The sequence below is a fragment of the Thermobia domestica genome, chromosome 14 (assembly GCF_964235325.1).
Source record: "Thermobia domestica chromosome 14, izTheDome1.hap1.1, whole genome shotgun sequence".
Lineage (NCBI taxonomy): Eukaryota > Metazoa > Arthropoda > Insecta > Zygentoma > Lepismatidae > Thermobia > Thermobia domestica.
Window position 1 is genome coordinate 76,540,513 of NC_137467.1, and position 116,150 is coordinate 76,656,662.

A 116,150-nucleotide genomic window follows, 5' to 3' on the forward strand; every position below is an offset into this window, starting at 1 on the left:
AGGAGCTATTATGTCTAATTTCTTACTTAATAGCCCTTGCCCAAACAGTACTATGGATACACTGTTTCAACAATATATACCGTGGTGGTACAGAACATATTATGGATACAATGTTTAAACAATTTATACCTTGGGTGGTATGGATATAGTGTTTAAGCAATTTATAGCGTTTGCAGCACAGAGCGTATTATTGATCTGATGTTTTATTACATTGCATATACCTGTTGATACTTCTATTATATAGCCATGTTACAAACTAAAAACTACCAATTTTGTGCAACATGATATAGGGAAAGTATACTTATTTAGACAAGAGATGCATTTAGACAGTACAGGAATTTACTTTATATAGGAAATCGGGAACTGCCATGGTTGGTGGATAGGAATATAGAGTTATGACTCATTTCAGTAATAAAGATTTGTTATATTTAATGTTGAATATACTATTTGGTAGTACAGATGCATATATTGCTAAAGCACACAGAACTTTTTTATTGAATATATATACATAGTTTGAACATATTTTAATCATTAAACTTTATATTTACAACAGAGAATGCATTACAGAATGTGTGATAGATATATGAACACAACTTTAATTTATTATGATTAACAATAGTTTAAATTTATTTATTTTGGTTGCATGAAATTAACATTAACAAATTTCTTATCGACAAACGTATATAGATGTAACTTTGAAAAACTAATTTCGTTTATTTATATAGGGAAATTTTATATATTTATGACTATTTGAAAAGTTTGTTACTATATGGAGCAGAATAAATGATTATTGTAGGACAGTTATTGTTTGATAGCTGAATGGTATACCAACACAAAAGGAATAAAGCACTTTTACAAAAATAATTACTTGCAGACAGCTTCGTTGAGAATTAAAGATTGAATTTAATATATCAGTACTAGAGATGATCAATTAATAAAATTATTGAGTTTAGTGTTACAGGAACATGATTAGGCGATATGGAGGTGAATGATGATGGAATAACTATTGAAATGAAAAAATTAAATAATCATAATATTGTCAGCTTTCAAATTAACTTCGGAACTAACATTGAATTAGGGACCACATATGCAGCCGAAACGAGTGCTTAATAGCCAATTATAAGTAAGAATAGAGAGTTCCAACTGCTGAAAAGAATTCAGTGAGAAACTAGTGATAATAGTATTTATCATTTTTTTTTATTTGGATGGATAGAAACTACATTGACGGTAATTTTAGATGTTTGCCTCAAGATTCTGTCATTGTAATCAAAATGTTTTGACCATGTTGCATTTTTTTGACGATACAGATTGCTTAAATATTATGAAAATAACAAACTTTATGAAATACTACTAAACACAAAATGCAGTAGTATTAGTACAACTAGTGTTACTATTTACGGAATGTCATATTGCGAATATGTATACATGGAACCACACATTGGAGAGAACACAGTAAGATTGTACCATAACATGTACTTTGAACATTCTATGACAAACAAGCATCTTTTTTTTATATACATTGTTTTTTCCTAGAAAAATCCAAGAACATAGATCCCTGGCAATGGTAAAGTTTTCATTTAGACACTGTTAAGTCATTTTATAAACTCTGTTGACGGCATAATTTCCTTGTTTACTACCCGCTAACTCTAACTTGTGAAAGAAGTAATTGAACTGACATTGAATGAAGTATAATTTCAATAACAGGGCATTTTATTAACCCAGCGTTTGTATTATGATATTTGAACACTCTGTAGTTACCAGCATGCCTGCTCCCTGAAAACCTTTATTATACGTTTGAAGACTAGGTATGTGACGCATACAGTCCGAACTACTTTTGCAGGAAACAAGATATTGGAAATTCCTTTAGAACGGTGTCTTATGAAAGGTCATTCTTTAACAGGAACTTTTCATGGAAGATACACATGTCTATAAATATCGCATATTTATATTATTTTATGACATCACAACTGTTTTAAAATTTATCATTTTATCCATACTGTATATGATGGAAACCTTATGTATTTTCAGCTAATAATGTGATATTGAACATAATCAGCCATTTATAATTACTGTTACTAAATTTATTAGGCAGTGTAATTGTATAGCGGAAACTTATCCACTTTATATGATAGACTGAGCTGTGGAACTAATTATAATAATTGGACTTAAAACTTAGAATGATTACGGTAGTATGATTATTAATTTAGACATATATAATAGCCATTGAATTTATAGAAAGGTTTGTGGTTATAGCTTATTGAGGATGACAACATTGCCACAATTACGAATTAATATATCAAGGATATTTAAACATCTCCATAAGTACGACAAGATTTATTAGTTTTACGATTATTAGCTGTGCACATTACTTGAATGTTTATTCTTATTGTACTTACCAGTACTGTATTACATATGCTTGAGTACTTTCATAATCATTTAAAACGTTTTACTAGAATAACAACAGGTAAAATTGTATTTTGTTTGAAACAATTATGATATTTGCTGCCATTGTTGGAAATGGTATGCCATATGTTTGCTTGCATTAACACAAACCATAAGGGTTATTACTAAAGATATTATAATTATGTTAGATAACTCATGCATTTAGTTGAAATGAAGACAAAGATTGACATAGTAGGAAACATTATATATACATTTATCAGATTGAAGTAGTTTATTTATATATTTAAAGATTGGGTAATATAACATTTATAAACATATTATTTAGATTTGTGTGGGGGAGGCATTACACCTAATTATTGTTAGATACTAAGTTTGCGCTTGGTACTTTGATACATTTTGACAGTTAAACTTAGGACTTGACATCAAGAAAGATATGGTAGAGAATTTTATTATTGATAGATGCAGCACAATATAATTAACAATAAACATTGATATTTTATGAAATATGGAGAGTTAATTGACATGCTAATGTGTTTGGTTTATAATAAGAATTATATGATTTATAATACTACAGAACAATATATGATTGATATATTACTGTTATTCATTTTTGCACTAGATATAGTATATCATATCGAGTATCAATAACTATATTATTTGAAATATGACAAGTACACATTATAATTGCTAATTTAACTTCTATAATAAGATATGGCTTATGAATTCTTACAGATTAATATTTGATTACTACAGTACAATTATGTATCAACATTAAATATGAAGCATCACAACAAATGACAAATATTATCATATTCGAATTTTTAATTGTATGATTGGCAGATTGAAATGTTTAGCTTCATAAAAGTTATTTGTATTACATATTAAATCAGAAGTAAAAAAAATATTATACAAACTTAACACACAAAAAATGTAAAAACTGAAAATGAAAAAGTGCAAACTAAAATTAAAAGTGCAACTTGAAAACAAAAAAATTGTAGAACTGAAAATAAAAATGCAGAAACAAAATTTAAAGTACAAGTAAAAAAACAAAAAAAAAATGTAAAGTGAAAATGAAAAAGTGCAGAAGTAAAATTTAAAAAGTACAACTTGAAACCAAAAAATGTAAAACTGAAAAATGAAAAAGTGCAGAAGTAGAATTTAAAAAAGTGCAACTTGAAACAAAGAAAAATGTAAAATTGAAAATGAAAATGTACGTCTTGCAATATTGAATATTGTTTCAATTTTATTTTCGATTTTACATTTTTGATTTTCTAAGTTGCACTTGTAATTTTAGTTTGCGTTTTTTTCATTTTCAGTTTTACATATTTTTTTTGTTTCACGTTGCACTTTTTAATATTCGTTTACAGTTTTTCATTTTCAATTTGACGTTTTTTTGTTTTCAAGTTGTACTTTTAATTTTAGTTTGTTTTTCATTTTCAGTTTACATTTTTTGTATTTCAAGTTGCACTTTTAATTTTAGTTTGTGTTTTTCATTTTCAATTTTACATTTTTCTTTGTTTCAAGTTGCACTTTTTAAAATTCCACTTCTGCACTTTTTCATTTTCAGTTTTACATTTTTTGGTTTCAAGTTGTACTTTTTAAATTTTACTTCTGCACTTTTTCATTTTCACTTTACATTTTTTTTTGTTTTTTTACTTGTACTTTAAATTTTGTTTCTGCATTTTTATTTTCAGTTCTACAATTTTTTTTGTTTTCAAGTTGCACTTTTAATTTTAGTTTGCACTTTTTCATTTTCAGTTTTTACATTTTTTGTGTGTTAAGTTTGTATAATATTTTTTTTACTTCTGATTTAATATGTAATACAAATAACTTTTATGAAGCTAAACATTTCAATCTGCCAATCATACAATTAAAAATTCGAATATGATAATATTTGTCATTTGTTGTGATGCTTCATATTTAATGTTGATACATAATTGTACTGTAGTAATCAAATATTAATCTGTAAGAATTCATAAGCCATATCTTATTATAGAAGTTAAATTAGCAATTATAATGTGTACTTGTCATATTTCAAATAATATAGTTATTGATACTCGATATGATATACTATATCTAGTGCAAAAATGAATAACAGTAATATATCAATCATATATTGTTCTGTAGTATTATAAATCATATAATTCTTATTATAAACCAAACACATTAGCATGTCAATTAACTCTCCATATTTCATAAAATATCAATGTTTATTGTTAATTATATTGTGCTGCATCTATCAATAATAAAATTCTCTACCATATCTTTCTTGATGTCAAGTCCTAAGTTTAACTGTCAAAATGTATCAAAGTACCAAGCGCAAACTTAGTATCTAACAATAATTAGGTGTAATGCCTCCCCCACACAAATCTAAATAATATGTTTATAAATGTTATATTACCCAATCTTTAAATATATAAATAAACTACTTCAATCTGATAAATGTATATATAATGTTTCCTACTATGTCAATCTTTGTCTTCATTTCAACTAAATGCATGAGTTATCTAACATAATTATAATATCTTTAGTAATAACCCTTATGGTTTGTGTTAATGCAAGCAAACATATGGCATACCATTTCCAACAATGGCAGCAAATATCATAATTGTTTCAAACAAAATACAATTTTACCTGTTGTTATTCTAGTAAAACGTTTTAAATGATTATGAAAGTACTCAAGCATATGTAATACAGTACTGGTAAGTACAATAAGAATAAACATTCAAGTAATGTGCACAGCTAATAATCGTAAAACTAATAAATCTTGTCGTACTTATGGAGATGTTTAAATATCCTTGATATATTAATTCGTAATTGTGGCAATGTTGTCATCCTCAATAAGCTATAACCACAAACCTTTCTATAAATTCAATGGCTATTATATATGTCTAAATTAATAATCATACTACCGTAATCATTCTAAGTTTTAAGTCCAATTATTATAATTAGTTCCACAGCTCAGTCTATCATATAAAGTGGATAAGTTTCCGCTATACAATTACACTGCCTAATAAATTTAGTAACAGTAATTATAAATGGCTGATTATGTTCAATATCACATTATTAGCTGAAAATACATAAGGTTTCCATCATATACAGTATGGATAAAATGATAAATTTTAAAACAGTTGTGATGTCATAAAATAATATAAATATGCGATATTTATAGACATGTGTATCTTCCATGAAAAGTTCCTGTTAAAGAATGACCTTTCATAAGACACCGTTCTAAAGGAATTTCCAATATCTTGTTTCCTGCAAAAGTAGTTCGGACTGTATGCGTCACATACCTAGTCTTCAAACGTATAATAAAGGTTTTCAGGGAGCAGGCATGCTGGTAACTACAGAGTGTTCAAATATCATAATACAAACGCTGGGTTAATAAAATGCCCTGTTATTGAAATTATACTTCATTCAATGTCAGTTCAATTACTTCTTTCACAAGTTAGAGTTAGCGGGTAGTAAACAAGGAAATTATGCCGTCAACAGAGTTTATAAAATGACTTAACAGTGTCTAAATGAAAACTTTACCATTGCCAGGGATCTATGTTCTTGGATTTTTCTAGGAAAAAACAATGTATATAAAAAAAAGATGCTTGTTTGTCATAGAATGTTCAAAGTACATGTTATGGTACAATCTTACTGTGTTCTCTCCAATGTGTGGTTCCATGTATACATATTCGCAATATGACATTCCGTAAATAGTAACACTAGTTGTACTAATACTACTGCATTTTGTGTTTAGTAGTATTTCATAAAGTTTGTTATTTTCATAATATTTAAGCAATCTGTATCGTCAAAAAAATGCAACATGGTCAAAACATTTTGATTACAATGACAGAATCTTGAGGCAAACATCTAAAATTACCGTCAATGTAGTTTCTATCCATCCAAATAAAAAAAAATGATAAATACTATTATCACTAGTTTCTCACTGAATTCTTTTCAGCAGTTGGAACTCTCTATTCTTACTTATAATTGGCTATTAAGCACTCGTTTCGGCTGCATATGTGGTCCCTAATTCAATGTTAGTTCCGAAGTTAATTTGAAAGCTGACAATATTATGATTATTTAATTTTTTCATTTCAATAGTTATTCCATCATCATTCACCTCCATATCGCCTAATCATGTTCCTGTAACACTAAACTCAATAATTTTATTAATTGATCATCTCTAGTACTGATATATTAAATTCAATCTTTAATTCTCAACGAAGCTGTCTGCAAGTAATTATTTTTGTAAAAGTGCTTTATTCCTTTTGTGTTGGTATACCATTCAGCTATCAAACAATAACTGTCCTACAATAATCATTTATTCTGCTCCATATAGTAACAAACTTTTCAAATAGTCATAAATATATAAAATTTCCCTATATAAATAAACGAAATTAGTTTTTCAAAGTTACATCTATATACGTTTGTCGATAAGAAATTTGTTAATGTTAATTTCATGCAACCAAAATAAATAAATTTAAACTATTGTTAATCATAATAAATTAAAGTTGTGTTCATATATCTATCACACATTCTGTAATGCATTCTCTGTTGTAAATATAAAGTTTAATGATTAAAATATGTTCAAACTATGTATATATATTCAATAAAAAAGTTCTGTGTGCTTTAGCAATATATGCATCTGTACTACCAAATAGTATATTCAACATTAAATATAACAAATCTTTATTACTGAAATGAGTCATAACTCTATATTCCTATCCACCAACCATGGCAGTTCCCGATTTCCTATATAAAGTAAATTCCTGTACTGTCTAAATGCATCTCTTGTCTAAATAAGTATACTTTCCCTATATCATGTTGCACAAAATTGGTAGTTTTTAGTTTGTAACATGGCTATATAATAGAAGTATCAACAGGTATATGCAATGTAATAAAACATCAGATCAATAATACGCTCTGTGCTGCAAACGCTATAAATTGCTTAAACACTATATCCATACCACCCAAGGTATAAATTGTTTAAACATTGTATCCATAATATGTTCTGTACCACCACGGTATATATTGTTGAAACAGTGTATCCATAGTATGTCTTGCGCTGCAAGACGCTATTCAAACATATGTGTTCCATTCTTCAATTAGGAGCTATTATGTCTAATTTCTTACTTAATGCCCTTGCCAAAAAGTACTGAAATACACTGTCATGTTAATAAAGGGTATTTGTTCGTAATCATAATCAACATTCATTAGTTCTGTTTATTGTATGTTGGTAAAATATATCTCAATACATTTTTTTATGTAAAATGTGTGTAAAATAAGTTTAACTAGTCAATTCTATGTGGTATAAATCCTCAAAGGTTCATAACAGCATTCATGAAAACTCTCCGCTACCTACCATAATCAAATTAATGTCATTCCAAAATTTACCCTACTTAGTAAACTACAATATAATGCAAAGAGTAGTGGGTACTGGCTATCAATGTCTCATAATTAGGTTTAAAAGTGTCAAAGAAAACAACCCATGGCAGTACTCAAAGTATTTACAAGTCAAAGTGCTTAGGTAATATTAACAAAACAGAAAATGTATAAATGGGATTAGTTCTGTTCATAAAATAATAACTATTATAAAATCACCTGATGTACTGTAATAGGCCTCCCAAAAAATAATATATATACACAATTTCACAGTAAATCAATGTTTGCATCATGTTCATAGTTATTAGTGTTAAGTGTGGTTTCAAATAATGAGCAATGTTTCCCAAGTAACACGTCAGTATTAAATCTTCAATATGTCTAATCAAATAAAACTTTGAGTAAATAAAATTTCTATATATAATAAGTTATATTAGTTTAATAGACATCTTCAAATAATTTCAAGGTATCTTCATTATATTACTAGTCAAATTAAAGGCATAATTAAAGTTTCGTGAAGAACATATGTGCCTGAAATATATGATGCTTTGAAATCTAAACAATTATTTGCTAGTTGTTAATAAGAAATATCGCTTAAATCATATCATTGTAAATATCCAGAGTTCATTATCCATAGATATTACGGTTATTGTGTGCCAGCTACATGTACACTATATATAATTGTGTATTAAACAAAATACTGTCACCAATAGTTGTAATATTTTCAGCTATTATCGAAATCTTATAAATTTCGCGAATTCTTATATCATAATTGTGATCCGTAATTATATATATCCGTTAATTTAGTTTAGTTTAGTTTAATATATAATGGAAATAATGAATAACTCATAATTTTTATATAAAATAATATGATTAAAACCAAATGTCAGTAAAACACAATGTGAAATTCTTACATTCTGTACATCTATATAGACATTCGGTGTTCATTTAAATCCAAATAAAAATGTGGTGGTGGTTCAATTAGATGCTTATTTCTAGTGTAAAGTATTTCTATATAAACATAATACTATAACCAAATACATATGTATATTCTCTGTAAATAAGTAAAATAAGCATTGTATCTATATTGCAAAGCATTTATTTCATATTGTACAATAGATAGCTCCAGATATTTACATAGAAATCGATATTACTACCGTTTTCACCACAAATAATTAAAATATTATATCTACTAATTCATAAGCAAAATAAAAAAAAATGGTATCAGAAATTCTCTCTTGTAACTATACAACAATTTTAAATAAGTAAAAATAGTTGTCTACAACATTTTTCGCACTATGTTCTCATAGATCTCGTATTTTAAGTATCTCCAAGTATGTCCAACATTAAAATCTATATTGTGTAAATCCGTTCAAAATACTGATGCAAGTTTTCCTACGATCGTACATTTCTGTTTTTTCCACAATTAAAACATGTGTAAGGTTCTTCTCTGTGACATATAAAAATAAAAATAATTCAATCTGTATTATTATTAAACTAAAATATGTACACATATATCCTAATAAAAAAGATGTAAATCTTATGTACTTTCACGTTGCAATACATGCGTCAGCATTATTTAAATCAATTCGGTATGTGTTTCCAAATAAGTATAATACATGTAATATATACATAGATATATCTGACCATTTTCTATTCACCAAGTTCTAATCCTAATATTATTTCGTTGTAGACCTCTTCAACATTACACTTCATACACAATATCTATAATTAATATATAGTAACGTATTACATAAATTTTAAATACTAAAGTCTGTATGTATTCTCTTGTTTAAACCATACAAATGGTGAAAAACCTTATACCTGCCAAAATGCGGCACAATTTTAATTCAGTAAAATGTATCAAAGATTTGTAATAATCAGGTATAGTACATGCACAGCCATAAAAAATATATCCTAGTAAGCCATACAAACCTTGCCTGTAAAATTTTAGCTCTATATTATCATCCAAGGTTCAATAAAAGTACTGCAGCTAATTCATCACCTTTAAATGAACATAATATTCAAAGTATTACACAGTTCGACCTATTCTGTCATACAATTACAACATATTGTTTGATTTCATTGTAGAATATATCCAATAGCATCTTCTTATATACAATATTATTCCAAAAAATACAAAAAATGCAAGCTTTTCATTATCTTAATCAGCACCAAGGTAAGAAACCTTATACCTGCTAAAAATGCGGCACAATTTTAATTCAGTAAATGTATCAAGTTTTGTAATAAACAAGTATAGTACATGCACAGTTATAAAAAATATATCCTAATAAAACACACGACCTTACCTGTAAGATTTTAGCTCTATATTATTACCCTAAGTTCAATAAAAAATTACTGCAACTAATTCCATATCGCTTAAATGCACATAATATTCAAAGTGGTACGCACATTGTCCTATTCTGCCATACAATTACAGCACATTATTTGTTTTCCTTGTAGAATATATCCAATAGCATCTTCTTATATACAATATTATTCCAAAAAATACAAAAAATGCAAGCTTTTCATTATCTTAATCAGCACCAAGGTAAGAAACCTTATACCTGCTAAAAATGCGGCACAATTTTAATTCAGTAAAATGTATCAATTTTTGTAATAAACAAGTATAGTACATGCGCAGTTATGAAAAATATATCCTAATAAGACACACGATCATACCTGTAAGATTTTAGCTCTATATTATTACTCTAAGTTCAATAAAAAATTACTGCAACTAATTCCATACCGCTTAAATGCACATAATATTCAAAGTGGTACGCACATTGTCCTATTCTGTCATACAATTACAGCATATTATTTGTTTTCCTTGTAAAATATATCCAATAGCATCTTCTTGTATACAATATTATTCCAAAAAATACGAAAAATGCAAGCTTTTCATTATCTTAATCAGCACCAAGGTAAAAAACCTTATACCTGCTAAAAATGCGGCACAATTTTAATTCGGTAAAATGTATCAAATTTTGTAATAAACAAGTATAGTACATGCGCAGTTATAAAAAATATATCCTAATAAAACACACGACCTTACCTGTAAAATTTTAGCTCTATATTATTACCCTAAGTTCAATAAAAAAAATTACTGCAATTAATTCCATACCCGTTAAATACACATATCATTCAAAGTGGTACGCAGTTTGTCCTATTCTGTCATATAATTACAACACATTGGTTGTTTCTCTTGTAGGATATATCCAAAAAAAACACCTTCTTGTGTAAAATATTATTTCCTAAATAGCAAAATTTATCAAATAGTCCTTGGCGTGTTTCCGTATGTAACATAAAGCATCTATTCCGTATCGTCTTTGTGTAATCGTTAATTCTTTCTGAAAATCGCAGGGTCTGTGTTAAAACGCTATAGGGCCTACATTCATATATAACAATTCTATTTTACAAAAATAAATATTTTTACTTACATAAAACATTTTATATCCATTTCAATAGTTGCAAATACGTCAATTATCTGTCAAATGTATTTGTTGTTGTTTCAAAGTTAAACCAATTCCTGCAGCAAATCATTCAACATATAAGACTTCTCAGCAGTTAAACCAAACATTATAAGAACTATATTCTTATAATCCAGCACACAATAAATGGTAGCTAATGTATTTATCTCTGGTATTTGTTAATTCCATAGTAGCAATTACATATATATTTTTCGGTTCTCAATCATAGCAAATACAATATACTTAAATATTATGCTTCATACCGTAATCCAATTTAAAATATTTTCAAGCTATTATTTATCTAATTCTTTCAAAATGAAATCGTGGGCGCCAATTAGCATAAAGACAATCTTCACCGTCTCGTCACTCTGTGCGAGATATATATTCATCAATGCAAAACCGTAGTACCAAAATCCTCCAACAAATACAAACTTATAATACTCCGCCCGCTCCAAATCCATCATGTGCCGTTCCGCACATTCAAATACGCTAACGCAAACCAATACTAAAAAAACTGCACCCTTGTATAAACATAGGTGCGTCTATAAAATAAAATATAAGTTTGTTCTACTGTATAATGATTCAGTATATTTCTACACACCCTATTATTAAATAAAAAGATCCTAAATAAATAATAAACTACCCTACAGAGTGCATACGTATCCAGTTAAACATAATTTAATAACCTCATTACAAACTAATATATTACGCTTAAATGTTGCTTCAATTCAATAAACAATAATATTTTCTCTATTTATTTTATTCTGTTCTCTTCCTTGTACATCAAAATCTCATGTAATTCACCTTAAGTCTCCCCTACATTCTGTATCAGTCTCCCATATAACGTGCCTGTTAAATGGAGTTGCAAATATTGCCAATAGATGGCAGCACAATTGTACATATCGTAGTACTGTGGGGTTCTGCTTTCTTTATCAAAATGTATCGTTATCTATTATTATTATTTCAATTTTATAATAATTAAACACATGTTAAAACAAAATTTAATATAAATTAAACACATAATGCAATAATGTATTAAACTATGCACCTTCGCCCAGCCAAATTCTTCACAAATTTAATTAGCATCAATCTATACGGCAATACAAGCCACCACCTCGCAAACCACCATATCTCTCGGTTGTTATCAGGGGTGTTTCCCCTGAACTTATCGATGCTGAAATTCAAGAGGAGCTAAAACAGGAGGGGATTACGGTAGACAGATGCATTCGTATTCGAAATAATAATGGTCCGACCTACATGGTCCGGGTGCTTTCTAAGCAACAGGAGACAATCGATTATCTGTTACGATTCGGTGCTCCAATTTATAAGAAAATACATCGTGTCGAACCCTCTAAAACTCAGGGACCTTTACCTATACGCTGCGAAAAATGTCAGGTGTACAATGACCACATTACAGCAAATTGCTCTAATCCATCTAAGTGTGGATACTGCTCGGGTCTACATGAAACCAAAGCATGTCCAAACTTAAAAGGACCACCCAAGTGTAACACCTGTGGCAGTGGACTTCATCCAACCTACAGTTATCGCTGTAAAGCTAAACCAGAGCCAACTCCCGAGCATCCGGAGCTAACAGTACCGCTAAAAACTACTGACACGGCTACTAAACCAAACCAATCTATCTTACCACCGCTAACAATCGAAGATTTTCTCCGCTACATCAGTCTGGTGCTTCAAAATATATTTCCCTTTCAGCGAGCCAATATTCTTCATCACATCATTTCTGCCGCAAAATCCATCTTCCATATCAATCTACATGCAACATATTCTAACAACTATGTCCATTTTCATATTGGTTCTCTGGAAACTGCTGTTTAGTTCAATCTGCATAGTATTTTTCATTATGGGGATTACTTTCTTATTTGTCAATATTCGATCCTTTTCGCAGCATAAACTGTTATTAGAAGCAATGTTGTTGGAGGAACATATCAATGTCTTTGCGCTTAATGAAACTGCTTTAAAACCGAGCATGGTAGCCCGCATTCCTGGCTATCAACTAGAACGTCATGATTATCATGATCACCTAGCTCGTGCTCAAGGCGGAGTTGCAATAGGCTTTCCTCCAAAGTATCCAATTCGCTCGTACAACCCACAAGCTTTTAGTACTTTGCCGGAATACCTTCTTTGTTCCATATATTTTCCGTCCATAATCATCAATTTTAGTACGATCTATATTCGACCACGACAACCTATCCCGCTAGACTATTTCGAACATATTGCCAATAATTATCGAAATATTATTATCATGGCGGACATTAATATACATAGTCGAAGTGATCGTGAGAAAGCAGAGTTTCATCAGTATTTAACTGACAATCTCCAACTACATCTCCATGTTCTTCCTTCGCACACCAGACCTATAAGTCAGACTACCCCCGATGTTGTCATTACATCGCTAAATCTTCTTACTGACTGCCATCTTGAAGTTCTGGACTCAATCGGGAGCGATCACCATCCAGTGAAACTAACACTCACTCGAGGACAACGACCACGCCAAGAAATTGCACCTCGCTATGTTCCACGATATGATAAGGCAAATTGGCCTCTTTTCCGGCAAGACCTTGAGTGCAGACTTCACAGTGAAACGCCTCCAACTAATGAAACCGAGCTAGCTTCTTGTATTACAACTATCACCACGGCAATACAAACTAGTGCTAAGCATCATATTCCAACCGAACAAGTGCATCCGCACAAACCGAAATTACCGCCGACATATGTTCCACTCATACAGCAAGCTCGCCGCCATCTTCGAGAGTATTATAGAACTGGGAACGATGCATATTTACGCCTACATCACCAATGGCAAAGAGCGGTACGTAATTATCTTGTTGCATATAAACGTCGCAGCTGGATAAAATCTTATAACAACTTATCCGAGGAAGCACATCCTTCTCGATATTGGAAGAGGTTTCACCAGCTTGTTGGCAAAAGCACTAAAATCACATATCCTCTAATAGCCGACGGTACTCCTCTCTTCTCTGACGCAGACAAAGCAAATGCATTTGCTGCTCAGTTACAGGCCGTTTTCACGCCTACAGCTGTTTCTAATCGTTGTGAACGGACCGATATCTCTTGTATTCCTACCTTACAACCATCCACGGAGCATATTATTAACCTAGATCATCCTCTTACTTCATCCATCACTGTCGATGAACTACACTCTGCACTAAAACGGAAAAGGAATACAGCACCTGGAATCGACACGATATCTTACCGACATATCAAAGAAGCCCCGCCATCTCTCTTACTACTCCTCGTCACAATATACAATTTCATCCTCAGAACCGGGTTTTACCCCTCAGATTGGAAAGTCTCCAAAATCTGTATGTTCCATAAACCGAATAAACCTGTACATTCAGTAACTTCTTACAGACCCATCCAACTCACCTCAGTTTTCAGTAAGATACTAGAAAAAATTCTCGTGTGCCGCCTCCATAAGTACCTTGATACCACTTCTCTGCTACCTGTTCATCAAGCGGGGTTTCGCCCTGGTTTTTCCATAAATGACCAGCTACTTCGCCTCAGCTCAATAATTACTAATCAGTATAACAAAGCATTTCCATCATGTCTCATTCTCATGGATTTAGAGAAGGCATTCGACAAGGTTTGGCATTATGGTCTCATTAAAAAATTGCAGTCGTTTAATCTTCCTATATGCTATCTCAGACTAATATATTCTTTCATTTCAAATCGCATTGCTTATGTTACAGTTGGTACGGCACTTTCCTGGCCGATTTTTCCTCTTACTGGAGTACCCCAAGGATCAGCTCTCAGTCCTTTACTATATGTCTTGTATGCTTCCGACATCCCTTCTGTACCACGCAATGTCTTTACTTTTCAATATGCTGACGACACAGCTTTTCTAGCTCTCGGCAAAACGGTGCATCAGCTTAACATTGCTTTACAAACAACTCTCGATAATTTCGTCAAGTGGTGCAAGAAATGGCAGTTAAAGATCAACTCCGAGAAAACCCAAGCTCTGGTTTTTCTACCGCCTAAGCGTCGTTCCAAAGTCCATAGAAACCCAACTCGCTTACAACTAACTGTTGATGGGTATCATGTACGCCCATCCACCACTGCTACCTATCTAGGCGTGGTTTTCGATTCGAAGCTTAGCTGGAATGCTCACTTGAAAAAACTAACGGAGAAGGCTAATATTAGATTAAATCTTCTGCGACGTCTCACAGGAACATCTTGGGGACTAAAAGCCGATGTTTTGCTTCATACATATAAAGCTTTCCTCCGTCCGATCCTTACTTTTGGGCATCCCGCTTGGTGCAATGCTTCTGTTTCTTTCTATGAAAAACTCAGTATATTGGAACGGCATGCTATTCGACTGGCGTATCGAATTAAACTTCCATACCCAACGTGGCTCACATATGAATATATAGACTTTCCAAAGATCACCGAGCATCTCGCACAACTTCGACTGAGATACATCAGCTCTCGCATCCAAACAGGCCATCCACTTTTCTTGGACATCCTTCACACAGACGCTCTTACCGACGCAGCCTATCGATACAAACATTCACCTTTAAATATTTTCGTATCTCTATATGTGAAACACGAGCACCTTCCTGCGGCTGAAAGGGAAATATATGATATATACGTCATTGATCATCATATACCGCATCTTTTTCCATCTCAGCACTAGATCCTCACCATTAACAAGGGCTTCCCCATGTGTTCATTAGTCCCGAGTCGCCCCGGGACAGAAGATCTAACTCTGCATCCGTCTCACTAATCAAACTATGTTTGTGGCGTGTTAGCACTTCACCTCATTCATCATAATCATCATTATTCTTTATCATATTTATTATCATGTATTCTAATTCCTATTAGTACCTTAGCACCTGAATCTCATATCTGCACTCAACTTTAAATTATTACTTCCAAAAAAAAAAAAAATGTGACTTATTACGTGATTACTAATCCTTATGTTCATATTTTCTGCACTTAGCCCATCTTCAAATTATCTTATCATCAATAGCAATTCTTTAAAAATCCTTGCCAAAGAGAGGGCGTAACCCTCTAATGGCTGGGAGTAGAGGACTCTTTTGCTCCTATAAAATAAAATGATGAATAAAGATGTATAAAGTTAACCCTATTCCCGTACCCTTAAAAAAAAAATAAAAAATAAAAAAAAAATAATAAAAAAAAAACAATACAAGCGTACAGTTCACAGCATACTGAATCAAGTAGCCTAACCTCTCTTGTGCTAGTTAATGTGCCAGCGAGGAACAAGTGTTGCAATACGCATTTGGGAGCAAAGCACACATACAACACTTAGAGGGTTGACGGAAGTTCTCACTTTCGAAGGGCGACTTGCTTTTTGAACTTCATCTCATCTCATCATCTTTTACTTCACTTTCATTTTCATTTGGGCTTCGGCCCTTGGCTACCTTTTTACGATGGCGGACTCTGGCAACACTAACGGACAATCGATTCTAGGACGACATTCCGGATTACCTGCTATTCTTCTTGAAAATTCAAGCTCTGCACTTGCACAACCGGCACCCATTGTACCTTCTCGTCGCACTCGGCACTTTTCTTGGGGAAGTCAACCAATCCCGTCTACATCTAGAGAGAGACATCCATCAAATGATTCAATACAGTCAGCAAAACGGATACGGTCACGGTCTCCAATAGAATCTATGGACATTCAAGTCAATCCACAGCGTAATAATACTGTTCCAGAGCTTCAAACTACTACTGCTGCACAGTCAAATACCAATCCTCTTTATCATTTCATTCTTACAGACTACGATACAAAGTTCACCAATCCTAAAATGATTTTTCTACAAATTATGAAATACGTTCCACGGGTACGGGATACTCTCGTTCAAATCGTCCCCACTAGAAACGGCTATATTCTGAAATCGAAAGATCCAGATTTTGGTATTACCATTCGCAACAAAGCATCCTACGAAATCTTCGGTAAGAGCGCCAAACTTACAAAATTAACAGATAAACGGCAGAAACAACCTCCACCACCTCGCAAACCACCATATCTCTCGGTTGTTATCAGGGGTGTTTCCCCTGAACTTACCGATGCTGAAATTCAAGAGGAGCTAAAACAGGAGGGGATTACAGTAGACAGATGCATTCGTATTCGAAATAATAATGGTCCGACCTACATGGTCCGGGTGCTTTCTAAGCAACAGGAGACAATCGATTATCTGTTACGATTCGGTGCTCCAATTTATAAGAAAATACATCGTGTCGAACCTTCTAAAACTCAGGGACCTTTACCTATACGCTGCGAAAAATGTCAGGTGTACAATGACCACATTACAGCAAATTGCTCTAATCCATCTAAGTGTGGATACTGCTCGGGTCTACATGAAACCAAAGCATGTCCAAACTTAAAAGGACCACCCAAGTGTAACACCTGTGGCAGTGGACTTCATCCAACCTACAGTTATCGCTGTAAAGCTAAACCAGAGCCAACTCCTGAGCATCCGGAGCTAACAGTACCGCTAAAAACGACTGACACGGCTACTAAACCAAGCCAATCTATCTTACCACCGCTAACAATCGAAGATTTTCTCCGCTACATCAGTCTGGTGCTTCAAAATATATTTCCCTTTCAGCGAGCCAATATTCTTCATCACATCGTTTCTGCCGCAAAATCCATCTTCCATATCAATCTACATGCAACATATTCTAACAACTATGTCCATTTTCATATTGGTTCTCTGGAAACTGCTGTTTAGTACAATCTGCATAGTATTTTTCATTATGGGGATTACTTTCTTATTTGTCAATATTCGATCCTTTTCGCAGCATAAACTGTTATTAGAAGCAATGTTGTTGGAGGAACATATCAATGTCTTTGCGCTTAATGAAACTGCTTTAAAACCGAGCATGGTAGCCCGCATTCCTGGCTATCAACTAGAACGTCATGATTATCATGATCACCTAGCTCGTGCTCAAGGCGGAGTTGCAATAGGCTTTCCTCCAAAGTATCCAGTTCGCTCGTACAACCCACAAGCTTTTAGTACTTTGCCGGAATACCTTCTTTGTTCCATATATTTTCCGTCCATAATCATCAATTTTAGTACGATCTATATTCGACCACGACAACCTATCCCGCTAGACTATTTCGAACATATTGCCAATAATTATCGAAATATTATTATCATGGCGGACATTAATATACATAGTCGAAGTGATCGTGAGAAAACAGAGTTTCATCAGTATTTAACTGACAATCTCCAACTACATCTCCATGTTCTTCCTTCGCACACCAGACCTATAAGTCAGACTACACCCGATGTTGTCATTACATCGCTAAATCTTCTTACTGACTGCCATCTTGAAGTTCTGGACTCAATCGGGAGCGATCACCATCCAGTGAAACTAACACTCACTCGAGGACAACGACCACGCCAAGAAATTGCACCTCGCTATGTTCCACGATATGATAAGGCAAATTGGCCTCTTTTCCGGCAAGACCTTGAGCGCAGACTTCACAGTGAAACGCCTCCAACTAATGAAACCGAGCTAGCTTCTTGTATTACAACTATCACCACGGCAATACAAACTAGTGCTAAGCATCATATTCCAACCGAACAAGTGCATCCGCACAAACCGAAATTACCGCCGACATATGTTCCACTCATACAGCAAGCTCGCCGCCATCTTCGAGAGTATTATAGAACTGGAAACGATGCATATTTACGCCTACATCACCAATGGCAAAGAGCGGTACGTAATTATCTTGTTGCATATAAACGTCGCAACTGGATAAAATCTTGTAACAACTTATCCGAGGAAGCACATCCTTCTCGATATTGGAAGAGGTTTCACCAGCTTGTTGGCAAAAGCACTAAAATCACATATCCTCTAATAGCCGACGGTACTCCTCTCTTCTCTGACGCAGACAAAGCAAATGCATTTGCTGCTCAGTTACAGGCCGTTTTTACGCCTACAGCTGTTTCTAATCGTTGTGAGCGGACCGATATCTCTTGTATTCCTACCTTACAACCATCCACGGAGCATATTATTAACCTAGATCATCCTCTTACTTCATCCATCACTGTCGATGAACTACACTCTGCACTAAAACGGAAAAGGAATACAGCACCTGGAATCGACACGATATCTTACCGACATATCAAAGAAGCCCCGCCATCTCTCTTACTACTCCTCGTCACAATATACAATTTCATCCTCAGAACCGGGTTTTACCCCTCAGATTGGAAAGTCTCCAAAATCTGTATGTTCCATAAACCGAATAAACCTGTACATTCAGTAACTTCTTACAGACCCATCCAACTCACCTCAGTTTTCAGTAAGATACTGGAAAAAATTCTCGTGTGCCGCCTCCATAAGTACCTTGATACCACTTCTCTGCTACCTGTTCATCAAGCGGGGTTTCGCCCTGGTTTTTCCATAAATGACCAGCTACTTCGCCTCAGCTCAATAATTACTAATCAGTATAACAAAGCATTTCCATCATGTCTCATTCTCATGGATTTAGAGAAGGCATTCGACAAGGTTTGGCATTATGGTCTTATTAAAAAATTGCAAACGTTTAATCTTCCTATATGCTATCTCAGACTAATATATTCTTTCATTTCAAATCGCATTGCTTATGTTACAGTTGGTACGGCACTTTCCTGGCCGATTTTTCCTCTTACTGGAGTACCCCAAGGATCAGCTCTCAGTCCTTTACTATATGTCCTGTATGCTTCCGACATCCCTTCTGTACCACGCAATGTCTTTACTTTTCAATATGCTGACGACACAGCTTTTCTAGCTCTCGGCAAAACGGTGCATCAGCTTAACATTGCTTTACAAACAACTCTCGATAATTTCGTCAAGTGGTGCAAGAAATGGCAGTTAAAGATCAATTCCGAGAAAACCCAAGCTCTGGTTTTTCTACCGCCTAAGCGTCGTTCCAAAGTCCATAGAAACCCAACTCTCTTACAACTAACTGTTGATGGGTATCATGTCCGCCCATCCACCACTGCTACCTATCTAGGCGTGGTTTTCGATTCGAAGCTTAGCTGGAATGCTCACTTGAAAAAACTAACGGAGAAGGCTAATCTTAGATTAAATCTTCTGCGACGTCTCACAGGAACATCTTGGGGACTAAAAGCCGATGTTTTGCTTCATACATATAAAGCTTTCCTCCGTCCGATTCTTACTTTTGAGCATCCCGCTTGGTGCAATGCTTCTGTTTCTTTCTATGAAAAACTCAGCATATTGGAACGGCATGCTATTCGACTGGCGTATCGAATTAAACTTCCATACCCAACGTGGCTCACATATGAATATATAGACTTTCCAAAGATCACCGAGCATCTCGCACAACTTCGACTGAGATACATCAGCTCTCGCATCCAAACAGGCCATCCACTTTTCTTGGACATCCTTCACACAGACGCTCTTACCGACGCAGCCTATCGATACAAACATTCACCTTTAAATATTTTCATATCTCTATATGTGAAACACGAGCACCTTCCTGCGGCTGAAAGGGAAATATATGATATATACGTCATTGATCATCATATACCGCATCTTTTTCCATCTCAGCACTAGATCCTCACCATTAACAAGGGCTTCCCCATGTGTTCATTAGTCCCGAGTCGCCCCGGGACAGAAGATCTAACTCTGCATCCGTCTCACTAATCAAACTATGTTTGTGGCGTGTTAGCACTTCACCTCATTCATCATAATCATCATTATTCTTTATCATATTTATTATCATGTATTCTAATTCCTATTAGTACCTTAGCACCTGAATCTCATATCTGCACTCAACTTTAAATTATTACTTCCAAAAAAAAAAAATGTGATTTATTACGTGATTACTAATCCTTATGTTCATATTTTCTGCACTTAGCCCATCTTCAAATTATCTTATCATCAATAGCAATTCTTTAAAAATCCTTGCCAAAGAGAGGGCGTAACCCTCTAATGGCTGGGAGTAGAGGACTCTTTTGCTCCTATAAAATAAAATGATGAATAAAGATTTATAAAGTTAACCCTATTCCCGTACCCTTAAAAAAAAAAAAAAAAGCAAAACGCGTGTATTCGGATTTTCAAACTCCTACTATGGAGGAATCTCTGTTCAACGATCACGCAACGCCGCCATATTAAAAAACAAATCCGTCCATCAAAAACCACAAGTGGCAAAGCTCAATTTTTCATACGTAAGTATATACATATGGTAAGTATTATAGGTTCATTAATATTGACCATTTCCAATTATATAAATAAAAAAAAGTGCAAGGTAAATTCATAATTAATCTAATAGAAAGTAAAAGTATAATTCATAATTAGGGTTTGGTCTCATTACGTAAAAATTATATTATAGGTAACTATACATAGTCTAATCACTGTACAAGCTCCTCCGTGGCTAAGCGGTTAGCGTACGCGCCTTTGGCGTGAAAGGCCGGGGTTCAATTCCCGGCGGGAGCTCATGTGGTTCGGATTCCACGTTAATCAGTAGGTCCACGTCTCATATAGCTTCGCTGTTAAACGGGACGTTAAAGTCAAAATCATCATCATCTAATCACTGTACATAAAAGGAAACACTCAATAGCTTGCATACAAATTATCAAAAATCTAGTTACCTTTTTTCGCTGCAACACTACAAAAAAAATCCCTAAAAAAGGAAAATTTACCTATTTAGGGAAAAAATCACTGTAATTATTCTCATTACAGACAACACTGCAATATGGCCATAAATTATATACAATTGCAACAACAAACAACCAGGAAATAGTCAGCAAAAAAGCGGGCGTGTCATCAAAGGTAAGTAACTTTCTCTTCTTACTTAGGTCACAATATTAAATAAATATACAAAGTGTGCCAATATCTATAAAAGGAAAATACCATTAGCGTCCACAACTACCGTGCGGCATATATACAAAGCGGGCGGGCGGCAAAAGTATAAAGGAAAGTCGCGCCATAACCAGACAGTAATGGCGCCAGCGGCACCATCTGCCACGCTTTATCACTTCAATTACATACGTCATACTCTTTCATGAGTTCAATTAGAAAAACTAATTACCATTTTCGTGAGGTTTTTGGCGAGCGGCAAAAGTATAAAGGAAAGTCGCGGCATAACCAGACAGTAATGGCGCCAGCGGCACCATCTGCCACGCTTTATCACTTCAATTACATACGTCATACTCTTTCATGAGTTCAATTAGAAAAACTAATTACTTCAATTACATACACCGTACGCGATCATAATTTCAATTACACACGTCATACTCCTTCATGATTTCAATTACATACGTCACACCCCTTCATGAGTTCAATTACAAAAACTCATTGCGCTAGGTACACTATCATTACTGCAATTACCAAAAAGGTCATATATGCTGCATGTTCCTACTCTATACACTATGAGATAAGTCCTAGGAAATATCTTAGAATTTATCTGAGGAAAAATATTACGACATATCTCGTAGTAAATCCTACCCTTTTGTGCCATACACGTAACTACACTACACATTCTGCTGATATTTATACCAGGCGCTATATTGTTAAATTGCACACCTCTAAAAAAAAAGTATAAAAATCAGAAGATAAATCAGCAAAACATACGTCATCAGTCCCTGCACCACACTTCAATATGTCGAGTATTTTTGCTCTTTCACCCAAATACAGCTGGCGGGGAGAAAACAAATTTGTTTTCACTTTCTCTCTCCTGATGTCGCTTAAATCGATTTCGTATGAATTTTCTTTCCGAAATAGAGCGTGCTCTAAAAAAAAAAAATTAAAAAAAAAAACTGATAGGATCGTTCAGAACATAGGAAATGATATGCGATCTGATGTCATACACCTTGAGATTTTGACTCTGGGAAAAATGATAAGAGATTTCCCAGTACCTATCCTACAGAGTATAGCAGTCCTTAGGGTTGTTTGTAAAACATTTGTTAATAAGATATCAAACAATCACATGAATCGTATGTGAGGATATAATAAATTATTGTAATAATAAAAAGGAAACTATCCTGTAAACTTTTTCATGACAAGTGATTTGTGCAACATGATATAGTTATTAATGACATATGAATATAATTAACTTTCTTTTTTTAAGAAAAAAAGGAAAAACTCATATCAAAAAATAAACCATTCCTTATGATTTATTTAAAAACAAAGGAGTTATGCCATATTATCAGATTATTAATGAAATATTCATTTGAGAAATATGAACAAAATCGCCTGTCATTTTTGAGAAAATATTCCGGAAAACTCACCCCGCAAGAGTAAACTATCCCTTCTGGATTTTTCTATAAAAACGACTGGAAATATTGGTTTATGTAATACGGTACTTTGTATAAATGAAATCGTTAGATCCATTTTTGAAAAAAGAAATTTTGCTTTTCACCCGTCAGTAAACTACCCTTATTTTTTACAGTAGGAAGGAAATTCAAAGAACGCCTCGAGGGAATCTTATAAAAACTTCTATATTTGGTCTCGATACGTTGAACGGTTTGGATTTTAGGTAAAAGTTAACATTTTTATAGCGGGACGAACGGATAGAGGGACGAACACACGGACCGACCTTCAAATATCCAATTTGTCGACATGTAGAGACCAGGAAATATATGAACCAACGGAAATTAAAAAAAAATGATTTTTTTTTTGCCACAATCATCATATTTCTCTTATCATCACTCCAAAGTAAAAATGGTAAAATTAGAGAATAATCGAAGAAAGAAGTAAGATCACTCTCAGACAGTAATACTATAGTAGGCTCATAAAATAGCAACTGTGTGCATCCAGTTAGGTAAATGAGAGTAACGAAGTTAATGATTAATCAGTATTAATGGTGTAGACAGGAGTCTGACTTGGCTCAAGTCCGGCCTCCTTCAGTACAGTGATACCGAAATGGATTCTGCTTTCATGTAGCATGTTCCATTTGTGGCTCTCTTATATAGACGTTACGACTAATAACAATAATAACTATTATTATTATTATTATTATTATTATTATTATTATTATTATTATTATTATTATTATTATTTCCATCCTTCAGTAAACTTCCTTTACTTTTGGGCTAGGAAAAAGGTTGCAGAAACTCTCCTAGAGAACGATAAGTTCATTTAATGCTGTTTCATTGAATGATATGACTTATAGGCAAGTGAGCATGTTAAATTGGGAGGAACGAATGGATATTCAAAACCACTTTTTTGGTATATAAGGGCCATCCATTGAAACCACGAATTCGATTTTTTTTTTCACGATCATCATACTTCCTTCTCTCTTGCTTCACAAGTTTTGTCAGTCAGACACGACTGAGTTTGCGGTGAATAATTTAGGGCTACAGCTCTTGCAACATATAAACGTAGTTTTTGCGCAAGTAACACAATCCATGAACTGATTGAGGGTTTGTAATGATGGTCAATAATAATAATTAGAGACCGGATGTTTAGGCACTAAAAACCTGGAAAATAGGCAGGCAAATAGGCACTTAAAATTTAAAAAAAATAGGCACTAAATGTAACTCAAAATAATGAAAATAAATACTCAATACCATTAAAAAATATATTCAAGTCATAGATAATGTTCAAAGAATATAGAAACATACTTGTTTGTTAAATAATATCTTCTTTTACTGTATATAAAAAAACGAGGCATGTTATGCATTGCACATACTGGGTGAATCTGAAAGATGTGCACATACTTCGGGAGGTGATTCGTGACATGAAAAGAAGACAAAATATGCTGTTGCATGTTGTCGAATTCTGCGTCGTGTTCGAGTGACAGGGGTACCAAATTGGAATCAAAATCGAATCCTGACAATTGGAATGGGACATAAAGGTGCACACATACTTCAGGAGATGATTCGTGACATTCAAGATTACTTTTATCTTCTTTTCATGTCACGAATCACCTCCCGAAGTATGTGAACATCTTTGAAGTTCATCCTGTATATATATTGTAACGTACTACGAGCTTGTGTTTACAAACACAAAATATAAGTAAATATGTTTGTATTATGTTACGTAAATTATATATTTTCCCAATGAAGGCTTATTTTGAAGAAAATGTATAGAATAGGCAATATTAGGCACTAAAGCAATTATTTAGGCAGTAAAGGTCGAAATAGGCAAAATAGGCAAAATAAAATTGGCTTAAATCGGAACTATAACCCCCCCCCCATATAAACTTTAAAACGTTATTTTTTTTATCATATCTTTAATATTAAAGAATAGGCATTTTGCCTAACATCCGGTCTCTAATAATAATAATGTTTCAGGCCCTACCAACTGTTGTCTGCTGGTTTAAATGTTAGGTGTAAATTGGGTTGCATCTGTCTAGGTGTTTGTGATACCAGCAAAAGTACTGGACCCGACCTAATTGAGTTATAGCAGTAAGGGGTTGATATTTTTGCTGCTGACTGTACAACCTCTTTAATAGTGATAAGGTAGCACCTCGTGGAGTCTAGATGTGTTGCAGAGTCTGTATTTCGTAGCATCAACACAAACGCAAAGAAGATAAGTTCCTGCTTATATGGGAGTCCAGAAGGCATCAACACTATTGGAGAACTATAACAAGCGAATTGCCCAGCAACCATATCTCACACACATCCGATTGACTACATACAACGTGATTGTGTAGACCAGGGAAGCAGTAATACTCGACGTTCATTGTGTACTCTGTAATGGATGGGGCAGAGAATTATCCTGCTGAAATGTGACTCCGGAGTCCTCTGAAGGAAGAACATTGCATCAGTATCTACTTCCCTAATGCAACGTTGAAGTTGCCCTCCACGCGTAGCAGCCAAAATCACATGTTACACCCGATAGCGCCCCATACTACTATTTGGTCGCTCGCTGGGACTCGACTCGACAATACACGCTGTAAAATTACAGTTACCACCAGTGGAGTGTCCTGTGGGACAAGGAGAGCGCTTTGTTCGATGTGCCCTCCGAAACTTCTCTATTGCACTTTTGGGTTCGTCCTTTCTCTCTCCAAATGTTGATATTTATAAGCAGTATGCGTCTTACCTCAAATATCCGGTATCAAGCTATTTGTGTTGTGTAGCAGTGCATGTGTTTTACGATCTTCACTGAAAGGAAAAAAAAAATCCAATAGTCTTTCATGTGCAAACTGAAATGAATCTATCTATTATTATCTATCTATTAAAATGCTGCAATAGCAATTAAAAGCGCCCGAGCTCCAACATATAACTATGGCTTTAAAATCTTTCATTTACGGTTATGTGTGATTTCACGTCTAACAGAGACAAACATTTTAAGTACGAGTACTTTAAATAAATCAGTTAACTAGATCTTTTTCATAAAGTTTATGATGTAAAATTGTTGTTCAAAGCCTTTGTATTTTAATAAGCCTTCTCTAAAATCAATGCACATGAATTGTGCTTCCATCTTCCGAGCTCTTTTAAACTATATGTTGTGGAAGTTTATATGTTTGTGGTCAATCCTTTCGACAATGAGATCTCGGAAACTACAGGCTCTAGAAAGATGACGTTTTCACTGATCGATTGAAAATTTTGCGTAGATTGTCCAGTTCTAATTGAATATTTAAAAAAAACATGGCCGTTATTTCTTTATTACATTTTTTAGGATACACATGGAAGCGTTGAAATTAAAAAAAACAAAGCATCATATCCTACGCGTTATACACTCGAACACCACGCTGTTGTATATAGGGGTTGCATATGTGTCAGGCGTTTATTTCATGGCCAAATAATAATGAAAAAGGAACGATAACCATTTCTCCAGTGTAACCAGTAAGATGAATCTTTATTTTTGAAGTGATTTGCCCAATGGATACCATATATAACGGCCATTATAATTAATTGTGTATGTAATGTATTTGCTTATTACATACTGCATGCAAGAAGAAAGAAAACACTGGTCATGCATGAATTAGAAATTCCAACCGGAAGTAGGTTTAAATTTTGCAAACGGTGCGAGATATTGAGGTCCCCTTTATGATACGCCTTGCCGATTTTTTTAAAATCAAGACTTTTGTGAGGAATGAGAAGAATATTTATGCTCATATACGAATGATGCGCTGTGTAGAGAGCGCAGGTTCAACTAGTAATAGTAAAAAACGTTATGTAAGATTTTAGATTTTTCCTACTGCGTGGCCTACAAAAACTCTTACTGTTCACGTGCAGCGACGACACATGCTTGAACTCAAATAACAGTGTGTCCAAATGAGCACAAAGTGTCAAGAAGGTAACTAAATCAAAGGCATCATTTGCATTAGAGTCGAAAATACTATGTATGCATAGAATGTTAACATGCGGATTAAAAGGCGGGCAAAAATAAGGGTTAGTTCTCCTTTAAAAAAAAAATCCCGTGTTGGTTTTGTAGACTACATTTAATCACTAATTCTGTGCTAGATTAACGAGTATTGCATGCGTCTAACATACGTTAATAAGTAATCTGGCCCCGTGCAGCGAAGTCACTAATTCTCTCGCCTTTAGTGCGAACGGTCTTAGATTCGATTCTCGATGGGGGCACTCGGTCGAAAAGATGTAACAGCTTTTCTCAGGCCAGCCATCTTGAATGAGATTTTATCCTGGATTTTCCTCATTCACACTAGACAAATACCGGCATGGTATCTAATATAATAATCCAAAGCTATTTGTTTCCATCCCCATTTCTTTCTTTCTCTACAATTCCCCCGGGTAGTGTGACCACCGAGGGACGTCATCTCCAAGGGCGCCGATTTCTCTGTAATTTTTGGGGGGCCCATTCATAAAAATATATATATAACAATAAAAATACATATAACATATATATTCATAAAAATATATGGGGGCCTACACATGCTTTGGGGGGCCCGGGCCCCCTTACCATCCAGGATCGGCGCCCTTGGTCATCTCTCATATGTATAATGGGCTAATATGGCCATAGATGCTGAAGGCCCAGAAGTCTAATTCCTAATCCTAATCCTAATAAATAATCGATTCTACCAGAATAAAAGATTATCAACTGCAACACTGGCAATGACCGATGTACTTTTTAACGCCATAAAATTAACTTTTTTCAATTTTCTCGAAAAGTACGCATGAGAATTTACTTTCAAGTATGTCATTTTGTTCAGCTCGATGCCATCTATCGATTGCTCTGGACAATATTACAGTAAAATAAAAATTAAAAATATAATAAAAGTTAATCATATTTTTGGATTATATCTAATTAAGCATACTGTATAGTGTTATTTTGTCAATGCCACAATGAAAAAAAAAATATGGTGAGGGCACACTTCAGGGGTTAGCTGCCGCAGATGGCGGCCCCGGAATGCAATATTTACGGAGAAATGAACAGAATGAGACGAAATGTCATCATGAGAATATTTCAAGTTATTAAACATTTCTATTTAAAAGGTTAACATCGAAAGAAACGTTTACGGCATCTAAGGCCATTTAGCTCGTCACGTTTGAAGCATGATGTCACTTGGCGAGCACACTATCCGGGAAAAGGGAAGGAAGGAAGCGGCCTGGGATTTATAAGTTAGGTACCACCCCGCCGTTTGCCTAATGAGAAAAACCTCATTCAGGATGGCTGGCCTAAAAAAGCGTTTTACACTTTTTCAACCGAGTGCCCCCATCGGGAATCGAACGCGGGACCGCTTGCATCGGAGGCGACAGGGTTAGCGACTACGCTACGCGGGGCCACTGCCGAGTTGGAAAAAGTTTATGGTGTAATCTGCGCCTGTGTTTACGACAGTATACAATTGGGTGAATGAGTTCAACGTGGTTGTACATCCACAAATGACGAACATCGTTCGGGACGTCCAGTGGAAGTGACTTCCTTCAAAGTGATTGACAAAATCCATTATATAGTTATGAGTGATCGACGAACCAAAGTTTGCGAAATAGTTCAGGCCAGAGGCATATCACAAGGTACAGTGTTTTCAATTTTGCACGAAAAATTGAGTTTGAAAAAAAAAAACTCGGCAAGATGAATGCCGTGATTGCTCTCAGTGGGAAATAAACGTAACCGTATGATCAATTTGGAGGCTGGTTTGGCGCTTTTTTCATAGCAATCTCAAGTTTTGGCGTCGATATATAACAGTGGATGAGACATGGATGACTACTACGCTCCAGAAACAAAGAAACAATCGAAATAGTGGGTTTCTAAAGGCAATCCAGCTCCAAAGAAGGCGAATACAGTGAATTCGGCAGATAAGGTGATAGTCATAGTTTTTTGAGATGCACGCGGAATCTTCTACGGTCTATTACTTGAGAAAAAGGAGAAACCATAAATGGAAAGTAGTATGTCCTTATTGCACGGGTTGAGAGAAGATATCAAGGGAAAACACCTTCCTTTTGCAAAGAAAAACATTTTTTTTATCAAGTTTTGATATCGAAAATTATGGAATTAAAATTAGAATTATTACAACACCCACCGTATTCACCAGATTTGGCCCTCAGTGACTGCTTTATTTTCAAACGTGAAAAATGGCTTGGTGGAAAAAGATTTACGTCGAACGAGGATGTCGTCTCCCAAGCAGGTGCCTTATTTGAGGACCTTCCGAAATCCTACATTTTGGACGGCTTAAAAAACATGAAGAAACGTGAGAAAAATGTGTTTCTCACGTTTCTTGAATCCGCTAAAAGGAGATTATCTTGAAAAATTTTTAAAAATCTAGGCCTGAGAAAGGGTAGGATTTGAACCCCTATCTACCACATTTAAAATTTCTTATCGTTAAAAGTATATAATAATTTTCCTCCCTGTTGGTCTAGTTGCTAGCGCCTGTCTTTGATACACGCGATTCGAGAACCTTGAAATTTGAATGCGTTTCGGTGGTTTGCATTCCACGTTAAACTGAAGGTCTTATATAGTCTCGGTGCTGAAGAGGAACGCAATACTCCAACCAACTAATTGTATAATAATTATTATTGATGGGCAAAGTTTTTGTATGAAACCAATCACTTGAGGGAGTCACTAAAAGTAAGGAGTCTTCATCGTACTGTGGGGTTTGTGGGGCCGTATTTTCATTATTGCTTCCTTAAAACAAACAAATAATTGCTTTGATAATACAGGATGAAGTTAAATAGTACAATGTTCCATCTCGAAGTATTATAAAACAACTTACTTTCTACGTAATCGTAGTTACGTATTCATTGTAACCCGAGGGACAGTCATTTTTTTTAAGTGTCTCCTTTGAAAGAGAGAGAAAAAGATATTGATCTATTTGCCAGCTTGATAACTATGTAACTGCTACTTTTTTTTCTTTCTTTCTAGATGTTACGTTAACTTTCTCGGTTACCCCAATTTTTCTTTCGTCCATTCCCAAGTCTTCTGGTTAGTATATGGTTTGTGTAATATTCTCTCACTGAAATCACGCCTTTTGAGAACGACGTTATCTCGCTCAGCCAGTAAAGTTACATCGAAACACTTTCACCTTTCCATAGGTACGCACCACGCGCCTCCCTTTCCGAAGATTTTTATCCACACATCACTCTTTACTGGCAGTCGATGCTTGTCAGTGCTGTTAAGAACTTTCAATCATCCATCACACACAGCTTATAGACAGTATTCGAGTGTTTTTGTGTGTGGCTGTCTAAAAACAAACAAACAAATAAACAAACACCTTTGTTATTGAAAAGCCACAGTATTCGGTAAATACGGGTTTTTCTTCTGAACAATACCGAAATGTTGTTGATGATCAGTGAAAAGATTCTTCCTCGGTTAACATGTATTGTGTTTCTCTTTGGGCTTCTGGCTGTTGTGGGTGAAGAGGCGTACTCGGGCGATAAACATGAGTTTTGGCAAATGTCAGAAACAGCATCACTGGTTCAAGGAGAAGATACGTCACCCGGAGATGTCACGGACAAAGTCCTGGCTTCGGAAGTGCGCGGAGACCTTTTCCCTCCACCGACGACATTCTCAAGGACATTGACGCAAACGACTCGTAATAGCCAAGAGACCGCTAGTAGCCACAGTGCCTCAGTTCCTCGTGGTGTACTCTCATCTTCTTCCTACTCGACCTTGATCGGGTTAAGGAACTCTTCGAGTCTATTCTCAACAAGAAGAAGTGTGTTTTCGCCTGAAAATGTCGGTAATACAATCATGCAATATGCGAGGTTGTTCGCTCCGGCATCGAACAAGGTACAAAATGAGTTATGTCGAATTCACAGTCAGTTGTTCCTTCAAGAACTTCAAAATTGGACTTCCTGGGCCGTTGAAAGTAAGTACAAAACTAACATTTTTTCTTTATCACATTGACTACTTATTTTTACTTATTAGCTTCATTTTTTTGACACCTTAAGTAGTTACAGTGGCGGCTATTGAGGACACACATCTGTAAATAAGTAAATAAATAAATTTTATCCCTACAAGCTAAGGTAAGAACACCTTCATACAACTTCAGAAATCGAAGTACATCAGGTAAAGTTTCTTACTTTAAGTTGTAATGATAAATTTTAAAATGTTTATCGATGTAATTTCCCTCAGGAGCCGCCACTGAGTCGGCTATACTCTTCTTTGTTATACATTGGGAAGCTCAATCCCGAATGTATGTTTGGCTATACAAATTCATACCGTTGAACCGTTTGAAAGGTTGATTTGATTTGATTTTTAGTTTAGCGCCCAGTTCAGTAGCGAGGCTACATGAGACGTGGATCCAGGCCTGTAGCCAGCCCAAAAATGTAGTGGGGTCGGTAGAAGATAGGGAGGGGCGATCCAAACATATAATAATTCATCATCATATTATAGCTCATTTGCAAGCCTACCGTAAAAATTTTAGGGGGGGGCAGTAAAAATTTTGGGGAGGTCCCCCGTGGATACGGGCCTGCGTAGACCGGCAGCTAAACGTGGGATCCGAACCACATGAGCTTCAGCCGGCTCTCCCACGCCAAAGGCGTGTACGCTAACCGCTTAGTCACGAGGGAGCTTAACTGTTTGACAGAATTTTGAAACATAGTACCAACCTCGAACTTCGTCGTATCACTTCGGTTAAAATGTGTCTCCTAAGGGGAATGGGGTTCAAAATTTATACTAATAATAGAGTACCCGCCCCTCGTTTTAGGGAGATAAAATTTGGTATATGAACTCCTTATTAAAAATAAATTGACGTGTGTCCTAGAGATTTCTAAAGTTGAGCTTATAAGGAGGGGGGTTCTGTAATATTTTTCTCAATATATAAAAATAAAATCTACGCTGTCTGTCTCATCATAACGGGAAAATGATCCGTTATAAATAAATTTTTGAACGTAGCACTTCGTTTTGAAGTTTTAACTTCCATTTCCCGTACGAAGAACTGGCATTTTGCTAGTTATTATTAAGCTAAAACATGGTCTAATGAGTAACATGCTTGCCTTTGCTGTATATGGTCCTGGATCTATATCCAGCAGGGTTTGACGATAGTTCGGTGTTTACCCAGCATTTCGAGGCCATGTAAATAAAGAGAAGCACTTGAATAAAGACGTCACAAATTGTGAGTCGAAAACAAAACATAAATCCACTGTGAGAAATGGGTTGATCATAGCTGGACAACATCGTGTCCACGAGGTTTTCACGAGGTTTTCCCGTTTCCTCCCACATGCTCGTTTCACTAATGATCGTTTCATGATCGTTCAGTTTGATTAATCTTTCGTTTCCTTTAATCTAAAAGTCATAAAACGCGAGATGTTAAGTTAAAGATGTAATTTTACTTAAATGCGTTCACCATATGTTGATTATTCAGTGGATATTGTGCATAGAAGTCACCATCGTACGCTGCAGTGCTAAAGTTTACTATTATTATTATTATTATTATTATTATTATTATTATTATTATTATTATTATTATTATTACTATTATTTATGTATTTATTTATTTATTTATTTATCTATTTATTAAAAACTTAGGTTTATATGTTGTCTCCAAAACTTTCGACAATGAGATCTCGAAAACCACAAGTGCCATTTCACTGATCGATTTCAAATTTTGAGTAGATTGGTCACTGTTAATTGAATATTTAAAGACATCCGTTATTTCTTTATTACATTTTTAGGGGTACAGAGGAAATGTTGAAATTTTAAAACAGTAAAGCATCATATCCTATAAGTTATGCATTCCAATACAGCATATTTGTATACATGGGTTATATATATATATATCTCGCAGTAATAATGGAGTGACCCTGTCGCACTCTTGATTATCCAATTTGTGGGCCCCATGGACCATAGCGTTAGTGCGAATGAGTCAGAGGTAGTTTGGCCCGGGATTGCGTTACCTATTGAAATTTTGCTTATGCTTACTCAGGGTCATGCACGCTGGTGCGAATGAGTCAGAGGTACCTTGGTCAGGCTAATGCATTTGTATGACGTCATTGAATTCGTATTTTTGGATCAGAATTTTAGATGATTTGTTTGTTTTCTTTTATGGATATTAAAAACAAGGTCTTTGAACTCTTTCTTGATAATTTATTACGTTATGAATTAGTACAGGTTTATGAATGTTTTTTATTTTCGTTCCCTTTTATGGCATAAAATTTGGAGATTGTTATTCCTTTGATGAGATGGTACTACCCTATATCGTTATATAATGGGACTAACAGTGGTGCAAATGAAAAATGAAATGAAATCTTTAGTTTTACGTCCCATGGTTATGCCGGTTAGGCTAAAGGACATGGTGATAATGAGAAATGAATGAAATCGTGGAATGAAGAAAGTGGCAGAAAACGGGAGAACCCCGAGAAAACCCACGAACACGGTGTTTGTTTACCACAAAGTCCACACGGCGCGAGCTGAGACCGAACAAGGTACTCCAAGCACCGGAGGTGAACGCTCTACCACTGAACCACCGCGCCCTTACTGGTGCGAATGAATTACGAGGTATTTGGTCCGAGCTAATGTGTTCATATGACGTTACTGAACTGGGATTTTTAGCTTGGAGGTTATGATTGCTTGTTTCGTTTCCTTCTATGGGTATAAAATTACTAAAACAAGGTCTTTGATCTCTTTCTTGATGATCTATTACATTATGAATTAGTAGACCCCAGTAATAGTATGAATTAGTATTATTATTAATATGAAACTCGAAAACTTTGGAGCTCCTTCGTGGCTAAGCGGTTAGCGTATGCGCCTTTGGCGTGGGAGACCAGGTTTCGATTCCCGGAGGGAGTTCATGCCGTTCGGATTCCACGTTAATTAGTAGGTTCTATCCTCGCTGCTGAACGGGACGTTAAATTCAAAATCAACTCGAAAACTTTGGGAGGAATACTTAACTTTTGGTTAAGGTTTAGTTCTTATTCACGGGACTTATGGGACTCGAACAACCATATTCAATTGTCAAAAAATGTGTCCAGGAAAGCATACATTTATTTGAGACGCATAAAAGAGGGGGAGGGGCGATCCCGGACCTGGTTAACAATAATAATTTATATCGTATTCGTTTGTGGATTAAATAAAACTGTTGGAAAGATTTAAAAAGTTTCTTTGTGTATTGACTTATAGTCATATGTTGAAAAGGAAACGTCAGCTATATCGTGTTACCTATGCTTACGTATTCGTTGTCATAGTATCGTTGGCATTGTATGTTCGAATAAATACGGTGTTTAATTGTCAAATAGTGTGTAATGGTTTACTTTGAAAAGATATATTCATTCTTTGAGAAGGAGAAAAGGGATGGGATGATGTGATTTTGGACCTAGTTAGTACCTCTCATTTTCGTTTGTGAATTAAAATAAATGACGTCACATTTACTTTTCGCTTAAATCTGATTGGTTCATTGTAATAACGATTAATCATACTTATGTAACGCGATAACATTGAGGAATTATTTCTTACGACAAAACAAGAACATGTATGTGTAATGGTTTACTTTGAAAAAATCCATTCATTCCTAGAGAAGGTAAAAGAGGGAAGTGATGAGCTGACTTTGAACCTAGTTACTACCTTTCGTTTCCGTTCGTGGATAAATAATAATGACGTCACATTTACTCTTTGCTTAAATCTGATTGGTTCATTGTAATAACTCTTACAAAACATTGTTATTGGTTTGAGCGATTTAAACGTTCAGCGTTCCAGTGTTTAGTTTAATTAGTAACGGCTTAGCTGATGGAAAACTGATCCGACAGCACTTGTTATATGTTGTTTAGGTTCATGATTAAAATGTTCTTAATATTGTGTAATATTTGTAAGCTTGATTGGTTTTTTATTACAGTATATGGATGAGTATAGGCTTTTATAGAGGAAGGGTACAGAACGAACGTGATTGATATCAACTTTTTGTGGGTTAATTTGGCAGAACCAAAGTCATGGTCTCCAGAATTGATGTTAGTATTTGATCACCTAAAATTGCTAAAGATACGAGTATAATCTGGGAAGGTTTCTAACCTCATGTATTTTCTTTATTACGTTATAGGCATGGTCTACATTTAGTCTCCGAAGGTCATGAGTTTGATTCTCGATGAGAACTTATATGACTTTGATATTAACTTTAATTCTTGTGCTGTTTAGAATTTATGCTCCATATAGACGTTGTGTGAGCTCTTCAAAGTAGAGTTTGCTGTCACTTTATTTACATATAATGAGGATTTGCGTACCTTAATGCATTCTTCTTAAACTTTTTGAGAAGGGAGAACCACGATACTTTAAGGTTACCTTCTTGGTCCTGGTGTTAGTTCGTGTGATTTATATCTTAAATAACCTTGACGGTTTAGTTTAAACCATTTCAAAAATATTTTAGTATGTGCCCAAAATGTTCAGTGAATGTAAATAAGGAATTGTTCAACGGTTAACCGCCAAACATTATCCGGTTTTCAACTATTCTATTAAAAGTAGACGGTTTTTTAACTATTCGATTAACAAATAAACGGTTTTTAACTATTCGATTAAAATTTTGAGTCCACTAATTTCCAGTTATTACAAAAGTTCAAGTGAAAATTTGAAACTAAAATTTTTCGAACTCAAATTTTCAAATCAAAAATATTCAAACTGAAATTTTCGAATTAAAAACATCAAACTAAACTTTTCGAAGAAAAAAGTTGAAATCAATATTTTCGAATTCAAATTTTCAAACAAAAAGAATCAAATTGAAATTTTAGGATTATAAACATAGAACCAACATTTTCAAACAAAAATTTGAAATAAAACTTTTCGAATTTAATTTTTTCAAACCAAACAATTTCACACTGAAATACTTTGAACTAGAAATTTTAAACTAAAATTTTCGAATCAAAACATTTCAAACCAATTTTTAGAGCTAGAAAGTTGAAACTAAAATTTTCGAAAAAAAATTGAAATAAAAATTTTCGGATTCAATTTTTTTCAAACCAAACAATTTCACACTGAAATTTTTGAACTGAAAATTTTAAACTAAAATTTTCGAAAAAATGGAATCAAAATTTTTGAACCAAAACATTTCAATCTAAATTTTAGAACTAAAAAGTTGAAACCAAAATTTTCAAACAAGAAAAATCAAGATTTTTCAAACCATAAAATTTTCAAACTGAAATTGTCGAATTAAAAGTTTCAACCTGTTTTCGAACTTAAAAAAAATTATAACGAATTTTCAAATCAAATGTTTTGGACTTAAAATTTCAAACCAAAATTGTCGAACTGAAAGTTTAAAGTTTCGAACAAAAGAAATAATTCGAAATTTTCAAACAAACTTTTTGAAAAAAAATTTAGCAGAGGTTTGAAAGTGATCACATACATATTACACCTTAGAAATAAACGTTTTTCAGCAAATGACCGTTTTCGACTACATTTACAATCTTAAAATTAAAAGCGTAAAGTTAATTAATGGATTTCAAGCTCGAACTAGAAGTTAGAGGTAGGGATTAACCAATTTTGGGTAAAGGTAACTTTTCATCAATAATTATCCTCTATTCAAGTATTATAGTCATAAAAGTTTATCATTTCAGATGAGGAGAAAACCCCATAAAATTAAAAAATTGGCAATGATCTGTTTAGTCATTACTCATTTCATAAGGCATAACCATAGCCGTTTACTGATTAAAATTTAAATTGTCGTGAAGAAATATTTGGGAGTAAGTTTATAAGACGATGAACCGTTTGGTAAGCCATAGCCGAACCGAGACATTGATATTGCTTGAAATGAATTTTAATCAAGCTTTATGTCATCAGACAGTCCTAACTTACGATCCGTCTTAGTGAACTGTTACCTTAATTTGTTTAAGATCAACGTCAACGTGATGGCCAGCCATAACTGGACTTGTTTTTCGTATCATCATGAAAGCACGAAAAGTTTCTTCTGGTCATAGCCGCTACGCTACGTGAAAGCCGAATCCCTACCACAGAATAAACATAAACGCATTTTTTTAAGACCTTGAATCGAACCTGGGACCATTTTAAGAGAAGGTTACTTACCACAGTGATTCCCATCTGATGAGATCAATCGACCCAGCCAATCTCTTGAAACAATATTATACTGTAAACTGACCGATTTTCAATTCAAAGAAATCTTGATTTTGTACTTGAAATCACTCAGTTTCGTAATGAATTTTATCACAGGTAAAGAATGCAGCATTTGCAGTTTTGTTTTGTGACATACACTTATCGCGAACGGCAAAACATTGGTATTGTATCTGAGGTAAGAAATCAAACTGAGAACATCTACATGCTTTATCATTAGCTATTGAAAACACGATTTCAAGAAATCCTATTGCAGAGCACGAAGCAAACTGAGCTTTGAATGATGTCACAAACTGAGCTTTGAATGATGTCACCTACGATAAAATTCATTACGAAACTGAGTGATTTCAAGTGCAAAATCAAGATTTCTTTGAATTGAAAATCGATCAGTACTCATGTTTAAACGACTTGCAACATTCACAAAATACATTTTTGAAAAATATGATAGCTAATCAGAACAATTTTCAATGGTTACTAAACAAACGTATTTCTTTAAAACTCTATAGCACTATAAGTTTCGCAAACAATATTAAAATAAAACTTGTGTGTACTAGAGTATAGTTTTCATGTAATTTCCTAGTCAACTTCAGCTGGATCATTTAGTTTTCAAACAAGATTTGAAAAACATATTTTTTGCATTTTCTATAATTCTTAAAAAGATAGGAGAAGTTTTTATCCATTTTTATTAAATATCTTTCTTTCGTTTGGAATAAAGAATCACCTTCCGGTGTTTGGTAGTGTTTCGTATATAGTACTTTGTAAAATTGAATCTTTATTTCTTGAACATAAAGAATTGCAAGGCAACGAAAGTGTGTAATAGCCAAGTATAGAAGGCGCGTCCGAATGATAGCCAATCGGGAGACTTTGAATTTAGCACAAAGAAGTCGTCATAAAGTTTGTGGTCCTTTTGGAAGAAGAAAAAAACTAAACGTTGCTATAAGTAGTTCCTTCCTTTCCCCCTTTCCTCTCTCCCTTTCTTTCTCTTTCATCCATGTGTCTAATAGTGTGTGTGGGTGAGGTTGTGTCAAAGAAAAAGGATCATTGGCAAAAATTTGGCAACAGTTTGGGTTTAGTTTATTGCCCGTCAGTCAGTTTTCAAGGGAGAAGAAAACCATACAGGACAGTATGAAAAGAAACCGCACACTGGGGCGGCTTCCCTTTGTGAGCAAGTGGCTGTCTTTAGAGTGAGGCTACTATACTTAGAATGAACAATTTTACTTCAATTCGCGAAGGTCCGAATTGTGTAGTGAGATTTCAGTTTCCTTTAGTCTCCATCGGCACTTTCCACATTTCTTCAGGTGAGCACCCTTAGTGATTTACAATGTTTCGGCGGCGCCCCAAGTCAGAACATAGAAGTGCCTAAAACATAAATAATTAAACGCGCATTTTAAATTCATGAATAATTTACAAAAAAAAAGTGAAGTAAGTACATGTTTTTAGAAGACAAATAGTAATGGTCGAGCTCGAAAACAAACACAACGAAATAAATAAATGAAACAACGCATCATTTCTGCATAACTTTTAAAATATTTCGTAGTGCTCCTGTAAGTCAGCGAAGACACACCAGGGAGCTGCGGCCCACATTTTGGGAAACCCTGGTCTATACTATAATATTCAAGAGCTTCGTTGCATTTAAACGGTTTGCGCTCTTGCCTTTAGTCCGGAAGGTCCAGCTTTGATCCCTGATGAGAGTACCGTATATCGTACTCGTTCTAGCAGAAGTCACTAACTTCAAAATTTGCGATATAACTGTTTTAAAAACAGGTTTAACAGTGTTAATTAATATCAATATATGTTTTATGTTCCTTCTACTCTAACGTTATGCTCTTATACTCCTACACATGGTTTCATATGCACTGTTTAGTTTTCCATATTAACATAAACCCAGATTCAGAGATTTAGTAACTTCTGCCGGAAAGAGACAATGTGGCACTTGATTTCATCTTAAAGTATAGAAATATTCTCATACAACGTTTGCGCCGTAACAGTTTTGTAGAATGAAAAAAAAAAAAATGAATGGTATAAAGGACATACCTATACTGGTTGTTCAAATATAGCTAGTACATAATCAAAAGCATAGGACAAAGTGAGTCATTTCGCGTATTTTCAGTTATGACAAATGTAGGAATCCATTTCAGTGAATGTCTTGTATAAGTTTAGACAGATGAACGTGTTGGTGAAGTCGAAAGTATGTTTTGTACTATAGGCGAGAAATTTAGTTTAATGTCTTCTAAAATACATAATGATAATGTGTCTATATTGTGGTTTCCAACATTTGTTTTTTCTTTAATGGCACACTTTACTAAACGCTTACAATCAAAACACGGTTGTTTGATTTTTTTAAATTAATAACATAAATTATAATAGTGTATGACTAAAATTCTATATAAAGTAGTGACTTTATATGTAGCACTGAGTTTGTTGCTACCGCTAGAGCCAATGACTGGTGCTGTACAGGGACGTACGCAGGGGGGTGGGTCCTGGGGGTCCGGACCCCCCTCCGAAATTTCTACTTTTGTGTAAATTTAGCCTAATTTTAGGGGCAATTTTGGGAATTTTAATATAAAATACCTTCATACTTAGTTTGGACCCCCCCGAAATAAATTCCTGGGTACGCTACTGGTACTGTATGTCTCAAAATTGATTGTAAATGCCAGTTTATTCACTGACATCTGTACTTTTTCGTTGGTGCAACTTTCTTGACACTTTTCGGTTTCACTGTAGCCGTTTTGGATTTGGGGCTGTTGGCTTCTTCGGAGTTTTTGCTTTCTTCACTTTAGATGATGATTTCTTAAATTTGGGAGCAGCACTCTTCATCTTTTCTCCTGTCTTCTTCGGACGTTTAGCTGTTTGGCTTCTTAGCAGGAGGCTTATTCTCCTTTGATACTGATTGTTTCGCTTTGGTTGAGGATCCACCTTCAGGCTTCTGCTTTAGCGAAGAAGCACTAAGAGTAGACGATCCAAATGTACCTTTTCCCCTGGTCTGACCTAATGATCTGGTGGCAACTGCACTTCTTAAGTAATTCTTGATAAATGGAGCAAGCTTCCCGGCATCCACCTTATAATTCTAAAAGATGTATTTCTTTACGGCATGCAATAAAAATCCTTCCCTTTCCTTTAAATTTTTGATGGCATTGTTTACTATTTCTGATGTTCTTGGATGGATGACAAGGTGTTGTTTTCGGTTTCTTCGCCTTTGTAGACTTGTTTGGAGAAGCCTGTACCGGGGCTACAGGTGCTGATGCCATATCTGCTATTGGTTGCTGCAATAAACTCAATGATATTTAAAAACACCGTGTGCGTGGGTTTCCCCGGGGTTCTCCCGTTTCCTCCCACTTTCTTCATTCCACCATTTCATTCATTACTCATCATCACCGTCTCCTTTAGCCTAACCAGCATAATCGTGGGACGTAAAACTCAAAGATTTCATTTCATTTCAATGATATTTAAGAATGATCCCGAACCCAGTGACCCGGACAGACCCATGACCCGGTGACTCAGATAGATCCGGGTGAACCAGAGACTACGAAACATTGAAACTGCTAATGTAATTCTAACACAAATTTCTCTGCCTTCTCATTAAATCTACCTATGCCTAATTTTCTTGCTCGCTTGTCCTGTGCGTGTCTGTGTATCAAAGTATTACACTGAAAGATAACTATAAGACGTATCGGAGTATAGACATGTGTCAATTGCAGAAAAGAAAAGCAACATTTTTTTCTTATGAAGGATCGTCAAAGTTTAATCGAGCGAATCTCTAAAAACTTATCGCGTAGAATATAAAAGATGCCCCACACACCAAAGTTAGGGCCTTTAGCATATAATAATATAGGATAATAATATTAAACACGGTAATAATTTTGTAATATTGAGACGAATATACACAAAATTATATTTGAAATATTAATGATATGGTACGTTGATTGAGAAATGTCATACCGGGATCAAACAAATACCGGACATCATTAATCCAATAGAGTTTGAGTTCAAATACCGGACATCATTAATCCAATATGAAATTACTGCAGAACTGATATTTTGCCTGCTTCCGGGTTATTGAGTCTATCTGGACTACCGGATCAGGTCTGAGATCCGAGACAACCAGGGTGATTCGAACAGAAGTTGTGTCCGGTATGGCCGAGCGGTCCAAGGTATTAATTTATTGATCTCAAGATATATGTCGCTCCGGGTATTGGCGATATAATGTTCTTTTAGCATTCATTTCTTTCGGTCTTGGTTTGGTTTGATTTAGTTTAACGTCCTACGATTATGCCTACTAGGCTAAAGGAGACGTGGACCTACTGATTATAGTGGAATCCGAAACACTTTGGTCGTTCAACTGTACTCTTACCAGAAATCAAACCCGGAACCACACGAACCGAAGTCAAGCGTGCTAGCCACTAAACCAAGCGTTTTTTTTCTTTTCGTCTTCTTTACTCTAAAGGCTAGTATCGTAGAATGGAAAACTCAAAAATTCAAGGCAATGTACATAATAATAATATTTTAACAGAATACTTTGTTTTCAACCACAAATGGACCAGTTAAATAATAATGATAATAAAATGACCACACATACACTGAAAATTTTTGCTTGAGCCAAGCGAAATATTGTGTAAAAATAGATATTAGATCACAACTAACTCCATGTCTTAAGGAACCCCGGAGATTCATCGCCACACAAAAAGTACGTCATTGGATCATACCTGTATTGTACCAAACTAAAATTTAATTCAGTAGGAATTGGTACATTATACATTCCAAAGGCCTGTTTTATATTATTTCCATTTTTTCTTGTGAGTCACTTGAATCATAACTCTTGTTCGAGTTACCCGCTTTTTAGGTCCGGTGACCCTGACAGATCTGGTGACTCAGTGACCCGAAAGCAGCCAATTATATCATCATTACAGAATTTTATGGTTGAATGAATGATGCTCACTACTCGAGCTCGAAAGCTCACGTTGATTTCCGGTGTGACATTTCTTAATCCAGGTACCATGTCTTGGCTTTCAGAAATATTATTTCATGTGTATTTATCTTCCCGTACTGAAAAATAATACAGTGGTTCCGAACCCAGACTATCAGGACATGGTGGCTCAATGGTAGAGCGTTTACCTCTGGTGCATGGATTCTCTGGTTCTATCCCCAGCCAAGTAAGTTTGTGGTGGACAATATTCCCTAGTAGCAAGAAAGTTTTCGGTCAGTTGGCGCGTGCTTGGCTTTTGGCTTTCTGCGCTTGCACTTAAAACGCATGCTGTCATACAATCTGCCTTTTGTTGTACTTGCAAGCGATGCTTTAGACCCTTCGCAGAGCGTCATAGCATCACTGGCAGTTCATTGACTATCGATTTGACTTGACTTGTAAAACGCTTGCGTCAAGCTTGAATGGAACACTGAATGCAAGGTTGCCCCCCATCTAACTTCGTTACTGGAATCCAGCTTGCGGCATGCTTGCACGATTTCCAATCAAGCTGGATGCAACCTTGGCTGACTTGCAATTCAAGCTTACAGCAAGCCGTTTGCAAGTTGTCTCTGCTACTAGAGCTGTTTCTGTGGGTTTTCTCGGCTACTCCTATTTCCTCGCACATCTTCATTCCACCTATTTTTTCATCATCCTTTGTTTGCCGTAATCATTCGTCTTTCTTACCCTAATGAGGATAATCATGCGATGTTAGACTGAAAGACTTTTTCGAACTCAGACTATAAATAATAATAATAATAACGCTGCTTGGGCTCGCCAGAATCTCTCATATTTTACACAACAAATTTTACAGGCTCTCTTGATTAAACTTCGATTCCTTATAAGACAAAGATGTAATCGTTTTGTTTTTTGCCTTTTCTTGTTCTCACGTCCTTACACTTTGATTTTTTTGTAGTTATCTTTCAGTGTAGTATTTGACACAGGTATAAACATACAAACAAGAAAGGGGAGAAATGATGGATTTAATATGAGCAGAGAGACAGAGAGGAAAGAGATTTGATTGTTAGAATTACATTAGAACCCTTATACATACTCTTCACATGTATAGACCCTAACGATGTTTCGTGGTCTCCGGGTTACACCAGGTCTAGCGGGTTTCGGGTCTAGCTGCTTACGGGTGACACGTCAAGAACTTGGTCACCTATTCCATCACTACTCTCTTCCATTAGAAACCTATAGACTCCTCGGGTGTGTCTCAAGCCTAATTAAGCATCTTGCATATTCAAATCTAAAATATTTGTTTTCTTTTTTTTTTTTAAAAAAAAAGATATACACTATAATTAAAATTATGTCATAAATCTAATCTTAATTAATAGGGAAATAACTTAGTTTCCTTTGAATATAAATTTAACTTTGATATGTACATTAAATTACTGAATTTTATCCTACGGAAGTTGATATGTTGAAGGAAAAAAATTAACAGTAATTTATGGTATTCACCACTATATATACACATTGCCGCATTCTCTTAATCAAGGAAGATCATTAATATATACATATATTTGCAGATTTCATGGTCAGATGATTTTATATGCTTTACTTAGTGATTCGGAAACGATTCTTATAAATGTATAATCCACATTTTTATTCCTCTTAAGAAAACCGTGATTAGATGCATTATGCATTTTTCTTAATAAATAAATTAATGTATGGCAAATAAATAATTCTGATTTTTTAAGGTTGAGCAACCATAATAGTAAGTTTTCATTTTTAACAAAAAAAAAAATCAGGATTTTGACGGATTAAGCGTCGTTTTAGTTATTCGTCCGTTCATTGTGTTGAAGTAGAATCAAGAAATGGTATGGTGCTAGCAGAGGCCTACCGACAATATCATTTAATGATCGAAATGATGCTTTAAGGTTACGCCGCATGTATACATAAGAGGAAATTATAGGATGAATCTGGTTTATTGCGGTTGTAAAAATAAATTACAATTCCAGCATATGAGGACTCGTATATACGAGGGTTGATTGTATTTATGTGATCACCGTCGCTCGAAGTTTCATAATTTGTATGAGAGAAGAACAAACATCTTGGGTCTCACCCCCGGATGAGTATTGATTAATATAAACTGGTTGTTCGAAGTGATAGAGTGGGATGGAAGGGCTCCTATTGTCAACAAAGAAAGGTTATTTTTAGATGTTTTCTTCGGGAAGATGTCTTTCTGGAGAAGGAGAATGATCTCTCCGCCAGATATGGCGTGGGTCAATGAAAATTTTAGCCATGACCCTCTGACCTACCGGTCACACTCTGACCCATGACCCATCCTGACCCGCCACCAACCAAAACTCATCGTCATCAACTCTGATCCATGTTCCACACCCTCCTCTTCACTAACTAAAAAGTTTACACTTTAATAAAACAAGGCTGTGAAGTTACACTGCTCTGATACAACACCAGTGGTTCTTTACGATATAAAATGATAAAGTGTCATGGATCATATTACGATGAATTTCAATTTATTTATCATATATAATTATTTCCTTGTTGAATTACAGATACTTTCCAGTGGAAAATAGGATGAAATTCATAGTCGCAAATCAAGGTAGTGTAAGCCCAGGTAAAGGAAAAAAGTTTAATATTCGACTGTGTCTCGAAAGCCAACAATAAGTCTTATTGCTATTGTTACAATTTCAAATATCAATATCCAAAAGTGCCAGAAGTTCTTTTTTCACTTAAATATACTCATCTCTGGTAAGTAAATAGAAACAAATGAAAATGAAAGAAAATTGGAGGCTTTGAAAGTAAAAAATTCACTAGTGTTCAGAAGATGATGTCTGCAATGCACTGAGCATAGTGAGTCGGTGAGTCAGAATGGTTTGGTGAGTCAGAGTGGATCGTGGTGGGTCTGAATGAGTCAGTGGGTCACGATGGGTGGTGGGTCGCAATGAGTCACGTCCTGTTGAGCCACTAACCCACTCACAAATCTTGACCCACTCCATTTCTGCTCTCTGCATCATTTAAAGTAGCCAGCTCCCAAGTCTACACATGTGGTTCAGGAAAATACCAGATGAAATTCTATAAATGTGAGGTAAAGTTTCCAGAGGAATCTGTCTCCTAAAAAGGCCACCACGATTCAAAACAGTACAGGAGTTTCTGATATAGATCAATCTTTGGACACTACCGCAAATTGAAGTGCAATATTTAAGTTTTACCTCGCACGGTTATGCTGGCTAGGCTAAAGGAGACGGTGATGATGAGAAATGAATGAAATAGTGGAATGAAGAAAATGGGAAGAAACGGGAGAACACCGAGAAAACCCACGTACACCGTGTCTGTCCACCACAAAGCTCACTTGTCACTTGCTGGGATCGAACCAAAGACCCCATGCACCAAAGGTGAACGTTCTACCAGGTAAACTAACGCTGCCTTGCCGCAAATTGTTTGGAAAGTATTTCCCTTTCAATGTCTTTACATTTTCTCCTTCTTCTTTGTTTGTTTATAGAGAATATTGTATTTCTTCAAATCATTATATCTACCATTTTATAATGACATTACCAATACTCTTGCACTTGAAAATAAACGCATAATTACTTTTTCTCACTTGACATAGCCTATTTTCCTTTTAGAAGATCTTGCGAAATATTGTTTTTATTGCATAGTTTCACTCACTCACTCCACATCTTCCAATTTAATTACCTAATTCTCCAAAGTTTATATTTACCATTGCATATTCTTTAATTTTGTTGTAAACACATACTATTGGCTAATAATATAGGCTATCGGTTTCTTGCTTTAGTAATTATAGGACTTGGACAAATACTTGAGAAATTAAATATAGCTACCACATCATTTGCATGAGTTTTTTGCTTTACACATTTTTTTTTTTTTTTGTATAGCCAAACAAAGATACGCTCAGAGCAAGATGTTCTAATAATTCTGGTAGGTCAAAACAAAATACCATCAAGTCCATGTTCGTTACGTATTATGTCATAGGAATCAGGTTTTTCATTATATAATATAAAATAACAGGTTTTTTATTGGAGAAAGTGATCGCTCGCTTGTGTTGAGAGGCCGATTATGTTTGTCTTGAGCACCGGTGTGCAGTACGCGTAAATATGAATGAAAATAACGCCCAGCTTCCGCAAGACACGTTTTATTTCTTTCCGTCAAATAGCCTGAAGGCTCGGAAATACATCTTTCGTAGGTAGAAAGTCTTTTTAATCAGAAAACTCTTCCAGCAGTGTTACCAATAGGTACCTTCAAAAAAGTAGCTAAATGATGCACAAAATCTTTCTAGCTGTGGCACAAATTTTTCATTTTACCTAGCTAAATTTATAGCTAAGATAGTTCAGCAATAAAGCAAGCAAAATATGCTATACTTTACTGTACAGCTACAACATACTTATTGCAATATTCTTTCTGGCATTCTTAAAATAAAATACTATCATCTTGTACCAATACACTGAGAAAAAAATGTATGTGGTGTACGTAAAATTGTACGTTACATTTGTAAATCTAATAGTTTTTGGACTTAACGTACAGCAAACGTATAACTGAAAACGCATGTTTTATATTATTTTCTGCATAAGTGTTCTATCTGTACGTACTTTCCATATGAAACAATATGGGCGGTCAGGATCTCACATTCAAATGGACGTATATAACATATAGCTGACGAAGGTAACATACATATATGTATGTAATATAAGGAAGACATATATTAGACATCCTGCAACGGCATTATGTAATATCTAAGGGCAGTGTCTATGTAGCATACGGATAACGTATGCTCCATACTGATTTCTGTAGTAAGCAAGATGATTCCGTATATTTGTACAATATACTGCTGTCCGGAGAACGGATTTTTCTCAATGTACTTACAGAAACGCCAACAGAATTTTTCTGGAGGGAAGGGAACTAAAGGGGCAACTGGCTCCTCTTGCTTCCTACTGCGGGCGCCCATGCATACGTATGATATTTACTGTACACTTTGCTTGTATCATTAACAAGGTGCTACACATTCCTTGAATTCTTTTCATCATCCCAGTCCTTGTGGTATTGTTGGCTACATGTCGGTAGCACCAGTGATGCAGATTTCTGTATATTTCTTTTGGGAGAAGGGGCGAGCTACATGGTCAGATATGATCAACAAGAAATCAATGAAAATTTTAATATAAATACGTCGATCCAAGCAAACTTTGGGGGCCCGGGCCCCCTTGCTTCCCCCAGGATCAGCGTTGGGTAGCACTATTATTGTTGCTCAACAATAAAAATACAGTGCCCACGTCGAACATACACTCAAAACCCTCATTCGATTACGCAATTAAATTAACTATAGAAAGGCAGCATCTACAGCAGTAGCGGTTCTAGAAGGTAAAAACTGAGGAGGGGGAGTGCCAGAACCCAGACTATAATGAGTATAGAATGAGTTTACCATAAACTCTCAAAAAGATAGTGCCTTAAATAATTTTAGGTACTAACAAAAATTGGGGGGCTTAGGCCTCCCGGCCCCGGGCTAGAACTGCCACTGATTTTCAGAATTTGTTGTGAAGCCGTGCTAGTAAAGCGAGATTGATAAACAAAATACGTAAAAGCGATTGTGGTGTAGCAATGAAAGTATTAGGATGAGGAAAATGATTTCAAAATTGCAAATAATGCTTTATTATGGTTTTACTCGTGATATTAGAGGAATGTATTCAACTACTGCTACACACAAGTAACCAGAAATTAGCAACTTTGAACGAAAAATTGGCCAAGTGTAGCTAATAGCTAAACTGCATTTCTACTGTATAAACACCATGTGAAAATGGCTAGTTTTAGCCACAAAATGGCTTAATTGGCAACACTGTCTTCCACAGCTGTAAGGCATGCAAGAACAATTCATTTTTCTTTACGTACTTCTTTTTTCAATATTGTCATCTTAAAATATCAGATTTTCAAAACTTGTAGGTAATGACACGCTTAGGAGTCTCTGGGAAGAAAGTTTTAGTCAGACATTTCACGTTGTCTCTCACGTGTGAATAGCATACGCATGAAAAAAAAAAAATGTTTCCGTGAAGGTGTCTGAAAGAAGTAGCGAGTAACTTAAGGATTTTCTTTCTTTCTTCCACATACACATATTGGTTAAAATAACCAGATTTAGAAAATAACTACTTTCCAAATCTGGGATCCATATTCTTAATTAGCACCGTTATTTGCTCGAAAAATATAAAACTACAAGCCTTCGGCTAGCTGGTGAATTTGCCTCCAGACTACCACATTTGCTTGGCCTACGGCCCCGTATTTCTCATATGCCTAACATGTATCTAATCTTAAGGGATTTCGAGATATGGCTATCTTATTATAACAACTGCAACCCCCAATCTTTATTGTTCCCTTCTAACGGAAACATCAAGAAATGCTGAAACTCATCTTTCATTAGCATGTCTCTACTCTTAAGGGATTTCAAGACGTGGTCATCTTATTTTAAGAATTACAACCCCATCTTTCTTCTTCCGACCTTTTTTTTTCTCTTCTAAAGCAAACGTCTAAAAAACGCTGAGACACGGATTTAATTATTTTAAATTAAAAGCCTAAATAAAAACTTTCATGCCTCTAAGCTTAACGAATTTTGTGACATGGCCATCTTATTATAATAATTGTAATGTACACCCCTATTTCTTCCCTTCCAGGTCATATATATATATATATATATATATATATATATATATATATATATATATATATATATATATATATATATATATATATATATATATATATATATATATATATATATATATATATATATATATATTTATATTTTTATATATATATATATATATATATATATATATATATAACATAAACATGTGCCTAATTGTTTTAAATGAGAAGTCCATATACCAAATTTTATGTCTATAACCTTTAGAGTTTCCGAGATACGGCTATATTAAGATAATAATTGCCACCCCTCTTTCTTCCTTTTTTCCGTCGAATTTCCAAAAATCCTTTCTTAGTGGGACCTTACACCACAGATCCCATGCCCTGTCCAAATTTCGAGTTTCTAGCTTAAGTGGTTTAGTCTGGACATTGATCAGTCAGTCAGAACTTTTATAATAGAGATATTACAAAATTCCGTTACCTGGTGAAAACGGGACGGCTCATATTATAGTACAGATATGAGCAACAATTTATTAATACGTTATATTCTTTAATGTATGTCATTGTGGACATCAAATTTACAGACGTCAAACCCAGTAACCTACAAACCGTTTGTCATGTACAAATTTTAATATTTTCCCCCTAAATCTATATTTACATAGCATATAAAAGAATAAATCCGCTGTCTCACTTACTGATGTTTTAATCCAATGGCTATCTTATTGGTTTTATCGCGTAGGTGACGTTAGTTGTCAGTCAGCCTATTAAATAAGGCCATTGCTGTTTCGCGGGTAATTGAAGTGCTTAGTTACCACACGTGAATAAGTGTGTTACAGTGATTTGTGAGTGGTAAGGTACTTTGCTGTCTTTCTAGTGTGTTATGGTGCAGTTGTTTATTGCCGCATCTCGTGGTGTTTATTGCCGCATCTAGCTATTATATTAGGTGGAACACTGAAACAAGGTAAACCGCTGCATGATGATGTCCGTGAAATAATTGTCCGTGTTCATTTATATCGGTAAGTCGTATTATGGACAGCAAGGTTAAAGCTACGAATGTTCCGCAAAAGGACACTGCATGATTTATAACTGAGAGATAAGGCTGAAGAACGTAATTCTCCATTGAGAACTCCGGGGAAACGGCGAATGAATCGGAAAATAAGTAAATCTATTGTAGATGATTTTGATAAAAATGTTATTAGGCGAACAGTTTCCGAAATCTACATGAACGGAGTTAATCCAAGTATGGCACAAATTTATGAACGTGTTGACCCTTAATTGGGTTCTCTGGTTCACCACGGAGCTTTAGGCAGGTAATGAAACAGATGGAATACACAAATCCATGAAAAATCTGGGATATACAAATCCAATCTTAGAGAAAACTGTTGAGAGAGATGGGATATTATCGTTAATAAGAATGAGTTCCTAAACAGGGGCGGATCCAGGACGGACTTCTGGGGGGCTTGTAATACTGCTACTTAGAGCTACATTTTAGAGCTCCAAACTCTGGGATGGGTTTTATTTATATATAAAATAAGAAAGTTTCCTCTTCTGTATCCGCCCCTGTTTCTGAGAACCATGAAACACGTAAGAACAAGTGGCCAAACTATTGTTAACTGGATGAAACTTAAATTAATGGGCACCATACAAAAAATAAAATCTGGGATTTCAAAGAGAGGTCAGTTCCTTTGAAGCTTTCTACAGTTAGAGGTGAAATAATAATTGTTGTGCATACAGGAATGTCAACGGAATTTACCAAAAACGCGCTTTTAGTATTCCGGTCAAGATCAACAAGAGATTATCATGAATAAATGGACAATGACAAATTCTAAGAGGTTGCAAATTCCCGTGAAGAAAGGCACAAGTAATGGTGATAAGACTCATAAGCTGACTGTACCATACTGAACTGAATGGTCAGCTGTAGATCTTCGTAGGCAATAAAATCAAATTGTTTTAGTTTATAACACTTTGGCTTTCAAAATATAATTTTCACACATCCTTTACTGATGTCAACATTAGTATCACGTGTGAAAGTAGCACATCGAAATCAATGAAAATTTTTGCTTCCATAGTACACGTTTTGCTGCAACAGCAGAGTTTCCTTTAGTATCAAAGAAAGCAAGTTCCCAGGTACGTAAAAAAACACAATGCATCTTGTTAAGACCTTACGCATTAATATGCATAAAATGCAATGATTTCTCTGCATACGAGTATTTTGATGTTTGCATATTAACCTCCGAACTGATCTTAATTAAATTATCAATTTAGATGAGGTTCTAACCTGGGGTGGTATTTATCATATCCCTTTGACGGCAGAATATAGGATAGAGGAGGGGAGGGAAGATATATATATAAAAATAAATAAAACTTAATAACTCTTGAACCACCTGACCGATTTCGATAGATTCAACATAGATGACGTTCGAGCCTGGAAAGTTTTTTTTTTTTTTTTTTAATATTTTCACTTTGACAGTAGAACTTAGGGGAGAGGGAGGGAAAGGGGAGATTAATATATAAATATAAATAGAACAACTCTTGAACCACCCAACCGATCTCGACCAAATTTTCAACATACATGACATTCGGGCCTAGGATATGTTTTTATCATGCCGTGCCCCGCAACATGGGGAGGGAAGAGGGATATATAAAAATCCATGAAAACGACCAATATCAAAGAGCGCTTTGGTAACAGTAAAAACGGAACTTATTACTATTTTTCCTTAATTTAACCCAGCGAAATCGGTGTGCGTCTTAGGTTCGAGGACGTCTTATATTCAAGTAACTATCGAGAAATTCTTAATTAAATATATTATTAACGTGTTATTAAAACTACTTTGCTAGCCATAAATATTTTTAATTTTGTATCATATTCAATCATTCAGACAACAATAGTGTCCTGCGCTTGCGCAGGACGTACGGGTTTGCTAATAATAATAATAATAATAATAATAATAATAATAATAATAATAATAATAATAATAATAATAATAATAATAATAATAATAATAATAAAATATTTTATGAAATCTAAAAATGTCCTCCCTAATTGGTCCAGTCCTATATACTGTTACTTCCCTAAATTTTTGTGCCAATGCAGTGACTGACTCAAAAGCACTAAATAATAATATATTTTCCTATTACGGAATAAAGTTGACCTTTTTCATTTTCAACATAGCTAGCCTACCGTTTTACCATTTACTTTCTTATAACTTACGTTAATACTCAATAACTTTGTTCTATATATTTTTGTTTAAACGCCAATTTGAGATTTGTTGCACATTTCTTATGAAATCTTACATTCTAATTTACTAGTGGTATGCCATACGGACTCATACTGGCTCAATTCGATCACTGACTAGGGTTGCCAACCGGCCGGTATTTTACCGACAGACCGGTGTTTTTACAAGGCTCAACCATATATTCCAAAGTTTAATTATTCCGCATCTGTTTTGAGAATTATGAGCGGACACCGGATTTTTTTAAAGGTTGGTAACCCTATCACTGACAGTGACATATTCAAAAATAAATAAATAACACTTAAAATAATGTTAGGAGCAGAGGCGGATGTAGCCTGGGGCCAAATGCGGCTAGGGGCGGCTATTTTTTGAGTAACAAAAATAATTTAAGCTATTATTTATATAGTTTTGAAAGTTCATAGTAAACTCATGATATAGGCATATCTTAACCTGGGTTCTGGCTGCCTCCCATTTTTTACCTTCTAGATCGCCACTGTTTAGGAGATAGCAACTCTATTTTTTTGTGCCTCTCTGCAACCTTTCTCAGCTTTGTCAAGGATACTTGTCATAGGAAATCAAAGAACCTTTGTATTATTCCATGACTTCCTTCTTCTTCATCTTATGCGTCTTCCTTGTCATTTAACAATGGCAGTCGTTCCACAATCGAAGATAAAGAAATAATGTGTGTTTCCTAATTATTTGCATGAACTATTTTCTCGTCACATTCTGAATACAATACGGAACATAGGCCTTCATTGAATACTACTTCCCTTGTAAACTTTCTTTCCGTTTTAATTTGTAATTAAAATGATAGATAAATAATTTTATTGAATTGAAGTAACTCTAAAAATAGAATAATTATCATCTGTCCTTCCAATTTAACATGGGAATAACGCGATGGCTCAGTGGTAGAGCGTTCACCTCCGGTGCTTGGGATCGCTGGTTCGATCCCAGCTCGTGCCGTGTGGACTTTGTGGTGGACAAACACCGTGCTCGTGGATTTCCTCTGGGTTCTCCCGTTTCCTCCCATTTTCTTCATTCCACCATTTCCCTCACTCTAATCATCACCGTCTCCTTTAGCCTAACCAGCATAACCGTAGGATGTAAAACTTAAAGATTTCATTTCATTTTTTAAACATAGGAATATTTACCATGCCGAAACAATATCAAACTTAAGATTATTGAATTGACAATGAGCAATCAATATATACTGCTCCCAGTCCAGTCTGACATAATTCTAGAAATAATCTTTAAATTAAACTAGTGACCTTTAAAGAAGGTAAAAAGATTAGGAACCATATCAAAAAAGAAAGTGGCCAAAAGTCTCTCACCAAATCATACTCGAAAGAAATAAACAAGCAAGCAAGAATTCACTGATTATCGTGCGACTATTTCAATATATACAATGTATGCATTTCTTTTTTTTCTTTCTTTCTTGGTCTGAACTGATGTCCTCGGAGTTTTTCAAACAATTTGTTTGTAAGAGATGACATATAGTTCAACGTTAGATCCGAGGCAATGCAAGTCAAACCCACATGCATTAAATTATTCGTAAATACAACAACAACAATAATAATCATTCGGGATAATAATAACTATATACTGTTATGTTACTGTCTTTTATTAGGCTATATACTAAAAGTACAACCATGTGTCACTCTCACACTCAATGCCCTAGTAGCACAGACAGTAGGCCCAACACTGGGAAATGGTAGGCTAGCCATCAATATTGAGCCTATGTTTTAATTGGCCACTTTGCCGTTGCCAACCAACTGAAGTACCAACGTAGCTCCTAGTACGTAAGAAGTAAAAGTTGCGTTTGGAAGTGGAAATACGAGGAAACAGAAACTGTTGGATAAATGACGGCATATTGTTGCTGAGCCAACATACTCTTGAGGCTATGTTGGCCAACGTAATTTGCAACTTTATTTCTGCAAATAACAATATTCAATGTCGAATCATGCTGACCATTAGATTGAATTCATGCAATTACAATGTAGATTCGTTTTCTTTGAAGCAAAAAGCCTCTTCCATATAGGGGTGCCAGATCCTACGATTTCCCTGTAAGTTTTACGTTTTTCTGGTACGTTTTACGTTATACGTTTTCTTCCGATTTTTGAAAATTAAGAAAAGAAATCATATTTCTAGACATTTTAAAAATGTTATTAGAACGAAAAATATTTTTAATCAGAGGAACTGATTTCTTAGGCACTGTTAACAACACAAACCAACAAAGTAGCTTAGCATTCATACAGAAAATATAACAAGTTGCGTTTTTAACTCTTATCTATTCGGTACCACAATCTTATGTTTAAAAATAATTTGTTTTTAGCATTTTATTTTTCCTCTGTTAACTGTCTCGATCATATGGCAGTTTTGATCAATCGTGCTACACTGATGTGAGGAACAGATGCTACTGTGAACTAACAAAAGCAGAACTCCAAGTGGTTGTGGATTTCGGTATACTCTTCAATGATTTTTTTTTTTTTAATTTTATTTATGAAGAGGGATTTGGGACTGTTGAGAGATCCAAAACCTCCATTAAAATAAAATTACAGAAAAGAGCAACAAAGATACGTGGTTTTGTTAGATTTGAATTTAACGTCCTTTTTAGCACCGAGGCTATATGAGACATTGACCTACAGTTTAAAATGATATCCGAAACTCATGAGCTCCCACTGGGAATTGTAATATGCTTTCTTGTGTTGCAGTTATTTTTAATGAAACTGTCCCGGTTTCCAATTAAAATGAGTCTATGTTACTATGTGAAACCATACATGTGTTTGTTATAAATGTAAATTCTGAATATATAACATATTTTCGTTTCCCCCTAACTAAAAGTAACTAACTCTATGGCCCGGAGGTTCAATGCCGCGCTCTCAAAAGCTCTCCACTGACTTCTATCCTTGGCCAACTGGATCCAGTGTCTACTTTGTATTCCTATTTCTTCAAGATTCATCTTAATACTATCCTCTCATCTGCGCGTAGGTCTTTCTAATGGTCGTTTTCCGATTGGACTTCCAGTTAAGACTTTGAAAGCGTTCCTACTTTTTTTCATCCTGAGTACATGACCTACCCGCCTGAGCCTCCTGGATTTGATGACCCTAACAATGTTTGGCTAACCTTATAAATTATGTAGTTCCTCGTTATGAAGTTTACGCTACTCCCCATTCCCGTTCCTTTTGGGTTCAAATATTCATCTCAGGATCTTGTTCTCAAATACTTTCACTCTGCGTTCCTCTATGCGAGTAAGCGACCATGTTTCGCAACCATATAGAACAACAGACATGATTATCGTTTTATATATTTTAAGCTTCCTGGACAGAATTCGCAACGACAAGAGATTTTGAACTGAATAGTAACACAATTGTAAATTCCCCCTAAAAATCATAAATTCTTCCTTTTTTCCCTCTGTGAAAAATCTGCAACCCTACCTCTATATGCGAAATTTCATGCTTTTATGACTATGATTCAAAGGAAACAACATTAAAAGAAACAAGTATTTTGCCTAACATCCAGACTCTAGTTATATTATACAAAAGTTCTAACATCCTCAATTTTAGAAATTGTCCAAACAATATTTATAAACTTATTGTGCTTGTATAAAAGTGCTGTCGAAAACTGACTGTAGTTGAAAAACGAGTGACAACTTTCCAAACATTGAGTGGTTCCTAAACAAAATACTGCCAGAAGCTATTTACATACAAGACAGAAGAACCATTTATCACTCGTATATAGACAGTGTCAACTTCCTTGTCAAAACAAACCAGAGTGACAAAAAGAATGAATGCAGACTCCGGAAGTAAGCCTCGACAAACTTACGAAATGCATTTACTTCGGTTCGGAGGTGTATGAACAGTAAACCACCTATGATGTAAGACTGTTTGTATTTATTCCTCTCGATTTACCCAAAGACACGTTGTTTACATTGTTTCAGAGACAGTTATCTGTAATGGCCACAACTATGTGTCGGGCTAAAGCTGACAGGTCTTTTATCTATTTTGCTTGTGAAAGCGAAATTTCGCACTTGCATTCTAATTAAAGTTAAGAAAAACAGGAAACCATACCAATACTTGTCTTTTGCGGTTCTTCTTGTTAGCGGGATCATTTAGCTGATACCGGTGATGAAGGAGGCGTGATATTCGCCTCACGGTGTAGGAGTGTCCCGAAGAAATTAACAATCTGGCCATTTTAACAAACGTGTAGCTGCTTCTTCTGTCATACATACAATATATATTCACACTGTTATTGTTACACAATTTTATACTTCCTCGAGGCTAAACTAACCATATATTATCCGCATTGACTCCATAGAGATAGTATATTGAGAATTCAATCCCATGTAGTAATACAGAACTGCATCTATTTTTTAAAAATTTTTTTCTTAATTTCAAAATACTATGCGTAACTGTCGGAAGTCTTATAATGAGATACCTGAGCATTGTGTGAATTCACTAGTGCGGCTATTTCCGGTTCAATCTTCGTGACACACATTATCAAGTCATTTAAAATACTCAATAATTTTTTTAACAACTGTCCCAGTTTTTTAACGAAAATTAGAAATAACTTAATTTTTTTTATATCATATGACCCAAAATTAAGGGAGTTATGAAGTTTTAAAATTTTCAAACGGCATCCATTTTGAAACAGTATGACGAATCGGATTCGATATTTTTAACATGAATGAACTGACCAAATTTGGTTTTAATCCATTAGCTTTTAAGGAAGTTACTGTATCCGATATATATAAGAAATGGATTCTACTATTATAGAAAAAGATGGATATCGTGAGATCTCCGCAATAGGTATATTAAAAATCCCACACAAGATTATTACACACCAGAAATTATAAGGAGGTCGCTGGCAAGAGGATGTGATAAAATGGGGGTTGTGATAGGTGTTAAGTTGAGAACAACTGGAATAGAGGAACAGAAGATTATTTTGAATGAAAATTATATTACTCCTCAACCTGACGTTATATTCGCGGGCGGTCAAATGTCTTTTAGTTTCGTACTGTGTTGCTACCACATTGACTCCCATCATATTATTTCTTCTTTCTATACCGAGATTCGATACTCTTTAACTGAAATATCTAACCGATTGACTCATGATAAACAGAAAATTTGTACCTCACATTATTATTATTATTATTATTATTATTATTATTATTATTATTATTATTATTATTATTATTATTATTATTATTATTATTATTATTATTATTATTATTATTATCTTGTTATTGCTAAGCAGTTCTTTTATCAGAGAAGTGTTTGATATTCCTCGAGCTATTTTTATTAATTTTCCTTTCTGCAAATTTTAACATATTCTCTGTAAGGTATCCAATATTTAATTTTGGGAAGGGTCATTTGTTCTGCTTAGGACCGCCGCCTCTTAAGATAAAACTAATAACTGAAATGAAACGAAATGAAATTTACAGTTTTACATGCCACGATTATGCCCTCTTGACTAAAGGGGACGAATGATTATATTAAAATCAATGATTGTTGAAAGAAAGGGGGAAATCTCTAAATAACCTATGAACACGATTTGTCCACCACAATTTCATTTGGCCTTGGTTCGAATCTGCGCACCTCGTGCCAGTAGTGAGTGCTCGACGATGAGTCACAGCTTCCCTCAGCCCTCAGAAACTAATACTAAAGGATACCGTCATCAAGTCTTCATTACTCGTATGACACTAGCAGAACCACAGTACAGAAGTCCTACAATTATGCATCGAGGCTAAGAAAGACCGAAAATGAAATCTTTTAGTTTTACGTTTCACGATTATGCTGGGTAGACTAAAGGAGACGGTGGTGATGAAAAATGAATGAAATAGTGGAATGACGAAAATGGGAAGAAACGAGAGAATTCGAGAAAACCCATGCACACGGTGTTTGTCCACCACAAAGTTCACTTGGCGTGAGCTGCAATTGAACCAGGAACCCCACGCACAAGAGGTGAACGCTTTACCACTGAGCCACTGCGGTCCCATAGGGAGGCCGGGTTGATGTTGAGATGTATGATGACAATGGAAGGCAACGAGAAAACCCCGTGAAAACTAGGGATGACCAAAATTTTCCGCAATCCAGATTTCGGAAAATTTATTTTCCGGATTTCGGAAAGAATCCAGATTTTTCTGATATTGGAAATTTAGTTCCGGATTTTTCCGAATTCTGGAATTTTTTCAATTTTACTTTCCGATTTCCGGAAAGTAAAAATTCCGGAATTGGCCATCTCTAGTGAAAACCCATTCAGACAGTGTTAGTCCACCACAAAGCCCAAAGGGCGCGAGCTGAAGTTGAATCATGGACTCCACGCGCAAGACATGAGCGCTCTACCTTCAATATGATTAATTAGATATAGCCCAAAATTACAAATATCTCCTAAACTTTAATTTTTCCTTAATTGTAATATTTTAACGTGCATAATCGTGGGACGTTAAACTGAAAGATTTGATTTCATTTTTTAAGAAATATTGTATTGTCCAAAGATGTGAATTATGTGGATCAGTAGATTACATGGAGCTAAAGAAAGAGAAATACTTGAGGGTAAATTCTCATGCTTGGTTTTTGAGAAAATAAAGAACGAATTTTCATGATGCTAAAGTGTTCTTCGTTGCTAATAATATATAATTATGAATTCTAAGGTACTCACGCAACAATTTTTATAGAGAGAGTTTGGCTACGGGCATATGATTTTCAGTACTCACCAACTACCTGTATAAAAATTGTTGCGGAAATACCGCAGGATTCTGAAACATGGATATTTGGATAGGGTACATACAAGTTCCTGAGTGAAGTCTTGACCCGACTACGGTAGGTCCCATAGTATTGGAGCTATGGACCTTTAAAGTTTATTTTTTCATGTTTTCGGCAGCTTATAACTCCGAAACGACGGATTTCATACCCAGGTCGGTCTATACTTTCTGTCTTATCTTGGTGTTAGAAATCACCTCCCAAACGTTGTCGGTGTTGTTTTGAAACACCCTGTATAATTACTTTTTATTTATTTACATTTTTTACTTATAGTATTTATGTACTATATATGTAAAAAACATTGTTGAATACCATTTTGTCTTCTAACAGTGAACACATAATCTTAACAATGACTCATATACGGTAACTTGTAAAAAAAAAAAAAAAAAATGTAAAATACAGAACCACTACCAAGTTACGTACCTAATAGCAATGTAAGTAATTTTAACAAGTTCATTTGATATTTTAACCATAGTCAAGGAATAATATTTTTGACACAATTAGCCTTAAATAGCACTTAATAAGATGCCAGTAGTGAAAGTCTCCAGGAATGATTACGTAAGGAAAACCAACTTCAAGATTTTTTTTGTTAAAAAGAAAAAAAGATAAACATTATAAGAATCATTACATAAAACAAACTTGTAACATTACATAACATAAGTATGTTTACAAAGTTATTTATGCATTTTTTTTAAACAAACAAAAAGTAGTAAGTGCATGACATTATTAAATAAAAAAAACGTTTGTAACAGCTGTGTTATCCATTTGCGGGCACAATGGTACTGTGTTATAGAAGTAGGAAAGAATGTTTCTATTATTGCTGAACGTTTCTGTGATTTTAATTTCGTAATTACTTATTGCAGTCAGGACTTAGTGCATGAATTAGTGATTGTGCATTGCATTGGTGATTCAGATTAGGTATTTGAGCTGTCTGAAGCCAGAGCGAACTAATCTTTTTTCATCCTGTGGGAAATTTGCCCTTATGGTAACAATGACAACCAGATACGAACTGCTATTATTGGGAAATGGGCTTCACGTGACTGTTGGGTCAGGTTATGCACTTAGTTTATTGTGGTATAAATTTCGGCATACATAATTTTGGCAGCAGTTCGGTTCCAGTTGTCACTGTTTCCATAACAGCTAATTTCCCTCAGCATGAGAACGTAGTTACTTTGGTCTGGCTTGAGATAGCTCAATGTGTAAATTGTTCTTTTCAACAATCGCTTGTGTCAAATATGTTATTGCCAAGATATTAGATCCTGTTCAAATGATTATTATAAGAAATGTACATGTATTTGTACTAGTTGTTTCCTTCGAACTCCTGACCCGCTCTACACTTCATGGCAACACTCATGGCACCACTTCCAAGCATGATCCTTCTGAACTCATTTTCTGAACTTCCCGTATCACTGACTGTTGATCCAAGGTAGACAAGGTCATGTAATATCTCCAACTCCCTCAAACAGACTGTAAGTTGGACCTGTGCCGCTCGGTGGATTATCATCATTTTGGATTTACTGAGGTTTAGTTCTAGTCCATATTGTGTACTAACATTCTTCAATCTTGATAACATTTCTGAGAGCTCTGGTTCACTGGTAGTAATGAGTATTTTAGGCTACAAACTATTTAAATCGAACATACTTTTTATTATACAGGTAACTCCACCGACAAACTTTGGGAGGTGATTCCTTATATGAAATGAAAGAAAAAAAGTTCTAATAAACATGGGACGAAAAACGTCTCCTTTCAGAGTTATGAACCGCCGAAAATTCTAAAATTCACGTTTCCAAACGTTCTGCCTTAGAAACTACAGGACCGATCCCAAGCGGTTTAAGGAATTACAAAGGAACTAGTATGCGAACTATCTAAATATGCATGTTTTACCATCCTCCGTTATCGGCGAAACGAACTGTAAAACGGAAATTGAGGTATAGGGATACTAATAACGCGTTCGTTTCGCCGATAACGGAGGATGGTAAAACATGGATATTTAGATAGTTTGCATACTAGTTCCTGTGTAATTCCTTAAACCGCTTGTTATAGGTCCTATAGTTTCTAAGGCAGGGCATTTCGAAACATGATTTTTCGAATTTTCGGCGGTTCATAACTCTGAAATGAGACGTTTTTCGACCTATGTTTATAAGAACTTTTTTCATTCATTTCATAAAAGGAATCACCTCCCAAAGTTTGTCGGTGGAGTTACCTACCATCCTGTATATTATATGATACAGGGTCTATAAGATTTAAATTGTCTCACTTGCCTCTTATCAGTTAGATAAAGTGATTCGCTCTTCACTAGAAAGATTTCTTTACGTTGTAATAGAAAATAGGACCGCTGGCTAGTTCTAACCCCTTCTGCCGTCATTAGCTGCATGAAGTATCTCTACATTTTGCTCTGGGAAGGTGGCAACCCAAAGTGTCGGTAATGAAATAAAGCTCAATATTATGATAAACTCTTAAATTTCAATGTCTGTTTAACTACAAGGTGTGATCCAAATATACGGTGAATGATTTTTTGTTTTGTTTTGTTTTGTTTTGCAGCAACTGGTGACGTTACAATCATTTGATGTAATTTATCCGATAGGCTGATCCATTGAGACAGACAGCGTCAAATTGGAATACGTTCTGACTTGTTAGTCAGCGTCCAGAGCCGCTAGAGCAGGGATGCAAATAAGCAACAAAATTTTACTCGCCCAAGAAAAAAAGCTACTAGCCCACATCCCACAATAGAAATCATTTACTTACCTTCGGTATTTTAATAGCGATATTAAAAACTCACCCGCACCGATAAAGTAGTTATTTGCATCCCTGCGCTAAAGTGAGGTTGTATTTACCGTATCTATCGCGCATCAACAACGCGTGAACATTAAGTTGTGTTTTAAGTTGCAAACACCTGCCAAAGAAACTCATGAAATGTTGAAAGTGGTGTATGGTGATAATGGTGTAACTCTAAAGACTGTTTACAAGTGGTATGAGCATTTTAAAAGCGGAAATGAGTCAGTAGAAGACGAGCAACGTTAAAGACGTTCATTAACCTCAAAAACAGAAGAAAACGTGCAAAAAGTAGCAAGAAAACTATTCGAATGTTCGTTCAAACAGGCGAATAACTATTCGAGAGCTTAAAAAAAAAAAAAAAAAACATCTAGTACGGGTCCGTACAGAGCATTTTAACCACCAATTTCGAAATGAGAAGAATGAGTGCGAAATTCTTTCCCCGACTTTTGACTGACGAACAAGAGTTTTTGTCCGAAAAATATTCCTGTCTGTCCTCATCCACTGTACTCTCCAGATATAACATGACGCAACTTCTAGCTCTTCCCCAAAATTTAAACCGTGCTTAAAGGAAAACGTTTGGGCACCATTTCTGACATTGAGAGGTTCACGACAAAACAGCTGAACGCCCTTCCAGAAATGCTTTCAGTCATGGACTCAACGTTGGGATTAGTAAATTACTAGCCAAGGACAGTACTTTGAAGGAAATTAAAATCAAATTCCATATAAACTTATTACTGTATTTTTGATCACACCTCGTATAATATTGTGCAAAGCTGAGTTCAATCAATAGATCACATCGAACTGAAGAACACAAGATACTTTAAATTCTCATGCTTAGTTTTTGGGAAAATCGTATTTGGTGGCGTTGAAAAGTATATTGTCCGTTACCAATAACAACTAATAGCTTAACAGACTATTTACACATGCAGTATATATGTTATGTTAAAGACATAGCAGACTGTATCTATTATTGTTCCTAACCTTGACGCGCGCACCACTTGTAATATTATTACCTCTGTTAATAGTAATATTTGTAATATATTGTTTATTTTTGTTTATTCGCAGTGCTTGACTCATCAGCAAAGCTTCCAGATGGTCTTCTGCGGGGCAATATCCGTCATCTGGGTAGCTACGATGGTTGTGTGGACGTCAGAGCAAAGCTTAATAACAAAGATATTCCAGATTTCGAGGGACAGTATTGTCTTGCCAACATGAAAATGAATTCGTTACCATCGCCCAGACAAAAGAACATTGAATGGATTCTAGATATGATGACAGCACACAGGAGGAATCTAGAAGTTACCAGAAATTTAACGGTTTGTACATTTTATACGAATATATAAGCATTTCTAGTTTTGATATTTAGAAAGTGTATTTACGTATATTACATTCATAATTAGTACGTAGAAATTGCTTTCTTCTTAGCAAATACTATGCATCTGATGAGTTACTGTATTTATTTCGTGGAGTCGCTGCTGTTGTGTTTACGTGCTGTTATTAAGTGAGGAACTGTTGGATCGGGTGATATGAGTAGTTTCTTGCATTACTCTCCAGGGCTGGCAGAATATAAGAACATTAAAAGCCAATAGGCATACTTCATTTCTCGTTTTGAATTGTTTTATGCACCAATGGTGCCCAAATGGCGGCCAGCGAGCCGGATACAGCCTGAGAAGTATGTTTCATCTAGCCCACGAATAAAATTTTTAAAAAATGTATGATTTATTCACTTTTTAACTTCATGCGTAACAAGAAGTGTGCAGCTGGTCATCATAACATACTTGAATTAGGACTTGATTTTTAACTGAGAAAATCTTTTCGTACCCTTTTTATTACAACGTCCATTTTGCAAGATGAAGTCATTGGTGCCCGACTGATTTTTGGAGAAATGAAAATTTCACATAAATAGTTGTTTTGAAATGTTCGTAGTTCAGGTTATAATTGGCCTAGACATGAATCAAGAATCAGGGCATGGAGAATACAAAAATGTTCGGAAAACTTATAATTTACTCACATTCAGTGACTGTAACCTGTGGAAAATGGCCCTCAAAGTAAGTCTGGTCCACAATGCATCAGAAATTGCTTTAACTATTGCATATAATTGTTGTAATTTAAAGAGAAAAATGGGAACGTAAAGAAAACAGCAACACAAAGTAATTTGGTTTGTTACTGTAAAAAAAAAACTAAACAATAAAATATTTAAAAATGTGGAGAAGAGAAACCCTGCAGTGTAGATGTATTTTTCTAAATATTCTTTAAAGTTTAAAGTTCTGTTGTCTTTTAGAGTAACTAAGTCAGCAGCCATCTGCATGTTTAGTATTTGATCTCACATTAAACAATTTTACATATTTTTTGATGTTTAAAGTTATTTTCTCATATTGAACAATGAGGAGGCATCTGGGTGGCTAAATATTTGATCCCATATCAAATAATTTCGCATATTCTTTAATGTTTAAACTTCTTTTCTTATATTGGACAATTAAGTTATCAACAACCTGCGTGGCTTAATGTTTCAGTCCATGTTAAGTGGTTTTACATATCCTGCGGATAATGTCTTAAACTATGTACATGATTACTGTCACGAAAAATTGATTAGATTCAACTTATATTGTGTTTCCTTAAAAGAAAGAAAAGAACATTCACATGAACATGCAAGAAATTTCACGTAAGAGCAATACCCTTGACAATACTGCCATATAATCCCCTGACATCATTTGTAAACAATGAAATTAGTTCGCAGTCTTGCCTCTTGTTTAATATACCAGATGAATATATTGATAACCTTTACGTATTCTGTTCATAACACTCGAACGCGGAGATTTACAATACGTTCCTAAACCTTTTATTTATTTATTTAACTTTTTTGGTAGTGTATATACTTGCGTTTACTGTCCTTTCATTTTTGCAACAACGATCCACTGTAGTTTGCTATTATTCCTGTTTTCGACTAATATCATTATCATCCGTGTACCATTGATTGAGAAGTTGATAAAATTTATGAGCCAAGAGAAAAGAATTCCAGTTTGTGATCAACTAGTGACAACTAGTTCTTTGAAAAGGATAAATCACTGAACCAGTTCTGAAATTCCTATTTCCTTATATAGTACTATACTATGGGTAGTTATAACTAATGCAGAAAAAGATTAACAAAATCCTTACTTGCCCTATATATGGCACAAACACTCATTACTATAATAAGAAGAATTGTTATTATTATTGTAATACTTAGTACCATTTTATAAAACGCGAAGCAAAGTTTTGTGAACACACATATCTAACATGACGATTAGCTTATTTACAATTACAGATAAAAAAAAATAGAATCTGACAACCAGTTCAGTGATTCTGATTCCCACAAGTTTCATTCAAAGTATCAGCCATCGTTTGGTCGCAAACTGGAATATTTTTATCATATCTGATAAGTCTCATCTACTTGTCAATCAGTGTTGAGCGCTAAACAGACGAAAATTGAAATGGTCGCAAACTGGAATGTACCTATCGCAAATGTTGCAAGTAAAAGTAATTCTCAAGTAATCATATGAGTATAAAGCAATATGTACAGAATGTACCAAGGGAACGTTTATTTTACCGTATTTGCGCTTGTTTTATATAACATTTTCATTATATTTGTTATAAGGATAAATTGAAAACATTGTACATAACCAGTATTTGCTAGTAATTATTAATAATTACTAATTAGGTTTATTAGGCTATAAGTCTTAACTTACTATCAAAGTTCTAGCCATGAGTGTGTTACTTGACTTGTAGTTAATGGATAAAATTAATTATCCCATAAAATCACATTTACTTTACCAATTATTACTTTCAATAGTGTTCTAGTAAAGATTAGTTTATAGGGGTAGAGCATACATAAAAATACGATAAATTTTATTTATTTGATTATAATTAATGCATTAAAATTTATTCTAATAATATAAGAAATTCATATTATTCATACAATTCATAGTAAAATACTACGAAGTGAGAAAAAATATTATTTAAAAAAGTACAGAAATTATAGATAATTTCTGTACGCTGTTTTCCTGTTGGAATTTAGTATAACATTCCAGATATATTAGATAATATACAGAGTGTTTCAAAACAACACCGACAACGTTTGGGAGGCGATTCCTGATAATTTTTATAGAGGGAGTTTGGCTACGGGTATATAATTTGAAGTACTCACCAACTGCCTGTATAAAAATTGTTGTGGAAGTACCGCAGGATTCTCAAACATGGATATTTGGATAGGGCACATGCTAGTTCCTAAGTGAAGTCTTGACCCAACTACAGTAGGTCCCATAGTATGAGAGCAATGGTACTATAAGTTCATTTCTTTACGTTTTCTGCAAACTATAACTCCGAATGGAAGCATTTGTGCACCCAGGTTGGTCTATACTTTTTGTCTTGTCTTGGTGTTAGGAATCACCTCCCAAACATTGTCGGTGTTGTTTTGAAACACTCTATATAATAATTTCTTTCAAAAAGAAAGGAAAGGTTAAGTAAATAACAATATAAAGCAAAATTACTATGTGTTTTTGGTCTAAAATAATTTGATAATCATTCCTTTTTATGAGTATCATGGAACTACCATCTAAATCTTATACTTGTTGATCTTATAAGCTGATTTATTTTTAATGTTAGATCGATTGGTTTAATATACAAACAATTACTCACATGATTCACCATTTGTATAAATTTCGTATTCATATTTCGTGTTTTTTCAACATTATGATTTTAATTTTATTTATGTTAAATAAACCGATACACACAAACTTTTCCCTTAGAAAATGTTAGTTTCAAATTTCATGTATTACAATTCAAATATATCTTTTTTCATCGTCGTTTGTGGTTGTAAAATTTGATGCGAGTAAAGAGTTTCAGTAAACAAGATGAAAGTTTATTTCCCTAAAGAAAAGGAGATAAAAAAATACTATTCATGTATTGTATACATTATTCACAAGTTTTTAATTTATTGGTACATTATTATTCACGAATACCAGTGACTTCAGTTGACCCAAAGCTCTTGATGGATGAAATACATAAAACAAAAAGTGTTATTTTCTTATTACGAAATGATCACAACATTTACTTTCATCTAATGAAATGAAGTACACTTTATTATCATGTCTAAGTAAAATCAACATAAAAAAAGATTCCTTCTGAATATTGCCCATTCTAGCTTTGAAACAATGTATAACTTAAATAAAAATATAATCTGGCCATAGCAAATACGTATTATTATTACTAATCTGTGTGTGCTCTTCTTAGATTTTATTTTTATTTAAATAATCTACTTGCATTAAGAAATTTATTCTCTTCCTTCGTTGAAAGATGGAAGGAAAGCGAGAAATAGGAAGAAGAACACAACTGCCCGATGATTTGAAAAATAGAAGAAAATATTGGGAATTAAAAGAGGAAGTTGAAGATCGAGAAACATGGAACCTAATATTAAATAATAATAATAATAATAATAATAATAATAATAATAATAATAATAATAATAATAATAATAATAATAATAATAATAATCATTAGTCCCAAGACCTGCCATAAAGCAGAATACTTAATAATAGTAATTAAGAAATTTAGTGTTTGACAGCCGGTATTTAGTATCCTGTTGGAAGACAAGTGCAGAAATTTGAAACTTTCCTTCATAAATTTCACTTAAAAAACGGAATTAATGCTCTTTCTTGTTAAAATAAGATTGAATATAATCTTTTTCCTTTCTTTTTGTCTTTCTGAAAATAGAACCCAGGCTTACTTCCCATCTTTACGATGTTTGAGTGGGCTTTTTGCATTCCGTCGTCATGTACACCTGGAGATTTAAAAGTAGCTTTAGACGAAGCAGTTGCTGAGGCTTTGGCTCCGTTGGGCATTGAAGCTGATGTAGAAGTGAGAACAGATCATTGTTTCACCAGCGCTACCAGGAAGTTCACAGAGAGGGATTATATTATGTTGTAAGTAGTTATGAGATGAACAGTTTACGCTTTTCATCTTCTAAATTAAAAACGAGGAAAATTTTGAACTAGTGATTTTTGACAGATTTTTTGCTACCACTAACTTTCTTAGGAAATTTGTCTTAGCAGGGATGACCCCAAAGTTAAACCTTGAATCTGGGAATAACCTATATATTTCCTGAAAGGGTTTGTCGAGTAAGTTCCATAACAAGTTTCACTTCCTTACTCGGAAGTGACCCCAACCCTTGAAGGTTGGAAATATATAGAACAACTTGACCTATAACCTATATCAAAGTGATCTGCTTGACTGGTAGATTTAGAATATAATATGCACTATTCATTTATATCCTATATTAATGAATAAACCAAAAAGCATGATTATTTCACTATAAATATTATATATTTGTGGATCTATAAAGTTGAGAAAAGCACATCCATAATACCCAGTCAACAGTAAGTCATTTGGTATCACAACTAATGTGACTCATTGTTATGGGTAGATGTGACACATTCGGTTTACGTATTTCAATTTCTATATTTTCCACGATTTCACCTATAAGCGTTGTCAGACCAGCACGTTCATTATATATTCGTCAACTCTCACCTAGACAAGTTGTTTGATGGGTCACACGGTACAAAAACGTTCAATACATTTTGAGTTATTAATTTGGGAAAACTAGTCGTGGTGGTAATTTAAGCTCACTTATTCAATCTGAACCGCTCTTTTTTTGTAGCTATATAAACCCGATTGGTCACCCTTCAGGGTTTTAAACCCTCTATCCACGACGAGGCCCGGGTAATGAGGGTGAAGAAGGCTCCGGTTGGATATTGTCTGCCGGAGCTTGGTTTTAGTTCCTGGCTATGTGTGAAAGTCACGTAACTCACACTGTCTGACGATCACTCTACGGCGTGATAATGAGGTTCGCTAATATAGGATATTTATAGTGAAATAATAATTTTTTGGGGTTCATTACCTTCATATAGGATAAAATTGGGTAGTGCATATTATATTCTTAATCTACTAGTCATGCGGAGTACTTTGATATATAGGTCAAGTTGTTCTATATATTCCCAACCCTGAAAGGGTGCGGTCACTTCCGATCAAGGAATTGAAACCTGTTTTGGAACATGTCGACAAACCCTTTCAGGAAATATATAGGTTATCCCCAGATTCAAGGTTCAACTTTGGAGTCATTCCTAGTTAGACTCAATACTACCATAGGAATCTGTACATGTTACGTGTTTCAAGTTATATAAACATATTTATATCAATTTTGCAGTGTTAGCATACTTCTCTCGTCTGTCCGTTGAATATTTATCATTTAACTCAATTCTACTTGCAGGTATAATTCAGACGTAGTTATAATTTTAATATTCCAACACAAATACGACAGACATTTTGTTCATATACAAGGCAACGATATTTAATTCTACTAATACTAAAACTTATATACTAATGTAAATGTAATGCCTATAGGCTATCGTTGATACGAAGAAATTACTATTTAAATCAAGCAGTAAAGTCGTATATTTAATAATGCCAGGGAGCAGGGAAAACAGAGAGGTAATGTACATAAACAAAGATTGTAACATTTATTTATATTTTCTTCGTTTCTTGGAGGTGAAGAAAAAGAAACTTCATGCTGCAGTAAGAATAACAGGCGTCTTTAAGCATTTTAGCACTCATTAAGTGGAAGAAGAAAAAGAGTCTTAAAAACAGGCTGTTCTCGGTAAAAACGAATAATCTGGGAACTATATAGTCAATACCAATGATAGAGGCCATAGAACTCACCCAGATGACCAAAAATGATGATCCAATTTAATAAAGTTATTTTTAAAAAAAAATCTGAATCAATACTTCAAAATACATTTTGACCATTCGAGGAGATATTTCAGAAAACGCTGAAAACTGTAATACTTAAACAAGTATACACAAAGAAAATCTTTGCTTTATTTTTTCCATAAAAATGTACGATTCGACAAAATGGCGCAGAACTTACTTGTAAAGCACATCGGCACGGTATGCCGGAGGTCCCGGGTTCGGTTCACGGTCCAGTCGGTCGCTTTTAAACTCTTTGTATGTTATTGAATTCACATCTATAGAAGATATAGTGTGTTTAAAAATCGGTTGTTTCTTCTTTCATTAATATCTATATTTTTCATTTTACTTCATATATTATTTCGCGTTTTATTTATTCGAGAACTCACAGAGATTATTTATTCGAGTGTCACATTTGAGTTTGCGGATCAATAGGCAAAATAATATAGTTTTGTATTAATATTTTAAATAAATACATCTCTTCAGGTTAATTTGTGTTTGATGTAGGGAAAACGTAATTCTCTTCAAGCTAGCAAAGCTATACTCAAATTGGTATGTTCATTTATAATAATTATTAAAGAACATACATGAGATGGATACTTTATTTTGTTAGCGGCTGTACAATAGGCAAAAGAGAGCTTGTATTACCAAAATATATATGTATAAGATAGATAGCTTTCAAAAAGTTCAATAAATTACTATCTATAAACTGCAATTAAATAAAACATGCAAATATTAAATAAATTGCTATCTATAAACCGCAATTAAATAAAATATGCAAATACAGTACGTGTTGTAAGCACTTTCGCAAATACTTCATCAGATAGGGAGAAGCGGAAGTAGGAAGAAAAGATATATGAAAGGAAAGAGTGACAACTAAAAAAGTCAGGTTCTGGATATTATTAGTATCCTGAGACAAATTATAGTGATACCAGATTCAAAGAAAAGAATTTAGTGGATGAACATAAAAATGCTTCACTAAACTATCTACAGTTTAAGACCTGGCAACATTATCACATGACTTTGAAAGTCATATGGCGTTGTTTCTGACATTCCTCACTTTTCCTCTCTCTCTCGTTTTTTCTAAAGTATGTATTGCCCTTAAACTTGATTTCCTAATTGTCAGATAATGTATCAAATAAGTAACTGCTTTAATAGCAGTTGTTTTTCACCACTTGTGTTTTGCGATAATAGTACATATGCTAAAACATTAATTTTAACTTGAATTCTTTTACGAAATATCATTTCTACAAAGTTGAGAGACTAAATCTAATTAAAATTGCAAAATTATTATTTATAACTTATTTCAAAAATCTTTTACTTTACGTAGTGTCGGCTTTTGAAAAAGTTACATCGGTAAAATTTAAACTCTTATCGCTTCAAACTAAGGGGAAGAAAACTTACCTAATGTTCTAATTCTTGTATACAAGAATTAATGTATAAACTTACCTAAGTTTATAATTCTTGTATATAACAACCAATATTCAAAACTTACCTAATGTTCTAGTTCTTGTATATAAGAATTAATATTCAAAACTAACCTGATGTTCTCATTCTTGTATGCAATAATTAATTTATAAAACTTACCTAATGTTCTAATTCTTCTATACGAGCACCAGTATTCAAAACTTACTTAATGTTTTAATTCTTGTATACAAGAATTAATTTACAAAACTTACCTAATGTTTTAATTCTTGTATACAAGAATTAATGTACGAAACTTACCTAATGTTCTAATTCTTGTATACAAGAACAATATTAAAACTTACCTAATATTCTAATTCTTCTATACAAGAACCAATATTCAAAACTTACCTAATGTTCTAGTTCTTGAATAGAAGAACCAATATTCAAAACTTATCTAATGTTCTAATTCTTGTACACAAGGATTAATTTACAAAACTTATCTAATGTTCTTATTCTTGTGTATAGGAATTAATACATTAGATAAATGTTCTTCCCTTAGTTTGAAGCTATAAAAAAATTAATTCTCACATATGTGACTCCTCTCAGTCAAGAGCAGTTGCTGACTACTTTTTGAAGCCTATCTGATATTAGTATGATAGCAGTAGTAACGCAATTTGATTTAACTGTATTTTCTATGAATGGCTACAAGTGAATACGGCCACATGACCACCAGAACTTGCAAAGTGTAGCTAGTCAATATAAACGAAAGCAATACGTTTTCATAGGCAAAGATGTCTCCTGAATTTATTTTCTCTGTAGAGGAGACGTGTGGGTCAGGGATTTTCTGCCTAAATATGTTGTAATGTGTTTTGGGATAGAGTATAATAGAACCATTGTTCTCTAAGATTTCGGAAGAGACTAATGCTTATGGATAAAAACAGTTGAGTGTTATTCTACATTTACCAGACTGTTTTCTGATTTACCTCAGAAAAGATTAATATTAAATCTATATCAAGTGTAAGTTTATAGTCTCAGAACTATGCATGCAAATGATTAGTCAAAAATACCTAATAATACATAAAGTTTACTTTTCATGAATTTTTGAAGATGTTAATGCAGTGGAGACTCCCCTAGGGTTTGAAATCTAATTTCTATGCATACACCAGAGCATTTAAATTTGACTCCAATAGATTAATAAGAGTATCTGATCCATTTTCTTCGCAATTCAAGTGAACACTTTCACAGTTTAGTTTGTAGTACATTTATGGGATAAAAGTTTAAAACAAACTGAATGCCTTTAATGTGAAAAAGTGGAAAGGGTATTACTCACCGAAAAAAATATGTAGCAGAATTTTCTTCTACATGTAACAGGTAGCGCTTTCGGAAGATGCAACTTCCTTCATCAGCCTGGTAGACTTCAAAAAGGATAAAAAAAAACACATGAAGGATGGTTAAAAAATGGTTAAAAGGTTAGGATATGTAAAAAACAAATCTTCTGTCAAACATTAAAACACACGGGAATAGAAACTCACTGACATTGTACACTGCTGTTCACTGTCTTCTGTTCTTGCTTTCCGAATAGTGAAAGTATGTAGTGAAAAGATTACTTCAAATAATATTTATTTCTTCTCTATCTAGGTTAAGTGAAGGCCTTTCTTTGTGAATATAATATGATTCTTTAATTTTTCGTTCCGTTTCTTTTTTTGCTTTTTCAATTAAACATGATTCCACGCCATTAATAGCCTTTCCGCTTTTTCTCATTGAATATAATCACCGCTCGCAATATTGAATGCCTTTAGTTGAAGTTTTATAATAGCATACTGTATACATAAAGTAGAAATGCAGTAATGTGTATTTATTTGTAATATTATCTCATATTCTTTCAACTGTGTGTCCAACGTTTAAATTCCTCAATCTAAATGTGCTCTATTTTTTCAGAGGTTTCTTCGTTTTTATGCTTGTTCTTATTACCGCAAGTACATCATATGACATGGCTTTATCGAAATCCAAATCTAATCAGAAGCAAGGTATGTATAAATAATTCTAGTACACATAATTAATTAACAGCAAATTATAGATTTAACGGACTTTAGATTTCACGAACAAAATTTGATCAATGTAGCAAATATAGTTGGGAAATACTGTTGAAGAAAACACTTCGAACAGGTTTTTAAAAGACATGCCAACGGATTCGATTGTAACGTGTCAGTTTAAATATTTGATTATTAAGAAACAATATTCAACAGGAAGATAAATAAAGCTTGAGGCTTCGTTCACCTTTCTAATAGGCAGTTAAAAGAAGCTTTTTTATTACTAATATGGTATGTACACTCATGTCCAAAATTATTGTCGCATGTCTATAAATATGTTGTTGTAGAAATATAATTTGATAACGAATTCGCCCGGTATTTCTTATAATGTTAGTATGTGTATAATCGGCAAAGACATGGATGTGGCAAATTTCATGTCAAAAGAGCAGTAAATAAGAACAATAAAACGAAAGTAAAACGTTCTTGTTCATTTAGCAACATTTTGTTTTACTCATTTTAATTTTCGTATTTATAATTCTTTTTCTATGAAATTTACCACAAATATACATTTTCAGATTATACACATAGTATCAGTATTAAAAGTACTCTGCAAAATCATTATCAAATTATATTCTTACAAAAAGTCATTTATAGATATGCGACAATCATTTTGGACATGAGTGTACATTAAAAATATTACATTTACATTATACAGCACAATTTCAAATGTAATATCCTATTTTAAATTAATATTTTTCATAACACAATTCGCGATTTAACGGATTTCCGATTTTTACGGACACCTTTTCGCCTGACTTAGTCCGTTAAATGAGCGTTTACTTTTCTTCTTCTTTCTTCTTCTTCTTCGCATTATTATTATTATTATTATTATTATTATTATTATTATTATTATTATTATTATTATTATTATTATTATTATTATTATTATTATTACATATAATATCAAGTAATGCTATGTGTCTCATACGCGTGCAGTGTGTTTGCACTTAAGAATTTCCAATTATGTTTTTTTAATTTCTGACTCTTCTGAACCAATTACTGTTTCCATCGTCAAAACATATCAGACCGAGACAAAACATTTGGACGGGTTAAAATTACAATGGTGTAAATCATTTCCTCAAAAAGAAAGACCTAGACACAGTGATCCGATCTAGATATCAATATGTTAACAGTAAACGTAAGTCAGGTCTTCATTCAGCTGCCAACAAATAGCGGAGAAAGTTTTAATGATAATGGAAACAGCAGTTTTATTCCCGAATTTATTTTAGTAACTTCTGCGTTAATTTCTGGAGAAACAAAGAAAATGTGATTTTCATCAGTGTAACTAACCCGTCTATTTAATACTTTTCCCACTGGTCTAGTGACTAGCGCGTAAACATTTGGTACATGTCCTCGGTTTGATTTCTGTTAGGAAAGCACTAAAATTTGAGCATTATAGTGGTTTGGATACCACCTTCAACTGTAGGTTCTGTCTTATATAGCTTCGATCCTGAAAAGGAGCCCAAACGTTCAACAAGCAAACACATTCAACGGCATGATTAAGGTTGGTTTTCATCTATGTTGTAACTCATAAATCTATTCCCAATTGCTCAACTTTCCTTAATTAGGTTGGTACTACAGCCTTCTAGAGAACTGCTAATTCTTTTGATTTTCATATTCCATCTTTTAAGCAACATGTTACCAGAGAAAGAAAATTATACAGCTCATTTATTGTACGTAGCATACTAAAAGTATAACACCAAACTTATTATATTTTATCAATATTTCGTAGATTTATGTAAATATTTTAAGTCTATGTAAATAGTTTAAATACAAAAGCACCATTATTCTAAATTAAATAGGGGTTGTTTCCAAAATTTCATCCAAATTATTGAAGCAAGCTCAAGGCTTATTTTGTTCTACGAAAAACGCAAAACTCTCTCTCTCTCTCTCTCTCTCTCTCAAAAAGAAGAAGAAGAAGAAGAAGAAAATATGTCATACATACAAAAACCCTTAATTTAAAATATCATCACTCAATCATTCTTCAACTCCAAAAACTTTTTAAAACACTCACAAGTAAACCTTACGTTTGGGTGAATCGAGTTGCTGACTGAGACACATATGAGAAAGTAGTACTAAATGTGGTCAGTATTTCAGTGAAGTTTTAGGTGCGAAGCTCCAGGGGTTTAGGAGATACAGCTACCAGAACATCACATGGGAGTACAGAATAGTCTTCATACAGTTGGAGGTAAAAGCTCTGTAAGACCCCTTGTAACGACAAAAGATGAATAACAAATATATGGGTACATATTAGGACTAGGAGGAAGTCATATAGTAAGGGTATACATGGCGGCGGCCATCTTGAAATCCGCCATTTTGAATTAACGTTAAGTTTTTAAAATAGGAATAGGGTCATGTGATACATGATTTAAGGCGCAAATTTAATCAGAAGAACAATGGTGACGTTAATTTTGATTTACGCGCAATTGGTAAAAAGTTACAAGGAAATTAAATATTGTTGCAGCATATGTATTAGTCCTTTACCCCACCTTGTAAATTTTGTGTTAATGATAATAATTAAATAAAAAGCAGATGGATAAATATTAGGTCTATGGTAAGAGTTGCCTTGATGGCGGCCATGTTCAAATCCGCCATTTTGAATCAGACAAAAGTTTTAAACAAAACGCATAACAGTGACACCTTATTAATAGCAAATTTTACCATAACTCCAACGGTATAACCATTTTTGCTTTATCATTAACCAGCACAAAATTAAATGGATCGCTCCTTACGACTACTGCTTTGACGGAATTGTTAACGACAAATGTGTCAAGTGTAACTCGATTGCCTTTGTCAGGTGTGCTCACTGTGAGCAGAGCATTTGTTCAAGTCATGCACTCTTTTCTGAACTACATATTGATTGTACTAATTGAGGACTTTTCTGGAAGAAAGACCCAAGTTCAATTATGACTCAATTCCACTTTGGTCATTTTTCCTTAAATTAGCAACTTGTTTATGCGATAACAAATGCTGGTTAATGATTATTATCATTAACACAAAATTTACAAGGTGGGGTAAAGGACTAATACATATGCAGCAACAATATTTAATTTCCCTGTAACTTTTTACCAATTGCGCGTAAATAAAAATTAACGTCACCATTGTTCTTCTGATTAAATTTGCGCCTTAAATCATGTATCACATGACCCTATTCCTATTTTAAAAACTTAATCTTAATTCAAAATGGAGGATTTCAAGATGGCCGCCGTCAGGTATACCCTTACTATATGACTTCTTCCTAGTCCTAATATGTACCCATATATTTGTTATTCACCTTTTGTCGTTACAAGAGGTCTTACAGAGCTTTTACCTCCAACTGTATGAAGACTATTCTGTACTTCTATGTGATGTTCTGGTAGCTGTATCTCCTAAACCCCTGGAGCTTCGCACCTAAAACTTCACTGAAATACTGACCACATTTAGTACTACTTTCTCATATGTGTCTCAGTCAGCAACTCGATTCACCCAAACGTAAGGTTTACTTGTCAGTATTTGTCTATAATAACAGTAATCTTAACGTAACTCACATTTAAATATATATATATATATATAAATCATTAATAAATAATAATCTAAGTCCCTTTTTGAGTAGTTTCTAAGAGCAATGTCTCGTGCTTAAACATATTTCTTATATTCATTATGTTACAAACAGATAATAACATTTAAGTTTTCTTAATACCCAATTATTATTAAATGCACATTTTCTTTATTACAGTTCGTCTCAATCCCTCATCAAATTCTATAAGTAATTTGTCTAAAATATTAATCAGATTAAACATCAATACTAAAAGTTTAGTCCTCAGTTATTATCAGTAATTGGAAATATAACACCCGGACAGTGTTTCCGCAGGTTGTCAAATATTATGGAGCGAATGAAATATGTAATTATTCCTGATAGACAGCATGTAAGCATAATAAACTAAAGGTGCTAGTTTTTGATTATTTATTATTTTTGCCCCACCCTAATTATTTCTTGTTCATTAAAAATTATCAGCATCACAACTCACGCAAGGCACTTCCTGATCCACATCAGCGTCAGTTAGAGAATTGCCATATGTATATAAATGACATACTACAAATTCGTTTCGACAGTTACAATTTTTACCAATGTATTAGGTGCTGCATATGCCTAATATATAAGATGCATTGTATTATCTGTATTCAATTTTGAAAAAAATATTTTCATAGTACATTATGAAGATTTTTTTAAGAGTACAAATTATCGAGAAATATATGTGGAGTTTACAATATTTAATTAAATGTACAAGGATGAATCAAAAAGTAAGGTGAATTGCTGATTTACAGAAAAGCGTACAGAGATACGTCGATGAAGCTTTACTATGTTTGAAGTATGGTATCACACTATTATTCGAAGAAGGAACCGTAATTGTCTAAACATTTATTCCAACGTGGCACCAAATCATCCATGCCCTGTTCAAAGAAATGTGGTTCCAGATTTCCTAACCAGGCACGTGTAGCCTGTTGTGCCTCTGTCAGTGTCTGGAAACGCTGCCCACGGAGATGTTGCTTCAGGGGGCCGAACAAATGGTAATCCGACGGTGCTAAATCAGGGCTATACGGAGGTTGATCGAGAATTTCCCACTTGAACCCGCGGAGGTGTGTACGGGTCCGTTCGGCTGTATGTGAACGTGTGTTATCATGCAGTAACAACACGCCTTCTCGGAGTGTCCCCCACCGTTTCTGCCGTATGGCTGCTTTCAGCCTGTCCAGGGTTTGGCAGTAGGTGTCTGCATTAATGGTCGTACCCTTTTTCAGAAATTCAACATGAATAACACCGAGACGGTCTCAAAAGACAGTAGCCATTGTTTTCTGGGCAGATGCTATTGTCTTGCATTTCTTGGCCTGTGGTGACGATGGATGTTTCCATCTCATGCTCTGACGTTTGGATTCAGGTGTCCATAGAAGTATCGGAGTTTCATCGCCCGTTATGATGTGATGAAGGAATGAATTTCCTTCGTCGGTATAACGTGTGAGGTGGCTCAGGGAAATGCCCATTCGCTGGTTTTTGTGTTCGTTACTCAGAAGCTTGGGTACCCAGCGCGCACACACTTTTGTGAAGTCCAGTTGGTCATGGACGATACCGCTTACGGAACCATAAGAGATATTCAATTCATTGGCAATGTCCTGCAACCGCACTCTTCTGTCTTCACGAATCATGGCATCGACGACAGCCACATTTGTGTCGGTGGTGGACCTTGATGGTCTGCCACTTTTGCCATCATCTGTGACAGTACTCCTACCACTTGCAAATGCGTTACACCACACGTACACTTGTTTCAGCAACATAACACTATCTCCGTAGACCTGCACCAATTCTCGATGAATATCACATGGTTTTGTTCCCTTGGCCCAGAAAAAACGAATGACACCGCGCACTTCCTCCTTGGTGTAATGTTCCAGTCGTTGCGCCATCTTTGAGTTGCTCTCAGCACCAGACGGGTGGACATAGAATGTTGTACAAGCCGTCACACTTCTATTACCAGATTACCTGTAACATGGAAAAGAATTAATTAGCTACACACAATACTATGGGTTTGACAGGCAATTTCACCTTACTTTTTGATTTATCCTTGTATAATCGGACTCTTATCTGGTAATATCTACAGCACATGTACGTCCAATGAAATGCAACGGTGAACGGTGTGAAACGGTAGATAAGCAATTATATCCAAACTAAATTTACAGAGTCACTGAAGTGTACGTAGCTGAAATGCTGTTGCACACTATAAGGAAATAAGAAAGAGATCGAACATTAGAAATTGGAAATATTTTGTTAAAACTGAAATAATGAAAATCTCTGTATTGGTGTATACGACACATTCCATTTTGGGACTTATTGTCAAAGGAAAAGAGTGCCTTTTTACATAACCAAATACGGTAATTGGATCAGCCTTTTGTGTACGAAACTTTTTTCACGAATTTCCCATCGAGAAGAGTAGAAATTTCATTCTTTTAAGTTTACTTACTTCGAGAACTTTGATTACTATAATTCATCACTGACAATTGTAAAAGAAATATATCAGTATATTGAAATGTTCATATCATCAAGTTCTTTATTTAAGGTAGTGATACATATATCGGCAGTTATATCGAATGTACCAAACAGCATCAGAAATATCAAGAAATAATTTTTAAATAATATTAATACACTTTAAGAATAATGAGTAAATTTAACAGAAATTATTAGTAAAATAAGGTAATTTAAATATGTTTACTGTATTAGTTATTATGAATCGATTTCAATTACTTTAATCTATTTTTCATTGTAAGTCTATTGATTCCACTTTCCCATCTTTTCTTATTCATTTCGTAGGCAAAATAACACAAGCAATTTTGGCCTTTTCCATTCCTGTTAATTGGAAACGACTGGGGTCTTCACCTTCTGGGGGCTCTGGATCATTAGATTGTATTGATGGGATCCGCGTACTCAGTACCTTATGGGTTATTATGACTCACAAAGTTCTTTCACTTTCTCAAGAACCATGGGTCAACAAAACATACTTGGCAGAAGTAAGTATTAGTTTATTTTTACTTTTTTGTAATTTTAGAAACTAAGTTACATTGTTTTGCTTTAATTTAGATTCAGTTATATAACGTGAGAGACGTCTTTGGTTAAATAATATTATTAATTTTAATTTTACAATAAGGGTTTACTCATTCTGTAGTTATTGTAGAGGCTTACTAGAAGCCTCTCATATTCTTCAATGCAATTATTTTTCTTTCGTTGTCACAATTTCTTAAATGAAGGTAGACTAACAATATTCCATTGCTGCCGTACATGTTGCTAATTAGCGAATTTCAATTTGGTTCGCCTAGCTATTTCTCCTTGTTATTTTTCCTTTCACCAGCACCTTTTGTGCTGATCGTCCACTTGCCGTTAATTAATATCAAGAAGCGAACCCTTGACTTCGACCCTGGCTATCCCTGACGAGAGACATGCAGAATGGAACATGTACCTTTATGTAATTGTGATCTCTTTACACGGACATATGCCAATCATAGACGAATACGTTAAATAATTAGCGATTCCTTCATAGGGACGTATGGGATTGAATCCAGAAATTTATATCTTAAAATGTCCATCAATCTTCTGCATTCTGAAGATAGATATTTAAAACACTGATTTTGTATAAATTTTGTGTAGTATATGTATAGTTTGTTTCTTCTACAACTAGTACAAAATATAGGATAATGTAGAATAGTGGCGTTCTTGCTACGTCATGGGTACGAATCCGGTGCTCAGCCATCGTGACAGAGGTTTCGTCAATATATTTCTTATTTCCATTAGGCAACTATCCGAACAGTAGAAGCTTTAAATACAGATAATGGCTGACACACTTCAATTGGCGCGTTCAGTGCAAAAGAAAATCAAGCCTACTTTTGACCATTTTGAACATCATCTTTAATATATACTGTATATATTGGGAACCTCCTTTCAGAAGTCAAAAGATTTTTGTCCAGATATTGTAAACAACTTTTATAATGTAAAGATCAGTGTTCACTTTTCCATGTACTTAAGGCGTATCGTACTTGATTCTCTTGCGCTCTGAACGCTCTAATTTATGTTAACACTATTGTTATTATGGTTAATTTTTTTGTGTAAAACAGCCTTCGTAGGATGTCTGGAAGTGTGTAATATAAATATTAATACTTTTACTGTATAGGACTAAAGTACTAAGGAGTGTATATATGTTTGAGTAGGATCTGTGTACTAAGTATATATATATATATATATATATATATATATATGGAACTATTCACTTCATTGATACAATTTTCATCAATTCACCATTGTATCATGTTTATGCTTATTTATCTCCGATTCTTTTCCAGGCAGCGAAACACTTCTTAAAAATGCCACTTCAGAACAGTATGTTGAATGTAGATTCATTTTTCTTAATCAGTGGCCTTTTAAAGTCGTACCACTTTGTGAAAGAGTTTGATGAAAATAAGCATGGATTTATATCAATGTGTGTCCAAAGATATCTCAGGTGAGTCATAGTCTGACAATTTCGATGAAACTTACTTTTACTTGTCAAAATTACTAAATATATGGAAATTCACTGTGACCCTAATATTAAAAATTATGGATATGTTGAAATATCAAGTAATACTTTCGACAGAGTAGACATTTTCAAATATCTGGAATCCATATTAAGAGATCAAAATCATATCCAGAAACAAATAAAAGTCGAATAAAACCAGGGAATTCATATTATTATTCAGTCCAAACCCAGTTGTTTTCGTGAATCTGTCGAAGAATTTGAAACTTAAAAAATATAAAACAATAATTATCCCTGTTCTACGATATGGTTGCTTACTTTGACAAAAGAACGCAGAATGAAAGTATTTGAAAATAAAATCCTGAGGCAAATATTCAGACCCAAGAGGGACAAGAGTGGGGAACGGCGGAAACTTCGTAACGAGGAACTGCATAATTAATACCGTATACCTAACATGATAACTCTCAGTTCGACACCATGTAACTAAAATGAAAGAAAGTACGAGTAGCAACGATATCAAAATTTTAACTTGAAATCCAATCGGGAAAAGACCATTAGGAAGACCTAAACGCAGATGGGAGGACAAGATTAAGATAGATCTTGCAGAAAGAGGAATACAAAGTAGAAACTGGATCCTGCTGGTTAAAGATAGAAGTCAATGGAGGATTTTCGTGAGCGCGGCATTGAGCCTCCAGGTCATAAACCATTGTGTTAGTGAGTAGTATAGGCGTGACTTTGTACTACATATAAGAACCAGCGGAAAGGAAAAAGGACACAACTTCGAATCTGTAGAACGTCTTGAAGCATTTGTTGTTTGTTCTTTGTAAATACAAAACATACAGAAAGATAACAACGTCACTTCAATACATTAATACTCCAACATGTAGTAACTAAAATACATGTAATCAGCAATAAAGTTTTAACGTTGTACAATTGGTCCTCCGCACAGTTCGTGATGATATCAATTACTTGTATGCTGGTTCTTTTAACACAACAGTAATTCAGTTATTTAGATTAGTTTATTATTATTCTTTCCGTATGTAATGATTGCAGAAGACCAAGTACACAGAATACGTCAGAAACATTAATATAGCTTATTCCAAAGCATAAAAATAAATGTAATTCAATACAAAAATTTACAAATTCGACACTATCAAAATAATATAAGTAAAGCATACACCAAAAATGTGTAAAATTAAGTTTGCTTTACTTTCATTTGAGATTCACTTACTTTATGGATACTGCAGTATTTCAAAAGTTTATCTACATAGAGTTTGTCCCTTTAAAATATAGCTAATATACAGTAAGTGTATTTTACTAATGGTCACAGGACCATTTGTTTAATTTTTAATGGCCACGATTACGTCCTGTAAGTAAAAGGACATTGGACTCCCAACGAAAATAAACCAAAAGAATGCACGCTAATTGTTTGCTGTCATCCTGTCATTGTATGCTTTACGTACTTAGTGGAACAAGCAGATGCCACACTCTTCAAATCACCTATCTTGTGTTCGATTCTCCTATCCAGATTGATTAGTTATGTTACATGCTATAAGGTATCTTTCAAAGCTTTAGTGTGCATATAATTACTGTAAATTAATTATCAATAAAGAAAATAATGAGCTCTTTCCAGATAGTCAATCTCTTTCCTAATATCAATCCCAAGTAGTAGATAGATATTTATTCCTAGTCAAATAATATTAATATCCTAATAATAATCTCAAGTCAAGACCCCGTTCAATTATCTTGTAGACCATTTACTTCTCAGTAAGATAGGTTTATTTATTAATTCAAGTAATAAGTAAGTAAAATTATTGACCAATTTTTTCAACCACTGTGCTGTCTTGAACGTTTCAATATATAATATTCTGGGACTCATTTCACAAAATTAACAAGTGTGTAAATGTTATTGTAAGCCGTAAACTATTATAAAACATTAGAATTGTAAAATATATTTGGGTATATACTGATGATGTTAGGTTAATTAGTCTGCTTATGTAATTTTATTATTACTGCTCATTTTAGCTTTGGAACTACGTATAATATAAAAGTAAAATGTGACCAAAGCAAACATTTATTATTAACAATCTGTATTGCAGTTTCAGCAATATATTATTACCTTCATCAGACAGAAACTGTAACACAGATTGCTAACCCTTTAACTGCTACAATATATTAACAAAAACTAATCTCTGAGGCCAAAACGTAATTTTGATTTTTCTAATTTTATTTGGACCGATTCTGCGTACTGCATGTGTATAATCTTCGAAAACAAAAGAAGTGTGAGGCATCCATAAGTGCCACGCGGCACAAATTTATAAAAACAGTTAGGCATAGCGTTGATGCCTCATGACGGTTAAAGGGTTAATAATAAATGTTTGCTTTGGTCGGATTTTAATTTTAAATTTTATGATATTCTCAACTGTAAAATTTTGAGTTTCATCAGTTTTAGTTAGTATTAAGACTTAATACTTCTACTACTAGCGTCTTACATTACTAATATTTCTTATGGAATAGAATCCTGGCTATCTTATTATACTTATACACAGTAGGTAACTAGAAGTTACAGATGCATTCCTATGAAGAAAAAAAAACTATGCGTTGAAAGAGTAGGTTTTTACTAGATATTTTGGATAAAAAATTCATTTTGTGATCAATGAACAACTTCTCTTGTATATCAAATAGTAAATATTCAATATTTGAAAAGCAGTTGCATTTCCGATTTATTTCTGTATTTTATTTATTTATTTATTTAGTTACTTAGCTATTCTATACTCGCTACTTAAATGCCAATATAATGTTTTTATATATTTTATTTTTTATAATAAATCTCAACTACTGTTTTCTTTCCAGGTTAACTCCAGCATATGCCTTTATGATGTTCTTTTATACCACGTTCTTCTTATATTTGGGTGCGGGTCCAGCATGGAGTAGAACAGTGTTGCAGAATGCAGAAAGATGCGAAGAAAATTGGTTCTTAAATCTTCTCTATATAAACAATTACATAAATTATGAAAGAATGGCAAGTTTTTTTCACAATACAATATACCTATATTTCTTTTATTTTTTAAAAAATTAATTTTAGCACAAGTGTGTTCTTGATGCAGTATTAATAATATAAAAAAATAAGAGAAGCTTAAATATGTATATGGAAATACATGCTATACCTAAAATTTCTATTAGGTAGTTTAAAAGGCCTAATCACTGTGAAATTAAAATACCGCTAATTTTACAGTAATTATGTGATATCTTCAAGTAGACAAAATATAATCGAAATGCGGAACAAGAGCGCGCTAGATAATATTATTTTCCATGAGGTACCATTATCGCGAAACATTCAGTAGCTTTCCGTTTAGAGCCATTTAAAAACGCGAAAAATAAATGCCGTTTTTTATAAATGGCTGGAAATTGAAAGCAGACAAGTGAGTCGTGATAACAGTATCTCTTGTAAAATAATATTGTCTCTTAATAAAGCTCTTGTTCCACTTTTCGATAATTTATTATCTATTTTAAGAAATCACATAATTACTGTAAAATTAGTTGTATTTTAATTTCGCCGTGATGGAGCCTCTTAATGATCTAATTTCTGATAATCGCTAGTCAATTTTAACTTCTTTTTACTAGTACTTCTTTCTTAATGTTACTCTACTTAAAACAAACTGGTAAACTTTCTCATTGATTAAAATATCATTACTCATGTTACAACAACCAGTAAACATTTTTCATATACATATTAAACAATGAATATTCATCTTAATCTATCATTTCTAACAAATCTTTATTCATCATTTAACATTTTATCATTACTTTTTATCATTACTTTTTAAATCACGCAAAATACCATCGTAAAATTAACTAATAAATGCATTATTTATATAGTAAGCGCAATAGTTAGCAACCCAGCAATCATTTAGATATTAGTTCACTTCAAATAATAAATTTATTGTGTAAAATTACGTGTTGAACAATGGCCGTAATTCTTACATAAAATTATAACTGAAGTATTATAAAGAATAATTAATGCAAAGGAAAGAAAAATCTATATTTATTTGATATCTTCGTGCAGTCAACATTTTTCGTTCATTAGTATATCTTAATTCTGTCGTTGTTCTATCTTAAGAATTAAAAGTCTGATTGTGCTTTGAAGAAAACAAAATCTAGTTTTAAAGATAATCTAGAAATCCTACGATTTAAGAATAATATTTCAAGATTTTTTTGTTATTGGCAAAATATTATGATAGAAATTACTGTAACATGGACTACAATTTTAATATTATTTGAATTGAAATAGTGAAGAACAAGTATTATTTTGAGCTATGTTTACGTTCAAGGCTAAATTTCTGACTAAATACGTACGAGCATAATGTTTGAAACGTATAAAGATATAACATTTCTTTAAAATTTACATTTACACTTTATTAAGCTTAAAAAATTAGTTCAATTTAGCTATACTTAGAGACAAGCAAGAAAAGATAAATTAATATGATAGGATGGTACTTATGGTTTTGCTTATTAGAATTAATTATATCTATATGGTATATAAAAGTTAATGCTTATGATATTACTTTATAAGCTTAACTTTAAAAATTTGAGTTTTACAAGATCGCTTATCTATAGTTTTGCGTTACGCTAATTTTACAAACACTTTCCGTTATAATTAGTTATATTATTGCATGGTATTAACTGTTTGAAATCGGAATCTTAGTACTATTATCACCAAAGTTCATGTCATAATTGTCTTCATAAATGTACATTTTCATCATTTTCTCACAGTCAGTTCTTAAATATTTATCATTATTTTGAGTTTCATTCATTTTTTTACATATATCATAAACTGTTTACTTTTACTAATGCAAAATGCACCTAAGAATACTTATTCTGTCTATCAATAAGTATTATTCTTTTCTAAGCATATTATCCAAGTCTTACATCTCTGTTTTGCTTTGCTATACAAGACCATCTCTATTTGATATCTTCGTCTTCTCTTTCATGATTCTTTGTTGTCTTATATTTTATCTTAACCTTATCGCGTGGATATACATTCTTGATAACTTTTTTACTTCTATACAATGATATTATATTCTTTAAAATGCTCTATGCTTTGAAACTATATACTCTCGTTTCTTCTCTTCAACACCTTATTGTATTTGTGATATTCCAGTTTCTTTCCTAATTTAGCCAATATCTAATTTAAATATTAAGTTATGTATACTATTCTTTATAACTTACAATATCTTCATAATTTTTTCGATGTTACTACATTTTTCAGGTCCTATTTTATATTTTTCATTTAAACATTTTTCTCGTTTGTGCAGTATTATTATTATTCTCATTATTCACAAATTTGAACTTTTATGTTTTCTTGACTTTTTATTCTATATCTTTTTAAACATCTGTTTATGTGCATTCTCTAGCCAATATTTCCTAACGTGTCTTTTATCGTAATTTTTTTGCTCTGTGATAATTTATAATTTATTTTACGCCTGAGTATATTGTGTATATGTCTTTTTTAAATTATTGCGTTATATACTTTGTCAACTTTCACTTGTTTCTTATCTTTCTAAATTTGTTATAATTTTCTTTTCTATCTTATGCAATATTTCATTTATATTTTCTTCTTATTCATATTTTCATTTTCATATTTTGTTTTATCTCTTTGCTTTGTCTCTCTTTCGTTGAATTTTTCTTCTCTATAACATGTTTTGTCTTAATTTCTTTATTTTTCATTCTATGGTTTGTATTGTTATTTATATTACTTCTTTTCTTTCCTATTTTCTATATTTGGTCTATTTCAGAGGATTTTACATTATTCTTTTTGGCTTCTTATTTTGAATTTTCTTTGTTATCTTTATCTTTTCTCTTCACCGTCTCTCTAAATATCAATTTTTCTTCTTCAATGCTTTCCAAAATATGTCTTATTTTGTATAGTTCCTTATGTCTTCACTTTCTTTCTTATATTTTCTTTATTTCCACTTACATCTTCTTTTTCCCTAAAGGGACTCGTATCTTTTTTTCTTTTCTGTTTTTTACTTTTATTTTGTTTTACCTTTATGTTTGTTTGAGACTCATATCTTCCTTTTGTTACCCTTCATTTTTCTTGCCATGTTATTTTCTTCCTCTTATTTGTTTTGCTTTCCTTTACAGTGTTTTCTTTATAATTTTATTATTATCTTTCATTTTTTATGTTATCGGCACTTTTATATTATTTTTCTGTTGTTAATTTTCTTGTATATTTTCATAATTCTTTATAATTTGTTATTTTAATTTTTCTTGATGGCTAATTTATTTTTGATGTTTTTTCTTTTAGTTCTGTCCATTTCTTTTAGTTATGTGTTTATTTTTATTCTCTAATAGGTATCTTCTTACATATCCATCTTTATTGATTTGATTTGTTGTTTTCATCTTATAAAACTTTATTACCATAATCATGTTTTATTTATAATACTTATGTTTAATTGTTTTGTGTGTTTGATCTGTTACATATTTGTCTTCCTCTCAGAATGTTAGTTTACTTATATAATAATTGTTCTGGTTAAATTTTCTTTCATTTAATATTTAAGCTTTATCAAAATAGGGCTTAATAGTTGAGTTATTTGCGTCTTCATCGAAGAAGTTTCTCTTCCATTCTAAACTTTCAATGCTTTTCTGCTGCCTATTTTCTATCTAATGCTTATTATCTGGTACAGCGACATTGCTTTTTCTATGGATCGTTATTTTTATATCATATCTTTATTTCTTTACTCCAAACGCTTTTTTTCTAAATATGTCTAATATTTCATTTACTTATTTTATGCTTTATCATAACTTTTCCCAATAAACGTTTCTGAAATTCATCAACTATTAATTAGTATTTGTGATACATTAACAGTTCTCGGTAGACGTGATAATAATGAGTTCGTTTTCCTTTGACGAAATTTATTCTTTTTTCAATTCATAGTTTTCATATCTGATCTTTCTTTTAAATCTTCAAGTTCGATCCTAGCTCGCGCCAAGTGAGCTTTGTGGTGGACAAACACGATGTGCGTGGGTTTTCTCGGGATTTTCTCATTTCCTCCTACTTTCTTCATTTCACCATTTCGTTCATTTCTCATCATCACCATCTCCTTTAGCCTAACCGGCATAACATAGGGACGTAAAAATTATAGATTTCATTTCATTTTTAAATCTTCAACTATTTTCTTTTTACTATCTAACCTTAAATAAACATCAACATAACAATATTACTCATATTTCTTTCTATGTTCTATATTATGTCAGTTTTTCCATATTTTCAAACATTATCACAATAAATTTCCTACTTTTTCTTATTTTCTCATCATACTGAAAATCCACATTTTCAAATTAACAATTTATTTTTTTCCTTACTTCTAATCGTAGAAATTTAAAGTATTATGTGTTACCGTTTAGAGCATATTTATTATTCTTTCAAACTTTGTCCATGGTAGTAGTATTTTCTTTATTTTGTAATTTCTAAAGAATAAATATAAGTTATTGTTGTATTTTAAAGCACAAACATGTGAAAACTAAACGGAATAACAACAGAGTTTTATTTTTTAAAAAGTAATGATTGAATTATGTTGACACTTGTTATAGTTTTTTAAGCTATTGAAAATTGATTTTACGTGAAAGTGGCGTACCAGCTCCTCCATCTTTGGACTTCAAAATCTCAAAGGTAAAGAGAGGCCCCTTTCTGTGTGCTTCTTCATTTGTCTAATTCAACTCTACTAACCTGAGTTGTTGCAGATAATTTTAAGTCCATTGTGCTTGATTATTGATAAGGGGTAAGTACTGATAATTACCAAAGTTTCTGATTCCAAGAAAAAGCTTCACATAAAACTGGTACACCACTACACGATTATGATCAGGTACATAATATATCTAATATATATATATATATACTTCTATGTTTTACAGTCTGTTCACTAATGCATGCAATATCTTCAATATTTTCTTGTTTCCTTCAAACATTTCACGTGGTAATTTTCCCCCCACATTATAATTTACATGCTGGAAAACAACTTTTCTGTACTTTGAAAGGTATTTATTATATCGAATATATGTTTTAAAGTTCATAATAAACGTTTATAGAAAAAAAATATTCATAATCATCATCATCAACACGTTGACTTAACCAGTCTTAATGTACTTTTATAATTATATATACTTTGAGCAATGATCCCACCGAATGATCCCCAATCTTTAACTATCTTTTACAATAATAAGACTGTTATATGCCACTGCTGTTAATATTATTCGTTATAATTTAAACATACGATAATCAAATAATAATTCGTTTATTCGATTGGTTGGTTAGTTCAAATATTCGAAAACAAACATACTTTGAATATTAGAATATAGAATTATTTGACAACTAATAGCACTAATTTCCTTTCACGGTATAAACAAGAAAATATTGACAAAATTTAACTTTCAAATTATTGGTTTTCCTGTTGGTTTAGGTCTTACTATTTTCTTTAACTAAACCTCTTAATTAACTTACTTATTTTATATTATTTAGAGTATGATACATAATTTGTTTATTTTCAGTATATTAGGATAGTATCTCTTTTTTGTTAGCCAGGTTTTACTCTATTGAATTATTTATAACCATTTTAAAATTTTTGTAAAGTAAATTCAACAGCAAAAGTACCCTTTTATTTTTGGATATAGAGAAATTCATGGTGAAAGTTTATGCCAAAATTTTAAAAATATACTGTATATAGACAGACAACAAAGCTGATCATAGATATAGGAAAACTTAACAGTAAATGGAATGAAACGTGCAAAATTTATAACGTACTCTTGAAGCGAAATTCCAGCCAAGTGAAGCCAGAGTCCTGTTGACCATTTTATAAGGTTAACACTTTCGCTTCAGTGCTTATGTAGTAAATTTCAACTTTGTGTATCAGGTGGTAGAGCAAAGCATTACAAATAAGTGTTTAGATATTCTATTTTAAGATGAATACCACATTTTACATATTGTTGGGTGGAATTGCTACAATATCACCAAGCTAGACTCGGGCTTCATCCGTTTGCATTAATAAGGTGCCCGGAGTCCTGCTCGAGCTTAGGGTCGAAAGTGTCAATACCAGGTAATCCTATTTGAGCTTAGGATCGAAAGTGTTAATACCTGGGAGTCCTACTTGAGCTTAGGATCGAAAGTGTTAATACCTGGGAGTCCTAGCATTGCTCAGTGAAGGAAGCTGAACTAGCTAAATTGGTTTGCTGAATCCCCAAATGACATTTTTTTCCATTTCATGGAAAATAGCAGCCTGAAATAGTGGATCCACTTCATTTCATGGAAAGAATTAGACCTCCCTTAAATGAGTTTCCCCAAAACTAATAGTAAAGTCTGTTTCTCACATCGTAAAACAGAATTTACTCGCCCCATTTATTGAATATTATAACCGAAAATTAAATGTAGATTCACATTATATTATGAAAATCTTTAGGAGAGTTTTTGAAATGAAATATACAACTAACCAAATAAGCAATCTAAGATTGCTCAATTGAATCATATTGTTTTGGTCCGCTTAGGGTAAAAAAGAAAAGGGAACAACCAAAACTGTCCGTTATCATGTAGTTCTGAATAAAATGGCGGAACCGTTAACAGACTTAACCACATATTTGAAAAGTAAAGATTTATCTAGATATGGAATAGTCTACTTTCCTCAAAATGTGAGAAAAAGAGGAGCGAGCCTGTTTAATGCTTCCAAGAGCAAAACACTACTTCATGATTAACTTAATAGATGTGCTTTAGCTGTTGAAAATGTTATTCGTAACGCTAACCTTCTTTTAGCTTTGTCTATAGTCTATCTGGTTATAGATCTTATACCATCTTTACTGCAATCTCTTTTTTACTTTCATAGCCACTTTTAACATTTTACTAAAGGGATCAAATTGGTTAGCATAGTGATGGCTATAGAACAAGAAAGCTCACTGATTTTTTACATGGTGTAAAATTCAATATACTGATATAAAGAGAAATCGTCATCAATGAAACAATATAGAGTACCTTTCCTCCTATTTATTGATGTATTAATTTACCTAATTTTTTAATATCATAAAATGACAACTAAGATAAAATATTGGACTTGCAGTTACATTGGAGATCAGGGAAAAGAAATTTTGCCGCCTCATTTCGACGATACTACACTGCCGTCATTATTAAGAAGATACAGAACACAGAAATTATATTAATATAAACAAACTAGGATAATATGAAGAATCAGTAAAAAGATTTTCAAAAAATATATACAATATAACAAATTCCTTCTTTCCAACCCAACGAAATGATAATTTAATTATTTTTTTAGTACTGTATCGGAATTCATTATATTATACATGTGCACTTTCTTACAGATTCTTTGTGTTATCTTAGATTAATTATTGAACTTAATTTCCTTTATACTTTTCTCTTGATAATGATGGTCTCTTAATGTTGTCGAAATGATTGGGTGGAACTTCTACTTGGTTTCAAAGGAAACTGTAAGTACAAGATTTTGTCTCAGGTATGTCTTTTGTGCCCATCTCTGCATGTGATATTAAGAACCAATTTGATAAAATAATAAAGACATCTTGGTTAACATATTTCCATGCACTAGATTACGGAGAAGTGACGTTATTTTTTTTAAAAAAATTCATTTTTCCACATTCCCACATTTGCATTTTTATATTTCGCCTATAATGTTGTTGGTACCTTCGGAAGTTATGTCATAAACAGATATGGATCATAGATCATAATACAAGGAAGATATGTTTCAAAACAACACCGACAACGTTTGGGAGGAGATTCCTGACACCAAGATAAGACAAAAAGTATAGACCAACATGGATGCACAAATGCTTTCTCTCGGAATTATAGGCTGCCGAAAACATGAAAAAATGAACTTTAAAGGTCCATAGCTCCAAAACTATGGGGCCTACCGTAGCCGGGTCAAGACTTTACTAAGGAACTAATATGTGCTATATCCAAAAATACATGCTTCAGAATCCTGCAGTACTTCCGCAACGATTTTTATACAGGTAGTTGGTGAGTACTTCAGATTATATGCCTGTAACCAAACTGCCTGTACAAAAATTGTTGCGTGAGTATCTTAGGATTCTGAAACATGTATTTTTGGATAGAGTACATGTTAGTTCCTAAGTAAAGTCTTGGCCCGACTACAGTAGGTCCCATAGTTTTGGAGCTATGGACCTTTAAAGTTCATTTTTTCATGTTTTTAGCAGCCTATAACTCCGAAAGGAAGAATTTGTGCAGCCAGGTTGATCTATACTTTTCGTCTTATTTTGGTGTCAGGAATCATCTCCCAAACGTCGTCGATGTTGTTTTAAAACACCCTGTATAAGTCAAATAGATGAAAAAGAAAAGTAAGAAATTGATTGAACTAGAAAACATGAAACTGCTTAAGTGTATATTTTTTTATATGTCTGTGTTTTGATTTATTTTTCCACGTAGTCTTTTGTTTCACTTAATAATTTAAATATACGGTTCCTTAGTACTTCATGTAACCAAACGGTTAGGGGAGACGCCTATAGCGCACGTAATACCTTGCTAGATATCCGGTGGAAGAGCAGAGTTTTTCGGTGTGGATTCAGAGTCATGAGATGGTTGGAGTGAACTACGATCTTGAAAGCTAAAAATGATTACGGTGGTCAGAACCGGTACTCTGACCACAGGTCACACAACTAAAACCCGTCCAACCAGCTATAGCTCTTCATAAACAAACTGATGCGAAAGAATTCATTATCCTTGAAGCCCTGCAGATACGCTACTTTCCGTTAAAGTGAAATATATTAAAAGTTTGAGAATATGAACAAATAACTTCACTTCTTCGAAATCAGCTAAGTATTGTATGTTTCAAAGTACAGATTCCAGGAACGCTGAGTTTCTTACTAGTAGAGATTAAAGCAAAGAAGAAAGAAGTTGAAAACAACTCTACCTTTTAATGAGCAATATTAATTATCACAGATACAGCATTCTGTCCTTGTTTATGGATATTCTAAGCCTATATTTCCTGAATAAGCTTTTAAAAACTTTTAATTATGGTTAACTATACTCTAATTATGTCTTTGTTGCTTTTCCAAACAATAGTGTATGCTACAATCATGGTACCTAGCAGCTGATATGCAGCTTTGTCTTTTGGCTCCATTTATTATTTATCCAATGTGGAAATGGCGCAGAGTTGGAATCATAATCCTTTCAACGCTTACGGCAGGATCCATACTATCTCCTTTTATCACAACATACGTTAAAAGATACCCTGCTTCTTATCACTTTGGAACACAGTAAGATTTACTTATTTAATATTATTTTACACTAGTCTTTGCACTAAGCTGAATTGAATTCGTTTAGATATTTCTTCTTTACTTTGAGTACTTTTTTTTTTAGAGTTTTTCTTTCCGTAAATGAGAAATAACTAAGTAATGAAAATGAAACTTTTGCTGTAATTGGAAAATTGTAAGGATTGAAAAGCATATTGTCACAATATATCTTTAATTTGTTTCTTACATGAAAGTGTTTCTCAGTTTGGGGATTATGAAAGATTAATAACGAAAGTGCACGCTTCTGAAATATTCTTCTGTATAGGCTAAAGGAGTTTGTGAGAATAATTATTCATTTTATGCCCACCTGAAGTAAGCCCTGGGTCATATACACCAGAAGAAAGTATGAAACTACCAAATCAGGGAACATAGAGATTATAACGTTTATGCTACAAGTAAGAAATATTGTGAATCTTTTTTTTTTTTTTAAATTATAGATGATTATCAAAATAATGGATACACCTGTAGTTTGCAATACCGACCAATGACGTAATTTTTCCAGATGACAATGCATTTAATTCACAGTGCTGGAACTGTTGAGACGTGCTTCTTGAATATCAGGATGAACTACAACACCTTCCTGGTCCAGCTAATCCCCAACCTTCAACATTATTGAACACTTGTAGTCACTTCTGGAGCCGAAATTCTAGAACAAATATTCTCCTCTATACTCTGATGAAACTTAGTGCTTCACTGAATGAATATTGATGCAATATCCATCTGGAAACCACTTATAAGTTATATGTCTCCATTCCACTACAAATCAGAGAGATTCTACAGATTAACGGTAGTTTCACTCTTATTGATTAAGTCAGTTGCATTTTTTTATGTGTTTCTATTAATTTGATAACAATCTGTATGTGGATAGCTATGTGTCTCGAACATGCAGAATTTGCAAGCGTAATTTTAAAAAATACGTAAAGTGTAATCTTAATTGTGGTTGTCGCACATGTTTAGTTAAGATGTTAAAATTATAAACAGACAATAATAATTTAATCAAATTCAAGAACTAAATATCAAAAATTTGCCCAAAGACATAGGTATTGAATCAGTACTCAGAGACTAATACGTGCACTTTTAAAATTATTTTGCTTTATTAAATTCAGTAAAGTTTGATGTTTGAAAGCATATTGATGAGTTGTAACATAAAGTATAGTCAACAAATAAAAAAAAAATCAATATCTATATCTTAAATTCGATTAATTTATTGTAAATTTTGTTGTTCTGCACATAATAATAATAATAATAATAATAATAATAATAATAATAATAATAATAATAATAATCTATTAAAATGCTACAATGGCAACAAAAGCGCTTTTTTTATTGCTAGCGAAAGGCTAGCTACCTATGAGATGGTTACGCCCTCTTTTAGGGAAGTGATGTTAAGAGACAGAGGAGCATGAGGTTTGTGGTTGGTCTAAGTGATTTAGGATACTTTATTTATAGCAGTAAGAGACTTAAGGAACTTTTCGATTCTTAACATTAGGTTTAAAGGTATACATACATGTATAGACACAAGAGAATAACATATATAGTTATGAACAACAAAGTAGAAAATATGAAAACAAGAATAAGAATAATAAATGAGAAACATTATATAAACAATACTAGAAATATAAACATGAGAAAAGCATAAAGTGATTGTTCATGGTATTATAGCATAATGATGAATGGTGGTGAGTGATGAGATGAGGTGCAAGCACAGGACAACACATAGGAAAATATTAGCAAACAGATGCAGTTATCTTCTTGCCTAGGGGGACTCTAGGCTACGATGAGAAACGTAATGGACCCAAATTAGTATGAGGTATTTATTGTGCAGGAAATGATGGAAAATGAGTGGCAAATGAGCATGAGTGACGTAATCATTAAGCAGTAAGAGGGAGGGATCATTGGGTGGAAGTGTGTAATGATATAATGTAAACAGAAGAGCTAATGGAGTGTGAAAATACCGGGTGGGTGTGGGATGTAGCGCTATGTAGTGAATGGTGTCGAAAAGTAATGGATGTTGAGTTTGAAAACGGCGACGTATGTATGACAGTCGAAGAATTTCAAGGTGGTACTGCAAGGTAGGAAAAGAAATGCGCTGATAGAGTTCCTGTGTTGGGCTAGGTAACTTGATGCGATAAGTTATGCGGAAGGCGTGGCGTTCAAGAAAAAGAAGTTTGTTATAGAATTTTTCTGATGCGGCAATCCAAGCTGTGAAACCATGTTAATGCAGGACGGAGAAAGACTTTATAAGTATTTAAGACTGTGGGTGATTGTAGGCCCCATGTCGTTCCTGCGAGACTAAGCAAATTCAGGCGATTATAAGCCTTAGTTTGGATTGCTTTAAGATGGTGCGTCCAGATAAGATGTTTGCCGTATATGATGCCTAAGTAGGTAATTGTTTTAGTAGCCCGGAAGGGAACGCCGTCCACATGGAGAGATAGGCAACGGGGATTTCGGCGGACTTCGGTTGTTTTCTTTGGCGGGATAAAGAGGATGGCCTGTATTTTTGTAGCATTGATCGTAAGTTTCCAAAGTTGACACCAATGGCAGAAGTCAGTGATGGCTGTTTGTAAGACGTTGTTGATGTGCTAGAGAGACGTTCCTAGAGCGAAAAATGCAGTGTCACCTGCATATTGAAAAGAATAGACTTTATCTGGGAGGTGTGACATGTCAGCAACAAATAGAATGTATAATAGCGGTGAAAGTGCGGAACCTTGTGGAACTCCTAAGAGTAAGAAGATGGGGTGAGACAAATGTTCGTGGATGGCTACATATGTGAGACGTCCTGAGAGAAAGTTAAAGATGAGCCATATGTATGTAATAGGAAGCTGGAGTCTGATCAGTTTATAGATAAACCCGAGGTGTCACACTTTATCGAAAGATTTCTCAAGATCGAATAAGACCAGACATGATGGTTTGACTCTGTTATAGTGCGTAGTGATAAGGCTTGTGAGTCGTAAGAGTTGATCATTTAGCGAGAAAGAAGGGCGGAAGCCTGTTTGAGTGAGAGGAATGATGTTTCTGCTATTGAGGTAAATATGAAGACGTTTAACGAGAATGCGTTCGAGGATTTTGCTGAATGTGCTTGTGAGTTGGATCGGTCTGTAAGAAGAGATTTCATGAGCAGGCTTGTGTGGTTTTGGGAACATGAGAATCTTAGATGTTTTCCAGGACAGAGGGAAGTAAAGCTGTACGTAGTATGAAAGTGAAGAGATTGCCAATGAGGATGAGTAGTGTAGGAGGACACTCCCTAATCTGTCGATAGGTGATGTTGTCAAGGCCAGGCGCTGTGTTTCTTTTATGCTTGATAGTATCAGTGATCTCTTGTACAGTGATTGGTGCAGTGAAAGGTTGATCGATAGTGAGTTCATGTAGGTGATTAGGTTGCAAACATGGTGGAGTGTCGGCACGGTTAGCAATATGGGATGTAGTTCCAGGTGGTGGCGGCGTAAAAATATTTTGCAGATGATCTGCGAAAGCATTGGCTTTCTCCGTATCGGTGTGAGCGGCGGAGTTGCCGATCAGAATGGGGTATGGAGTTTTAGTAAACTTTCCGCATAAAGCGTTAAACTTTTTCCAGTATTTGGTAGGATGGATCGTAGTAGACAGATTATTACAAGTTTAAACACAACATCGAAGCTTATAGGCCTGGGTGTAGTTGTGAACAGTTCTTTGTAGTTTTGATGATGACGTAATGCGTCAGGATTTCTAGTACGAATGTACTCTCGATAAAGTTGGCGAGAACGAGAGATCATGGTCAGATAATGTGGGGGCAAACGAGGTTGATATGGAATATTTTTGCTAGTAGGTATGTAAAGAATGCTAGCTTCCTGTATAGTATGAATGAGCGTATCGACAGTGGTATAGAGATCGTCTTCCATAGTGGGAGATGAAAGGTGCTTGGTGTGCTGAGTGAGGTAAGAGCGATAGCAGGTCCAGTTAGCTTTGTCAAATCGATAAGAGGAGCGGGAAGGCATTTGCGAGCGAGGGGACACAGAAGAGTGGAGGTTTATGGTGACTTTAATAGAAGCGTGATCACTACCCAGGGTATCTAGGACTGCAATGGTGCTATGAGTTAGGAGATTGCTAGACGTGATAACGATGTCAGGTGTTGTGTTAGACTCTGGGCGAGTAGGTTTGGGCAGCTGATGGATGGTGCCAGTGGTGTTTGTGGTGATAAATGTTTCAAAATTAGTACGATCGTGTTGAGAGCGAATCGAGCGCGTGTGGTGATCGTGTGTGCATATTGAAATCAACCATGATAATATAGTGGCGATACGTGTTGGAAATGTGCTAAACAAGTTGTAATGGGAGGAGATGACCAGGCCGGATGTAGATTGTAGCTATGGTGATGATAAGAGATTTGAAATACACAGTTGTAATGATGTGTTCCGGTAAAGGAGTAATCGCACAAGTGTGCTGGCGATAAGGCAAATGGGGAGAGAAACCAACCGCTACGCTTCCATTAGATCTCTGTGCTGGCAGAGGATTATCTGCTCGTAAAATGGTATATCCTGATAGGCGACATCTAATTGTCTTAGTTAAGAATGTTTCATTGAGGAGAAAAACTGTGATATGTTCCACGAGTAGCAGGCTTTCAAACAGGAGTTTGTTTTTTCAAAAAGCATCGGATGTTTAAAAAGAGAAAGTTTATAGCCATGATGAAGTAGAAGTTAACCGGTTTGACTTGTTGGAGATGCATGAAAATGGACTGTTCCCAGAATATGTTGCCGTGAAATGAATGTGAAATGTTGCTTTGGCTGCAAGAGTGATTTGCTGCAGGATGTGTGGCCGGATAAAAGAGTGGATGTTTTGCAGTGCGAGAGTAAGAGAATTGAGCAGTTGATTTACTGTGACCGGAGTGTCAACTGTAGACGAGGTGGTGGTAACATTGGATGTTGAACGTAATGGTAGGACCAGTTCAGGGTGTTGTGGCGTTGGTTCCGCTTTTGCTTTACATTTATAACTGTAAGTAGGATGACTGTCAGGACATGTAGAACACTGTGCTGGCTGATGTAAATTTGTGCATAGTCTGGTTGAGTGTGGTCCTGCACAGTAATCACATTTGAACTCATTTTTGCATACAGCTGTTACTGTGAGTATTGTAGGCCTGGCAACGTTCGCAGCGAACTGGAGGAGGTGCCATTGAACGTGAGTGTTCGACTCTATGTTTGCGATTATGTATAAGAGCCCCATGAGCAAGCAAATCGTCTATTGTTTCTTGATGGGGTGTAAGAATGCGTACCATGAAGGTTGGCCCACGGTCGTTTCGGATTCTAAGTGCCTTAGAAATGGTGTATCCTTCAAATTTTAGTTCTTCATGAACTTCCTCGTCTGTATAAGACGGGCCTACTCCACGGATGACAACAGATAGAAGAGCTGGCCTCCGAGGTGGAGGGGGTTGCTTGCGTGTTGAAGCTGTGAGATGTGTGATTTCTGCTTGTGCCCCAAAGATATCTATAGGGACTTTGTTTCGGATAGTCTTGTAGAGATCAGGATCAGTTGTTTTTAGGATGTACCCATTTCTGGTGTGCACAATTTTCTTGATGGAAGCACGTGGAAGATATTTTCTTAGCTGAAGTGTAACGAATTTCTCATTGGAGAATTTAGTATCGTAATTGCGGAGGAGGATAGAAAATGTTGACTGAACAGGTGAAGAAGCAGAAACTGTTGGATCGCCTGTATCCATAGTGTCAGTATCAGAATGCTCAGTATGTTGCTTTTTCTTTGGCGGTGAATCTTGTACACGGGCATCGTAACTAGCCTTGGATTGAGGCAACCTGGATCGAACTGAGGTGGAAGATTCGATAGATGCTCCAGAAGTCTGAGAATCCCGTTGGCGGGAGCCTGAAGAACTGGGTTGTGATTTTGACGGCCTCTTCCGTAGCCCCACTTTCGTGGGACAAACAGAAAGTCCATCAACAACCGAAGGTAGATTTTGATGTCGACCGGTATTTCGTTTGCCAGGTTTCGTGCCATGATCCGCCATAATGAAGTCTATCCAGTGGGCCAATGCCCAGATAAAAAAGACAGTGCAAAAGTGTTTGTATATGATAAGATGTTATGTAATGATCTGATAGCAAGGTTGGACTACCCGTTTGGATAGTAGTCCAGGTAAGACAGTTCACCTATTAATGCAGTGACACTGTACACCCTTGGCTGAGATCCTGATGAACAGTGTCCTGTAAAAGCGCAGAGAAAAGTTCAGGATCAGGAGTAGGAAGGTTTTTTTCAAAGATCGTCACCGTTCTAAGTAGGTGGCGCTTCAGAGGCAAAACCTCTGGAAAAGTATGTATCACAAAAGCGCCTGAGCTCCAACCTATAACTTTGGATTTCAAACCTTTGATTTACGGTTATTTGTGATTTCACGTTTAATAAAGACAAATATTTTAAAGTATTTGTACTTAAAATAAATTATTTAAATAGACCCGTTTTTTCATAAAGTTTCTCTTTTTTTTTTAAATTATTGTTCAAAGCCTTTGTATTTTAATAAGCCTTTTCCAAATTCAATGCAAATGAATTGTGCTGTCATCTTTGGAGTTCTTTTAAACTATACGTTTGTGGCCAATCCTTTCGACAATGAGATCTCGGAAACTACAGACTCTAGAAAGATGACGTTTTCACTGATCGATTAGAAATTTTATGTAGATTGTCCAGTTCTAGTTGAATATTTAAAAAAACATAGTCATTATTTCTTTATTACATTTTTACGAGTACACTGGACGTGTTGAAATTAAAAAAAGAAAAAACTAAACCATCATATCCTACGCATTATACATTCCAACACCACATAATTGTATATGGGATTGCATACCTCTCAGGCATTTGTTTTATGGCCAAATGATAATGAAAAACGAAGGATAACCATTTCTCCACTTTCAGTTGAATCTTTATTGTTTGAAGTGTTTTGCCCAATGAACACCATATATCACTGACATTATAATTAATTGTGTGCATAACGTATGTGCTTATTACATACTGTATACAAGAAGAAAGAAAACACTGAGCATACATGAATTAAAAACTCCAACCGGAAGTAGGCTCAAATCTTACAAACGGTGCGAGATATTGAAAAAGTAATCGAAAAAATCTCATCTTTATGGTATATCTTGCCAATTTTATCAAGACGTCTTTTATTTGTGTTTGTAAATGGACATGTACAGATGTGAGGAATAACAAGGAGATTCATGCTCATATGTGAATGATGTGCTGTGTAGAGACCCCAGGTTCAGTTAGTAATAATAATAAAAATGGAGTGCTTCTTGAAATGTACTGCCATCTATTGTTGAATAGTACGCTTTACACGTACCTTACTTGTTTAAAAATGTTAAAAACAATACGTGGGTCACTGACAATAAAACCTAACCTGAACTTTAGACGACTCACTTGTGTGATGTTATCTACGTAACTTTATTTAGTTTCTATCTTTTGCACATGAATAATTCAACAAAATTCCTTTTTATATACAATATTTTTTATGATAAGAGGATGCTTAGAACAATACTTTTACAGCACTAATACAGAGCTCATATTCCATTATGTGTATTTCAAGTTGAAGTGTTAGTTACAGTTTTTCCTCTTACCAATATATATTGTTGTGTGTTTTGTGTTTGTATAATTTAAACTATGTAACTGTCCATACGGATTACTACTTTCCTAAAGAAGTTTTTAGAGGCTTTATCTTACATTTTAATGAATAAATAGTTATGATGTGTTTAATATAGTGTTAAGTGCTGGCGTCATCCATAAATTATCGTAAGAGAACGTTTCTTGTATTTTTACTACGCGTATCATAATTTACAAAATAACATTTCTTTCTCGTTATGGATAACATTATAGTATTATGGTTACACAATTATGTTTGTAGCTGAAATTGAAATTATTTGTAAGTCTACTTCTAATAATAATAATAATAACTCACTGACAAATATTTAATAATCAGATAACAGTTGTATATTCCGTATCAAAAGGACACAAGAGAATGCCTTCGTCAGAGTAAAACAAAAACAATTTCGTGAATCTCTAGTGTCTTCCTCTTTATTTAGAAAAATCTTTCAGGGTTTGGACAGACCTCTTCATTCGAGTAGTCTCTATTTCTTCTTATAAGGGATCATGTAAAATTTGATTATTATAAATGCAGAAAACGTTTATTTTTTGTGCTTTAATAGTGAAAAATTTAAATATTTTGTTTTTCAAAAAAGTAAATATATTGGAATAAATTTCACAAATATTTTGTTTGTTTACAGTGATACTGTTTTGAACCAATACATGAAGCACATATATGTAACAACTCACAACAGAGCAGCACCATATCTTGTTGGACTCGGCTTTGGCTATTATCTTCACACAATAAAAGACAAGAAGATTAATTTGTCAAAGGTAAGAAATCACTATCAAACAAAGTATAAAAAGAAAAAGAGAAATATAAAAGAAAATAGAAAAAGAGAAGAAGGAATAAAATAAATAGATGAAGAAGATTACTTTAGTCAAAAATCTGCTTGAACTTAGAGAACGTTATACTATTCTATGTCATAGAGAAATCTTATTGAGTCTCCTCAATCATAAAAGTTATACGGTGATAGTTTCTTTTTTTTCTTTTTAATTTCAATTACAAGTAATAAGTGCATTTCAGATAGGAGTATGTGTATCACCATTAGGAGTAGAAAGCTACAAATAATACAATCTGTTAGTTAACGGTGTAATTTGTCAAAGGTAAGAAATCATTATCATATAGAACATAAATAAATAAATAAATAAATCATCTATTCAGTAAAATAGAAATGGTGGACTATAGTCAAGTGGCTAGAGCGTCATGAGGCAAAGTGGGGAGTCACGTGAATATAAGCCACTAAGTTTAGAAAGCTCCTGATACGCCTGTTAAAGACAGGGCGACGCAACGCTCTGACCACCTGTTAGTTTCTAGGCTGAACATAGTTCAGCCGGTTTCTAACAGATGGCGTTGGAGCGGCTTAAACCCACAAAGGGCTGTTACGCCAAGTGGTTTGTCTTTTGTAGTACAATAGAAATTATTGATTATTATTGGCAATGAGAGATTTATCTTTTAACACCATAAAAATTCGTGTTTGTCTATTTTATCAAAACCTATCACTAAAGATCATTTTGAAGGTTGATGGAATCTTGTATAGAGATTTCTCTGAGGAGATTGCAATCGTGAACAAACAGAATAGTATTACAAGATGTAGGTTGAAGATGATCAGGAATATCATCTATGAATAAAAATAAGGAACCAAGGACACCATCTTGTGGAACTCCAGCTTTTACTGAGACAAACGTGGATATATCACAAAAAATGATTACACATTATCGTCTATCAGAAAGATAGCTTTCAATAAACTTTAGTAAGGAAAATCTATTCTATAAATTGTGCAAAATATGGAATTGTGATTTACGGAATCAATTATTTGTTTATATCAAAATATATTATGTCTATTTGGATATTATTTGCTATACAGTCCATAGCGTTAAAAAATAGAACTAACAAAATTGTTAAGCTAGAGCTACCAGGACGAAAAACACGTTGCATTGAGTTAATATAAGAGAGGTGATTTTTAAAATTCTATCTTTCATTTTTTTTCGCAGATAATTGATAGCAATAATGATTTCAGAATATTTCTCCGGGGAGGAATTCCAAAACACTTGGGGTGAAAAATAGTATTACAAAAATACTGCAGATCTACATTGAACACAATAGGATATTTGGTCCCCGGGGGGGGGGGGGGGTATTCTTCCCCGGGCCACTCTCTGAAATCATCATTGATTGATAGAGGAGATAATATTGACATTAGCATGTATAGACATTTTTTGTACTACCAGATTTACGTATAAGAATTATGTTTGCTTGTTATCATGAAAGTGAAAAATTTTCTTCTGAAAAGCATTTATTGTTTCATCGTGTCGGAGAATTATATTGTTTTAAATACATATACTGTATCACAATGCGTTTTTTTTTCCCATTAGACTGTTGTGGCATTAGGCTGGCTGGCTTGTTTCGCTGTTCTTTACGCTGTAATGTATGGACCATATGAATTATTCCAATATAAGTACAAATATAATGTTTTGGAAGCCAGTTGCTATAGCTCTCTACACAGTTTTGCATGGGCAGTTGCTTTATCATGGCTCATATTTGCATGCAGTAAAGGATACGGAGGTAAGAAAAAAATCTGTAACATAAACATTTTTTTTTTTTTTTTGTAATACATCTCATACGTAAGCTTAAGTTAATTTTTAAATAATGGATATATATTAACATCGAAGTTATAAAATTGTTTATTTATTTAAGGATATAATTTGACGCATATTTATAAAATTTGTAAAAAATATAACAACTTAACTGCGTCCAAATGCACTTCAAATTGAACTAAATAGTTTCTGCAATATTTGTTGCCTCTGTCAGTAGCTTTGGAAAACTGACATGAACCTTCACTTCTCAGAATTGTACCATGCACTTTTTTCTTAATGAATCCAATTGACAAGTGGTGTGGTTTAAGCTTTTGTTAAAGTAAAGTTCTTGTACTCGATCAGTCCTTCTTAACGAACTACTGCAAATACTTTGTATTAGAAGTGTTTTTTGTAACTACATATGCATAAACAGATGATAAAGTATTTGGATGCAGTAAGTTGTTATGCTTTGTACAAAAGCGATTTATATTTGTTTTAAAATGGGCTAATTTTGCTGTTATATTAAGTTTATCTCCAAATAATTGTCTAATTGTTATTTTTGTGTTACCCTATAAATACCAAGTGGCGGGGGAGTCAAATTAACCCGAGCGTTCAATTTTTCAATTTTGTTTTGCAGGACAAAGTGTTTACTAAGAGCTCTTGACTTTTTACACTGTTCATTTGAATGTAAAGTTCATTTTATTAGTTTCATATTAGAATATCGTCTGTTATATATATATCAGACTTTATATATACACCGTCTGTTATATATATAATGTCGGGGACTGCTTTGACCTCACTTGGTACTAAGTGTAACCTATTTTTATTTTCGCCATTTTTTATTTTTAGTCCATAACCTGCATTTCTTTTTCAGTGTTACTTCTGTCCCTTAAATAAACACTGAAGTTTACAAGAACATTTTCTAGTGTTAAAGTTATTAGTTTCGTTCTTTCTTGAATGACGTTTTCATACGTCATATATCAATGATGTCTTGAATAATGTCATATGTGTAATTACTTACGATAAATGTAAACTAGAGCTACTTCAAAGATTTTTGTTATCAGTCCAGTTTCAAATGTTACTTCAAATTCAATACGATCACTTGAATACAATGCAGGAGAATTTACCCAACTTCCTCTCCCCTTTGTAATATACGTAGCGGATACGGGCTTTGTACTTCTATGGTTAAACCTAATGACCAGTTGAAGCAATGATTTTCTGTGAGTTGTACGTTATTTGTTATATGTCCTTTAGTACAGGTAGAATAAAATGTTATGAAAAATTATAAAGTTTACATAAATTAATTTAACGAAGTACTTAGTCGTATAAACTTAATCATCTAGAAGGACTTTTGTCTTATATACAAAAGACTAATCTGAACTAAAAGTTAACTCCTTGATATGAGGCTTCAATGGACTTACGCCGACCATCCGGTGATTTTTAGTTGGGAAAAACATGGTCACCACATTGTAGATTCTTTCGCTATTTTTGCTGGCTTTATTGATCTGATCCGCTTATATTTTTTTCATTTAAGTAGCTCTCCAGTTGTTCTCACGACACTGGATGAACTCTATACTGCCAACAGCATCTTATTTTCAAAATCGTCATCCACTCAAATACGGGCTTGACTCACATTTACACTTTTCACATTGACGTGAAATGTCATGTAATAAAACATGTAGCAAATACAGATAACTTAACAAAATTCTAAAATGACAAAGAAAATATTTTTATTTTCTGGAAAATACGAGAAGTTTCAAAGCTTCAACTTAGTCCGTGTTTCGGGTAAAAATTTTATTTCCATTTCTTTAAAACTAATATAATATCAACGAAAACGAAGTTATTTATTGTTTTAAATGTTGTACCACTGAGCAATAATTGTAGTCACTTACTGAACTGACCCAATTACTTAATAAAGAGAACATTGTAAGTGTTTCAGAGTCTTAAATAGATTGCATCATAAAGATAAAAATCTCATAGTTAATAAACTCTAAAATAAGCCCTAATTGTTTTAGACAGATATTAAGCAACACTAGTTTTTCAAAACCAAATTTAAAGGAAAATAACTAAATTTTAAACTATCTTCTTCATTTTAAACAAAATAAAGCAGTATTGACCGAATAACAATAATTTTAACGACAAATTCTTTCAAGGATCTAGGTTCTTGGTAATGTGAGAAATCAGATAGATAGATAGATAGATAGATAGATAGATAGATAGATAGATATGAGCTTAGCTATGTTTGTGACTTAATAACTCTTGAACTACCTGACCGACCATCAAATTTTCAACATAGATGAGGTTCAGACCTGGGATAATTTTTAGCATTTTACTTTGGTGGTGCAATTTGAGGAAGGGGAGGGAGGAGATATATAAAATGATCGAAAATGAGCGATGTTAGTGTCGAATCCATAGGTCGCTAAGTTGATTTATGATAGTTTTGGTGCCCTTTATGTCCAAAATGAAATGTATTCTCCCCGTGCGAAGAACAGACATTTTGGTAGTCAGATATAACTACTTAACTCTTGAAAACACAATGACCTTAACTGTGATAGTCACCTTATTCCTTCATTCCTGCTTCATAATTTTCTTTCAAACTACAAGTGAAAGAAACAGGACATCCTCTCCCTGCACTATCATTGTGGACCTGCCTAGTTACGTTTGGTAAATAACGTAGCACTTACTTTAAAGCATAACACTATTATATATATATATATATATATATATATATATATATATATATATATAATATATATATATATATATATATATATATAAATATTAAGTTAAATGAGGATAATTCAAAAATGCTAAAATCATTGTACTAATTTTCGAAAAAATACTAAAATTTTCAAAATTTCAGCAATTTAGAAGTCCTGAAAGCCTAGAAGTTTTTTATTTATTTTTTTTAAGAGAGGCTTATTCTAAATAATTAGATAATGGTGTATTTTTAATACTCCGATTCGATTAAGTCTTCTAATGGAAAAAGATTACATATTATGGAAATTAAGCTTAAGGGTCTTAAAGTATAGAGTTAGTTAATTGAGAATAGAATTATACAATAATAGAAATACAGCCTTTCTTTATATAATTACTTAAAATTTTTATCTGCCTAATCATAAGTTACCTTTCAATTGAAAAATATAGTTTATAATACGGATATCGTCGATCTAGATTTGATAAGAATATGGCTGTTTTGAACCTTTTCTATCAGCTCTATTTTATAAACTTATCTTTATTTTGATTTGACAGGATATATCAACAAACTATAACCTTTATTTTGATTTTACCGGATTTATCAACAAACTATTAACTTTATTTTGATTTTACAGGATTTATCAACAAACTACTATCGTCTAAGGTGTTTCAACCTCTGAGTAAACTTTCCTACTGTATGTTCCTTACTCATTATGCTGTCCTTCTCGTCAATACTTCAAGAATAAGAGCTCCAATTTACATGGATGAGTATTTCTTGGTAAGGATATACGGTATTTTATAATGGTTTTCGTATTATAAATAGGTTTTAAACTGGAAAATATGTACATAGCTACATTAATTTTATTTTGAACATGACGTAGTTCAACGTATAATATTGTATATGGAAGCAAGAATTATGTCTCTACATGATGTGAAATCGTAACAAAAGAGCTATTTTTAAAATCCAAGTATTAATATTATTTTTGAAATTTAATATTTCGACTGCAACCTTCAGCCTTGTTCGTGAAAATAATGAAGTTAAAAACAGTTATAGAAATTGAAAAAAGTACTGTGAAGGGTATCCTACAGAGATTTTAATGGAATTATGTCGTAGAAATCATAGAATTCTAAGGAAAATTTATCAACGAAGTTACAATTCTTTTTTTTGTTTTCAATACCTATATCTATTTTTTAATATATTGGTATTTGAACTTCAGGGTTCCATAAGCTATAGAGTTAATTAGTTAGTTATATTTGTTTGAGTTTGACATAGAGTTAACTTTGAAATGCCTGTAAACTATTGAATATAAAGCCGCAGAATGTTAATAGGCAAAAATGAATTTTCCTATAAATTTATTAATATAATTAAGATAAAAGATATAACGTACGTATTCATTTACGTATTCAACTTTTGAGACCTTGAAATTTTAAAGATATTTGCTGATTGCAAAATACATATGTACTAATTGATTTTTAATTCTTTATTTCAGATGCATAACTATGCTGGTGACTCAATTATAACATTGATAGCATCTATATTATTGTATCTATTCTTCGAATCTCCCATGTTCATTTTGACGAGGTTATTCTTCGGAAAGGGTGAGTCTTAATCTCGATTTAATAATATTAAATTGAATACGAACTATCTAACTGAAAATTGAAAACTATTAAATTCTCTATTGTCTAATGCAATAAAATATCAAGCTTTAGATACAAGTTTTAACAAAATATCATAACTTAGTCATTCTTAGTTGATTTATCTAATAGATTTTTAATTACTAACAAGAAGTGTTAAATATTGAACAAGCAGAATCAATGAATGGTATATATATTTTGAAAATTACAGATAATAATACATATAAGGTGACTTGGCTGTATAAATAAACAAATCTACCCTGTTCGTTAAGAGAGTTGCTTTTAATAAAATCGTCGAATCCTCTTAAACCTTGTCGTTTGCATTATTAAGACAAAAGATAAGAATTGATTGATAAAGATAGGATAAAAATAGGTAAAATAAGCCATTGTAAAATATATAGCACTACATATATGTACACGTTCGTTTCGATCTGTTAATCTTATTAAAATAACTTTCGGATACGAAATACCGGTACTACCTCATGAAGTAGTAGTAGGGTTGCAAGATTGGACTGAAGACAAAGCCAGAGACCAGCGGTGAGGAACACAAATCTTGAAACTAAAGATTTTTTATCTTATTACCATGATTGAATTCTAACATTTACTACCACCATTACAAACTACTAACAAATGTATACTGTACATAGCTATGTGAAAAGAACACAAAAACATTAGTAATTATAGATATCTACCTTATTGTTAATATTTTTAAAGCTCCTCGCTGGTTCAAGATGAGTTCTGTTTTCCACAACGGTCTTGTATAAATCTTGACAACTCATTTTCAACCTTATCTGAACACAAATTTCGGATACCAAAGTTTCGTTGATATTCTGTTTATCACTTGACCAAAAAGCTTAAAACTCATTGTGTAGATCATTTCCATCGAAACTAACTTTGATCCTCACCTCTGACAGAGCATTAAATAATACAGTCTCAACAATGAAAGTAACTTAAACTTAGCCTTCTGTTATAATAAAAACATAATCCTTGGAAATAACTAACAAGGTGGATCAAGATGGCTGCTGGACAGATAAGAATATGAGCGTTAAGCTCTTACTTTTATCAATTTGAATCTTAATCAATTTTTACTTTTAGACAAATATGCTGTTTGATACAATTATTAGATATTTAGCATATTTTAATTATGTTCGGCGCCGCTTATTCTCTTTAATTTTACATTCATTAGTGATAACAAGTTTACTTATAACCGGCCAATTGTCCACATGGACGGACCATTTTGAAAATCAATTTTATACTGAAACAATATCAGTGAAGTCGACTAGGCTCATATAGCTGCGACTAATAATATATTATAATACCCGCAAGTGTTCAAAGGAAAGTAAAAACTAACAACAAAGTACAATACATATAATAAGGCATAATGACATAGATAATTAGTTACGGAATCTAATGTTTAAGCACGTTGATTTATTTCGTTGATTCCTAGACCCGAGAATGTATTTCGAACCTGGGCTCTTCGAGTTCTGCTATCCTAAGTATGTCATTACTAAGAATTCGTCTTTTATATATATATATACAGTAAGACGCTAAATTCGTTGTACAAAAGCAGAGGAGTGATTCCTGAGAGTAAAACAAACAAAAAAAGTTCCAATAAACATAGGGCGAAAACCCCATCGTTTACGTGTTATAGGCTGCCGAAAACATGAAAAAATGAATTCTAAAGATCCATAGCTCCAAAACTATGGGATCTACTGTAGTCGGCTCAAGACTTCACTTAGGAACTAGTATGTGCTCTATCCAAAAATACATGTTTTAGAATCCTAAGGTACTCACGCAACAATTTTTATGGAGGTAGTTGGAGAGTACGGTATATCATAGGTGCGTAGTCAAACTTCTTTTATAAAAATTGTTGTGGAAGCACCTCAGGATTCTGAAACACGCATTTTTGGATACGGCACATAATAGTTCCTAAGTGAAGTCTTGACCCGACTACGGTAAGTACCATAGTTTTGGAGCTATGAACCTTTAAAATTCATTCTTTCATGTTTTTGGCAGCCTATAACACGTAAACGATGGGGTTTTCGCCCTATGTTAATTGGAACTTTTTGGTTTGTATTACTCTCAGGAATCATTCCTCTGCTTTTGTACAAGGAATTTACCGCCATACTGTATATATATATATATATATATATATATATATATATATATATATATATATATATATATATATATATATATATATATCACGAGAGATAGATAGATAGTTATATTAATTGTGACTCATCTTTCATCGTATTCAGGTGGAGATCTACGGTATTTACTCGAATATGAGCGGCTTCTCTTTTCCAAATTTTTGGTCTAAAATTGTCGGGGAACACTTAGATCGCATAGTTCCTGTTTTACTTTTTTCTTTCTTTCTTGGTGTTACTTTGTAGTTTCTGTTTTTAGGTTTATTTTTACGATAAAGTATGTGAGCTTATAATATATAGAAGAGCAACGAAAACTATCAACAATGATTTGGGAATGTTGACAACAAGCGGTAAGACTTACCGTAACACCATTGTCAATCGCAAAATACTGCCACGGCTTAATTTTTCTGTGTCAAAATGCTTTAAGAAAGGAGAAAGAAATTGAGTTGACAACTTAATGTTCTCATTTTTCAGTTCAGCGAAAGTCCAAGCTTGTACTTTTCAGAATGGATAGAGGCATTACAATCTAATTTTCTCTAGGGTCTTACGAGAGTTTTTATATCCACACGTTAAATGAATTCTCAAAATAGATATTACATTTTTAGGCGATCGCTTATATTCAGGGAGTGGTTATATTCGAGTAAATACGGTAACTGGAAACTATTTTTAATCTCATATTAGTTATATTCTTTCACAACAAAGCATGTTAGTACGTTAGTAATGATGCGGTGTTCTTTATTATGTTCATGAGTTTATTTAACTGTATAATATTGTTTCTTAGGAAATGTTCCAGATATTTCGTTACGTTGGATCTGTCTATTAATATAAGAGTAGTTTCTTTACCACCAGAAATTCGGAGCGAAAAAAATGAGTTTTTAATGTTTAGCAGATTTTCTACGATTATCTTTATCTTAGCTCATCCTTCCAATTATTAACGTAGAAATTTTGTTGTAGTACTGCTGTAAATAGATTAGTGATGAATTTTTATGGATAGGGAAACGTAGAGACTTACCACTAGATGTCCGATTATATAGAATGAGTCTTCCTCCATGTTGACTCTGGAATTATTATTTAAATAATTAATATATTTCTGACCAGAGTATATATTTCTTTATTAAAAAATTAAGATATTTCGTAACAGTTTCCATAATTAAACGTCTGAGAAAGATAACGTTACGTTATGGAAACTGTTACGAAATATTTTAATTTTTAATAAAGAAGTACATACTCTGGCCAGAAAAATATGAATTATTTATAGAATGAGTATGTAGAAAGTTACCTTAAAAAAGATACACATACAAAACAAAAGAAATCTTAACAAATCATTTAAAATTTGTTTTTTTAATTTTGAAACGTATTATTTTTAGATCTTCCTTTGAAATAGAATTAGAAAGTAGGAACAATGCTTAGCAGAAGGGTCCAGCTATTTTTTTCTAAAAAAAAGTTAAAATTTTGGTAGTTTCTGTTCACATTAGGTTATTTTAGGCTAGGTTAGATTATGTTAGTGTAGGGATCCAGCATAATTTTAAAAAAGAAGATTGAATGTCGCTCATTTCTATTAATATTAGGTTACGTTATGTTAGTTCAGGTTAGTTTAGGTGAGGTTAGATTTGGTTAGGTTAGGTCCAAGTACTTGAATCTTCCATTTCTCCCGTAAATTTTGTATTTTTTTGCTTATTTCTGGACCCCTTCTGCTAAACATTTACCGAAAGTAATTTTGTTGAAGGTTGAACTTGGGTAAATCATTGGAGATGTTGGTAGTATATGGACAGTATTGAATTGCAATGTAACCACAATGTTTTAAATGAACTATTAAGATACTTCTGTTTACTCTTTATCGACTTCAATATTGTTCTTCTAAACTTACTCATAATTCTCAGAAGTGGACACACAATCTCACCTCGTACTTTACAACTTCTCTATATCCACCGAAGGATAATACAAGTTAGTCTAATCTCTAAGTTTCCATTATTCTTGTAACCACTTTGTGGTTTTTATGAAAGGAATGTCGCGGCCATTAGCCATGTCGACTACTGCACTATAAATTGTTATGAAATAGTAAAATTGTATTAAACAAAATTAGTTTGCTCTAAAATTGTCGTGGTTACAAACTAAGCTGTAACCAAAATGGCAAAGGCATACCGACTGAAATCGTCCGTGTTAAGCAATATGGTTATACAGTAAAATTGTTGTAAATATGAAAATTAGTGACACCTGGAATGTCCATACTTATTCAAATTTGTATCCAAAATAAACAAATGTAAAAAACAACACTTGTATTAAACAAAACATAGTATCACGGGCGTCTCTGGCGGGGAGGGGGGACGGGGGGGACGCGTTCACCCAATATTTTGAAGTGACATAATCTAAAATTCCGCTGAGATACTAGCAGTTAGATCATTTCCTTTGATGTCCCCCCGAAATTTTACATGCCAAAGACGCCAATGCATAGTATTAAACTGGAATTCGAGATAGTTCTTTCTATCCTGATGCCATCTTTCCTAGTTTTCTCTCCCAAGTTTCTAAAACTATCCAACATTAGGTTATTTCACTGTTCTACGGTTTTTCTTTCATAGACTAACTCCACTCCACACTGTCACAACATCTAACATTGAAACACTTTCCGCCCACATTCTACACCCAACACAGAATTAGAAAGTAATTTGTTCTTTTTGTTTTGTTTCTTTCCTTCGTTCATGTAAATAATATTTCTATTGTTTTTATTTCAGGCATGAACAGGAATAATAGCCCCAAATCGCTACCTGCTAATGTCCCTGCTGAAAATGTTACTCAAGTGAAGACTGATCTTAATGAAAATATCTCATTGCAAGAAAAGGCAAAAGCTGTGTCTTCGGCTTCAAAGTGAAGTACAGAACGTAAAAATGAACTAGTTTAAAGACCAATTAAAAACATATTTTTTTTAAAAAATTGTACATCAACGTTATAAACTTCGATAGTAATGAAATTAAAAATTTCATTTCGGAATGTAAAAAAATATCCATGATACTTGAAACATATCATTTGGAAAAGCGACCTTATATCATGTGTTAAGAAGATCCCAGTGAATGATACTACATGTTTGTAACCATTAAGAAAATATTAAGTGTATTACAGGAAGCTATATTTCTTAAATACTTAAAAGAAAGATGGTGAAAAATAATAAATATATTTGATAAACAAATGGCATTTAAAGATATAATTGGAAAATACAGTATATGAAACAAATACTTAATCTCACAATGGTTTCGTCTCTTTACAACAAAACACATTAGTGAGTTAGCAAGAATACAATGTTTAGTGTTTAAGTCTTACATTTTTTTGTATTCTAGGTACTACCAGTTTGTCTTAAAGAATACAGTAACACCTTTGAATGACGGACACCGACGGGACATTATTATTTGCTCGTTAATGACAGGTGTCCGTTGAAGAGAGATTGAAGAAATTTAGATTACTCATATGAGTAATCATGAGGTAATTGTATGGAGTATGCAGGAAATACATTAGTCATAAATGTAAATAAATATAAACACATTTCGAAATACTGTATTCAGTATTCGAGTTACTGAATGGATGAGAGGAAAATTCCCTTTATGAAGAAATGAAATAATGGTATCGCTGACGTGTTTATACGGACATGTACTGCAAAACATATTGGATGTATGGAAATTTTCCATTCAAATACATGCCATCTGTCTGGTGGTTTACCTGATCATTGACAGTAGGGAAGAAACTTTTCGACTACTGTGCTGTATCATACATTTATTTTCAAGTTTCAGAAAATACTTTCTGTACAAAATAAACATGATCTCAAAATAATTCCTATCCGTTATAAAGAGGTTACTAAAACACTGGCATGTTCTGCAAAATGTACTGCATGTACAGGAATTTTCTTCTCAAATGCATGCCATCTGTCTGTTAGTTACCGAATCATTGACAGTAGGGAAGAAACTTTTCGACTAATATACTGTATCACAGATTTATTTTCAAATTTCAGAAAGTACCTGCTGCACAAAGTAAACATAATCTGAAAATAATTCCCATCTATTATGAAGAGGTTACTAAAACTTTGGGAAGAAAGAAGACTCCTCCTGTCCATATCTGAGAATACCGTAAAAGAGAGGGCTATGTCCCGTAATAATACACATATTTTGCCAGGACAAAATATCTGTCCGTATTGTGGAAGTGTCCGTTATTGAGAGGTGACTGTTTAGGGTGGTCTCACTGTATCATAATTTAGTTAAAATCAAATATATAGATATATACGGTATATTTTTTTTTCACATCTTGTTACGTATATATATATTATGAACGTTTCGGGATATTGTTTTCTGGTTAGTTCATCTGCTCATATGAAATCGCAAATCATGTAATATTTTTCACTGTGTGAGTGAGTATGTGCGCAAAATTGATCTGAGTTGTCTCTTTTTGTCTCACTCATTGGCTCATTTTTATACATAACTTTTTATACATAACTTTTTTATATAGATATATTTACCTTTATTTTACAGTTTACATTTAAGTGTGAAGCATTTGAGTGTGTGATGGGCGTTGTCATACAAAAGGGCATTGACATATTGTCAATACTGTGTGAATAAATTTATAAAGTTGACTTTATAAATTGTTATAAATACTTAATTATCTGTATATAGATTATTATGTATTAAATATAATAAATAAAAGTGTTTATTAAAATTAATACTCTTTTGATTAATTTTAATTGCTTTTTGTTTATAGTCCTTTGAGGTATGCTAGGTTTTCCAGTTCTTGTAATGACAATAGGTATATGAAGTAATCGAAACCTACTTCTGGTGCATGGGGTTCCGGATTCAAACCCTGCTCCCGCCAAGTGAACTTTGTAGTGGATAAACACCGTGTGCGTGGGTTTCCTCGGGGTTCTCCCGTTTCCTCCCATATTTTTCATTCTACCATTTCATTCATTCCTCATCATCACCGTCTCCTTTAGCCTTACCGGCATAAGAGTGGGACGTAAAACTCACAAATTTCATTTTCATTTCATTTCAAATTATATTAGTTTTATTAAAGAAAAAAATGCTTTTTGTAGCTTGAGCAGTGAATATTAGTACTTCGACCTTACTTTCGTTATCTCCGTTCCTAATCTTTGCGTTCAAGTTTTAGACAATGGTGGTATTCAGTCAGTTAGCACCGGTTCGTTAGAACCGGTTGTTAAAATATTTCGAGTTCACAGAACTGTTTGTTATACCTAGACATAATTTTACCCATAATTTTTACCCACTTATACCCAGGAACAGTAAATTTTAGTTCAACTATATTTTTAGAAACTCTTACTGCTACAAGGTTAAACATATGATTTCTCAGAACAAGTTATAAACGTTTATTTCTTAATCTCAAATGCTCAGATATCAAGAGTGGGAACCGGGATCACATGAGTATAGTAGTGAGGGTTATTTATATTTGAAACGCACACATAACAATTATAAACAATTTACGATCTATTGCTGGATTAAGTCTTTCCAGTACTTTTTGACAACCATTTTTTTTTGGATAGTTTGTTTCCAAAGGATATTCTCAGTGCTACCTAATTTCGTCACACCACCTTGTATTAGGATGATGTGTGTCTCTACTTGTCACTTATGGTATCCAGTAAAAATTTGCTTTTGTCTACCTTGTATGGTTTGTTTCCTAAGAGAGTTATATCTATTTATCTACCTATCCATGTACTATATATATATATACAGTGGCGGATCCAAGGGAGGGGCTATAGGGGCTGTAGCCCCCCCCTTGACGATGAGGTATGCACTGGATAAAATGGGCTTCAATCCTGTTTTACACTGGATAAAACGGCAAAATATGGTTTAGCCCCTCCCTTCATCATATCCTGGATCCGCCCCTGTATATATATATATATATATATCTTTTATATATATACAGAACCGGTTGTTAAAAAATAGATTAACATCACTAGTTTTAGAGT

The 116,150-nt window shown here is 33.7% G+C and overlaps 1 protein-coding gene across 1 annotated transcript; it reads left to right on the forward strand.

Annotated features, from left to right (window-relative positions):
• The first annotated feature begins 30,635 nt into the window (after positions 1–30,635).
• On the forward strand, positions 30,636–113,115 carry LOC145670167 (O-acyltransferase like protein-like). Its single transcript, XM_081738540.1, has 13 exons — positions 30,636–31,416; positions 62,987–63,237; positions 67,670–67,878; positions 73,043–73,131; positions 79,529–79,725; positions 81,049–81,206; positions 84,072–84,240; positions 93,313–93,506; positions 101,783–101,915; positions 103,515–103,704; positions 107,048–107,190; positions 107,903–108,011; positions 112,927–113,115. Exons 1-13 carry the CDS (start codon positions 30,882–30,884, stop codon positions 113,061–113,063), a joined length of 2,514 nt encoding a protein of 837 aa, XP_081594666.1. The 5' UTR covers positions 30,636–30,881; the 3' UTR covers positions 113,064–113,115.
• The last annotated feature ends 3,035 nt before the right edge of the window (positions 113,116–116,150 follow it).

Excerpts from the sequence above, each read along its gene's own strand:
- LOC145670167 (XM_081738540.1), top strand. The coding sequence starts at position 30,882 with ATGTTGTTGATGATCAGTGAAAAGATTCTTCCTCGGTTAACATGTATT. Across the intron at positions 93,507-101,782 it reads TCTTATCACTTTGGAACACA|TGATACTGTTTTGAACCAAT; the intron begins GTAAGATTTACT and ends GTTTGTTTACAG. Across the intron at positions 108,012-112,926 it reads GAGGTTATTCTTCGGAAAGG|GCATGAACAGGAATAATAGC; the intron begins GTGAGTCTTAAT and ends TTTTTATTTCAG.